Raw genomic sequence first — 129,069 nt, forward strand, 5'->3', positions numbered from 1 at the left:
TGCTAGCTTATAACACAATCATAGCTTTGGTAGAATTATATGCTAAAACTTACAAGTAACACATACACATTCAAGTAGAATCAGTTTATATCATGAATCATGATTACATATCAGGGAACTTTAATTTGAACAAAATCTTAAATTTTCGTAACCCATTTTTTTAAACTTTGAAAGATAAAACAATAGGAAATCTTTTAGATAAAATAAATATTACAGATGAACAGGTGTTTAAGACAATAAGGTGAATACAAATACATAACTACTGTGCATTATCAAATAACATCCTCTACCAAAGGATTAGTCACAATTTCCTTGGAATAACTAGAAGAACTAATGAAGTCCGTTGACATTGTTTGACTAGAGTAGATGCTTTGATCATTTTCCATTGTATCATGTGGATATAGAGAAGGCTTTGGAGGTATTTCCAGGCTTTCAATATCTCCTTCAAGCATTTCCACTACTTTGTTCATTGAGGGGCGATCGCTTGGTTTCAACTGTATACACCAAAGTGAAACAATGATCATCTTCTTTTCCTCCTCTGTGACACCTTCCATTTCTATATCTGTCTCTTTTCCAAGTTGATTATAAATCCAAGTAGGAAAGTAAAGTTGACTTGAATGATCATCTGCATGGGGATTTGGGTTCTTCCTCTTATTTGTCATATCTATCAAAAGCATCCCAAAGCTATAAACATCAGCCTTGTGGGATATTCCTCCAATATTTCCATAAAATAATTCTGGAGCCATATATCCAATTGTCCCTCTTGCCTCTGTCCTAGTCACAATGCTATTATCTATTGGATATAGTTTTGCCAATCCAAAGTCAGAGACCTTTGGGGTGAATGTTTCATCAAGAAGGATGTTATGGGGTTTGATATCAAAATGCAAAATTTTCATCTCACACCCATGATGGAGATAAGCAATCCCACGAGCTACTCCAATTGCTATATTATATATTTCGTCATATGTTAAATGTATATTTCCATCTTTGGGAAAAATAAATTTGTCAAGAGATCCATTGGGCATGAATTCATAAACAAGGGCACGTTTTGAGCCTTCAACACAATATCCAATTAGTTGTACTACATTTTGATGATGTATTCTTCCAATTGTTGCAATTTCACTAATAAAGTCTTGGCCGCTACCTTTTGCTTTATGTAGCATTTTAATTGCCACAGAAGGCCCACTATGCAACTTTCCCTTGAATACAATGCCATAGCCTCCTCCACCCAATTTCTCCTTGAAACCTCTAGCCATCTTCTTAATTTCTTTGTATGAGTATCCAATAGGCATCAGGTTATTTTGTTCCAGATAATTTTCAATATTTTCATATATTGACAAATGCCTTTTTCTCCATTTGTATATCAAAAGCACAATAAACAATGTCATCCCAAACAAAAACTTGCCTGCCAAGAATGGTAGAAAGTAGTGTCCAAAGGTAATAAATACAAATGAGTTATATCCATACTCATCATAATGACCAAGTCTAAATTTTGGGTCTCTTATAACTCCAAACAATCCTGCCAATTAATATCACCAATGTGATGATTATGTTATAACAATGGTAAAGGAAAAAAGATGACTATCATACAACCTATATGCACCATTTGTTAATCTTAGAAGATTCTTGATTTAATTACTTATCTAGTTCTTAAAGTTTCTAAACTTATCTCTTTTAATATTTATAGTTAATAAGTTGATTTTTTAGTTTTTCAAATTTATATTTTAATTATCAAAAGGTTCCTACCGTTAAAATTCTTAAACTAACGGAGTTAAATTTTTTTAATGAGAGAGACCTTTTTAAAATTAAAATGTAAACTTCGAGAATTAAAATATTTACTTATTAACTATAAACACTAAGTTTGAAAACTATAAAGACTACATGAATAATTAAACCAAGATTCTTAATTATTGGAAGAGTCAAAGACACAAAGTGGGGCATACCATCATATAATCAATAGTAATAATACTGTCAAAATAACAGATACTAACTCTAGTGAAATGTTTTGCATGGTTAATATTATGTGTAGCATATAAAAATAGAGGAACTCACCTATTTTGACAGCCAAAATAGTTTCTGCAAACAAAAAAAAAGGTTTACTTGAGTGAATAGTGTGATAAAGAATCGTTTGATTATAATGTTAATGTGAGATGCAATAAGTAAGGTATTTGTTAAAGTAGAATATCAATTTAGTTCTTAAAATTGATATTATCCATCAAATTTGACAAATATCAACCAATTTAGTTGTTGAGGATTTTGCATATCGGTCAGTTTCGTTACTAATGCATCAAGGACCAAATTGATTAGTGGTTATCAATTTCTTCTCTTATAGAAAGGAGAAAAACAAATAGTTACTGTCAAATCTAGCTAGGGATCAATTTGATGTTTAACTTATATTGTTGAATTATGTTATATTATACTAAGAAATCATATAAGTCATGGTTTCTAATCCAAGTCAATGGTTCTATTCGACTGTATGTATTAAATAACTTGCACGTACATATACATACATTTAAGAAGGATGATTCATCAGATGGATTAGTATTAAGGTTTAATAGTTATGCATGCAATGACAATGTAAATAAAATAATTCGCAAATGATGATTAAGCAACTAAAAGGAAGAAAAAAAAATTGAATGACATAAAATTATATTATTTATGAATTTTTTTACATTTGTATATAATTTTTTTTAATTTCTTAAAATACTTATTAACAACCCAAAATAATTTTATAGAATCAACCAATGAAAAAGTATTCTTGATATAACTTTTGAGATAATTATTATAAAAACTTCAATATATTTTGAGTCCTTATAAAACAAAAAATTAAGTTTATAAAATCCTTACCTTTTGCATATGATAGCAGCTCTTGGACCATGTCACTATTGACCAAAAAAAAAAAAATCAATTTCGGATTTCATCACAACGAGACAGAGAAGACAACTAGCATAAGTGTCAAAGTTTATACCCATTATCAGTTTAAAAACATTTAATCAAAACAAAAAAAATGTTTTATTTAATCCTTGGGTTCATATAAACACAGGTAAAAAAAAATAAAACTAATAAATTAATTTTTTTTGTTTAAAAAATGATTTTATTAATGGGATGAATAAGAAATATAATTTAAAATATAAATACAGACTTTTGAAACCTTGTTTTACCAAATGCAAAAATATATGGTTTAACAGATTAAAGATGGTTCTATTGATGATTTGTAAATATATAATTATTTACGATGTTAATTGAAGAAATATAATTGGGTATTGATAGAGTGCACAAAGATTATTTTTTCAAAGTGTACGAGAATTCACGTTTAATATATTGGTTGGATGTTCGAAATGAGTGAGTAAAACGGCAATGATCAAAGCAGGGAATAAAATAAACATTGTTATGTTTACGGTTTAAACAAATATTTCAAATTTTGCAAATGATGACGAGAAACTCATAATATATATTAAGAAAATTAAGGGGTGTTTGGTTTGAGTATTTTTTATTTTTATTTTTTTTGGAAATAGAAAATGATGATAAAAATATATTTGGTTAGATTTTTAAAAATATTTTTGGTGAAAATATTTTCTCAAATGAATTAAAAATTAAAAATAATAAAATCTCATTTTCAGTTGAAATCAGAAAACTCATTTTGGATAAAATGAAAACTAAAATGAAAACATAGTAACAAAAAATATAATTTTAAGCAAATCTAAAAATACATTTTAAGATGCATTTTTAGTATTTTTATTTCTTAAAAACAAAAAACAAGAAATCAAACAAAATATATTTTTAAAATTTTAATCTTTAAAAAATAAAAATAATTTTAAAAAAATGAAAACAAAAAAAGTAAAAATAAAAAATACAAACCAAACATATCCTAATTAATTAATAATTTTTACATCCTTTACCACATTCAGTAAGCTTTTGTACCATTCATATTTTGGGTGCATTGAAGCATGTGACTGGAAGCGTGAAATGCGCAGTTGGAATTTCCACACTGATCGTCACAGGCGAGATTGATCCATGAAAGCTCAAATCCATAGAGAAGCGCTCTGTGCATCTGAGTGTATGAAGAATTATTTGTATCCAAACCCCACCATGATGTGGGAGCAACCAGCTTTACCTCACAACCAACTTCAAAGTCCTTTGCTATTAAGTCACCAGCAATAGCGTATATGTACCCTTTGGAGAAGTGCCACTTGATGCAAGGATCAGTTTCCACATACTTCTCATTGTCAATCACTGCATGCCTACAATTTAAGAAAACTATATGCTGGAAAGCGCGCTCCCAAGAATCTCGATTTCTAAATAGATGGGATGAATTCACTTCAGTTGAACAACCAATTTCACTAAAATTGGCTGGAGACAAGAAGTGGCGAGGAAGGGAGGAGCAATTTGGCTGTTGAACACCCGGATCCACCACACGGATTGTGAAATTGTTGTAGTTGATAGCCTGCACATGATATTTTCCAGAGTACAAATATAACACCGTAACATTATTTTCACAAGCTAGCTCATACCATTTGTCACCGCAACCTTTTGGGTCGCCTGTTAATCGAAATGGATAAGTTATGTGGGTGATTTTGCCACAGGAAGAAGGGGGGCAAGCATGCTCTTGCTCACTGGTAGCACAAATTTGCTGGACTAGTAATAACACGAACACCAATAAAGCTCTCTGTCTCCACATGACGCTCAAACTGTTTCTCGCTCACCTTTAAGTGCATAGTGCATAGTGCATAAGATCAAAGTCGATATTTAAAGAAAAATTTTCTGTCCTAATATCTTTCTTTTTTACTTTTTCCACATCTTAAATTAATTCCACCATTATTGTATTGTGTAACATCCTGATTCAATCACAACAAAATAAAAGAGATGCGCAAAAATTATAGATATGATGATACTTTTATAATGTCTTAAAAGAATTAATTATTATTATCTATAACAACAAATTATATACATATTTTATTTTCCCTTAAAAATATTATATTTAAGCATGTTTGATAAAAAGTAATTATGATATGAGTGATTTTTTTTCAGTGAAGATTCTGATCAACAAAAACTGATGGAGACAATGCTTGGCACTTCATATGCATGCACCTTGTAGAATTAAATGAAATTGAACAAATAATGCAGCTAATTTTAGTTATTATATATAACACTGAAAGCTAATGAGATTTGAAAGATGGAAGATGTGAAAGGTAATGAGGCACGTAAGCATCAAGAATTCAAATCAATTTTTATTTTCATTTTTGTAAAGGAGCACCAAATCAATTATCCTGTGCAGCTAGTGGCACCGAATCAATGTTCTTTTTTTTTCTTCTGAATTGGACGAATAGCTCTTCTCTCTGAGTCAAAAATGACATTTATTTTGTTATAAATTATCTACATATATTTCATGCATAAACTTATAATTCATGCACACATTTCCTTGAACAAACTTTAGTTATTGTCACAGGTATCATTCATTTGTCTTTGGCTACACTTTTCTGTAGTATTATGTGTAGAAGGTAAAGGACAATGTAGATTTAGGAGAATTCCACACACTATATCCAAAAAGTCCAGCACACCATTTTGGACTCGTGGAATAGAAAAATTTATTAAAGTCAGTGCTTACATAGCTGGTATCACTCATTTGTCTTTGACTAGACTTTTCTGTAGTATTATGTGTAGAAGGTAAATGACAGTGTAGATTTAGAAGAATTCCACACACTATATCCAAAAAGTCCAGCACACCTTTTTGGACCCGTGGAATAGAAAAATTCATTAAAGTCAGTGCCGACAGCTTAATGCAGGTTTAAATTTTAAAGAATTTGATAAGGTCAAGTTTGTATCGGTATATGTCTGAGTTTACTTTCTCTGTCATAATTGTGTGGGGGAGACAATGCTTGGAACTTCATATGCGTGCGTGCACGTACGGCACCTTGACCTTGACAGACTTTCAAAAAACAAAATTAAATTTAAACTCTATGTAAATTTTAATCATAAGAAAAACAAAAATATATAAGACAAAATTTTCTTTTTTCAATCAAGGAGACTATGTCCAGTTTTTAATTGATTGCATTTTAAATAACAACTATAATGAAATAATAAAAATAATAAAAATAAGTGATAAATAAATATTGGTTAAAAAAAATTTAAATTATTGTTCAACACTTATATAAAGATACAAAATTTATTTTCTTAGGATCACACGCATAAGCAGTCTTTTAATATTAATGAGTTACTCAAGGATTGAAAAGAAAAAATAAAATAAGAAAAATTTGTTGAGACAATTGATAGAGAATAAAAAAGATAAAGAAAAACTTAAATTACTTGTTTCAAAAGACAAGTAAAATAATATTCTTCTAAACTTTAATAGTATAAATCTTTTAAATTGTTAAAGGGACCTCAACTCAATTGAAAACTTATGTGTATTGTAGCTTTGCCCTTAAAATCATGTGCTGCTGATATAAGAATATAAATATGGTTGTATTTGGTTTAGTGTTATAGTATAATTAAAGTACATGATAATAGTTAGAGGGAAAATTATAGTAGAGTAGTTATACACATGTAGGTTAAGTCGAATTGTAATTAGCTTGGGACATTTCTTTCATGTGTCTTACATTTGAATATTAAGTTATTAACATTCCTTTAATTGTGCACCCTTATTGATATTTGAAAGGTAATCTATGTAATTGAGAGGAGAAATACATATATTAATTGCATGTATAAATATGTGAATTAGCTTGTGAGCGTGTTTTTGCAGCTTTGTATGTGAATGATTATATTGGTATATGTATATTTGTGTGTTTATTTAAGTATAATTGAAATGTTGTATTGTTCATATGATAAATTGATAATTTTGAATTATATTATAGATATATTTATCTAAGATGACATGCAGTTATTATAGATACTTCCATCTGGGATATGGGAGAAAGATTCTAGATACCTTCATTTATGATGAGAAAGATAACAAGACACCGTTGCATATTGCATGAAACATGAATTCATGGACCCTTTGAGATTCACACTGGTTCTAGGAACCAAAGAATTGAGTCTAACGACTAGAAACTAAGTTGTGTCTATGTTATATTTATTTGAATGTGTTGATGTATTGTTGTTTATTTAAATATTTTATTTATTGTGAATGTCATAAATTATAATTGTTTTAATCTGATTTTTATTGGAGTATATAGATACATACATTTATATACATATATATGTGTATATATATATATGTGTGTGTGTGTGTGTATATATTCATATATATACATACATATATAATTTTATTTTAAATTTATTGCATATATCATAACTAATTTTTTGAATTATTATGTCTGCTAAGAACAATACTATTTACAAATATTCTAGAATTATTTTATTCATTATGATTATCATTTCAATAAAAGTGTTATTTTCATATCATGATGTTGTTGGAACTAAGGAGACTTTTGAAGACTTAGTTATCTTTAGATATTTTTTTAGTTATGTTGAATTGGCAACTTTATACTTTTAGCGTCGATTATTTTTAGATGTTCATATTTAAAAATAATGTTTTTATTTATATAAAAATTTAATTATTTGACTTTATTTGTTATACATAAAATATTTTTAGATTACCATAATTTTAAAATTTTATATTGTTTTAATATGAATTATTATTTTAATGATGGGTGTTACTCAAGAAACCTTAATTTTTTGAACTTGTAGCCTAGAAAAAGTCACTAAAGTTTGTACCGTGAAGCTTAATGCAGGTTAGTTTCGAAGAATTTGACAAGATTGTCTTGTATTATATATGTCTAAGTTCAAAGAGTTTGACAATGTTGTATTACATATGTGCAAAAGGTAAAGCATAACATTAACAGAAACAGTTACACACACTATACTGAATAGTCCAACACACCTTAATTTGGACTTGTGGCCTAGATGTCACTAAGGTTGGTGCGTGAAGCTTATAGCATGCTTAAGTTTCGAAGAATCTGACAAGGTTGTCTTTTGTTATATATATCTTTTGTTATTGTTGTGAGGAGACAATGCTTAGGACTTAAATACGCTTAGTTGACCTTGAGAGTTAAATGAAATTGAAGAAATCATATAGGTTATTTTAATTAGGTCTAATAAATATTCAGTCTTTTGTTAAATTTTAGATTTTGAGTCTTAGTCTCCTTTGAATTATTTATTCATTTTTAGACCTTTTATATATATTTTATCTAATAATTAATCACTGAGAGAGAGTGAAAATGACATAAAAAGACAGAAATTTAATTTTGAATAGATTAATTATGATTATTAAAAATAAATAAGAGTTTAAAATAAAAAATAAATGACTAAAACTCAAAATCTGAAATTCGATGTAGATTAACAATTTATTTAACCCTTTTATTATTATAAAACTAAAATTGATAATTATTCAGAGCTTATAGGTTGGAATTGTTGGATTACATGCAATAATATCTTATTTATAAATTTCTGAAACCTTATTTTGATTTTTACATACAGAATATGGGCTTAGCTGTTTTAGCTTAATCAGAGTCTATAGATTTCGTAAGAAATTCATAAGTCTCACCCATGATGATCTTATTATTTTTTTATCACGATTACCTTTGATAAAATATACATATAATCTATAAAAAAACATACTGAACAGGAAGATAAATGCATACTTATAATTATCAATATTTAAGATAGGGAGTAGGGACTTGAACTAAGGGACCTCATTTTTCCTTTTAAAAAATTGTGTGAAAAAACAGGGACTTTGACTGAGAAACCGAGTTTTTCTCCCTTTCTATCTGGTTTCCGCACCTGATTGAAAAATAAAAAAATATAAATTAAAACTGTAAGCATGAACTAAAAGAGACACCGAAGTGTAGTTTGTTAAAATCACAATTCTTTCCTCAACAAAAGAAAATAATGCTCCAAGGGAATTCCATATTGATCACACTGTTACTAATGCTACTTCTTATCAGAAATGGCAACGGTCAGAACAAGGGCAATAAGGAATTGTCTTGTGGACCTGGCGAACCCCTTATTAGATTTCCCTTCCAACTGGTGAAGGGGATCAAAGATGAATGTGCTAATCCCGGGTTTTGTTTATATTGTACTAAAAAAAATGAAACCATGGTTGTGCTCTCTACAATAGAATTCCGTGTCTATTCCATAGACTACGAATTTAACTTCTTTAGGTTGAAGGACCCGGAAAATTGCCTTCCGAACAAGTTTCTACAAATCAACAATTTTTTTCTTCAGCATAACCAACTTGAACTAGGATTTCCTGGACATGAAGGAACAAACAACTTGAGCTTCTTTAACTGTTCTTCAGTTGGGTATACATACCTCAGAAGATTTGTTTATGGTCCTTACTGTTTGGATTTTAGTCAACAAGATATGATCTCCTGTCCGATTTACGTTTCTAGTTCTTACGACAGCGTCCTCGATTTGGATCTAACATCCTGTACCAGGATGTTTGACCTCATTTCGCCAGCTGAGGCAGACGACCTGCAGTGGAATTCTTTGAATATGAGATGGTCCATACCAAATTGTACAAAGTGCGAAGCAAAAGGCAAGAGATGTAAATGGAAGAACAACAGCAACACAGAAGGAGACATTGAATGTTTTGGCTACAAACGGAAAAGAATCCATGTTCCCCAATCTTTTATTTTCGCTACTACAGGTTAGACCAGACTCTTTCACACTACTTCATTGAATGTTATAGGTTCTGAAACTATTTTAGACTTTTGAGTTTAGGCTTAACTCGATTTAAAAGTTAGTTAAAGGTTGTTCTTTATTTATATATTTTATTTTCACTGTATCACAAGTGGATGTAAAATATCTCACTCATTTAAATTAAGTATGCTACTGTTATTGTAGGCTCAATTTTTTTGGGGCTGGTGGTCATTGTTGTCTTTAAGATAGCACTCTATTTTAGACAGAAAGAAGACGACCAAGCAAGAGTGGCCAAGTTTTTAGAGGATTACAGGGCAGAAAAGCCTGCAAGATTTACCTATGCTGATTTGAAAAGAATCACCGGTGGCTTTAAAGAAAAGTTAGGGGAAGGAGCTCACGGGGCTGTATTCAGAGGAAAACTTTCAAATGAGATTCTAGTGGCTGTGAAGATCCTCAATAATACAGAGGGAGAAGGGAAGGAGTTCATTAATGAAGTGGGAATCATGGGAAAAATTCATCACATCAACGTGGTTCGTTTGCTTGGCTTCTGTGCAGAAGGATTTCATCGTGCTCTTGTCTACAATTTGTTTCCAAACGGATCCTTACAACGAATTATAGTTCCACCGGACGACAAGGACCATTTCCTTGGCTGGGAGAAGCTGCAACAGATTGCTCTTGGTATAGCTAAAGGGATTGAGTATCTTCATCAAGGTTGTAATCAACCCATTATTCATTTTGACATCAATCCTCACAATGTGCTACTTGATGACAACTTCACTCCAAAAATTTCTGATTTTGGCTTAGCCAAATTGTGTTCCAAGAATCCTAGTTTGGTGTCCATGACAGCTGCAAGAGGAACCGTGGGATACATTGCACCTGAAGTTTTCTCCAGAAACTTTGGGAATGTGTCTTATAAGTCTGATATTTACAGTTATGGAATGTTATTGTTAGAAATGGTTGGAGGAAGAAAGAATGTAGACATGTCTTCTGCCCAAGATTTCCATGTTTTGTATCCGGATTGGATCCATAACCTGATTGATGGAGATGTACATATCCATGTTGAGGATGAAGTTGATATTAAAATTGCAAAGAAATTAGCAATTGTTGGACTTTGGTGCATTCAGTGGCAGCCAGTGAATCGTCCATCTATAAAATCTGTCATACAAATGTTAGAAACTGGAGAGGAAAACCAGTTAAATGTGCCTCCTAATCCATTCAACTCAACCACTTCAACTATTACTAGTGGACACACTAGAGTTACAAGACGACCTTTGGAGTTAGAAGTTATTCAAGAATGATTTCTAGTGGGAGAAAATTAATAGTTTAATTTGTAGAAAAGTAGTAGATGTATGTATTTTATGTAATATGATTAAATCCAACCCCTCGTGTTTAAGCGTACTTTTTCTACTAAGAAGGAAAGTTTTGGTGTGTTTGAATTAACTACGTGAAAGGATGTTAATAATTTGGTTATGTCATCATTCAATATTCATTGGGAACTTAAAGGATGATAAATTCTCTACTGATATAAACATCTATAATCTTAACTTTCATTTAATTTGAGGTGGTTAGGTTATGTGTCGCCATGGCTGAGAAAAAATTCTTGTAATTATACGTTATGTTTGTGATTATTGAGAATATATAGAGCATAAAAGCAAAGGGGTCCAGAATGAGAAGAGAAAAGGATTCTCTAAAAAAGAATGAAAAGCAAAGTTTTCTTTCACATTGACAACACTAATATCCAGAATCAGTTTCCATAATCATATTTAATTTTGATAATCAAAACTTATAACATTCTTTAAAGAATGATTTATAGATTGAACTATATATAAGACCCTGAGTCAAATTTTTGAGGTTACCGCGGTTACTAGTTTTGAGTATGTATATTTGGAATTTTAGTTTAGTTAAAAATATTTTTTTAAAACATTCTATATGTTGCTATGCATAGCCATAAACGTTGACGCAAGTCTTGTACTGGGAGTTAGTCAATCACAAATATTTTTTTGGCAAATGTAATGACAATCTAGATTATTGCAAGTTGGTCCATACAAGTACCTAGAAGTTCACCACGCGTCTAGACATGGGCAAAGAAAAAACTTCCATTAACATCCATCTTGACCAAGCTTTATGTAGGAACAAATTCTGATGTGTTTCTTGGAACGAAGTTTAGTTATTGTCACAACAGGTAGTATTCATTAGCAAAATAAGTCATGTACGTATTTTTTGGATCAAACTTTAGATATTGTCACATGTACTATTCATTAAAATTTGATTAAACTTTTATGTAATATTATAAGTAAACGTGAAGGACAATGTGTAGATAGAAAGCATTCCACACATTATACCCAAAATTCCCTCACACCTTTAGACTCGTGACCTAGAAAAAAGTCACTAAAGTCTATCCCGTCAAGCTTGATGTAAGTTTAAATTTTAAAGAATTTGATAAAGTGAGTGTCGTTCTCACTATCATTATTGTTTGGGGGATACAGTGGTTGGAAGACTTCATATGCGTGCACCTTGACCTAGACAGTGTTAAATGAGATTCAACAAATCATATATATAACTAATTCTAATTATTATAAAATTGAAATTTCTAATTATTTTGAGCTTATATATATATGTTGAACTTGTTGGATTATAATTGGAGTAAAAACTTATTTAAAATTCTGAAATTTTATTTTGATTTTTACATGTATGCATATAGTGAAGCGAATAGATTCATAAGAAAATGTGTAAACCATCAGATTGTATCATTTTTATCACTGCTATAAAATGCTAAAAGACTTAAGTTTTTGGAAAGATCAAAATTAAAGTAAGCATGCTGCCTGATATATGTACCAGTTGCCACAAACTTCTTTAATTATATAAATTCTATACGTTTGAATTCATATAATTTAACATATTTAACAGAATAAAAAGAAGAGCATTTCTCCGACCAGTACCTATTTAAATAGGGATTGGGTAACCTTGTACAGTTGTACGTGGAACATTTAATTTTCTTAACTACTAGTCTTTTTCATCTTCATATGTGTCGGTGAAGTTGACTAAGTGTGGTCCTTCTAGAGCATGAAAGACTGGACCAAACGCTGAAATGCGCCAATATTTAGTTGTTGCATCACACTAAATAGAGTTAGAGCTACAGCACCTTAGATGAAATCCTTTGGTGATCTCCAATCACCATAAAAATTTAATCCATCAGATGATGTGCCAAACATAAAAAAATATATATTACTTGAAAGTCATAGTGATATTGGTAAGGAAGCCCATCCATTCCTTTGGATGAAAAACACAATGTTTATGACGGAGATGCAGATAAACCAACCACGGATGAAAAGGTCTTAATACAAATTTACATGCTTCAGATGCTGTTGATAATGCCAACACATTTTATTTCATTTGAAAGAATCTATTTGATTTAGTATCTATGGATGGAAGCACTCGTGAACCAAGTGCTTACATACAATAAACTGGTAAAGTCTCTGTAAATTAAATAATGATGATAAGGCATTAATTTTGAATTCTTAAATGTTAAAAAGAATGTGATAATTATTTTTTCACACCTTAATTTGTGAGCAAATTATCTTAGGTTTTCTTTAGAATTTTTGTACATAATTGTTGTTTTTACTAACAATTTGTATAAAATGATTTTAAAGATAGTTTTGGATGCTTTTGAGTAAATTTAGATATTACAAGAGCATATTTTGATCATCAAAGAATGAAGAGCGGCATACATGATCTCGCTACATTGAGATGTGTATTAGCCACAACAAAACAAGAAACTTGATAAGCTGAAACTAACATGGACTCGCCTTAGCGAAGGTGCAATTTGTCACAACAAATCTACAAAGCTAAAGACCTTGAAGTTAAGAGACACTCGCCACAACGGGTCATCCATTTCTACTAGTGCTCTTCCTTTCTACTTTATCACCAGCAAAATAAACATCACAATATCCTAAAAGATCAAACTCAGACCTTTTCTTAAACCATAGACAATGATTAGTAGTTCCAACAAGATATCTTAAGATCCTTTTAACTGCAGTAACATGAGAAATTTTTGGATAAGACTGAAATCTTGCACAAAGGCAAACGACAAACACAATATCTGGTCTACTAGAAGTTAAATATGATAAAGAATCAATCATACCACTATACTCCTTTTATGAAGTATGATTACCTTTCTCATCCTTGTCAATGATTGTGGAACGATGCATAGGGGTTGCCATAGGTTTGGCTTCATCCATTCTGAACCTTTTTAGATGGGACTTTGTATATTTCTCTTGATGGATAAAAATCCCATAAACTTTCTGAATGATTTGAAGTCCTAGGAGGAACTTTAGCTCACCTTTCATACTCGTTTCAAATCCATCCTTCATTAACTCAAAAAACTCCTTGCACATCCTTTTTGAGGTTGCACCAAAGATTATGTCATCAACATAGATATGAATAATAAGAAGGTTTCCTTTTTGAGCCTTTCTGAATAGTGCGGGGTCCGTTATTCCTCTGGTGAATCCATTTGAAACTAGAAATGAACTTAGCCTTTCATACCAAGCTCTTAGAGCTTGTTTCAAACCATAAACACATGACAAGGTCTTTCTTTATCTTCAAACCCAGTGGTTGCTTCGTATACACTGATAAGGGAGGAAAACAGGAAGCATTGACAGAGGTGCAACAAGCAGAACAAGTCGAGCAAGCAATGGTGGTGCAAAAAGAGGAAAAGCCCAAAAGAAGAGTATCAAAACCTTCATACCTCAATGACTATATCTGAGGGTGATTTTGGCACTGCGAATCCTCCTTGGTTGATGCTGTCGGGATGCAGGGGACAAGCCTAACCAATTTGATTCTGTAAATATTCCTTGTGCACAAAATGTTAAGAAATCTGTTAGCGAGGAATAGTATAAATAAACATCTAATATATAAGACTAACAGAATCATGAATGAATGAAATTCCCTTGCTTGAACTTTCTCCTTCTTCTTCTTCTTGGAGGTCTCTAGTCCTCGAAACCAGGCTTGCTTAGTAACACGTATCATACACCTCTTCATTTATGAATTCATTCAGAAAGGCATTCTTAACATCCATTTGGTATAGTTTGATGTCTTTGTGTGCTGCATAAGCTAATAGTATTCTAATGGCTTCAAGTATTGTTACTGCTGCAAAGGTTTATTCATAGTCAATTCCTTCTTGTTGATTGTATTCTTAAACAACCAGTCTAGCCTTGTTTTTAACCACTTCTCCTTCTTCATTGAGCTTGTTTTTGAGCACCCACTTATTTCCAATCACTGAATGATTCATAGGAGGAGGAACAAGATTCCAAACTGTGTTCTTGGTGAACTGACTTAGTTCTTCCTCCATGGCTATCACCCAAGAATCTTCACTTAGTGCTTCCTCAATGTTTTTAGGCTCAATGGTTGAGAGAAGAGTCATCATTCCTCTTTATCTGTTCAGGAAGGCTCTTATTTTTTACTCCATAATACGTTTCTCCAATGATTAGGTTTGGAGGATGCGAGGAGACAAATCTTCAATCTCTAGGCATATTAACTTCTATTTTTTGTTCTGAGCTTTGCCTTTTTGAACTCTGCCTTTTTGAGCTACCTCAGAAAAATCTTTTCATTGTTCTTTGGGCCTTTTGAGTAAGTACATTGTTAATTATGATAAATGGGACCCAACATGCAAATCAACATGCACAACCTTTTTTTTATCTTATAAGGAAAACTGTGCAAGGAAATATAAAATAAAGCTTGATAAAATGCGGCGACTCTTTTAATGATAATCACAATGGCTTTTAAAAGTGATCGGTCATTGTCAGTCACAAAAGTGATAGCATATCCTTCTCTTCTAGCTCTTGCAGTACGACCCACTCGATAAACATAGCTTCTTACATTAACTTTTTTAAAATCAGGAATCCATAGAGAGAAACAGAACATGTTTAAAGCAAGATCAACATGCTATCATGTATGATGAATTGTAACTTAACAACGAAGGAAAGTGATAAAAAACTGAAGGAAGTCAATAACACTAAACATTTCAAGCAGAGTTACTACCAATAGGGATCATAGACTATAAATGGTAACAACACGTGGATACGCAAAGTTGATAATTGTTTGAACACCAATAATTTCAGATCTATATCCAAATTCCAAAATGCCAAAAGAAATAGATTTAATAATTGTATGTTCCCGTTAAGCTGCCATAGTTTTACTGGATATATATCAAAAGGGAATGTTAGAGATAACAATACAATATTCAAATTCAAAGTGAGTAAAGAATAAATAAAAATCAAGGATTGAGTCTTACATGGGCTGCAAAAAAATCCACATGCTACTTCTTGATCGAAAAAATCTATTGTGTATGGTTTCTACATAAATTCTTATATCCCAATTTATTGTTTTTAATTGTTGTTGACAACTTGATAAATTGACCTTCCACATGAATTTCATAAGGTTATATATGCATTAAATATGCTAGAGTGGCATGGCTAATGACTAATTATAATAGGTGAATCAAAGAAAGCTGTGAACAGAAACAACTAAATATCTTTCACAAGGCATTACAAATCATTCCAGTATCATAAGCTATTTCTCAAACTTAAAATTAATGAGTGATGAAACTAAAAAAGCTAAAAGGAAAATTAATCACCAAGCATCTAAAAGGAAAGAAAGGAATAAAAGAAATATTCAATATACCATTAAACTGTCATTCACATGGTGAATATTTGGAAAACCTTGTCGGAGCACTCTTTGATTTTCATCCAGATTCATCATGTTCTGAAAAGAAGGGGCAAGTAATTTCATTGTTTAGAATTTAATAATTTTTGTTTGCATAATGGCCTATTACAAACATAGTGTCTGAATGTGAAAGGCAGTTTTAAGTCAAACATGATTAATAAAAAATTATTAGCAAACTCTATTTATTAAACAGAGTTGGATCATGTGCTATGTCAACAAAATAGAGAAAGAAATGAAACCTGTGAGAGTAGGTCCAGTCCTATCCACAAGCATCTCAATCTTTACATTTTATGCTTGGGATGCCACCTGGATTAAAGGAAATAAGAAATTAGAAAACTTGAAACCTCACCAACTTCCTAACAGTAAAACCTTGCATCTCAATGCACCAATTCATTCATGCACTCAAACACACACATACACACTCAAAATTATCAGGAATCCATAGAGAGAAAAAGATCATGTTTAAAGTAAGATCAACATGCTATCATGTATGATAAACTGTATCTTATGTAGCAATGAAGGAAAGTGATAAAAACTACAAAAAGTCAATAACACGCAACATTTCAAGTAGAGTTACTACCAATACAGATCATAGATTATAACTAGTAACAACAATAATTGTTTGAACACCAATAAATAATGTTAGATCTATATCCAAATGCCAAAAGAAATAGATTTAATAATGGTATGTTGCCGTTAAGCTACCACAATTTTATTGACTATATATCAAAAGAGAATGTTTGAGACAAATATACAATATTCAAATTCAAAGTGAGTAAAGAATAAATAAACATCAAGGATTGACTCTTGCACGGGCAACCACATTTGTTGCAGCCAAAAAATCCACATGCTGCTTCCTGAGCCAAAAAAACTATTATGTGTATAGTTTCTAGATGAATTATTATATCCCAATTTATTGTTTTTAACTATTGTTGACAACTTGATAAATTGGCCTTCCATGCGGATTTCATAAGGTTATTTATGGATTAAATATGCCTAGAGTAGCATGGCAAATTACTAATTATAATAGGAGAATCAAAGAAAGTTGTGAACAAAAACAACTACATATCTTTCACAAGGCATAATAGATGATTCCAATATCATAAGCTATTTCTCAAACTTAAAATTAGGGAGTATGAAACTAGAAAAGCAGACAGGAAAATTAATCACCAAGCATCTAAAAGGAAAGAAAGGAATAAAAGAAATATTCAATATACCATTGAACTGTCATTCACATGGTGAATATTTGGAAAACCTTGTCACAGAACTCTCTGATTTCCATCCAGATTAATCATGTCCTGAAAAGAAGGGGACAAGTAATTTGAAAATTTGAAACCTCACCAACTTCCTAAGAGTAAAACCTTCCATCTCTATGCACCAATTCATTCATCCACTCAAACACACACATACACAACACTAATAATAATTATTAATAAAAACAACCAGGAAAATTGCCTAAAGTTATTATTAAGGAAAATAAAACTACCTACCTACTACTTCCTCCTTGAACAATATTATAGAGTTTGGTCTCCTAAAGTAATTGTAGATAGTTCATTTTACCATTCTTCTGCAACACCAAACCAATGAAAAAATGAAACAAATACAAAGGGTTTAGGAATTTGAATGTGAAAAAATGGATTATTACTTGCAAAGTGAAAGAACAACCATGCTATAATTAAGCCAATAGTTGCATGAAGACTCCAAGTATCTACTTGCAATCTTAGGAGAATAAGCAACATAAGTTGAAACCAGACCAAACCACCCTGACCTAGGTAATGACTTGCAACTTCCTCTTTAACTGAAACCATAATAAGTCTAGATACATAATCAACAAAAATTGATATTTGATCAATTTCACAATGAAGGAGGACAATTTTAAGCTTACAACATTAGAAAAGCTTTTTGTGTGCTATATGATTGCTTTATAAGCATGGAATCAAGGCAACAAGCTATTGGATTGCTCCTTGCCATTAAAAATTTAGAGCAGAACTAACAGTGAAATGAAAATTAGATGAAGTGCTCAAACTAAAGCAAAGAAGAAATAATACATTTCATCAAACACATTGCAAGCAACCTAAGTTTTGCAGTGGAAAAAAAACACTTACATTATTTGAGCACTATCAAATATCAATTGAGAATTAGTACCACAATTGCATATCTGTTACAAGAATCGGTGTCTTTACTCCTCACCTTCCTTCCAAGCTGTCAAAAAAGAAATTTCATAGTTATAATTCATAGTAATTAAAGAGGCTTCAAGACAACTCAGAATACAAGCACAAAATGCAAAAACTTAAGCACAACGTACAGATACTATGTCTAAAATGAAGTAACCTGAGTTCTCTTACTTGTTCCCAATCTTGAAGCTTCATGACACTCAGTGGAAGAACAACCTTTCACAGAAGCAGAGTAATGAAAAAATATGAACTAAAATCCAATAAATGATGAAAAAACAGAGTGAGAAAATTGTAATACTTAGTTTATAAAATAACCGAAAGGGGTTAAAAATAAAAGGGGTTGTTAGAGTTTAAGTGGGTCTCATTGCTTTCACTTGTATAAATAGCAGTATCCTATTGTAATCAGATTAATTCATAAAAAATTAGTAACATTCAGTCCCTTGGGACTGTGCTTCCTCGTGTGAGTTCCACGAGTGAGTTTCCCTTCTTCCTCTGTATTCTAATTTTTTGTGAGGTCTTGGTTCTATATTCTGAGAGTAGAAAGGAATCATAGGTTGATAATCTACAACCTAACAAAAATATTGGAGAATCACAAAATAGGATTTAAAAATTACCTTGAATGGATACGATTTTGTATGCAAGAGTCTGAAAAGAATGCGAGACTATGAGAATGAGAGAATGCGAGGAGTGATCTCTAGAAGGCGAATGCGAGCACAAAGTGAAACTGGTCGTCATGGTGGAGAGATCGTAATCAATAGTGAAGAGTGAGAAAGGAATGCGGAGAGAGTTGTTGTGTCAAGGGACACGTTATCAAAATTAATAAAAAATAAACAAGTGTTAATAAATAAATTAAAACTGTGTATTATTTGTGGCGGTCAAAATTAGCCATCAGAAATTCATTTCTGTGGTTTCTTCTAATTTCCTGAGAAACCGTCAAAAAAGACATTTTTTTTCCATGCTTCCTAAACTCACCTACTTAATTCCTATCTCCTATCCCTCAAGCTTCATTCATCTTGTCCAAACCATTCAAAAACTTACTATTCACCCCTAAAATAAGTTTTTCACCTATGTAATTATAATCATATATATACTAACATCACAGACCATCACCTTATAATTAATTAATTACATATATTTAAATTAAATTTAATTATTCTTATAAACTAATTAAAATCACTTAACTAGACATTAAAAAAAACATAATGTTACTATAATAATTTATTTTAACTAATAATTATGGATAGATAGTAAAGATTAATATAGGACATAGGAGTCTTTTTTTTATTCATTAATTCAGTATTTATAATATGCTTTGTATCCAATAATAATTAAAAAATTAAAAGAAATTTATTTAATATAGTTAGCTAAATTAATTAATTAAAAAAAACTAAATTTATGAATAGTTACTTTTATTTAATAGCATTCATGATTTTTTTAATCATGTTGAGGTTTTAAATATCTTTATGAATTAATATTTCCATAAAATATTATATATATATATATATATATATATATATATATATATATATATATATTCAAAATTTTATTAGAAATATTCTTTAAAAATTATATATTGAATATCATTAATTCGTGTAATTAAATTCTTTTTTCAATATCATCAGGTATGATAAATTTGATTATGTCTAGTTAACAGCTTTGTATGAATATGATTTAGTAATATATATTATGAACTTAATTTTTAATTTTTGAAATTATAAAATTAATATATTAATACAAGCAATTTAACAATTCATTTTTTACTTCATTAAACACAATTAGCTTTATATATTATTAAATTAATTTAAAATTGATAAAACAATATCTTGTTAGATTTGTTTGAATTAATTCAAAATTAATTAAATAATATTTGATTAGACGTAAAGTTTATTATATGACATGGCAAAAAACAGCTACATGTCAATAAATAAATGCTTGAATTATCGAACCGTGTGGGTTATTTATAATCTACACCCAAGTAATGAATTCCCAAATATTAAATTTCTTAACACTATTATAGAACCCATTGATGTACATATGAGAACCCTACTTTTAGTTAATTAAACTAATTTTCTAATTATTCAAAAAAATCGGATGAAAATTTTCAAAATTCTAATTCCCAAGGCTACATTTGTAATACTGAGTACTATTTAGTTTCGATTTTTAATACTTTGTCTGAATCGGACATAAGAAATGATAAAATAACTTATTTGTTTCTAGAAAACCGAATAACAGGATGAGATAGTAAAAATAGCAAGAGTGGTTTAAAAATTCTTGTCAAGTCATATAAATGTGCTTAAAATAATAATTTTAAAATTTTTCTAACAATTAATTGAGACAATTTTTTCAAACAATGTTTGAATTAATTAATTTTTTTATAGGGTTTTAATTCTAATTAGTAATTACGAATTATAATTTTTTCATCAATAAATATTAGTTTGTAAGTTAATTTTGTTAGAAAGAACAGTTGAAATCTTTTACTCATAATCTTTCTCATCTTCCTTCTATCTTTATTGTAATTGTTGAATCAACCTTATATCTCTTAATTACTAATTATCATTAATTTCATAAATTTTTTTATTGTTTGCCCATTTTTACGATGTAAGCCTACATTGCTAGCTTATAACACAATCCTAGTTTTGATAGAATTATATGCTAAAACTTACAAGTAACATATACACATTCAAGTAGAATCAGTTTATATTACGATTAGATATAAGGGAACTTTGAATAAAATCTTAAATTTGGGTAACTACTGTGCATTATCAAATAGTATCCTCTACCAAAGGATTAGTCACGATTTCCTTGGAATAACTAGAAGAACTAATGAAGTCCGTTGACATTGTTTGACTAGAGTAGATGCTTTGATCATTTTCCATTGTCTCATGTGGATATAGAGAAGGCTTTGGAGGTATTTCCAGACTTTCAATGTCTCCTTCAAGCATTTCCACTACTTTGTTCATTGAGGGGCGATCGCTTGGTTTCAACTGTATACACCAAAGTGAAACAATGATCATCTTTTTTGCTATTTTATTTTCCTCCTCTATGACACCTTCCATTTCTATATCTGTCTCTTCTCCAATTAGTTGATTATAAATCCAAAAGGGAAAGTAAAGTTGACTTGAATGATCTGCATGGGGATTTAGTTTCTTCCTCTTACTTGCCATCTCCATCAAAAGCATTCCAAAGCTATAAACATCTGCCTTGTGGGATATTCCTCCAATATTTTTATAAAATAATTTCGGAGCCATATACCCAATTGTCCCTCTTGCCGTTGTCATAGTCACAATGCTATTATCTATTGGATATAGTTTTGCCAATCCAAAGTCAGAGACCTTTGGGGTGAATGTTTCATCAAGAAGGATGTTATGGGGTTTGATATCAAAATGCAAAATTTGCATCTCGCACCCATGATGGAGATAAGCAATCCCACGAGCTACTCCAATTGCTATATTATATATTTTGTCATATGTTAACTGTATATTTCCATCTTTGGTAAAAATAAATTTGTCAAGAGATCCATTGGGCATGAATTCATAAACAAGGGCACGTTTTGAGCCTTCAACACAATATCCAATTAATTGTACTACATTTTGATGATGTATTCTTCCAATGGTTGCAATTTCACTAATAAAGTCTTGGCCGCTACCTTTTGCTTTATGTAGCATTTTAATTGCCACAGAAGGCCCACTACGCAACTTTCCCTTGAATACAAAGCCATAGCCTCCTTCACCCAATTTGTCTTTGAAACCTCTAGCCATCTTCTTAATTTATTTGTATGAGTATCCAATAGGCATCAAGTTATTTTGTTCCAGATAATTTTCAATATTTTCATATATTGACAAATGCCTTTTTCTCCATTTGTATATCAAAAGCACAATAAACAATGTCATCCCAAACAAAAACTTGTCTGCCAAGAATGGTAGAATGTAGTGTCCAAAGATAATAAATATTGAGTCATAGGCACCGATTTCACGTTCAAGTTCTGGGTTTGGTCCTCTTATAGTTTTAGACAATCCTGTAAATTAATATCACAAATGTGACTATTATCTTACAACGGATGATAAATGAAAAAAAGATGACCTATATGCACAATATGTTAATATTAGAAGATTCTTAATTATTGGAAGAGTCAAAGTAACAAAGTGGTACATATATAGCATCATATAATCAATAGTAATAATAATGACGTCAAACTATTATAACACATACTAACTCTAGTGAAATGTTTTGCATGGTTAATATTATGTGTAGCATATAAAAATAGAGGAACTCACCTGATATGACATAAAAAATGGCTTCTGCAAAAAAAGAAAGAAATGATTTACTTGAGTCAATAGTGTGATAAAGAATTTTTTGATTACAATGTTAATGTTAGATGCAATAAGTAAGGTATTTGTTAAAGTAGGATATCAATTTAATTAGTTCTTAAAATTGATATTATCCATCAAATTTGCAAATATCAACCAATTTAGTTGTTGAGGATTTTGCATATATCGGTCAGTTTCGTTACTAATATTAAGTTGCATCAAGGACCAAATTGATTAGTGGTTATCAATTTCTTTTGTTATAGAAAGGAGAAAAATAAATAGTTACTGCCAAATCTAGCTAGGGATCAATTTGATGATTAACTTATATTGTTGAATTATGTTATATTATACTAAGAAATCATATAAGTCATTGTTTCAAATGCAAGCCAATGGTTCTATTAGTCTGTATGTATTAAATAACTTGCACGTACATATACATACATTTAAGAAGGATGATTCATTGGATGGAATAGTACTAAGGTTTAATGGCTATGCATGCAAAGACAATGTAAATAAAATAATTGGCAAATGATGATTAAGGAACTAAAAGGAAGAAACAAAATTTGAGTTACATAAAATTATATTATTTATGACTTTTTTTTTTACATTTATATCTAATTTCTACAATAAATGTTTTTTTAATTTCTTAAAATACTTAATTATTAACGAAACCTAAAACAATTTTATACAATCAACCAGTAAAAAATATTCTTAAGATGACTTTTGAAATAATTATTATAAAAATTTCAATATATTTTGATTTGAGATAAAACAAAAAATTAAGGTTATAAAATCCTTACCTACTGCAAAGGATAGCAGCCTGGACCTTATCCCTATTGACAAAAAAAAAAAAAAAAATCAATTTCGGATTTCATCACAACGAGCTAGACAGAGAAGACTATTTAGCATATAGATATAGGTACAAAAAATAAAACTAATAAATTGTTTTTTTTGTTTAAAAAATGATTTTATTAATAGGATGAATAAGAAATATAGATTAAAATATAAGTACAGACTTTTGAAACCTTGTTTTACCAAATGCAAAAATATATATGGTTTAACAGATTAAAGATGGTTCTATTGATGATTTGTAAATATATAATTATTTACAATGTTAATTGAATAAATATAATTGGGAATTGACAGAGTGCACAAAGATTATTTTTTTAAAGTGTAAGAGAATTCACATATAATATATTGGTTGGATGTTCGAAATGAGTGAATAAAATGGCAATGATTAAAGTAAGGAATAAAATAAACATTGTTATGTTTAAGGTTTAAACAAATATTTCAAATTTTGCAAATGATTACGAGAAATTAATTAATATATACCAACGAAATTAATTAATTAACAATTTTTACAACCTTTAGCACCTTCAATAAAGTACCGCCGTCCCCCCAGGAAATTGCGGCAGAAGTACATGGAGCATTGAAGCTTCTGACTGTAAGCGTCAAATGCGCAGTCGGGATTTCCACACTGATCGACACAGGCGAGATTGATCCATGAAAGCTCAAATCCATAGAGAAGCGCTCTGTGCATCTGAGTGTATGAAGAATTATTTGTATCCAAACCCCACCATGATGTGGGAGCAACCAGCTTTACCTCACAACCAACTTCAAAGTCCTTTGCTATTAAGTCACCAGCAATAGCGTATATGTACCCTTTGGAGTGCCACTTGATGCAAGGATCAGTTTCCACATACTTCTCATTGTCAATCACTGCATGCCTACAATTTAAGAAAATTATATGCTTCTGGAAAGCGCGCTTCCAAGGATAACATCGATTTTGAATTTGGTATCGATCCAAGTAAAAATTATCACTATCACTGAAATTGGTTGGAGACAAGAAGTAGCGAGGAAGGGAGGAGCAATTTGGCTGTTGAACACCCGGATCCACCACACGGATTGTGAAATTGTTGTAGTTGATAGCCTGCACATGATATTTTCCAGAGTACGAATATAACACCGTAACATTGTTTTCACAAGCTAGCTCATACCTGTTGTCACCGCAACCTTTTGGGTCGCCTCTTAATCGAAATGGATAAGTTATGTTGGTGATTTTGCCACAGGAAGAAGGGGGGCAAGCATGCTCTTGCTCATTGGTTGCACAAATTTGGTGGACTAGTAATAACAGGAACACCAATAAAGCGCTCTGTCTCCACATGACGCTCAAACTGTTTCTCGCACACCTTTAAGTGCATAGTGCATACAAAATCAAAGTCGATATTGAAAGAAAAATTGTAAGGTTATTTCTGTCCTAATATCTTTTTTTTTTTTTACTTTTTACGCATCTTAAATTAATCTCAGCATTATTGTATTATGTAAAATTCCGATTGAATGATATTAGAATGAGAAAGATTTAGAGACTATAAGTATAAGACGGTACGATTGATGATGTCTTAAAAGAATTAATTGGTATTATCTATACCAACAAAATACATGTACTTTTCGATCGTTCATTGCGTAAGAATTTTTGGTTAAATATGTTTGACTTGGAGTAATTATGAAACAAATGATCTTCTTCTATTAAAGAGTTTTGACTAACAAGAATTAATGGAGATAATATTTGGAACTTCATTTGCATATACATTTACTTTGTAGAATTAAATGAAATTGAACCAATAATGCAGCTAATTTTAGTTATTATATATAACACTCAAAGTGATAGTTTTCCGGAGCTTATAGGTTGAAATGGTTGGACTACAGTAAGAGCTTATTAAAATTCTGAAACTTTATTTTTGAATTCTACATACATGCGCGATAGGAAAATAAATGTATGCTTATAATTATTGATATTTAAGACATGGACTTAGGGGACCTCATTTTTCCAATATTAAAAGAATGTGTGATTACGTAGACTTTAACTTGTCCCTGAGGGGGTATTAAGTCTTGGAAAAATCAACACGATTTTGAAGAGTTCTTCTAAGGTTTCGGTCAATTTTCACGTGGTTGGGCTTGGAAGGTTTTGATTAATAGTAGAGGTAAACATTAACAGTGATAGCGAGACGTTAGGCTTTTTGAATTTTTGTGAAGAGGATGAGATTTGAAGGATGCAAGATGTGAAAGCTAATGAAACACGTAAGCGTCAAGAATTTGCATAAGCACCGAATCAGTTTTTATTTTTATTTTGGCAAAATTACACTTTGGTTTCCTAGTTTATCTCTAATTTTGGATTTGGTCTCTCTATAATTTAATTCATAAATTTGGTCCCCAGTTTTATAAATCCCTGCAAAATTGGTCTTGGAAACCGGATTTGGACGTTGACCGTTAATCTCAGACGTTGACTGCCATGTGTGACTACCACATATCAATGTCAAGTGTCAATGCCACGTGTCAAAGTCTGAGTGGTTCCCTATTAATGCTTCATTTTTTGTAGGTAAAATTGTAGTTTTGGTCCCCCAGTTTTACTCCAATTTCGATTTTGGTCCCCTTATAATTTAATTCGCATATTTGGTGCCTAAGTTTTATAAATCCCTTTATAAATTCAGCCAAATTTCATTACTGGAGAAGTTGTATTTCAAATTTCAAACAAAAATATCATTGTCATACATAGGCCACTTAAGCAGTCGTATACACATAATACCGCATGGGGGAACAAAAAAAGAGAAAAAAAAGTTATTACAAAACCTGTTAAAGTAAGAGATCTGAAAATTTCATACCGAGGTTGAGATTCATGCGCCACTTTCCCAAGTTGAACAATCCCGGAAGTGGGAGAGAGACAAAGAGTGATTTTGCTCTGGGTTCCAAGTGAGTGAAAAACTTACGATGAAAAAAAAGTGCGAGATTTATTAAGACCTACTACCATGTCTCTAGCACTAGTGGCTAAACCATTCAAAAGACCAATTTTATAGGAACAATTTATAAATGGATATATAAAACTGAGGGACTAAATGTGTGAATTAAACTATAAGGGGACCAAAATCGAAATTGGAGTAAAACTGGGGGACCAAAAGTGCAATTTTACCTACAAAAAATGAAGCCTTTACAGAGAACCACTCAGACGTTGACACGTGGCATTGACACGTGACAGTCAATGTCTGAGGTTAACGGTCAACGTCCAAATCGGGCTTCCAGGACCAATTTTGCAGAGATTTATAAAACTGACGGACCAAATTTGTGAATTAAATTATAGGAGGACCAAATCCGTAATTGGAGATAAAGTGGGAGACCAATTTTGCCTTTTATTTTTGTAAAGAAGCACCAAATCAATTATCCTGTATGCAGCTAGTGGCACCGAATCAAATTCGCTAGGTCTGTTTTGATTTTTCATGTCTTGGAGGTGTTTTCTAGCTCATATATATATATATGGACCAACAATGTTTTCTTTTTCTGAATTGGATTAATAGCTCTTCTCTCTGGGTCAAAAATGACATTTATTTTGTTATAAATTATCTACATATAGTTCATGCATAAACTTATAAGTCATTCACACATTTCCTTGAACAAACTTTAGTTATTGTCACATCCATCATTCATTTGTCTTTGGCTAGACTTTTCTGTAGTATTATGTGTAGAAGGTAAAGGACTGCTTAGATTTAGAGCAATTCCACATACGGGTGAGTAAATGGGCTCGGGCCCATAGACTGTCCCGCAGGGTCCGTGTTTGCGCGAGTAATAGACTAATTTTTTTAAATAGTCTGTGGTCATGCAAAAATTTTAGGTTCATCTCACTTAACCAACGGACTGTGCAGATTTGGTCCGCGAGGTCTGCGGGTTGCTCGTAAGTCTAGTTAATCCATGGTTTGAGAATCCCACCAACTACAGTACCTTGAGAATCCTGCTTAATCCAGATCTTTCATTGTTGGCTTGTGATATTTTATGCATCCAAATTACAATTGTGGCTTCCGAATCTACATTTAGTATTGGTTCACGGGTGCATAACAAATATCGAACTAGGCTTCTTGCTAACAACGTGCAAGCCTTGATATGTACTAAAAATTGGTTACTAGGATTTGATAAGCAAAGTAAATAATGTGTAATAATTGTTGTCTTAATTTTAATCACTTAACTTGAGTTGATTCTAATATTTATTATTGTTTTGAGTTTTAGGAAAAGAAGATGAAGATGTGGAGATGGAGATGGCTCAAGCTACTTCAAATATGAAATCATTTGTTGTTGGAGATGTTTAAGTTTCATATTTTAGATTTATTGTTTGAATTTTCTTTTGTTAAAACATTATTTATTTTATTGATGTAATTGACTAATTGTTGAGATTTTATTTACATTTGTGTTGAACTTAATTTGGTTGTGTTACATTTTTGTTGAAATTGGAATTCATTTAAAATTAGGCCCACAGACCGGCCCGTTTGATCCGCGGAGTTCACAGGGGCGGGGATGCATCAATTTATTAGGTCTATGTAAGAATGCGAGGTGGGCTGACCCGATCCGATGCCAATTCTGGCGGACCTTACGCAGGGTGGGCCGGTCCGCTTACCCATCCCTAATTCCACACACTATATCCAAAAGTCCAGCACACCTTTTTTGGACTTGTGGACTAGAAAAATCCATTAAAGTCAGTGTTGCGCAACTTAATGCAGGTTTAAATTTAATTTCAAAGAATTTGGTAAGGTCAAGTTTGTGGCAGTATATGTCTGAGTTTCACTTTCTCTATCATAATTCTGTGGGGGAGACAATATTAGAATTTTAGAGGATCCTTATAAAATATCAATATAATCATCAGGAACACATTATGTTAGATTATCAAGAAGAGTTTTAGGAATGTCTGGATCCATAATGTCTAATCAAACAAATGCAGCAGAATCTGAATCCGTGGTGATTTTTGATCTATGTACTCTTCTTAGGATATGTTACGGAACAGATAATCGGCTAACATCGTAACCAGTGACTTCATGGTTCTTACTCAACCATAAGCTATTTATTCCTTAATAGGACCTTCATAACTCTTCAGATGTGAAGAAGAGAAACTATATCCGACGACTCGGTATATTGAGGACCATAACCTAATAGGGTTCTCATTATTCCCTAATGCATCAACAATGACATATGCTCATTTAAGTCCATATCATTTGACTTAGTTGTCTAATAGGCTCACTTAATTTGATCACATAAAATAAAACCCATTAATAATAAATAGCTAATATAATTGTTTTATAATATTAGCCTACATTAATTATTGGAATAGAAAATTCCAACAATCTCCTACTTGGGCTACATATTGTAACAATTATATCAAAAATCCTTAAGCACACATTTGTATGCTATTTACCTTTAGACTTCCATCTTAACAACCTAGTTCATCTCATGTATCAATAATAGACTCATTGCGGCTTTCGTCACTACAAAAAATGTAACTAGATCCCAATGACCATCACATCAGTACACTCAATGACATAGGTCAATATGAATAAGCAACATGAAAATCACATGCAATGTGATCTTAGTCATGCCTATTTCCAATTAGCCCAAACTTTATTCTTTATATAGATCTATCCAAACACAACATAAATATTGCAAATAAAATAAGCTGATAATAAAATGATAAACTTTAACTTTATTTCTGCAGAAAATCTAAACAACAAAATGTTTGTAAACCATAAGATATAAAACATAAGTAAGAATCTCACTAAACTAAAATACTATTAGGAATTAGACCTATATGAACAGTGTGCTCATGAAAAACTTTAAGTGTCATACCTTTAGTTAGTGGATCAACTAGCATGCAATGGGTTCCTATATGTTCTATACAAATATGTATTTTCTAAATTCTTTATTTAACAACCAAATACTTTATGTCAACAAATTTTTACTTGGTTAAATCCTTAATTATACCATTAAGATATTGTCCCAATAAACACCTGATGGCTACCTAATGTTGACAACAGGAAAGTTAGTTACAATAATTTAACAATCATAAATTCTAGTATGATATCGAATAGAAAAATATTAACTCCACCAACACGGTAAAATGTGGATCCTTATGTGAAATGATTGCTATTAAGACATTCCGAAAAAATCAAAGTCAGAATATTCAATGATCTCTAAACTTCTAGACTTTCGATATGAAAACATGTAGTTTCTTGTTCTCTTTAATTAATACATAATGTGCTTTACTACTTTTTAGTGTTGCATACCAAAATTACTTATATATCACCTTAGGACTCCCACAAAAAATTATTTCAAGACAATACAAAAAAAATAAAGCATTCATGATAAATTGTAATATAATTGTTTTGCAACAATAAGTCATATGATGATACTAGGATGTCATCAACATATAATACCAAAATAATAAATTTACTCCAACTAAACTTTTAGCATACACAATCATCAACCAAATTTAACTCAACATCATAAGAGATAATCTTGATGAATTTTGTAATATCATAGACGAGAGACTTGTTTAAAGCAAAAATGGATTTCTTTAGTTTACATACCATAGACTTTACATTATATTAAACAAGGTTTTCTGGTTGCACCGCATAAATTGTTTCATCAATGTTTCCATTTAAAAACGTAATCTTTACATCCATCTATGCAAAACAATTGTCAAAATGATCTACAATGTCATTATAGTCCTAAGAAAGTCTTTCTAAAAAATTAGAGAGAAAGTCTCTTTGTGATCAAGTCTTTTTTCTTGTAAAACTTTTGACGACAAGATAAACTTTATATATTTTAATATTACCCATTGAATCCCTTTCGACTATAGATATTTATCTATAACTTATGGGTTTTACACTTTCAAGAAATTTGATGATATCTCAAATGTCATGTTCAAGCATTGATTTTATTACATCATTTATGACATCAATCCATTTGAGAGTTAGAGCACAACATGACTTGACTAAGGTTAATTAAACCTTCTCAGTTAACCTAATGTTATATTCATGTTCTTAAAGAAATATGACATAATCATATCAAATTACATGTTTTCTTTCTCTTGTGGATCTTCTTAATGACACTTCTTGAAGTTATTGAGTTCGAACTTTAGGTGATGCTTGAGAGAGAATCTTAGTGTTGTCTTGTTTTTTAATAATGTTAAGAGTAACATCAATATTTAATTACCATATCTTTTTTTGAACAATGGTAAGTACAAAGACTTATCTATTGTCAATAATAGATTATTCGTTAAAGACAACACTCATTATGTTTCTTTCTCCTCCAAATTCAATTTCCTCAAGGAGTCTTGCATTCTCGTATCAAACATGATCCTAAAGTGAGATTGTAAAACTTATACATACGAGAACTTTAAATAAAGATGAATCATTTGTGACAATCATAATAAGCCACCATAAATACATTTATGGTGGTTTCTTCTAATTCCAAAAAAAAACCGTTAACAAAGACATTTTTTTGCATGCTTCCTAAATCCACCCACTTAATTCCTATCTCTCAAACTTTATTCATCCGGGTCAAACCATTCAAAAACTTACTATTCACCCCTAAAACAAGATTTTCACCTATGTAATTATAATCTTATATATATACAAACATCACACCATCACGTTATAATTAATTAATTACATATATTTAAATTAAATTAAATTATTCTTGCAATCTAATTAAAATCACTTAATTAGACATTACAAAAAAACATAATGTTACTATAATAATTTATTTTAACTAATAAATATAGATAGATAGTAAAGATTAATATAGTACGTAGGAGTCTTTTTTTATTCATTAATTCGGTTTTTATAATATGCTTTGTATCCAATAATAATTAAAAAAATTAAAAGGAATTTATTTAATATATTTAGCTAAATTTATTATTTTTTAAAAAAACTAAATTTATTAAATTTATGAATAGTTACTTTTATTTAATAACATTCACGATTTTTTTTTAAATATCTTTATGAATTAATATTTCCATAAAATATTATATATATATATATATATATATATATATATTCAAAATTTTATTAGAATATTTTTTAAAAATTGTATATTGAATATCATTAATGCGTGTAATTAAATTCTTTTTTCAATATAATCAGGTATGTTAAATTTGATTATGTCTAATTAACAACTTTATATGAATTTGATTTCCTAATATATATTATAAACTTAATTTTAATTTTTGAAATCAAAAAATTAATATATTAATGTAACCAATTTAACAATTTATTTTTTACTTCATTAAACACAATTAGATTTATATATTATTAAATTAATTTAAAATTGATAAAACAATATCTTTGTTAGATTTGTTTGAATTAAATCAAAATCATTTAAATAATATTTGATTATACTTAAAGTTCATTATATGACATGGCAAAAGCAGCTACATGTCAATAAATAAATGCATGAATTATCGATAGGTGTGGGTTATTTATAATCTACACTGAAGTAATTCCCAAATATTAAATTTCTTAACACTATTATAGAACCCATTGATGTACATATGAGAGCCCTACTTTTAGTTAATTGAACTAATTTTCTAATTATTCAGGAAAATCGGATGAAATTTTTCAAAATACTAATTCTCAAGGATACATGTGTAATACTGAGTACTATTTAGTTTCGATTTTTAATACTTTGTCTGGACGAGGCCTAAGAAATGATAAAATAAATTATTTGTTCCTAGAAAACCACATAACAGGATGAGATAGTAAAAATAGCAAGAGAGGTTTAAAAATTCTTTTCAAGTCATACAAATGTGCTTAAAGTAATAATTTTAAAATCCTAATAATACTAATTAGAATTGAAACCCTATAAAAAATTAATAGCACGGGGCGGGGTGTACTTCCCCGCGTTATTATTATTTTATAGGCATGGCACCCGCACGAGGCGGGGTGTTCTTTCCCGCTCCCTGTCCCTGAACCTTACCCTACTCCCCGTCCCTGCTCCCCGTGTTGAGGGTATTTTTTGCCCCGTTCCCGTTCCCCAGCTCCCCGCGGGGACCCCGTTTTACATTAAAAATGTCAAAAATTATAAAAAAATATTTTTTTTTTGTTTTATCTCAATTTTTCAACAATAATAAATTTAAGGTTTAATTCTAAGTTTAAAACATGACGAAAAATACAAAAATAAATCAATAATAAAAGTAATAAAATCAAACAAGCATAAAAACATCCAAGAAATATCCAAGTACACATTAATGTTATAGTATTACACAATAAAAATTATAAAACTAGCATAACATTACAAGTCTTTATACAATAAATTAACATCATCATACTGAATCAAGTCTTCATACTTCCATCCAAGTGCAATGAAGCATCTTCAACATCATACCTACACAATGAAACATGTAAAGATGTGTTTAGAAAATATAAAAAAGTCATGAATTAATATAATAAAATTTTCATACTGTCGACATTGTTGTGTCTGCATTGTCTTTGTGATTTGTGAGATATATATATATATATGATAATATTGTCTTGTATTTTTTTACTAATTTTATTCCCCGTTGTGTCTACATCGTCTTTATATTTTCTATATCTCATAATTACTAATTATCATTAATTTCATAATTTTTTTATTGTTTTCCCTTTTTACGGTGTAAGCCTACATTGCTAGCTTATAACACAATCCTAGCTTTGATAGAATTATATGCTAAAACTTACAAGCAACACATACACATTCAAGTAGAATCAGTTTATATCAGGATTACATATCAGGGAACTTTGAACAAAATCTTAAATTTTGGTAACCCATTTTTTTTATACTTTGAAAGATAAAACAATAGGCAGTCTTTTAGATAAAATAAATATTACAGATGAACAGGTGTTCAAGACAATAAGGTGGATACAAATACATAACTACTGTGCATTATCAAATAGCATCCTCTACCAAAAAAACAAAGAAAATAAACTCGTACTTGTGGAGTTTTCAGATGAAAACTGCATTTGTAGTGTGCTCTTCCACCTTCTCTGCATGCAATAGAGGTTGACTAAAAAAAAATGTAAGCTTTTGTATTGTGAGAAACAAAGAAAACATAAACAGAGAAACAAAGAAAACAAATCTGTTTGAGATAAAAATCGAAGCTTTTTGGAGATAAAAATCGCAGCTTTAGTGTTCTTTCACCTTCTCTGCATACAATAACGAAGGTAATGAGAGAAGTCAGAAAAAAATAAAAAAATTTCAACCTTTGTATTGTTAGAAGTCACAAAAAAAACGAATATACACTCAGAGAGTTTTGAGATAAAAATGACAACTTTGGTGTGTTCTTCCACCAAGAACACGATATAGAAATGCAAACCTGGAGAGGAACGCAAATACGATATCGTTGTCATGAAATATGAGATAAAAATCATAATTTTGGTGTAAAAAATCACAGCTTTAGATGTAAAAAAACAGGGAGAATGAAAAAATGGAAAGAAGGAACAGAGAAGGGGGAGATAACAATTCGGGAGAGAGAAATGAGAGAAAGTAAAAATGGTAAAAGAAAATGGCACTTTCGATTTCTGAAGGAAGACAGAAGGAAAATACGTGCAACAATAAATGAAAATGGTAAAACGCGTACCACAATAAATGCTTGGCATTTCGGTTACCCAAGCACATCGGGAGAAGGAAACGTATTGGAAACGCTTAGAATTGAAAACACATCATTTTATAGGCCATTCACTATAGCAGGATGTGACATTTTTGGACGGGAAAGTGGATTAACCACAACACGACACGTGGACCATCCAGGACCTTATTTGTATAATGATAGATGATACGTTTTTCCAATGATTAGGTTTGGAGGATTTGAGGAGACAAATCTCCCATCTCTAGGCATATTAACTTCTATTTTCTGTTCTGTGCTTTGCCTTTTTGAACTCTACCTTTTTTAGCTACCTCAGAAAAATCTTTTCATTTTTCTTTGGGCCTTCTGAGTAAGTACATTGTTATGATAAATGGGACCCAACATCTAAATCAACATGCACAACCTTTTTTTATCTTATAAGGAAAACCGTGCAAGGAAATATAAAATAAAGCTTGAAAAAATGCGGCGACTCTTTAAATGATAATCACAATGGCTTTTAAAAGTGATCGGTCATTGTCAGTCACAAAAGTGATAGCATATCCTTCTCTTCTAGCTCTTGCAGTATGACCCACTCGATAAGCATAGCTTCTTACATTAATTTTTTTAAAATCAGGAATCCATAGAGAGAAACAGAACATGTTTAAAGCAAGATCAACATGCTATGATGTATGATAAATTGTAACTTATGTAACAATGAAGGAAAGTGATAAAAAACTGAAGGAAGTCAATAACACTAAACATTTCAAGCAGAGTTACTACCAATAGGGATCATAGACTATAAATGGTACCAACACGTGGATACGCAAAGTTGATAATTGTTTGAACACCAATAATTTCAGATCTATATCCAAATTCCAAAAATGCCAAAAGAAATAGATTTAATAATTGTATGTCCCCGTTAAGCTGCCATAGTTTTACTGGATATATATCAAAAGGGAATGTTTGAGATAATAAAAAAATATTCAAATTCAAAGTGAGTAAAGAATAAATAAAAATCAAGGATTGACTCTTACATGGGCAGCCAAAAAATCCACATGCTGCTTCTTGAACCAAAAAATCTATTGTGTATTGCCTTCCGCATGGATTTAATTGTTGTTGACAACTTGATAAATTGGCCTTCCCCATGAATTTCATAAGGTTATATATGCATTAAATATGCTAGAGTAGCATGGCTAATGACTAATTATAATAGGTGAATCAAAAAAAGTTGTGAACAGAAACAACTACGTATCTTTCACAAGGCATAATAGATGATTCCAATGTCATAAGCTATTTCTCAAACTTAAAATTGGGGAGTATGAAACTAGAAAAGCAGAAAGGAAAATTAATCACCAAGCATCTAAATGGAAAGAAAGGAATAAAAGAAATATTCAATATACCATTGAACTGTCATTCACATGGTGAATATTTGGAAAACCTTGTCAGAGCACTCTCTGATTTCCATCCAGATTCATCATGTCCTGAAATGAAGGGGACAAGTAATTTGAAACTTTGAAACCTCACCAACTTCCTAACAGTAAAACCTTCCATCTCTATGCACCAATTCATTGATCCACTCAAACACACACATACACAACACTAATAATGATTATTAATAAAAAACAACAAGGAAAATTGCTTAAAGTTATTATTAATGAAAAGAAAACTACCTACTTCCTCCTTGAAGAATATTATAGAGTTTGGTCTCCTAAAGTAATTGCGGATAGTTCATTTTACCATTCTCCTGCAACACCAAACCAATGAAAAAATGAAACAAATACAAAGGGTTTAGGAATCTGAATGTGCAAACATGGATTATTACTTGCAAAGTGAAAGAACAACCGTGCTATAATTAAGCCAATAGTTGCATGAAGAATCCAAGTATCTACTTGCAATCTTAGGAGAATAAGCAACATAAGTTGAAACCAGACCGATACCACCCTGACCTAGGTAATGACTTGCAACTTCCTCTTTAACTGAAACCATAATAAGTCTAGATACATAATCAACAAAAATTGATATTTGATCAATTTCACAATGAATGAGGACAATTTTAAGCTTACAACATTAGAAAAGCTTTTTGTGTGCTATGTGATTGTTTTATAAGCATGGAATCAAGGCAACAAGCTATTGGATTGCACTTTGCCATTCAAAATTTAGAGTCGAACTAACAGTGAAATGAAAATTAGATGAAGTGCTCAAACTAAAGCAAAGAAGAAATAAGACAATTTCATCAAACACATTGCAAGCAACCTAAGTTTTGCAGTGAAAAAAAACACTTACATTATTTGAGCACTATCAATTAAGAATTAGTACCACAATTGCAGATCTGTTATAGGAATCAGTGTCTTTACTCCTCACCTTCCTTCCAAGCTGTCAAAAAAGAAAATGCATAGTTATAATACATAGTAATTAAAGAGGCTTCAAGACAACTCAAAATACAAGCACAAAATGCAAAAACTTAAGCACAACGTACACATAATATGTCTAAAATGAAGTAACGTGAGTTCTCTTACTTGTTCCCAATCTTGAAGCTTCATGACACTCAGTGCAAGAACAACCTTTCACAGAAGCAGAGTAATGAAAAAATATGAACTAAAATCCAATAAATGATGAAAAAACAGAGTGAGAAAATATTGGAGAATCACAAAATAGGATTTAAAACTTACCTTGAATGGATGCGATTTTGTATGCAAGAGTCTGAAAAGAATGCGAGACTGAGAATGAGAGAATGCGAGGAGTGATCCCTAGAAGGCGAATGCGAGCACGAAGTGAAACTGGTCGTCGAGGTGGAGAGATCGTAATCAATAGTGAAGAGTGAGAAAGGAATGCGGAGAGATGCTGTGTCAAGGGACACATTATCAAAATAAAAAATAAACAAGTGTTAATAAAATAACATACTTAAAATTAAAACTGTGTATCATTTGTGGCGGTCAAAATAAGCGACCAAAATACATTTCTGATGGTTTCTTCTTATTTCCAAGAAAAACCATGAAAAAATGACATTTTTTTCCCTAAACTCAGCCACTTAATTCCTATCACTCAAGCTTCATTCATCTTGGTCAAACCATTCAAAGACTTACTATTCACCCCTAAAACAAGTTTTTTACCTGTGTAATTATAATCATATATATACAAACATCACAAACCATCACCTTATAATTAATTAATTACATATATTTAAATTAAATTTAATTATTCTTACAATCTAATTAAAATCACTTAACTAGACATTAAAAAAAAATATAATGTTACTATAATAATTTATTTTAACTAATAATTATGGATACATAGTAAAGATTAATATAGGACATAGGAGTCTTTTTTTTATTCATTAATTCGGTTTTTAAAATATGCTTTGTATCCAATAATAATTAAAAAAATTAAAAGTAATTTATTTAATATAGTTAACTAAATTTATTATTTAAAAAAAACTAAATTTATTAAATTTATGAATAGTTACTTTTATTTAATAACATTCATGATTTTTTAATCATGTTGAGGTTTTAAATATCTTTATGAATTAATATTTCCATAAAATATTGTATATATATTCAAAATTTTATTGGAAATATTTTTTTAAAATTGTATAGTGAATATCATTAATGTTTGTAATTAAATTCTTTTTTAATATAATCAGGTATGTTAAATTTGATTATGTCTAATTAACAACTTTGTATGAATCTGATTTACGTAATATATATTATAAACTTAATTTTTAATTTTTGAAATTATAAAATTAATATATTAATACAAGCAATTTAACAAGTCATTTTTTACTTCATTAAACACAATTAGCTTTATATATTATTAAATTAATTTAAAATTGATAAAAAAAATATCTTGTTAGATTTGTTTGAATTAATTCAAAAATAATTAAATAATATTTTATTAGACTTAAAGTTTATTATATGACATGGCAAAAGCTGCTACATGTCAATAAATAAATGCTTGAATTATCGAACCGTGTGGGTTATTTATAATTTACACCAAAGTAATTCCCAAATATTAAATTTTTTAACACTATTATAGAACCCATTGATGTACATATGAGAGCCCTACTTTTAGTTAATTGAACTAATTTTCTAATTATTCAGGAAAATCGGATGAAAAATTTTAAAATTCTAATTCCCAGGGCTACAATTGTAATACTGAGTACTACTTAGTTTCGATTTTTAATACTTTGTCTGGATCAGGCATAAGAAATGATAAAATAACTTATTTATTCCTAGAAAACCGCATAACAGGATGAGATAATAAAAATAGGAAGAGAGGTTTAAAAATTCTTTTCAAAAGTCATATAAATGTGCTGAAAATAATAATTTTAAATTTTTTCTGAGAATTAATTGAGACAATTTTTGCAAACAATGTTTGAATTAATTAATTTTTTATAGGGTTTTAATTCTAATTAGTAATTACTAATTATAATTTTTTTATCAATAAATATTAATTTGTAAGTTAATTGTGTTAGAAATAACAGTTGAAATCTTTTACTCATAATCTTTCTCATCTTCCTTCTATCTTTATAATTGTTGAATCAACCTTATATCTCTTAATTACTAATTATCATTAATTTCATAATTTTTTTTATTGTTTGCCCATTTTTACGGTGTAAGCCTACATTGCTAGCTTATAACACAATCCTAGCTTTGATAGAATTATATGCTAAAACTTACAAGTAACACATACACATTCAAGTAGAATCAGTTTATATCATGATTAGATATCAGGGAACTTTGAATGAAATCTTAAATTTTGGTAACCCATTTTTTTAAACTTTGAAAGATAAAACAATAGGAAATCTTTAGATAAAGTGTTCAAGACAATAAGGTGGATACAAATACATAACTATTGTACATTATCAAATAGCATCCTCTACCAAAGGATTAGTCACAATTTCCTTGGAATAACTAGAAGAACTAATGAAGTCCATTGACATTGTTTGACTAGAGTAGATGCTTTGATCATTTTCCATTGTCTCATGTGGATATAGAGAAGGCTTTGGAGGTATTTCCAGGCTTTCAATGTCTCCTTCAAGCATTTCCACTACTTTGTTCATTGAGGGACGATCGCTTGGTTTCAACTGTATACACCAAAGTGAAACAATGATCATCTTTTTTGCTATTTTATTTTCCTCCTCTGTGACACCTTCCATTTCTATATCTGTCTCTTTTCCAAGTTGATTATAAATCCAAAAGGGAAAGTAAAGTTGACTTGAATGATCTGCATGGGGATTTAGGTTCTTCCTCTTACTTGCCATCTCCATCAAAAGCATTCCAAAGCTATAAACATCAGCCTTGTGGGATATTCCTCCAATATTTTTATAAAATAATTCTGGAGCCATATACCCAATTGTCCCTCTTGCCGCTGTCATAGTCACAATGCTATTATCTATTGGATATAGTTTTGCCAATCCAAAGTCAGAGACCTTTGGGGTGAATGTTTCATCAAGAAGGATGTTATGGGGTTTGATATCAAAATGCAAAATTTGCATCTCGCACCCATGATGGAGATAAGCAATCCCACGAGCTACTCCAATTGCTATATTATATATTTTGTCATATGTTAAATGTATATTTCCATCTTTGGTAAAAATAAATTTGTCAAGAGATCCATTGGGCATGAATTCATAAACAAGGGCACGTTTTGAGCCTTCAACACAATATCCAATTAATTGTACTACATTTTGATGATGTATTCTTCCAATTGTTGCAATTTCACTAATAAAGTCTTGGCCGTTACCTTTTGATTTATGTAGCATTTTAATTGCCACAGAAGGCCCACTACGCAACTTTCCCTTGAATACAAAGCCATAGCCTCCTTCACCCAATTTGTCTTTGAAACCTCTAGCCATCTTCTTAATTTCTTTGTATGAGTATCCAATAGGCATCAAGTTATTTTGTTCTAGATAATTTTCAATATTTTCATATGTTGACAAATGCCTTTTTCTCCATTTGTATATCAAAAGCACAATAAAAAATGTCATCCCAAACAAAAACTTGCCTGCCAAGTATGGTAGAATGTAGTGTCCAAAGGCAATAAATATTGAGTCATAGGCACCGATTTCACGTTCAAGTTCTGGGTTTGGCCCATTTATAGTTTCAAACAATCCTGTGAATTAATATCACAAATGTGACGATTATGTTATAACAGATGATAAAGGAAACATGATGACTATCATACAACCTATATGCACAATTTGTTAATATTAGAAGATTGTTAATTATTGGAAGAGTCAAAGACACAAAGTGGTACATACTATCACATAATCAATAGTAATAACAATGTCAAAATATTATAACACATACTAACTCTAGTGAAATGTTTTGCATGGTTAAAATTATCTATAGCATATAAAAATTGAGGAACTCACCTTTTATGACAGCATTAAAAGCTTCTGCAAAAAAAAAAAGGGTTACTTGAGTGAATGGTGTGATAAAGAATCTTTTGATTACAATGTTAATGTGAGATGCAATAAATAAGGTACTTGTTAAAGTAGAATATCAATTTAATTCTTAAAATTGATATTATTATTAGTTGCTATTCATGAGTTAATTTGATATTGAATATTTGCAAGGAAATAGCGCTTTGCCTCCAATTTATGATTCTTTTTGTAGGAATTGTACATATTTATCTTTATTGTGTGATTATATAGAGCAGAAACTCCATTTTTGGGACTTAATGTTGAATCCAGCTCAGTTTCGGGCCAAATAAGAAAAGGTTCAAGCAGCTGATGACTCGTTTAGTGAGGCAGATCCGCTCAGCGTGTGACATCTGCTTAACGAGGCATCCAGTTCACTTAGCAGATGGGAAACCTTAGAAGAGGATAAGTAAGAGATGTGCTCGTCCAACGAGGTCATTGTCTCTTTTCGTGCTTAGTGCGCCCACTCTCGTTTTGCGAAAATTCACTAACTCTCGCTTAACGAGACATGCTTGCTAAGCGAGCCTTCAGAAGCTGAAAGGTCCAAGAGCCTTTAAAACACTGAAGTTGGCGAAAATAAACAACAAGAAGCAATAAAGAGACGAGTGAGGAGCAACAAAGGGTGCTTGGCTTAGGAAAATAGAGAGACTTAGGGTTTAGAGGTCAAAGGAGACATCCTCCATCATCTTCTTCCAATTTCTTTCACCAGAAACAATTTCTTTCTTAGTTTTAAAGTTTTGCTTGTAATGGAAGGCTAAGCCTCTTTGTTGAGGAGATCAACTGAACAATCTTGATGTAATATTCTCACTATCTATTTAATGTTATTTTTCTTTGTTTATTGCTTCTATCTATGTTTATTTTACATGCTTGTGACTTGATCACCCATTTGTATGTGTAGTTAAGCTTTTTAGTATTGGATAATGCTTTAAAACCTTAGAACTTGGTAGAACAAGCTAGAAATTTGTATGTCTAGGAATGAAGTGCAGTGATTTAGTTCATATTATGTTGTAGGATTAAGACAACTCCTTTAGAACAAGTTTGTTGAGGGATCAAGGACAAAGTCTAAAGAGAGCTAGGTTCATTCATGTGAGAAATCATGGTTTGAGTAGTTTCTCAGCATAAGAACACTAAGATAACATTAAATAGAGAAAAATATATTTTAAACATCAAGAGAAATTAAGTAGAACAACCCAACACTGTTAACTTGATAGTTTTCACCTTATATAGCTTTAGATATTGTGTTTATGTTCAAATAGATTTTCTAGTACAGAACTCAGCATTTATCCTGTTTTTAATCCCTATAAGTGTTTACATACTGAATGTACATGGTCTAAGTGAAATAAATTTTCTGAGGATATGATATTTAGTCGTACTGTTTTATATTACTTGTGTAAATCGGTACACTTGCCGATGTTAACAACAATTATCCATCAAATTTGACAAATATCAACCAATTTAGTTGTTGAGGATTTTGCATATCGGTCAATTTCGTTACTAATATTAAGTTGCATGAAGGACCAAATTGATTAGTGGCTATCAATTTCTTTTCTTATAGAAAAGAGAAAAATAAATAGTTATTGCCAAATCTAGCTAGGGATCAATTTGATGTTTAACTTATATTGTTGAATTTATGTTATATTATACTAAGAAATCATATAATAAGTCATTGTTTCAAATGCAAGCCAATGGTTCTATTCGTCTGTATATATGTATTTAATAACTTGCACGTACATATACATACATTTAAGAAGGATGATTCACGGATTAGTAGTAAGGTTTAATAGTAATGCATGCAATCACAATGCAAATAAAATAATTGACAAATGATGATTAAGCAACAAAAAAGAAGAAAAAAATTGAAAGGCATAAAATTATATTATTTATGAATTTTTTTACATTTATATATAATTTTTATAATAATTTTTTTTGTTTTAATTTCTTAAGATACTTATTAACAACCCAAAATAATTTTATACAATCAACCAAATCAACAAATAAAAAAGTATTCTTGATATAACTTTTCAGATGATTATTATAAAAACTTGAATGTATTTTGAGTCCTTATAAAACAAAAAATTAAGGTTATAAAATTCTTACCTTCTGCAGATGTTAGCAGCCTGGACCATGTCCCTATTGACAAAAAAATATATCAGTTTCGGATTTTATCACAACGAGACACAGAGGACTATTAACATATATGTCAAAGTTTATACCTATTATCAGTTTAAAAAGTTTTATCTAAAAAAAAAGTTTTATTTAATCCTTGGGTTCATATAGACACAGGTAAAAAAATAAAACTAATAAATTAATTTTTTGTTTAAAAAATGATTTTATTAATAGGATGAATAAGAAATATAAATTAAAATATAAATACAGACTTTTGAAACCTTGTTTTACCAAATGCAAAAATATATGGTTTAACAGATTAAAGATGGTTCTATTGATGATTTGTAAATATATAATTTTTACAACCTTTAGCACATTGAAGCTGGAACAGCTGTCCCCCCAGGAAATTGCGGCAGGGGCATTGAAGCTTCTGAATGGAAGCGTCAAATGCGCAGTCGGAATAAAAATATCCACACTGATCGCCACAGGCGAAATTGATCCATGAAAGCTCAAATCCATAGAGAAGCGCTCTGTGCATCTGAGTGTATGAAGAATTATTTGTATCCAAACCCCGCCATGATGTGGGAGCAACCAGCTTTACCTCACAACCAACTTCAAAGTCCTTTGCTATTAAGTCACCAGCAATAGCGTATATGTACCCTTTGGAGTGCCACTTGATGCAAGGATCAGTTTCCACATACTTCTCATTGTCAATCACTGCATGCCTACAATTTAAGAAAACTATATGCTGGAAAACGTGCTCCCAAGAATAATCTCGATTTTGTAAGGCTAGGTATGGATACCCTTCATCAATTGCACTGAAATTGGTTGGAGACAAGAAGTAGCGAGGAATGGAGGAGCAATATGGCTGTTGAACACCCGGATCCACCACACGGATTGTGAAATTGTTGTAGTTGATAGCCTGCACATGATATTTTCCAGAGTACAAATATAACACCGTAACATTGTTTTCACAAGCTAGCCAATACCTGTTGACCCCGCAAACTTCTGGGTCGCCTTTTAATCGAAATGGATAAGTTATGTTGGTGATTTTGCCACAGGAAGAAGGGGGGCAAGCATGCTCTTGCTCATTGGTTGCACAAATTTGGTGGACTAGTAATAACAGGAACACCAATAAAGCTCTCTGTCTCCACATGACGCTCAAACTGTTTCTCGCTCACCTTTAAGTGCATAGTGCATACAAAATCAAAGTCGATATTTAAAGAAAAATTGTAAGGTTATTTCTGTCCTAATATCTTTCTTTTTTACTTTTTACGCATCTTAAATTAATCTCAGCATTATTGCATTATGTAAAATTCTGATTGAATCATATTAGAATGAGAAAGATTTAGAGACTATAAGTATAAGACCGTACGATTGATGATATCTTAAAAGAATTAATTGGTATTATCTATACCAACAAAATACATATATTTTTTGATCGTTCATTGTTTAAGAATTTTTGGTTAAACATGTTTGACTTGGAGTAATTATGAAATAAATGATCTTCTTCTATTAAAGAGTCTTGATTAACAAGAATTAATAGAGATAATATTTGGGACTTCATTTGCAAGACACCTTTACTTTGTAGAATTAAATGAAATTGAACCAATAATGCAGCTAATTTTAGTTATTATATATAACACTCAAAGTGATAGTTTTCCGGAGCTTATAGGTTGAAATTGTTGGACTACAGTAAGAGTTTATTAAAATTCTGAAACTTTATTTTTGAATTTTACATACATACGCGATAGGAAAATAAATGTATGCTTATAATTATTGATATTTAAGACATGGACTTAGGGGACCTCATTTTTCCAATATTAAAAGAATGTGTGATTACGTAGACTTTAACTTGTCCCTGAGGGGGTATTAAGTCTTGGAAAAATCAACACGATTTTGAAGAGTTCTTCTAAGGTTTCGGTCAATTTTCACGTGGTTGGGCTTGGAAGGTTTTGATTAATAGTAGAGGTAAACATTAACAGTGATAGCGAGACGTTAGGCTTTTTGAATTTTTGTGAAGAGGATGAGATTTGAAGGATGCAAGATGTGAAAGCTAATGAAACACGGAAGCGTCAAGAATTTGCATAAGCACCGAATCAGTTTTTATTTTTATTTTGGCAAAATTACACTTTGGTTTCCTAGTTTATCTCTAATTTTGGATTTGGTCCCTCTATAATTTAATTTACAAATTTGGTCCCCAGTTTTATAAATCCCTGCAAAATTGGTCTTGGAAGCCAGATTTCGACGTTGACCGTTAACCTCAGACGTTGACTGCCATGTGTGACTGCCACATGTCAATGTCAAGTGTCAATGCCACGTGTCAAAGTCTGAGTGGTTCCCTGTTAATGCTTCATTTTTTGTAGGTAAAATTGTAGTTTTGGTCCCCAGTTTTACTCCAATTTCGATTTTGGTCCCCTTATAATTTAATTTGCATATTTGGTGCCTAAGTTTTATAAATCCCTTTATAAATTCAGCCAAATTTCATTACTGGAGAAGTTGTATTTCAAATTTCAAACAAAAATATCATTGTCATACATAGGCCACTTAAGCAGTCGTATACACATAATACCGCATGGGGGAACAAAAAAAGAGAAAAAAAAAAGTTATTACAGAACCTGTTAAAGTAAGAGATCTGAAAATTTCATACCGAGGTTGGGATTCATGCGCCACTTTCCCAAGTTGAACAATCCCGGAAGTGGGAGAGAGACAAAGAGTGATTTTGTTCTGGGTTCCAAGTGAGTGAAAAACTTACGATGAAAAAGAAGTGCGAGATTTATTAAGACCTACTACCATGTCTCTAGCACTAGTAGCTAAACCATTCAAAAGACCAATTTTATAGGAACAATTTATAAAGGGATATATAAAACTGAGGGACTAAATGTGTGAATTAAACTATAAGGGGACCAAAATCGAAATTGGAGTAAAACTGGGAGACCAAAAGTGCAATTTTACCTACAAAAAATGAAGCCTTTACAGGGAACCACTCAGACGTTGACACGTGGCATTGACACGTGACAGTCAATGTCTGAGGTTAACGGTCAACGTCCAAATCGGGCTTCCAAGACCAATTTTGCAGAGATTTATAAAACTGAGGGACCAAATTTGTGAATTAAATTATAGGAGGACCAAATCCGTAATTGGAGATAAAGTGGGAGACCAATTTTGCCTTTTATTTTTGTAAAGAAGCACCAAATCAATTATCCTGTATGCAGCTAGTGGCACCGAATCAAATTCGCTAGGTCTGTTTTGATTTTTCATGTCTTGGAGGTGTTTTCTAGCTCATATATATATATGGACCAACAATGTTTTTTTTTTCTGAATTGGATTAATAGCTCTTCTCTCTGGGTCAAAAATGACATTTATTTTGTTATAAATTATCTACATATAGTTCATGCATAAACTTATAAGTCATTCACACATTTCCTTGAACAAACTTTAGTTATTGTCACATCCATCATTCATTTGTCTTTGGCTAGACTTTTCTGTAGTATTATGTGTAGAAGGTAAAGGACTGCTTAGATTTAGAGCAATTCCACATACGGGTGAGTAAATGGGCTCGGGCCCATAGACTGGCCCGCAGGGTCCGTGTTTGCGCGAGTAATGGACTAATTTTTTTAAATAGTCCATGGTCATGCAAAAATTTTAGGTTCGTCTCACTTAACCAGCGGAATGTGCAGATTTGATCCGCGAGGTCTACGGGTTGCTCGTAAGTCTGCTTAATCCATGGTTTGAGAATCCCACCAACTACAGTACCTTGAGAATCCTGCTTAATCCAGATCTTTCATTGTTGGCTTATGATATTTTATGCATCCAAATTACAACTGTGGCTTCCGAATCGACATTTAGTATTGGTTCACGGGTGCTTAACAAATATCGAACTAGGCTTCTTGCTGACAACGTGCAAGTCTCGATATGTACTAAAAATTGGTTACTAGGATTTCATAAGCAAGGTAAATAATGTGTAATAATTGTTGTCTTAATTTTAATCACTTAACTTGAGTTGATTCTAATATTTATTAGTGTTTTGAGTTTTAAGAAAAGAAGATGAAGATGTGGAGATGGAGAAAGCTCAAGCTACTTCAAATATGAAATCATTTGTTGTTGGAGATGTTTAAGTTTCATATTTTAGATTTATTGCTTGGATTTTCTTTTGTTAAAACATTATTTATTTTATTGATGTAATTGACTAATTGTTGAGATTTTATTTACATTTGTGTTGAACTTAATTTTGTTGTGTTACATTTTTGTTGAAATTAGAATTCATTTAAAATTAGGCCCACAGACCGGCCCGTTTGATCTGCGGGGTTCACAGGGGCGGGGATGCATCAATTTATTAGGTCCATGTAAGAATGCGAGGTGGGCTGACCCGGTTCGATGCCAATTCTGGCGGACCTTACGCACGGTAGGCCGGTCCGCTTACCCATCCCTAATTCCACACACTATATCCAAAAGTCCAGCACACCTTTTTTGGACTTGTGGACTAGAAAAATCCATTAAAGTCAGTGTTGCGCAACTTAATGCAGGTTTAAATTTAATTTCAAAGAATTTGGTAAGGTCAAGTTTGTGGCAGTATATGTCTGAGTTTCACTTTCTCTATCATAATTCTTTGGGGGAGACAATATTAGAATTTTAGAGGATCCTTATAAAATATCAATATAATCATCAGGAACACATTATGTTAGATTATCAAGAAGAGTTTTAGGAATGTCTGGATCCATAATGTCTGATCAAACAAACGCAGCAGAATCTGAATCCGTAGGTGATTTCTGATCTATGTACTCTTCTTAGGATCTGTTACGGAACATATAATCGGCTAACATCGTAACCAGTGACTTCATGGTTCTTACTCAACCATAACCTCTTTATTCCTTAATAGGACCTTCATAACTCTTCAGATATGGAGAAGAGAAACTATATCCGACGACTCGGTATATTGAGGACCATAACCTAATAGGGTTCTCATTATCCCCTAATGGATCAACAATGACATATGCTCATTTAAGTCCAAATCATTTGACTTAGTTGTCTAATAGGCTCACTTAATTTGATCACATAAAATAAAACCCATTAATAATAAATAGCTAATATAATTGTTTTATAATATTAGCCTACATTAATTATTGGAATAGAAAATTCCAACAATCTCCTACTTGGGCTATATATTGTAACAATTATATCAAAAATCCTTAAGCACGCATTTGTATGCTATTTACCTTTAGACTTCCACCTTAACAACGTAGTTCATCTCATGTATTAATAATAGACTCATTGCGGCTTTCGTCACTACAAAAAATGTAACTAGATCCCAATGGCCATCACATCAGTACACTCAATGACATAGGTCAATATGAATAAGCAACATGAAAATCACATGCAATGTGATCTTAGTCATGCCTATTTCCAACTAGCCCAAACTTTATTCTTTATATAGATCTATCCAAACACAACAAAAATATTGCAAATAAAACAAGCTGATAATGAAATGATAAAATTTAACTTTATTTCTGCAGAAAATCTAAACAACAAAATGTTTGTAAACCATAAGATATAAAACATAAGTAAGAATCCACTAAACTAAAATACTATTAGGAATTAGACCTATATGAACAGTGTGCTCATGAAAAACTTTAAGTGTCATACCTTTAGTTAGTGGATCAGCTAGCATGCAATGGGTTCCTATATGTTCTATAAAAATATGTATTTTCTAAATTCTTTATTTAACAACCAAATACTTTATGTCAACAAATTTTTACTTGGTTAAATCCTTAATTATACCATTAAGATATTTCCCCAATAAACACCTGATGGCTACCTAATGTTGACAACAGGAAAGTTAGTTACAATAATTTAACAATCATAAATTCTAGTATGATGTCGAATAGAAAAATATTAACTCCACCAACACGGTAAAATGTGGATCCTTATGTGAAATGATTGCTATTAAGACATTCCGAAAAAATCAAAGTCAGAATATCCAATGATCTCTAAACTTCTAGACTTTCGATATGAAAACATGTAGTTTCTTGTTCTCTTTAATTAATACATAATGTGCTTTACTACTTTTTAGTGTTGCATATCAAAATTACTTATATATCACCTTAGGACTCCCATAAAAAATTATTTCAAGACAATACAAAAAAAAATAAAGCATTCATGATAAATTGTAATATAATTGTTTTGCAACAATAAGTCATATGATGGTACTGGGATGTCATCAACATATAATACCAAAATAATAAATTTACTCCAACTAAACTTTTAGCATGCACAATCATCAACCAAATTTAACTCAACATCATAAGAGATAATCTTGATGAATTTTGTAATATCATAGACGAGAGACTTGTTTAAAGCATAAATGGATTTCTTTAGTTTACATACCATAGACTTTACATTATCTTAAACAAGGTTTTCTGGTTACACCGCATAAATTGTTTCATCAATGTTTCCATTTAGAAACGTAATCTTTTCATCCATCTATGCAAAACAATTGTCAAAATGATCTACAATGTCATTATAGTCCTAAGAAAGTCTTTCTAAAAAATTAGAGAGAAAGTCTCTTTGTGATCAAGTCTTTTTTCTTGTAAAACTTTTGACGACAAGATAAACTTTATATATTTTAATATTACCCATTGAATCCCTTTCGACTATAGATATTTATCTATAACTTATGGGTTTTACACTTTCAAGAAATTTGATGATATCTCAAATGTCATGTTCAAGCATTGATTTTATTACATCATTTATGACATCAATCCATTTGAGAGTTAGAGCACAACATGACTTGACTAAGGTTAATTAAACCTTCTCAGTTAACCTAATGTTATATTCATGTTCTTAAAGAAATATGACATAATCATATCAAATTACTTGTTTTCTTTCTCTTGTGGATCTTCTTAATGACACTTCTTGAAGTTATTGAGTTCGAACTTTAGGTGATGCTTGAGAGAGAATCTTAGTGTTGTCTTGTTTTTTAATAATGTTAAGAGTAACATCAATATTTAATTACCATATCTTTTTTTGAACAATGGTAAGTACAAAGACTTATCTATTGTCAATAATAGATTATTCGTTAAAGACAACACTCATTATGTTTCTTTCCCCTCCAAATTCAATTTCCTCAAGGAGTCTTGCATTCTCGTATCAAACATGATCCTAAAGTGAGATTGTAAAACTTATACATACGAGAACTTTAAATAAAGATGAATCATTTGTGACAATCATAATAAGCCACCATAAATACATTTATGGTGGTTTCTTCTAATTCCAAGACAAAACCGTTAACAAAGACATTTTTTTGCATGCTTCCTAAATCCACCCACTTAATTCCTATCTCTCAAGCTTTATTCATCCGGGTCAAACCATTCAAAAACTTACTATTCACCCCTAAAACAAGATTTTCACCTATGTAATTATAATCTTATATATATACAAACATCATAGACCATCACGTTATAATTAATTAATTACATATATTTAAATTAAATTAAATTATTCTTGCAATCTAATTAAAATCACTTAACTAGACATTACAAAAAACATAATGTTACTATAATAATTTATTTTAACTAATAAATATAGATAGATAGTAAAGATTAATATAGTACGTAGGAGTCTTTTTTTATTCATTAATTCGGTTTTTATAATATGCTTTGTATCCAATAATAATTAAAAAAATTAAAAGGAATTTATTTAATATATTAAGCTAAATTTATTATTTTTTTTAAAAAAACTAAATTTATTAAATTTATGAATAGTTACTTTTATTTAATAACATTCATGATTTTTTTTAAATATCTTTATGAATTAATATTTCCATAAAATATTATATATATATATTCAAAATTTTATTAGAAATATTTTTTAAAAATTGTATATTGAATATCATTAATGCGTGTAATTAAATTCTTTTTTCAATATAATCAGGTATGTTAAATTTGATTATGTCTAATTAACAACTTTATATGAATCTGATTTCCTAATATACATTATAAACTTAATTTTAATTTTTGAAATTACAAAATTAATATATTAATGTAACCAATTTAACAATTCATTTTTTACTTCATTAAACACAATTAGCTTTATATATTATTAAATTAATTTAAAATTGATAAAACAATATCTTTGTTAGATTTGTTTGAATTAAATCAAAATCATTTAAATAATATTTGATTATACTTAAAGTTCATTATATGACATGGCAAAAGTAGCTACATGTCAATAAATAAATGCATGAATTATCAATAGGTGTGGGTTATTTATAATCTACACTGAAGTAATTCCCAAATATTAAATTTCTTAACACTATTATAGAACCCATTGATGTACATATGAGAGCCCTACTTTTAGTTAATTGAACTAATTTTCTAATTATTCAGGAAAATCGGATGAAAATTTTCAAAATACTAATTCTCAAGGATACATGTGTAATACTAAGTACTGTTTAGTTTCGATTTTTAATACTTTGTCTGGACGAGGCCTAAGAAATGATAAAATAAATTATTTGTTCCTAGAAAACCACATAACAGGATGAGATAGTAAAAATAGCAAGAGAGGTTTAAAAATTCTTTTCAAGTCATACAAATGTGCTTAAAGTAATAATTTTAAAATCCTAATAATACTAATTAGAATTAAAACCCTACAAAAAATTAATAGCACGGGGCGGGGTGTACTTCCCCGTGTTATTATTATTTTGAAGGCACGAGGTTTTATAGGCATGGCACCCGCACGAGGCGGGGTGTACTTTCCCGCTCCCCGTCCCTGAACCTTACCCTACTCTCCGTCTCTGCTCCCCGTGCTGAGGGTATTTTTTGCCCCGTTCCCGTTCCCCGGCTCCCCGCGGGGACCCCATTTTACATTAAAAATGTCAAAAATTATAATTTTTTTTTGTTTTATCTCAATTTTTCAACAATAATAAATTTAAGGTTTAATTCTAAGTTTAAAACATGACGAAAAATACCAAAATAAATCAATAATAATAGTAATAAAATCAAACAAGCATAAAAGCATCCAAGAAATATCCAAGTACACATTAATGTTATAGTATTACACAATAAAAATTATAAAACTAGCATAACATTACAAGTCTTTATACAATAAATTAATATCATCATACTGAATCAAGTCTTCATACTTCCATCCAAGTGCAATGAAGCATCTTCAACATCATACCTACACAATGAAACATGTAAAGATGTGTTTAGAAAATATAAAAAAGTCATGAATTAATATAATAAAATTTTCATACCGTCGACGTTGTGTCTGCATCGTCTTTGTGACTTGTGAGATATATATATATATATATATATATATATATATATATATATATATATATATATATATATATATATATATATATATATATATATATATATATATATAGATAGAGAGCGCGGCCAGCGCGATATACCCCTGTGTGTCCACAGCATATATCTCTGTGTGTGTCTCTATATTTATATATATATATGTATGTGTATGTGTGTGTGTGTGTGTGTGTGTGTGTGTGTGTGTGTGTGCGAGTATATGACACACACAGAGCCCATTCCCTAGCCTTTGGGTAGAAATTATTATGCTAAAAACTTACAAGCAACCACATTACACCATTCAAGTAGAAATCCAGGTTTATATCCAAGATTACATATCAGGGGAAACTTTTGAACAAAAATCTTTAAATTTTTGGTAACCCCATTTTTTTTATACTTTGAAAGATAAAACAATAGGCAATCTTTTAGATAAAATAAATATTACAGATGAACAGGTGTTCAAGACAATAAGGTGGATACAAATACATAACTACTATGCATTATCAAATAGCATCCTCTACCAAAGGATTAGTCACAATTTCCTTGGAATAACTAGAAGAACTAATGAAGTCTGTTGACATTGTTTGACTAGAGTAGATGCTTTGATCATTTTCCATTGTCTCATGTGGATATAGAGAAGGCTTTGGAGGTATTTCCAGGCTTTCAATGTCTCCTTCAAGCATTTCCACTACTTTGTTCATTGAGGGACGATCGCTTGGTTTCAACTGTACACACCAAAGTGAAACAATGATCATCTTTTTTGCTATTTTATTTTCCTCCTCTGTGACACCTTCCATTTCTATATCTGTCTCTTTTCCAAGTTGATTATAAATCCAAAAGGGAAAGTAAAGTCGACTTGAATGATCTGCATGGGGATTTAGGTTCTTCCTCTTACTTGCCATCTCTATCAAAAGCATCCCAAAGCTATAAACATCAGCCTTGTGGGATATTCCTCCAATATTTTTATAAAATAATTCTAGAGCCATATACCCAATTGTTCCTCTTGCCGTTGCCATAGTCACAATGCTATTATCTATTGGATATAGTTTTGCCAATCCAAAGTCAGAGACCTTTGGGGTGAATGTTTCATCAAGAAGGATGTTATGGGGTTTGATATCAAAATGCAAAATTTGCATCTCGCACCCATGATGGAGATAAGCAATCCCACGAGCTACTCCAATTGCTATATTATATATTTTGTCATATGTTAAATATATATTTCCATCTTTGGTAAAAATAAATTTTTCAAGTGATCCATTGGGCATGAATTCATAAACAAGGGCACGTTTTAAGCCTTCAACACAATTTCCAATTAATTGTACTACATTGTGAAGATGTATTCTTCCAATTGTTGCAATTTCACTAATAAAGTATTGGCCGCTACCTTTTGCTTTATGTAGCATTTTAATTGCCACAGAAGCCCACTACGCAACTTCCCCTTGAATACAAAGCCATAGCCTCCTTCACCCAATATGTCTTTGAAACCTCTAGCCATCTTCTTAATTTCTTTGTATGAGTATCCAATAGGCATCAAGTTATTTTGTTCTAGATAATTTTCAATATTTTCATATATATATGGACAAATGCCTTTTTCTCCATTTGTATATCAAAAGAACAATAGACAATGTCATCCCAAACAAAAACTTGCCTGCCAAGAATGGTAGAATGTAGTGTCCAAAGGTAATAAATATTGAGTCATACGCATCATATTTACGTTCAAGTTTTGGGTTTGGTCCTCTTATAGTTTCCGAAAATCCTGTGAATTAATATCACAAATGTGACTATTATGTTATAACGGATGATAAATGAAAAAAAAAATGACTATCATACAACATGTATGCATAATCTGTTAATATTAGAAGATTCTTAATTATTGGAAGAGTCAAAGTCACAAAGTGGTACATACCATCATATAATCAATAGTAATAATAATGTCAAACTATTATAACACATACTAACTCTAGTGAAATGTTTTGCATGGTTAATATTATGTGCAGCATATAAAAAATAGAGGAACTCACCTATTATGACAGCAAAAATGGCTTATGCAAAAAAAGAAAGAAAAGGTTTACTTGAGTGAATAGTGTGATAAAGAATCGTTTGATTACAATGTTAGTGTGAGGATTTTGCAAATAAAGAATCTTAAAATTTCTATTATCCATCAAATTTGACAAATATCAACCAATTTAGTTGTTGAGGATTTTGCATATCAGTCAGTTTTCGTTACTAATATTAAGTTGCATAAAGGACCAAATTGATTAGTGGTTATCAATTTCTTTAGTTATAGAAAGGAGAAAAACAAATAGTTACTGTCAAATCTAGCTAGGTATAAATTTGATGTTTAACTTATATTGTTGAATTATTTTATATTATACTAAGAAATCATATAAGTCATTGTTTCAAATGCAAGCCAATGGTTCTATTAGTCTGTATGTATTAAATAACTTGCACGTACTGTTGAGGTGTTTGGCAAGTGTACCAATTCGCTCTAAGTAGTAATTCTCGGAAGTCCGAGTATCGTTTCCACAGGAATTTTATTGCACTTTATTGAATACTCTTCAATTTGTAAGTGAGAAGTAAAGAGTAAAAAGCCAGAATAAATGCAAGGGTAAATTGCTACTACTAGATCAAACAATTTAAAAAGATAATTAATGAAGATGAAGATGCTAAGACCGGACAAACCTAATTGGCCTACGATGCATGAGATTATGATGTTCATTACCAATGCAATTGAACTAGTTCTACCCACATCTGTTAATTTTACTTGCCCCTGATGCCTCACGATGATAAGCCTATTTTAACTACCTATCTCCAAAATGCCTTTGTGAATACTCAATAATTAAAATGCATTAAGGTTGAATTATAGATGTTTCTAAATGCATGGGCATTGGGCCATCATTCTATGCCTAGCAATGCTAACCCAATGATTCTTTTCTTTATTTGTTCTATTAGGTGTTACCCTTTCCTAAGCGTGTAACCCCTAAAAACTGATGCATGCATTGCCTCTTAAACCCTTATTAGGAAATACCCTTTCCCGAGCGAATAAAACCCAAAAAAATTTAAGACATAAATGCAAGATAAAAAGAAAAGAATTAGAAAATAAAACCTGGAAGGAATTCTCTTTGCATTGATAACTCTTGAAGTACACCATACATCGTTGGCTTTTTAGGCCTGCCAGGCCCTAGCTAGGGGAGTAGCCGCTCATGGCCATTGAGGGGCTTTACAACTGAGGGGTGAAAGAAAGAATGGATAGGAAAAATAAAGAATATAGAGAGAAAGGAAGAGCTTAGGCTTGGAATGTTAAGAGAAGTACTCTGAGGCGAGGTGTGTGATTCCTCCTGGACTGACTCTCTATTTATAGCTGCTAAAATGGGCTTTGGGCTTTCGTAGGCGTGCTTAGCGCGACACCTCACGTTTAGCACGTTTAGATCGTGCGCTTAGCGCGTGCTGCAGGCTTAGCATGTGCTTTTATTGGATCGCGCACTTGGCGTGTGGTTCGTGCTTAGCGCGAGTAACGGATCCTGCGTCTTCGTGCTTAACACCTCACTTAGCGCCTGTGCTGCCGTGCCCGCTTAGCGCCCGTACTGGACTGGGTCTGCTTCCAACTTTCTTCTTTTCTTTAGCATTTCTCTTGCTTTTTGCTTATTACACCTTCAACCTTCAATCTGCAGCCAAAAATCTAAACTTTATCAATTCTTAGCTTTTTAATTAAAATAACTGCTAAATAATTAATTTTAAGCCAAAATTTGCATGATTTTCTATTATTAATTCATAATTATTTAGCAGTTATCAAAATTCCCTAAATTAAACTTTGCTTGTCCCCAAGCAAATAAATTCTCAAGCAATTTCTAATTGTTCCAACACTGTCAATGGCTGCAGTTCTTCAATTCCTTGACTGGTTCTTTCTGCATTTGGCATAATCTTAAAATGAAAGCACAAAAAACACAAGAGCTGAATCGGTTAATTATCTGGAATTCAATCAAGTTTGGCTTGCCTTACTTTCCTCTCAAGGCTGGTGTTTCCCTCTACTCATAAGTGTCTGGTTTAGTGTTTGCAATCTAACAACCTGCAAGTAAGATTCCAGAGATTTGCATTTCATCTCTGTTAAGGTTATCTTTAATTACCTTTGGCGGATCACTAAGGACTTTATTGGCTTGTATCGGGGCCTGGCTATCAAAAAAAAAAAATCATGGTTTTTCTTGGAAATTCAAACTTAGGATTATAAGAGAGCAAAATTTCAATTCTACCTAGGCCTTTTACTTAGCCCTTTTATTTCTCCACAACACTTTTCCTTTGACACCTCTCTTTATTTTATTTTATTTTGCCCTTTTAAAAGTTTTTTTTTAAAAAAACCTGGAAGGAATTGGGCTTATAATTTGCAAAAGGTGTCTTACTGTATGCTATTCTATTATCTTGGCCACTTATCCTTTCATCCCCAAATCCCCCAAATTAAGACCTTTATAACCCCTTTTTTTGCTCTCTTAAAATCCTAAAAAGGGTCAAGACTATCAATTTTTGGCTCAAGGGTCAATTCAAAATAATCTATTGGCTCAACATGGGTGCAAAGGGTAGAATTATGTTGGGTTGGCTTTTTGGCTAAGTAGCTAAACGAAACAAACATGGCCTTGATCATATCCATCTTAAGTAACTAATCTAACAGTCTAAGAATGACGCAAAACTAGGAACTTAAGAATAGGCGTTTTCTCTCACAATTAAGTTCACACTCTCACCAGGACTAAGTAAGTATTCGGCGTACCAGGTATGACCATGTTCCATCAAGCTAACCTTTTCCACTCTATGCGGTTCATGTTCCATTTCTTGACCTGACTTTTGCTTCCAGAACCAGTGTTTCTCCAATGATCAGTAGCATCTCAAGTGTTGGACCTTTCAAAACAAGCTAAAGAATTATGACTTCTCAAGTTATCATGCAATTATTACTCAGAAAACACATACTGAATTCTAATATTATTACTACTACTTTTTAAGTTCCAAACAGACTACATTAAAAATAAAGACATAAAAACATAAAACATCAAAACATAAACTAAGATCCTGTGCTGCCTCCGCCCGAAATCTGCCCATGGGCCCCAATCTGCTGCTGCCAAATCAACAATAATGTCGTCATCAACTACAGCATCTCCCGAGCCAGCTCCAGATGGCTCTTCCCCCCTATCAGTAAAGGGTTGGGCTCTTGGTCATGCGACCTACTGAATATAGGCCTTTGGAGTTGTGAGGGGCGGATCCATCTTCATATGTAAGGACAATCGATGCAGGTCTTGAATAATGATTTGCTGGCCCTGATACAGGGACCTGAGCATCTGTCCATGCATATGTAGGGGTGCTGAAGTGGATGCAAGTGGAGGGATCGATCCCTGAGAGGAAGGCTGAGAAGGAGGTTGAGGAGGAAGAGGAGCCTCTGATGCTGATGCTGGGGCTCTGGTGCATGCTGTAGAAGCAAGCTTCATGATGATGAATCAAGTTGATTCAAGTAGTTTTGATGATGACAAAGATGATGACAAAAAGCCCAAAGAATGATTTCAAGATTGAGTCAACAAGTTCAAGATCAATATTAATTTCAATTTTCATGAGAAGAAATCAAGAAGATTCAAGAATCAAGAGAAGTTTGATTTCAAGATTCAAGAGAAGATGAATTCAAGATTCAAGAGAAGAAATCAAGAAGATTTCACAAGGGAAGTATTGAAAAGATTTTTCAAAAAAAAAAACATAGCACAGTTTTGTTTTTCAAAAGAGTTTTTCTCAAAATTTTCTAAGTTACTAGAGTTTTTACCCCCTGGTAATCGATTACCAGTTTCCTGTAATCGATTACCAGTGGCAAAGTTTGATTTCAAAAGCTTTTAACTGGATTTGCAACGTTCCAATTGTTTTTTGAATGGTGTAATCGATTTCAATATATTGGTAATCAATTACCAGTGTATCTGAACGTTGAAATTCAAATTAAATTGTGAAGAGTCACATCTTTTCATAAAATGCTTTGTGTAATCGATTACATGGTTTTGGTAATCGATTACTAGTGACAAGTTTTGTATAAAAATCAAGAGATTTAACTCTTCCAATGGTTTTCTCAAGGTTATAACTCTTCCAATGGTTTTCTTGACTAGACATGAAGAGTCTATAAAAGTAAGACCTTGACTTGCATTTTAAGTACTTGATATAACTTTTCATATATACTTTTGAACGTCTTCTTGAACTTCCTTTGCCAAAAGCTTTCTAAGTTTTCTGGTTTCCAAAACTTGTTCTTTCACAGAAAACAAAAGTGTGTTATATCTTTTCATTCTCTTCTTCCTTTGCCAAAAAGAATTCGACAAGGACTAACTGCCTGAATTCTTTTTGTGTCTCTCTTCTCCCTTTTCCAAAAGAACAAAGGACTAACCGCCTAAATTATTTTGTGTCTCCCTTCTCCCTTTTCAAAGAATTCAAAACGACACAATCTGAGAATTCTTTTGATTCTTCTGTTTCCCTTAAACAAAAGATTTCAAAGGACTAACCGCCTGATATATCTTTTGTTTTCCCTTCACAAAGTTTCAAAGGACTAACTGCCTCAAAACTTTGTCTTAACACATTGGAGGGTACATCCTTTGTGGTACAAGTAGAGGGTACATCTACTTGGGTTGTTGTAACTGAGAACAAGAAAGGGTACATCTCTTGTGGATCATTTCAAGTGGAGGGTACACCCACTTGGTTGTTCAAAGAGAACAAGGGAGGGTACATCCCTTGTGGATCTTTGCTTGTAAAGGTTTTTACAAGGTTGAAAGAAATCTCAAGGACCGCAGGTCGATTGGGGACTGGATGTAGGCACGGGTTGTTACCGAACCAGTATAAAATTCTTGTGTTTGTCTTCTTCTTCCCTATACTCTTTAATTTCCGCTGTGCACTTTAATTATCGCTTTTACTTTTGGTTAAGTTTCTTTTTCTATTCTTTATTTTCTTAACTTTGTAGTAAAAGCCTAATTAAATCTAGTAACATTAAGAATGATAAATTTTTAATTAGTCAAGGCACATTAATAATTAATTCAACCCCTCTTCTTAATTATTCCAAGGCCATTTGATCCAACACATGCACGACGGACCCCTGAAAATGTGATAGAGGGGTCTGCGGGGTTCCAGCAATTCTTCCGAATATAAGCAAGGTTGATCACAGGACTGAGTGACTCAAAAATTAGGGTATCGGAGACAACCCTCTGAATGTCACACAGCGCTGAGATCAGTGCTGGAAACCCGAGCTTGGAAGTGCTGGACTAGACGATCTGGCTGATCTGCCGAGAAATGAGGTTGCCCAGGTCCAGGTCCATCTTTATCACCAAGCCATATATGGAGTCGGGCCCTGTCAACATTAATATTAGAAGTGTGAGAAGTAGGAGCAAGATTAAAATACGAAAGGACACTCCATGTTTGAGCGAGTGTCGTCAGGTCCTTCCGCAGCAACTTCCAAGGGGCACCATCCATATTCAGCACAAAACGCCCCCTTGGTGTACACAAGGTGGAAAGGATGGCGTCGTGATCGGGAGGAGTGTGGAGGTACTGGGAGTAAGCTGGGTACTCCTCCCCATCTACCAGGATGAACGGGGTGTCAAGGAAGTCATTAATCATCTTAGCATCAAACCTGACCATATAAGTTGGAGTAGAACTCCTTCACCAGAGCGATGTCAATCCTCTTCTCTGGAAGCCTGGTCAAGACTTGGTCCCATCGACGCCTCTGGAGCTCCTGAAGGAACTCGTCAAACATCCTGGGTGCGAGCTCTACATTCCTCTCCGAAAGAATGTTCCGGAGCTGAATGTTGTCCTAGTATCTATGCTGGATGCTTCCCCAGGTGTGGGCACAGCTCGACGTTTGCTGGAAGCCGTCTGAAAAGAAAAAGAAAAACAAAAAAAAGAAGAAACAGACTGCAGTTAGTAAACAGAGGGGGATGCAAAAAGAAATTCAGAAAGTGTGAATAGTAAGCAAGGGGTGCAAAAAGTAAAGCACGAGGTTGATGGGCCCTAAGGCCCAGCCTCGTGCTTAGTGCCTTCTTCCTGGTGGTGTTGGCACGCGCTTAGCGCAACTGGTACGCGCTTAGTGCATTCACTGAGATTCATGAGCACGCTTAGCGCGACGGTGCCGGTTAAGCGCGTGTTGCATTTTCATATCCTATCTGCTGCAAGCTTAACGCACTCTTCTTTCTTCTTTCCCATGTTGCCTGTTCCCGCTAAGCCTCTGTGTAGGGCTTAGCGTGATGGTACCTACAAATCATTGTGGCAACAGTCCAGATTCCAAATCTTACCTCTTTTCGTGAAAAACTGAGTGAAAGGCATAGGAACGTGAGTAGGCTTTTGGAAAATGAAGAGAAAAAAGAGTAAAGGGAGTGGAAGTGTAAAAGAGAAGAAAGGAAATGAGCTGAGGTGGCTAAAAATTTTAAAGGCACCAAAGGCAGATGAGGGGTTGGGCAGCTTCAAAAACTGTCCAGCAATTTATGGTTTGCGTGCTTAGCGCGTAGGTGGCCGCTAAGCGCACCAAGGGAAGCATCCCTTGGTTTTCCCTCAATATTTTAAAATTTTAAAATTGAAAATGTACCTGGGCGCTTAGCGCCTAGATGCACGCTAAGCGTGTGACTTCGTGTAGCCCACTCCTTTTCTGCTGTTTGCACCCCTACTGTTGTTGACTTCACCTGCTGGACTTTTACTGATTGCACCTCCTATTTGCTATTTGCACCTGTTGGGCTTTTTTTTTTTATTAAAAGAAGACTACATTTGTACAAAAATACATTGGGTTGCCTCCCAACCAGTGCTCAGTTTAATGTCTTCAACTAGACACTAGGCTTTCTTCAAGGATCATTCAAGTAGATAATGGTCGTCAATCTCTCTAATTGCCCTTCGTTATAAATCTTTAAGCGCTGTCCATTGACGATCCATTTCTTCTCAAAATTCTCTTCTCTAGGGTCCACCAATTATACTGGTCCATGAGGTCTGACTTTTTTTTATTATAAACGGCCCTGACCACTTAGACTTCAACTTACCTGGGAACAACCTTAGCCTTGAGTTAAAGAGTAATACATGCTGCCCTAGCTGGAATTCTTTCCTTTGTAGCTTCTTGTCATGATATGCCTTCATTTTTTGCTTGTAGATTATGGATGACTCGTAGGCATTTAGTCTCATTTCTTCCAATTCCAGCAACTGTAGTTTCTTCTTTTCTCCGCATGTGTTGTTATCAAAGTTGAGCAATTTGAGAGCCCAATATGCTTTATGCTCCAGCTCCATTGGTAAATGACATGCCTTCTCATACACTAGCTGAAATGGTGATAAGCTGATGGAAGTCTTGAATGCTGTCCTGTAGGCCCAGAGAGTATCGTCGAGCTTCAAGGCCCAATCCTTTCTTGATGATGCAACTGTCTTCTCCAGGATTTGCTTGAGCTCTTTGTTAGAAATTTTCGCCTGGCCGTTCGTTTGAGGGTGATAAGGTGTGGCCACCTTATGTCTTACATTATAGTGCTCCAGGACTTTCTTCAACTGATTGTTGCAGAAGTGCGTTCCCCCATCACTAATCAAGGCTCGTGGGACTTCAAAATGGGAAAAAAATGTTCTTCTTTAGAAATTTTATCATTACCCTGGCATCGTCTTTTGGAGTGGCTATGGCTTCCACCCATTTGGAGACGTAATCCACGGCTACCAGGATATAGACATTCCCGTATGAAGAAGGAAGAGGCCCCATGAAGTCTATGCCCCAACAGTCAAAGATCTCTACCTCCATGATGTTCTGCAAAGGCATCTCATTCCTTCGCGAAATCCCCCCTGTTCTCTGGCCTTTATCACAACAACGCACAAACTCGTAAGCATCTTTAAAAATAGAGGGCCAGAAAAAACCTGATTGTAACACTTTTGCTGCTGTTTTGTCCCCACCGTGGTGTCTGCCATAGGGTGAACTGTGGCAGTGCCAAAGAATGCTCCGTGCTTTCTCCTTTGTGACGCATCTCCTCAATAGATTATCAACCCCTGCCCTGAACAAATGAGGATCATCCCACACATAGAAGTATGCGTCATGCAAGAATTTCTTCCTCTGACTCCAACTAAATTCTTCTAGAATGATTCCCGTGGCTTTGTAGTTAGCCATATCTGCAAACCAAGGTCTGGTGGCAACCTACAAAAGAAACTCATCAGGAAATTCCCTTTTTACCTCTGGTTTTTCCTTGGTGACTTCTTCATTCTTTAACCGGGACAAATGATCGACTACCACATTCTCGGATCCTTTCTTGTCCTTGATGATGATGTCAAATTCTTGTATCAGTAGGACCCATCTAATCAACCTCGGCTTTGAGTCTGTCAAGGCGAGCAGGTGCTTGATGGCAGCATGATCTATGAAAATGGTGACCCTCGACCCTATCAAATAAGACCTGAATTTCTCCAAGGCAAAGGCAATGGCTAACATCTCTTTTTCTGTGGTCGCATAATTCAATTGTGCTTCGTTAAGGACCTTGCTAGCATAATAGATGGCGTGAAATACCTTGGCGTGCCTCTGTCCCAAAACTGCTCCTACTGCATAATCATTGGCATCACACATTAATTCAAAATCTTTACTCCAGTCTGGTGCAATCATTACTGGTGCAGTGGTGAGCTTATTCTTCAGTGTCTGAAATGCTGCTGAACATTCTTCATCAAACTTAAAAACCACGTCCTTATTCAGCAGATTGCTTAAGGGTCTGACAATCTTCGAGAAGTTCTTGATGAACCTCCTGTAGAAACCTACATTCCCTAAGAAACTTCTGACGCCTTTAACATTCAGTGGTGGCGGCAACTTCTCAATGACGTCTATCTTTGCCCGATCAACCTCAATCCCTCTAGCTGAGATCTTGTGGCCCAGGACTATGCCCTCTCGAACCATGAAATGACACTTTTCCCAGTTTAGTACCAAGTTAGTCTCCACGCACCTCTGTAGTACCATCTCTAGGTTCCTTAAGCAGTTGTCAAATGAGGGTCCAAAAACTGAGAAGTCATCCATAAATACTTCAATGCTCTTCTCCACCATGTTTGAAAAAATGGCTAGCATGCACCTCTGGAATGTGGCTGGTGCGTTACATAACCCGAATGACACCCTTCTGTAAGCAAAGATGCCAAAGGGGCATGTAAAGGCTGTCTTCTCTTGATCCCTGGGGTCCACCGCGATCTGGCTGTATCCTGAGTATCCGTCCTAGAAACACTAATATGCCTGCCCTGCAAGCCTCTCCAGCATCTGATCCATGAAAGGTAAGGGGAAATGGTCCTTCCGTGTGACTTCATTCAACTTGCGGTAGTCGATACACATTGATGCAAGCTCCATGGGAGCTTGTAGGCCTAGGATCTTCTTCATCAATGGATTCCTTTGCTTCTTGGAAGATAAATGGCAGCGGAATGGGGAAGGAAGAGAGAGAGGAGACGCCACTTCAAGGAGAAGATGAGTCTAGAAGAAGCTCACCACCATAGGAGGCCATGGATAAGAGCTTGGAGGAAGAAGGAGAAGAATGAAGGAAGAGGGAGAGAAGAGCACGAAATTTTGTGCTCTAAATGAGCTTTGAAATCTGAAGTTTAATATTCAAATGTTCAAAGTTGAAAAAAATGCACACACATGACCTCTATTTATAGCCTAAGTGTCACACAAAATTGGAGGGAAATTCAAATTTCACTTGAATTTGAAATTGAATTTGTGGAGCCAAAATTTCACTAATTATGATTAGTGAATTTTAGTTATGGTTCAGCCCACTAATCCAAGATCAATTCCAAGATTCTCCACTAAGTGTGCTTAGGTGTCATGAGGCATGAAAAGCATGAAGGACATGCACAAAGTGTGACTATATGATGTGGCAATGGGGTGTAGTAAGCAAATGGTCACCTCCCCCTCTAAAATTTAATTGGATTGGGCTTCTACCAATTCAATTAAATTTATTTCCAACCACACACATCAAATATCCACTTAGTGCATGCGAAATTACAAAACTACCCCTAATACAAAAACTAGTCTAGGTGCCCTAAAATACAAGGGCTGAAAAATCCTATATTTCTAAGGTACCCTACCTACATTATGGAGCCCTAAATACAAGGCTCACAAATAATGAAACCTTAATATAATATTTACAAAGATAAGTGGGCTCGTACTTAGCCCATGGGCCCGAAATCTACCCTAAGGCTCATAAGAACCCTAGGGCCTTCTCTTGCATCTCTGGCCCAATCTACTTGGAGTTTTTCTATCCAATGCCCTTGCGGGGTAGGATTGCATCACACATCCGCCAACAAGTGACAATTCGTGTAGGTATCAAGTTATTCCTCTCATTTCGTACGACTGTCATTCCGCCTTTCTTAGGAACCACCTGTACTGGGCTTACCCAAGCACTGTTAGAGATGAGGTATATGAGCCCAGCCTCCAAAAGCTTGAGCACCTCCTTTCTTACCTCTTCCTTCATCGTTGGATTCAACCGCCTCTAGGTTTGTCGGACTGGCTTGTAGTCTTCTTCCATCATTATCCTGTGCATGCAGTAAGCAGGGTTGATTCCTTTGAGATCCGATATGTGCCATCCAATTGCTTTCTTGTGTTTCTTCAGAATGTCTACCAACCTGTTTTCTTCTTCTGTTGTGAGTGCATTACTGATCACTATAGGCTTATCTTCCTCCAAGAACATATACTTCAGATGATTGGGCAATATCTTCAACTCTACCTTCTTCTTCTCGGACGAAACTTCCTTCTTTAGTGTCTCAAAATCGGCTTCTCCCTCAGGAATACTGTCTTGATGATCCAAGTCTTCCAAGAAAGCCTTCAGATCTTCTTCCTCTTCACTGGTTAGGCAGTCTAGCGCATTTACCATGGTTTTTTCCAGCAAAGTCTGTGGTGTCTTGAGAATACTGACGTCTTCCTTATCAATCTCCTCCACTCTGAAGAACTTCCAACCCTCCTGTGGGTACTTCATTGCCTTGAAAAGGTCGAAGGTTATCTTCTGATTGTCAATACTCAGCTCTAAGTTTCCATTCCCTATGTCCATCACAAAATTGGCAGTCATCATGAAGGGTTTGCCTAAGATAAGGGGAATCTTTGTGTCTTCTTAGATATCCATGATAACAAAGTCCACCGGAAAAGTGAAGTGGCGTACCTTGACCAGGACATCTTCTACCACCTCGTATGGTCTTGTGATTGAGTAGTCTGCCAGTTGAAGCGTCATCTTGGTGGGGTCTATCTTCAAATTCCCAATTCTTCTGCACATTGATAAGGGCATCAAATTGATACTTGCTCCTAGATCAATGAGGGCCTTGTTTACCGCTTCCTTCCCTATGGTGCATGGGATGGTAACACTTCCGGGGTCCTTAAACTTCTTGGGTAGCTTCCTCTGAATTATTGCACTGCAGCTGCCTCCTACCACAATATTCTCGTTGTCAATATACTTCCCATTCTTGGTGAGGATGTCTTTCATAAATTTGGAGTAGAGGGGCATCTGCTGTAAGGCTTCCCCGAATGGCATGGTGATTTCTAGCCCTTTGAATATTTCCAAGAAACGTTTGATGTAACGCTTCTTGTTCTTCCTGGTGGGTGCCATAGGATATGGGAGATCCTGTGGGAGGGCTAGTGGTTCTTCCTTCTTGGCTTCTCGTGCTCTCTGGCTCTTGGTCTTAGGTGCTGATGTCACCTTCTCTTCTTCTTTTGTCTCTTTTTCTTCTTTCTTCTTTGTCCTTCTTTCTTCTGGCAGGTCTTCTCCTTCAATATTACCCTCCTCCTGCGCTCTTCTCTGCCCTCGAGTCAGCACTGCTTTACATTCTTCCTTCGGGTTCTTCTCCGTGTTAGCCTTGAAAGTTCTAGTAGGTCGTTCGGCTTTATCATGCGCCAGTTGGCCCATTTGAACTTCCAGATTCCAAATGGTTGCGTCCGTGCTCTTCAGATGTGACCTTGTCTCCTGGATGAATTGCAGCAGCAGTTCCTCTATGTTGGTGGGCTTCTCTTGCTGATTTGGACCTTGGCTAGGGTGCTGGTATGGTGGCTGGTTCCTGTGTTCCTTGTATTGATTTCCTTGATTCCTCCAGCCTGAGCCTTGCGTAAAGTTTCTTCCTTGATTGAATCCCAGTGGCCCGTGATTAAATCCTGTTGCCCCTTGATTGAATCCAAACGGATTTCCTAGGTTGTAGCCTTGGAATCTGTGGCGATTCGGTATGCCCATATAATTTACTTCTCGAGAGGGATCTTGTTGGATTACACATTGTCTGGGCTCATGTGTCCCTCCGCATGTGGGGCATCCTTCAACCTGCAAAACAGAAAAGTGGGAAGAACTTACCGCTTGTAATTGTTAAGGTAACTTGCTGAGGGTTTCCGTAAGGGCTTCTATTTGCCTAGTCAACAGCTTGTTTTGTGCCAAAGTTGCGTCCTGTGTGCTGAGCTCCAAGAGGCTTCTTTTTGTAGGGACATAAGTGCGATCACGAAGGATAGTTTGATCGCTAGCAGCCATGTTCTCGATGAGCTCCATTGCTTCTTCGGGAGTCTTCATCTTGATCTTCCCTCCTACGGATGCATCTAGCAGCTATTTTGATTGAGGTCACAGGCCATCTATGAAGATGTTTAGTTGTGCTGGCTCGCTGTATCCATGTGTTGGTGTTTTTCTTAGCAACCCGTGGAAACGATCTAGTGCTTCGCTAAGGGATTCATTGGGAAATTGATGGAAAGAAGAGATCTCCATCTTCCCTTCAGCGGTCTTTGACTCTGGGAAGTACTTCTTTAAGAATTTTTCCACTACTTCTTCCCATGTTCTTAAGCTGTTGCCTTTAAAGGAGTGCAACCATCTTTTCACCTTTCCTGCTAGTGAAAAGGAGAAGAGGTTAAGGTGTATCACATCTTCTGGAACTCTGACGATTTTAACGGTGTTGCATATCTCTATGTATGAGGCTAGATGCGCATATGGGTCTTCATTTGGGAGACCATGGAAGAAGTTTCCCTTAATTAACTGAATAAGAGAGTGTGGGTAGGAGATGTTGGCTGCTTGGACCTCCGACCTTGCAATACTGGTGAAGAACTGAGGGGTGGCGGTATTAGAGAAGTCTTATAGTGTGACTCTTCATGCCGACTCCCTGTCCATCTGAGTGTGATTTGGAGAAGGAGGAGGTGAGGTGTAACTGCTTCCTGCTCCCTTCTTCTTCTTGCAGTGTTGTTACGTCGGCAAGTAGCTTCAATTTCTAAGTTAATAGGAACAACGTCTCTAGATGTAGTTCTACCTCGCATAAAAACAAAAGGCACTACCCGTGCAATTTATGGGAGAAGAAAGAAAGGATAGAAGAGAAAGTAAAGAATACTAGATGAATGAGTCAAGAAAGGAAGAATTGAGCTTACAAATTGACATAGTATGACAATTAAGTGCGAGAACAAAATCCCCGGCAACGGTGCCAAAAACTTGTTGAGGTGTTTGGCAAGTGTACCAAATCGCTCTAAGTAGTAATTCTCGGAAGTCCGAGTATCGTTTCCACAGGGATTTTATTGCACTTTATTGAATACTCTTCAATTTGTAAGTGAGAAGTAAATAGTAAAAAGCAAGAATAAATGCAAGAGTAAATTGCTACTACTAGATCAAACAATTTAAAAATATAATTAATTAAGATGAAGATGCTAAGACCGGACAAACCTAATTGGCCTACGATGCATGAAATTATGATGTTCATTACCAATGCAATTGAACTAGTTCTACCCACATCTGTTAATTTTACTTGCCCCTGATGCCTCACGATGACAAGCCTATTTTAACTACCTATCTTCCAAATGCCTTTGTGAAGACTCAATAATTAAAATGCATTAAGGTTGAATTCTAGATGTTGCTAAATGCATGGGAATTGGGCCATCATTCTATGCCTAGCAATGCTAACCCAATGATTCTTTTCTTTATTTGTTCTATTAGGTGTTACCCTTTCCTAAGCGTGTAACCCCTAAAAACTGATGCATGCATTGCCTCTTAAACCCTTATTAGGAAATACCCTCTTCCGAGCGAATAAAACCCAAAAGAAATTTAAGACATAATGCAAGATAAAAAGAAAAGAATTAGAACATAAATCCTGGAAGGAATTCTCTTTGCATTGATAACTCTTGAAGTACACCATACATCGTTGGCTTTTTAGGCCTGCTAGGCCTTAGCTAGGGGATTAGCCGCTCATGGCCATTGAGGGGCTTTACAACTGAGGGGTGAAAGAAAGAATGGATAGGCAAAATAAATAATATAGAGAGAAAGGGAGAGCTCAGGCTTGGAATGCTGAGAGAAGTGTTCTGAGGCGAGGTGTGTGATTCTTCCTGGACTGGCTCTCTATTTATAGCTACTGAAATGGGCTTTGGGCTTTCGTAGGCGCGCTTAGCACGACACCTCATGCTTAGCATGTTTAGATTGTGCGCTTAACGCGTGTTGCAGGCTTAGCGTGTGCTTATGTTGGATCGTGTGCTTGGCGCGCGTAACGGATCCTGCGTCTTCGTGCTTAACGCCTCGCTTATGCCCGCTTAGTGTGTACTGGACTGAGCCTGCTTCCAACTTTCTTCTTTTCTTCAGCTTTTCTCTTGCTTTTTGCATATTACACCTTCAACCTTCAATTCTACAGCCAAAAATCCAAACTTTATCAATTATTAGCTTTTTAATTAAAATAAATGCTAAATAATTAATTTTAAGTCAAAATTTACTTGATTTTCTATTATTAATTCACAATTATTTAGCATTTATCACGTATATATACATACATTTAAGAAGGATGATTCATTGGATGGAATAGTATTACGGTTTAATGGCTATACATGCAAAGACAATGTAAATAAAATAATTGACAAATGATGATTAAGGAACTAAAAGGAAGAAACAAAATTTGAGTTCCATAAAATTATATTATTTATGACTTTTTTTTTTACATTTATATATAATTTCGACAATAAATGTTTTTTTAATTTCTTAAAATACTTAATTATTAACAAAACCTAAAACAATTTTATACAATCAACCAATAAAAAATATTCTTAATATGACTTTTGAAATAATTATTACAAAAATTTCAATATATTTTGATTTGAGATAAAACAAAAAATTAAGGTTATAAAATCCTTACCTACTGCAAATGATAGCAGATTGAACCATATCCCTATTGACAAAAAAGAAAAAAAGAAGTCAATTTCGGATTTCATCACAACGAGCTAGAGAAGACTATTTAGCATATATGTCAAAGCTTATACCCATTATCAGTTTAAAAACTTTTATTCAAAACAAATTTTTTTTTTTATTTAATCCTTGGTTTCATATAGATACAGGTAAAAATATAAAACTAATAAGTTATTTTTTTTGTTTAAAAAATGATTTTATTAATAGGATGAATAAGAAATATAAATTAAAATATAAATACAGACTTTTGAAACCTTGTTTTACCAAATGCAAAAAGATATATGGTTTAACAGATTAAAGATGGTTCTATTGATGATTTGTAAATATATAATTATTTACAATGTTAACTGAAGAAATATAATTGGGTATTGATAGAGTGCACAAAGATTATTTTTTTAAAGTGTACAAGAATTCACATTTAATATATTGGTTGGATGTTCGAAATGAGTGAGTAAAATGGCAATGATCAAAGCAAGGAATAAAATAAAAATTCTAACTCTAGTGAAATGTTTTGCATGGTTAATATTATGTGTAGCATATAAAACCAGAGGAACTCACCTATTATGACAGCATTAAAAGCTTCTGCAAAAAAAAAAAATTACTCGAGTGAATAGCGTGATATAGAATCATTTGATTACAATGTTAATGTGAGATGCCATAAGTAAGGTATTTATTAAAGTAGAATATCAATTTAATTAGTTCTTAAAATTGATATTATCCATCAAATTTGAAAATATCAACCAATTTAGTTGTTGAGGATTTTGCATATCGGTCAGTTTCGTTACTAATATTAAGTTGCATCAAGGACCAAATTGAAGTGGTTATCAATTTCTTTTCTTATAGAAAGGAGAAAAATAAATAGTTACTGCCAAATCTAGCTAGGGATCAATTTGATGTTTAACTAATATTGTTGAATTATGTTATATTATACTAATAAATCATATAAGTCATTTTTTCAAATGCAAAGCCAATGGTTCTATTCGTCTGTATGTATTAAATAACTCACGTACATATACATACATTTAAGAAGGATGATTCATGGATTAGTAGAAAAGGTTTAATAGTAATGCATGCAATGACAATGCAAACAAAATAATTGACAAATGATGATTAACAACTAAAAGGAAGAAAAAAAAATTGAATGGCATAAAATTATATTATTTAATTTTTTTTACATTTATATATAATTTTTATAATAAATATTTTTTTTGTTTTAATTTCTTAAGATACTTATTAACAACCCAAAATAATTTTATACAATCAATCAAATCAATCAATAAAAAAGTATTCTTGATATAACTTTTGACATAATTATTATAAAAAATTCAATATATTTTGAGTCCTTATAAAACAAAAAATTAAGGTTATAAAATCCTTACCTTCTGCATATGATAGCAGCTTGGACCATATCCCTATTGACAAAAAAAAAATCAATTTCGGATTTCATCACAACGAGACAGAGAAGACTATTAGCATATATGTCAAGTTTATACCCTTTATCAGTTTAAAAACTTTTATTCAAAACAACAAAAAAGTTTTATTTAATCCTTGGGTTCATATAGACACAGGTAAAAAAAAATAAAACTAATAAATCAATTTTTTGTTTAAAAACTGATCTCATTAATAGGATGAATAAGAAATATAAATTAAAATTTAAATACAGACTTTTGAAACCTTGTTTTACCAAATGCAAAAATATATATGATTTAAGAGATTAAGGATGGTTCTATTGATGATTTGTAAATATATAATTATTTACAATGTTAATTGAAGAAATATAATTGGATATTGATAGAGTGCACAAAGATTTTTTCTTAAAGTGTACGAGAATTCACATTTAATATATTGGTTGCATGTTCCAAATGAGTGAGTAAAATGGCAATTGTCAAAGCAAGGAATAAAATAAACAATGTTATGCTTAAGGTTTAAACAAATATTTCAAATTTTTCAAATGATCACAAGAAACTCATAATATATACTAATCAAACTAAATTGTAACAAACTAAATTAATAACTAATTTGTAACTAATTAAACTAATCTTTAATTAACTTGAAACTAATTAAACTCATTTTTATCTCTAATAGTCTAAGAAGCACTGATGCAGCACTCATCGACATGTGCCGCGTCGGACTTGCATCGAACATGCAAGCGGGTACAACTCCGGTGCGACGCGGTGTCCGTTGCTTTCGCTGTCACTGGGCACGGTTGGACAATAGGACACACACGATTGGACGCGGCCCACCAAGTGGACACGCGCGATTGGACTCGGCCCAACAAGCCTCAGCTATTTTTATTATTTATTTAAAAAATGCTTACCAAATACGAAAACGGTTCTTCTTTGTCTACTCTTGCCGTTTCCCGCAAGCGAACCAAACGCCTCCATTGCTGCACGTCGTTGCCTCCGTTTCGTCGCGCAGGTAGGCCCTTGTTTCTTTTCTCATTTGCTCCTTGTTTCTTTTTTCAATTTTTCTCGTTGTCGTTTCTAATTTCTTCATAATGAACAAGCATTATTCTCGCTGTCGTGTTATTATTTTTTGGTTTTTCTCGTTGTCGTGTTATTGCCGTTACTATGAATACAACAGTATAGGTATGATAAGCCTTATTTATCGAAAGCAGGTATGGCCGTATAGCAAGCCTTATTTTTTGGTTTTTCTCGCTGCCGTGTTATTGCCTTTTTGAAAGGTCACTATTGTTTTACACTTTTACTACTCTTTTAAGTATTTAATTTTTAAATGGTTTTTTTATTCTTTTTTTTTCTGAAAGCTTTTTATTTGTATTAGTAAAAAAACAAGGTGATTTCTCTTCTAATACCAAACATTCCTTAATTTGGTGGCATTTGGTTGATAAGTTCGTAGCTCTTGCATAATTTTTTGGTTTAGAATTTAAATTTACTGTCTACCTCTAATCATATACTGTTTTGAATAAAATTAAGTTACAACATGGCCAATAAGACATGAACAACATTGATTAGAAATTGCTTTTGTTGTTTGTTTTTTACTTAGAAATTTTTTACATTTTTAATTTTGTAATTTTATTTTATTTAATTATATATATAGTCGTGTTCGTGTCCTATATTTTGGACACTAAATATCCACGTGTTCAGTGTTCATGTCCATGTCCGTGCTTTATAGTTAATAGTTCTTCTGACATTTCGGTTAATTTTGAAGAGTTCTTCTGAGGGAGTATTAAGTCTTGGAAGGATTTGATTAATATTAGAGGTGAACATTAACCGTGATAGCGAGACGTTAGACTTTTTGAATTTTTGTGAAGAGGATGAGATTTGAAGGTTGGAAGATGTGAAAGCTAACGAAACACGTAAGCATCAAGAATTCAAATCAATTTTTATTTTTATTTTTGTAAAGAAGCACCAAATCAATTATCCTATATGCAGCTAGTGGCACCGAATCAAATGCGCTAGGCATGTTTTGATTTTTCAAGTCTTGAAGGTGTGTTCTAGCTCATATATATATATATATATATATATATATATATATATATATATATATATATGGACCAACAATGTTCTTTCTTCTTCTTTTTTTCTGAATTGGACGAATAGCTCTTCTCTCTGGGTAAAAAAGACATTTATTTGGTTATAAATTATCTACATATATTTCATGCATAAACTTATAAGTCATGCACACATTTCCTTGAACAAACTTTAGTTATTGTCACATGTATCATTCATTTGTCTTTGGCTACACTTTTCTGTAGTATTATGTGTAGAAGGTAAAGGACAACGTAGATTTAGGAGAATTCCACACACTATATCCAAAAAGTCCAGCACACCTTTTTGGACCCGTGGAATAGAAAAATTCATTAAAGTCAGTGCCGACAGCTTAATGCAGGTTTAAATTTTAAAGAATTTGATAAGGTCAAGTTTGTATCGGTATATGTCTGAGTTTCACTTTCTCTGTCATAATTGTGTGGGGGAGACAATGCTTGGAACTTCATATGCGTGCGTGCACGGCACCTTGACCTTGACAGACTTTCATAAGGTCGAGTTTGTATAGGTATATTTCTCCCTCTCTGTCATTAATTTTGTTTTACAAGTGATTATAAATAAATGAATATAATTATATAAAATTATTAATATACGATTAATGGTGTCACGAAATTATGGAACACCAAATGTAGTTAATATATGTGCAAATGTAGATTCATCCATGACACCTCAAATTCATAGACTAAGGCCATGTGCATAAGAGAATAGGAAGATTTATTTGTATCCAAACCCCACTATGATGTGGGAGCAACCAGCCTTACATGACAACCAACTTCAAAGTCCTCTGCTATTAAGTCACCAGCAATAGTGTATATGTACCCTTTGGAGTGCCAGTTGATGCAAGGATCAGTTTCCACATACTTTTCATTGTCAATCACTACATGGTTACAATTTAAGAAATTCTTAAATTTAATAAAGAGCGTTGAATTGGGATTTTTAATTATTTTTTAAAAATAATATTATTGTTTGATGATAGTTTTAGTAAAAATTAATACATATTTTTACAAATAAATTTAAACAATAGATACAAATTTTGTAAAAACACAATTTAAAAATAAATAAATTAAAACTCTATCAATTTAAAGCATAAGAAAAACAAAAATATATAAGACACAGATTTTTTTTTCAATCACGGAGACTACTTCCAGTTCTTAATTGGTTGCATTTTAAATAATAACGATAATGAAACAGTAAAAATAATAAAAATAAGAGATAAATAAATATTGGTTAAACAACACTATACTACTCATTTACTTTGGATCACACGCATAAACACTCTCTTAATATCCTTGAGTTACTGAAGGATGGAAAAGAAGGAATAAAGTGGAAAAAATTTATTAAGACAATTGATAGAGAATAAGAATTAAAGATAACGAAAAATTTAAATTACAAAGAGTAAAATAATATTCTTCTAAACTTCTATAGTATAATTATTTTAAATTGTTAAAGGGACCTCAATTGAAAACTTATGTGTATTGTAACTTTTTCCTTAAAATCATGTGCTGCTCATATAAGAATATAAATCTGTTTGCATTTGGTTTAATGTTATAGTATAATTATAAGTTAAAGTACATGATAATAGTTAGAGGAAAAATTAGAGTACGAGTAGTTATACACATGAACATTAAGTCAAATTGTAGTTAGCTTGGGACATTTCTTTCATGTGACTTACATTTGAATATTAAGTTATTAACATTCCTTTAATTGTGCATCTTTAGGAAATTGATATTTGAAAGGTAATCTAGGTAATTGAGAGAAGAAATATATATATTAATTGTATGTCCAAATATGTGAATTAGCTTGTGAGCGTGTTTTTGTAGCTTTGTATGTGAATAATTATATTAGTATATGTATATTTGTGTGTTTATTTAAGTATAATTGAAATGTTGCATTGTTTATTCGATAAATTGGTAATTTTGAATTATATGATAGATACCTCTATCTAAGATGACATGCAATTATTATAGATACTTTCATTTGAAATAGGAGAGAAAGATTCTAGATATCTTCATCTATGATGAAAAAGATAGCAAAAAAACACCGTTGCATATTGCATGAAATATGAATTCACAAACCCTTTGAGATTCACATTGGTTCTAGGAATCAAAGAATTGAGTCTAATGATTCTAGAAATTACTAAGTTGTGTCTCTGTTATATTTATTTGAATGTGTTGACGTGTTATTGTTTATTTAAATATTTTATTTATTGTGAATGTCATAAATTATGATTGTTTTAATCTAATTTTTATTGGAATATATAGATACATATATTTATATACATATATATGTATGTATATGTATATATACATACATATATAATTTTATTTTAAATTTATTGCATATATCATAACTAATTTTTTGGATTATCATGTCTGCTAAGAACAATATTATTTACAAATACTTTAGGATTATTTTATTCATTAGAATTATCATTTCAATAAAAGTATTATTTTTATATCATGAAATTGTTGGAACTGAAGAGACTTTAGAGGACTTAGTTATCTTTAAATATTTTTTTAGTTATGTTAATGTCACTGATTACATTATATTTTTAACATTGATTATTTTTAGATGTTCATATTTAAAATAATGTTTTTATTTATATAAAAACATAATTATTTGACTTTATTTGTTATATATAAAATATTTTGATTATCATAATTTTAAAATTTTATATTCTTTTAATATGAATTATTATTTTAATGATGGGTGTTACACAAGAAACCTTAATTTGGACTTGTAGCCTAGAAAAAGTCACTAAAGTTTGTATCGTGAAACTTAATGCAAGTTTTAAGTTTCGAAGAATTTGACAAGATTGTCTTGTATTATATATGTCTAAGTCGAATGGTTTGATAAGGTTGTCTTGTATTATATAAAGCTTAATGTTAATAGAAGCACTATACTGAATAGTCCAACACACCTTAATTTGGAATTGTGGTCTAAATGTCACTAAGGTTGGTGCCGTGAAGCATAATGCAGGTTTAAGTTTCGAAGAATCTGACAAGGCTGCCTTTTGTTATCTATGTCTTTTGTACCATTAATTGTTTTTATTGTTTTGAGGAGAGGACTTAAACGCGTTTAGTTGACCCTGATAGAGTTAAATGAAATTGAAGAAACTATAGGTTATTTTAATTCGGTCAAATACATTTTTAGTCTTTTGTTAAATTTTAGATTTTGAGTCTCAGTCTCCTTTGAATTATTTATTCATTTTTAGACCTTTTTATATTTTTTTTCTAATAATTAGTCACTAAGAGAGTGAAAATGACATAAAAGACAGAAATTTAATTTTGAATAGACTAATTATGATTTTTAAAAATAAATAAGAGTTTAAAATGAAAAATAAATTACTAAAATTCAAAATCTGAAATTCGATGTAGATTAACAACTTATTTTGCACTTTTATTATTAAAACTAAAATTGATAATTATTCAGAGCTTATTAGGTTGGAATTGTTGGATTACAATAATAACTTATTTATAAATTTCTGAAACTTTATTTTTATTTTTACACACAGAATATAGATAAAGTTGTTTTAGCTTAATCAGACTCTATAAGTTTCGTAAAAAATTCATAAGTTTCGTCTATAATAATTTTATCATTTTTTTATCATGATTACTTCCAATAAAAAAAATATAATCTATATAGTAGCAGTGAAGCTAAAATTTGTGCTGTGAAGCTTAATGCAAGATTTTAAGTTTCGAAGAATTTGACAAGGTTGTCTTGTATTATATATGTCTAAGTCGAAGAGTTTGACAAGGTTGTATTATATATGTGCAAAAGGTAAAGGGCATAACGTTAACAGAAGTAGTTCCACACACTATACTGAATAGTCCAACACACCTTAATTTGGACTCGTGGCCTAGATGTCACTAAGGTTGGTGCCGTGATTGCAGGTTTAAGTTTCGAAGAATCTGACAAGATTGTTTTTTGTTATATATATCCTTTGTTATTGGTGTGAGGAGACAATGCTTAGGACTTAAATGCGCTTAATTGACCTTGAGAGTTAAATGAAATTGAAGAAACCATATAGGTTATTTTAATTAAGTCAAATAAGTTTTTAATCTTTTGTTAAATTTTAGATTTTGAGTCTTAGTCTCCTTTGAATTATTTATTCATTTTTAGACCTTTTTATATATTTTTTTCCAAATAATTAGTCGCTAAGAGAGAGTGAAAATGACATAAAAAAGACAGAAATTTAATTTTGAATAGATTAATTAAGATTATTAATAAAAATAAATAAGAGTTTAAAATAAAAAATAAATGACTAAAACGCAAAATCTGAAATTCGATGTTAATTAACAACTTATTTAACCCTTTTATTATTATAAAACTAAAATTGATAATTATTCAGAGCTTATAGGTTGGAATTGTTGGATTACAATAATATCTTATTTATAAATTTCTGAAACTTTATTTTGACTTTTACATACAGAATATGGGCTTAGCTGTTTTAGCTTAATGAGAGTCTATATATTTCGTAAAATATTCATAAGTCTCACCCATAATGATCTTATTATTTTTTATTATGATTACCTTTTGATAAAATATACATATAATCTATAAAAAAAGGCATACTGAACAGGTAGATAAATGAATACTTATAATAATTAATATTTAAGATAGGGAGTGGGGACTTGAACTAAGGGACCTCATTTTTCCTTTTAAAAAATTGTGAAAAAACATGGACTTTGACTGAGAAATCGAGTTTTTCTCCCGTTCTATCTGGTTTCCGCACCTGATTGCAAAATCAAAAAATATAAATTAAAACTTTAAGCATAAACTAAAAGATACACCGAAGTGTAGTTTGTTAAAATCACATTTCTTTCCCCAACAAAAGAAAATAATGCTCCAAGAGAATTCCATATTGATCACACTGTTACTAATGCTACAATTTATGGCATTTCTTTCCTCATTTATTGGAAATGCCATAAATTGTAATTGTTTTAATTTAATTTTTATTGGAGTATATATATATATATATGCACATGCATATATAATTTATTTTAAATTCATTATGGATATCATGACTAATTTTTTAGATTATCATGTCTGCTAAGAATAATACTATTTACAAATATTCTAGGATTATTATTTCAATAAAAGTATTATTATTAAAGCACAACGGTTGTTGGAGTTGAGAGGACATAGTTATCTTTAGATACTTTTTTAGCTTTGTTAGAACGCACAACAAATATTAAATGTGACGGATTATACTTTTAGGACCCATTATTCATAGATGTTCATATTTAGAAATAATGTTTTTATTTATATAAAAAATTAATTATTTGACTTTATTTGTTACACAAAATATTTTCAGATTATCATAATTTTAATTTTTTTTTATTCTTTTAATATGAATTGTTATTTTAATAATGGGGTTACACAAGAAACTTTAATTTGGACTTGTAGCCTAGAAAAAGTCACTAAAGTTTGTACCGTGAAGCTTAATGCAGGTTTTAAGTTTCGAAGAATTTGACAAGGTTGTCTTGTATTATATATGTCTAAGTTGAATAGTTTGATAAGGTTGTTTTGTATTATATATGTCTAAGTCGAATAGTTTGATAAGGTTGTCTTGTATTATATAAAGCATAAATGATAATAGAAGCACTATATTGAATAGTCCAACACACCTTAATTTGAACTTGTGGCCTAGATGTCACTAAGGTTGGTGCCGTGAAGCTTAATACCGGTTTAAGTTTCCAAGAATCTGATAAGGTTGTCTTTTGTTATATGTCTTTTGTACCACTGTCATTATTGTTTTGAGGAGAGGATATAAATGCGTTTAGTTGAACCTGATAGAGTGTAAATGAAATTGAAGAAACTATAGGTTATTTTAATTAGGTCAAAGAAGTTTTTAGTCTTTTGTTAAATTTTAGATTTAATTTTGAGTCTCATCTCCTTTGAATTATTTATTCATTTTTAGACCTTTTTATATTTATTTCTAATAATTAGTGGCTAAGAGAGTGAAAATGACATAAAAAAGACCGAAATTTAACTTTGAATAGATTAATTATGATTATTAAAAATAAATAAGAGTTTAAAATAAAAAATAAATGACTAAAATTCAAAATCTGAAATTCTATGTAGATTAACAACTTATTTAGCACTTTTATTATTATAAAAATAAAATTGATAATTATTTAGAGCTTATAGGTTGGAATTGTTGGATTACAATAATATCTTATTTATAATTTTCTGAAACTTTATTTTGATTTGTGCATACAGAATATGGGCTTAGCTGTTTTAGCTCAATCGGAGTCTATAGATTTCGTAAAAAAAATCATAAGTCTCACCCATAATGATCTTATTATTTTTTTTCATGATTACCTTTTGATAAAATATACATATAATCTATAAAAAAGCATAGTGAACAGGTAGATGAATGAATACTTATAATAATTAATATTTAAGATAGGGAGTGGAAACTTGAACTAAGGGACCTCATTTTTCCTTTTAAAAAATTGTGTGAAAAAACATAGACTTTGACTGAGAAACCCAGTTTTTCTCCCTTTCTATCTGGTTTCCGCACCTGATTGCAAAATCAAAAAATATAAATTAAAACTGTAAGCATAAACTAAAAGATAAACCGAAGTGTAGTTTGTTAAAATCACAATTCTTTCCCCAACAAAAGAAAATAATGCTCCAAGGGAATTCCATATTGATCACACTGTTACTAATGCTACTTCTTATCAGAAATGGCAACTGTCAGAACAAGTGCAATAAGGAATTGTCTTGTGGGCCTGACGAACCCCTTATTAGATTCCCCTTCCAACTGGTGAAGGGGATGAAAGATGAATGTGCTAATCCCGGGTTTTGTTTATATTGTACTCAAAAAAATGAAACCATGGTTGTGCTCTCTACAATAGAATTCCATGTCCTTTTCATAAACTACAAACGTAACTACTTTAGGTTGAGGGACCCAGAAAATTGTCTTCCGAACAAGTTTCTACAAATCAACAATTTTTTTCTTCAGCACAACCAACTTGAACTAGGATTTCCTGGACATGAAGGAACAAACAACTTGAGCTTCTTTAACTGTTCTTCAGTTGGGCATAGATACCTCACAAGATGGGTTTGTTATAGTGAATACGTTGTTGGTCAACAAGATATGATCTCCTGTCCGATTCACGTGTCTAGATATTACGACAGTGTCCTCGAATGGGATCTAACATCCTGTACCAAGATGTTCGACACCATTTCGCCAGTTGAGGCATACGACCTGCAGTCGAATTCTTTGAATATGAGATGGTCCATACCAAATTGTACTAAGTGCGAAGCAAAAGGCAAGAGATGTAAATGGAAGAACAACAACACAGAAGGAGACATTGAATGTTTTGACTGCAAACCGAAAAGAATCCATGTTCCCCAATCTTTTATTTTCGCTACTACAGGTTAGACCAGACTCTTTCACACTACTTCATTGAATGTTATAGGTTCTGAAACTATTTTAGACTTTTGAGTTTAGGCTTAACTCGATTTAAAAGTTAGTTAAAGGTTGTTCTTTATTTATATATTTTATTTTCACTGTATCACAAGTGGATGTAAAATATCTCACTCATTTAAATTAAGTATGCTACTGTTATTGTAGGCTCAATTTTTTTGGGGCTGGTGGTCATTGTTGTCTTTAAGATAGCCCTCTATTTTAGACAGAAAGAAGACGACCAAGCAAGAGTGGCCAAGTTTTTAGAGGATTACAGGGCAGAAAAGCCTGCAAGATTTACCTATGCTGATTTGAAAAGAATCACTGGTGGCTTTAAAGAAAAGTTAGGGGAAGGAGCTCATGGAGCTGTATTCAGAGGAAAACTTTCAAATGAGATTCTAGTGGCTGTGAAGATCCTCAATAATAAAGAGGGAGAAGGGAAGGAGTTCATTAATGAAGTGGGAATCATGGGAAAAATTCATCACATCAACGTGGTTCGTTTGCTTGGCTTCTGTGCAGAAGGATTTCATCGTGCTCTTGTCTACAATTTGTTTCCAAACGGATCCTTACAACGATTTATAGTTCCACCGGACAACAAGGACCATTTCCTTGGCTGGGAGAAGCTGCAAAAGATTGCTCTTGGTATAGCTAAAGGGATTGAGTATCTTCATCAAGGTTGTAATCAACCCATTATTCATTTTGACATCAATCCTCACAATGTGCTACTTGATGACAACTTCACTCCAAAAATTTCTGATTTTGGCTTAGCCAAATTGTGTTCCAAGAATCCTAGTTTGGTGTCCATGACAGCTGCAAGAGGAACCGTGGGATACATTGCACCTGAAGTTTTCTCCAGAAACTTTGGGAATGTGTCTTATAAGTCTGATATTTACAGTTATGGAATGTTATTGTTAGAAATGGTTGGAGGAAGAAAGAATGTAGACATGTCTTCTGCCCAAGATTTCCATGTTTTGTATCCGGATTGGATCCATAACCTGATTGATGGAGATGTACATATCCATGTTGAGGATGAAGTTGATATTAAAATTGCAAAGAAATTAGCAATTGTTGGACTTTGGTGCATTCAGTGGCAGCCAGTCAATCGTCCATCTATAAAATCTGTCATACAAATGTTAGAAACTGGAGAGGAAAACCAGTTAAATGTGCCTCCTAATCCATTCAACTCAACCACTTCAACTATTACTAGTGGACACACTAGAGTTACAAGACGACCTTTGGAGTTAGAAGTTATTCAAGAATGATTTATAGTGGGAGAAAATAAATAGTTTAATTTGTAGAAAAGTAGTAGATGTATGTATTTTATGTAATATGATTAAATCCAACCCATTGTGTTTAAGCGTACTTTTTCTACTAAGAAGGAAAGTTTTGGTGTGTTTGAATTAACTATATGAAAATAAATTAAACTATTAAACAATTATTATTTTAATTGATGGTACAATTTTTTTTTATATTTGGATACGTTTGGTGAAATGTGATTTTCAAATAATCTTTTTCATTTGAGATATTTAAAATGGTCGATTATGCTAAAAAAATTGATAAATATTTTACTATATTATATATATATATATATATATATATATATATATATATATATATATATGAAGCAAATTTTAATCGAAAAAAAATTAGTAGTAATATATTATTAAATCTAAAACTTGAAAAAATAAATAATAAAAGGAAATTTTAAATAATTAACAATTTCACACTTTTTCAAATATATAAAATAGGTATTAAATAATGACAAAATTCTTTGTCATGGAGACAAACTAAAAAAAAAGAACAATAAGAAAAGCTCTTTTAAGAAATGACTTTTAAATCTACAACATATTAAATTAAATTAAATTTAAAATGATTATTAATTAGATCATTTTTCAAAAGTATTATATAATGTTGAAATTATTTTTGTTGGACAAGTGACCTCAAAAATTTAAGAGGGGGTGAATTAAGTCTTAAAAAAATTTCCATTAACAAATTTTAACCTCCTTTTAAATGATATATGATGGACTGAGAATGCAGAAGAAGAATAAACAATCAATTTAACAATATTTTTTTAAATGTGCAAGACAAAGTAAACTACAGTGAAATAATTGAGAGAAGGAAAGAGAGAAATGCAAACTCAATTTAGACTGGTTCGACCACTTTCCGTGCCTATGTCCAATCCTCAAGCAACTCACTTGAGATTTTCCACTATCTCTGTAAACCCTTTACAGACTTTGAACACATCTTGAGATCTCTTACCCTTGTGTACATGATTCTCCAAGAGACAACCCGTCTCTTGATTATATTTCTCACAATCCAAGAGACAATCATTCTCTTGATTACAACTCAGTTTATGATATGAATATAAAGATTTCTCTCTTTTATAGTAAATGATAAAAAATGAAGATCCTAGAGGAATGTCTCTCTTTAGAGATAATAATATAAATTGAAGTTCTTAGATGAATTATCAATAGATTTGTAAGTGTTTGTCCAATAATTATTGAGAGAGCATTTGACAATTAAGTTCTCTTAGAATATCTGCTTTTCGAAGTCAGACACACGTATATATTGGCCCATTGTGACTTTTCAAAATGATTTGAAGAGATGTGTCTTTTCAAAAAGCTTTTCTAAAATTTTCTCATTGGAAATCAATTACAGATTTCTGATAATCGATTACAAAATTCAAATTTCAAAACTCTTTTTAAAAGCTGATTTGCAAACTTGTCTTCTAGTAATCGATTATACTACGTGGTAATTGACTACCAAAGCCTTTGATCTCTTGGAAAAAATTTGTTTTAAGGCAAATACCAATCAACCAATAAGATTGTTTGAGGCCTTATCTTCTTCTTGATCTTGTTTGCTTAACCTTGAGTTAATCTTGAAGTAATGATTAACCTTTGAATATTTGTTGAAGCAAACTTGTTTGATTCTACTTTGACATCATCAAAACTCTCTATTCATACATTCAAATTCTTCCCCTTTTTTATGAGGACAATCATTATCAAGTGAATTCTTTTTGGCATCATCAAAACTTGAATGATTCACATTCTCCTCTTTTATGATAATGACAGTCATTATCAATTGAATTCTTTTCGGCATCATCAAAACCTGAAACCTGCATGATTCACATTTTCTCTCCTTTTTTATGATGACAATTATATGTAGGTTAGAAGTAAAAAAATATCTATGTGAATCATTTACTCCCGCTTGATTTTACAATGATTGCATATATAAAAAAATTGTCTCAAAAGAATTATATATATATATATATATATTATATTCAAAATTTTATTAGAAATATTTTTTAAAAATTGTATATTGAATCATCAATGCGTGTAATTAAATTCTTTTTTCAATATAATTAGTTATGTTAAATTTGATTATGCCTAATCAACAACTTTGTGTGAATCTGATTTCATAATATATATTATAAACTTAAATTTTAATTTTTGAAATTATAAAATTAATATATTAATGCAAGCAATTTAACATTCATTTTTTACTTCATTAAACATAATTAGCTTTATATATTATTAAATTAATTTAAAATTGATTAAATAATATCTTGTTAAATTTGTTTGAATTAATTCAAAATTAATTAAATAATATTTGATTAGACTTAAAGTTCATTATATTATATGACATGACAAAAACAGTTACATGTCAATAAATAGATGCATGAATCAATCTTATATCTCCTAATTACTAATTATGATTAATTTCATAAATTTCTTGATTGTTAGTACATTTTTACGGTGTAAGCCTAAATTGCTAGCTTATAACACAATCCTAGCTTTGGTAGAATTATATGCTAACACTTACAAGTAACACGTACACATTCAAGTAGAATCATTTTATATCATGATTACATATCAGGGAACTTTGAACAAAATCTTAAATTTTGGTGACCATTTTTTTAAACTATAAAAGATAAAACAATAGGAAATCTTTTAGATAAAATAAATATTATAGATGAATAGGTGTTCAAGACAATAAGGTGGATACAAATACATATTGTGCATTATCAAATAGCATCCTCTACAAAAGGATTAGTCACAATTTCCTTGGAATAACTAGAAGAACTAATGAAGTCTGTTGACATTGTTTGACTAGAGTAGATGCTTTGATCATTTTCCATTGTCTCATGTGGATATAGAGAAGGCTTTGGTGGTATTTCCAGGCTTTCAATGTTTCCTTCAAGCATTTCCACTACTTTGTTCATTGAGGGGCAATCGCTTGATTTCAACGGTATACACCAAAGTAAAACAATGATAATCTTTTTTGCTATTTTATTTTCTTACTCTCTTACACATTCCATTTCTATATCTGTCTCTTTTCCAAGTTGATTATAAATCCAAAAGGGAAAGCAAAGTTGACTTGAAAATAAATTATACTATTAAACAATTATAATTTTAATTGATGGTACAATTTTTTTTATATTTGGATACGTTTGGTGAATGTGATTTTCAAATAATCTTTTTCTTTTGAGTTATTTAAAATGATCGATTATGCTAAAAAATTGATATATATATATATATATATATATATATATATATATATATATATATATATATGAAGCAAATTTTAATCGAAAAAAAATTAGTAGTAATATATTATTAAATCTAAAACTTGAAAAAATAAATAATAAAAGGAAATTTTAAAATAATTAACAATTTCACACTTTTTCAAATATATAAAATAGGTATTAAATAATGAGAAAATTATTTGTCATGGAGACAAGCTAAAAAAAAGAACAATAAGAAAAGCTCTTTTAAGAAATGACTTTTAAATCTATAATATAGAAGTTGATCAAAATAAATTCATTTGACAAATATAAATGTGGTTTTAAAATAATCATTTTCATTTGAGTTATTTTAAAAAAAATCGGTTTTATATTTGGACATGTTTGGTGAAAATATATTTTTAAAGTAATCTATATCATTTGAATTATTTAAAAGAATTTCTTTTTTAAAAAATCTTTGATAAAAAAAACATATCTATATTGTAACTATATAAACAATTTAAAAGTACGAAATTAAAGATAAATGTTGAAAAGCATATTAAATAAAATTAAAATTTAAAATAATTATTAGTTAGATAATTTTTCAAAAGTATTATATAACAATGATTTTTTTAAATGCGCAAGACAAAGTAAACTATAGTAAAATAATTGAGAGAAGGGAAGAGAGAAATGCAAACTCAATTTATACTGGTTCGGTCACTTCCCGTGCCTACCTCTAGTCCTCAAACAACTCACTTGAGATTTTCCACTATCTCTGTAAATTCTACAGACTTTGAACACACATTGAGATCTCTCATCCCTGTGTTCAAGATTCTCCAAGAGATAATCCATTTCTTGATTAGATTTCTCACAATCCAAGAGACAATCAGTCTCTTGATTACAACTGAGTTTCTGAGATGAATATAAAAATTTCTTTCCTTTATAGTAGATGACAAAAATTGAAGATCCTAGAGGAATTTTTCTCTTTTAGAGATAATAATACAAATTGAAGTTCTTAGATGAATTCTCAATAGATTTGCAAGTGCTTACCTAATAATTGTTGAGAGAGTATTTGACAATTAAGTTTTATTAGAACATCTCTCTTGCTTTTCGAAGTCAGACACACATATATATAGGCTCATTGTACCTTTTCAAAATGATTTGAAGAGATGTGTATTTTCAAAAAACTTTTCTAAAATTTTCTTACTGGTAATCGATTACAGATTTCTGTTAATCGATTATACAGTTATATTTTGAAGGGTCATGACTTTTCAATTTGAATTACAAGAGTTCTGTTACTGGTAATCGATTACAAATATTTGATAATCGATTACAAAATTCAAATTTCAAATTTCAAAACTCTTTTTAAAAGTTGATTTGTAAACTTGTCCTCTGGTAATCGATTATACTGCCTGGTAATCGATTATCAGAGCCTTTGATCTCTTGAAAAAATTTGTTTTAACGCAAAAATCAATTAACCAGTGAGATTGTTTAAGGCCTTATCTTTTTCTTGATCTTGTTTGCTTGACCTTGAATTAATCTTGAAGTAATGGTTAACCTTTGAATATTTGTTGAAACAACCTTGTTTGATTCTACTTTGACATCATCAAAACTTTGTATTCATACATTCACATTCTCTGCCTTTTTTATGATGATAATCATTATCAAGTGAATTCTTTTTGGCATCATCAAAACCTGTATGATTCACATTCTTCCCCTTTATGATAATGACAATCATTATCAAGTGAATTCTTTTGGGCATCATCAAAACCTGAAACCAGCATGATTCACATTCTTCCCCTTTTTTGATGATGACAACCATCTGTAGGTTAGGAGTAGAAAAATATCTACATGAGTCGTTTACTCTCCATTAATTTTGCAATGATTGCATATATAAAAAAATTTGTCTCAAAAGAATTAGATAATTCACTATCTTATCTTTTATCTATTTCTCCCCCTTTCAAATAAAAAAAAAGATTCATGAATTTTTTAACCATGTTGAAGTTTTAAATATCTTTATGAATTAATATTTGCATAAAATATTATATATATATATATATATATATATATATATATATATATATATTCAAAATTTTATTAGAAATGTTTTTTAAAAATTGTATATTGAATCATCATCAATGTGTGTGATTAAATTCATTTTTCAATATAATTAGTTATGTTAAATTTGATTATGTCTAATCAACTACTTTGTGTGAATATGATTTCGTAGTATATATTATAAACTTAATTTTTAATTTTTGAAATTATAAAATTAATATATTAATGCAAGCAATTTAACATTCATTTTTGATTTCATTAAACATAATTAGCTTTATATATTATTAAATTAATTTAAAATTGATTAAATAATATCTTGTTAAATTTGTTTGAATTAATTCAAAATTAATTAAATAATATTTGATTAGACTTAAAGTTCATTATATTATATGACATGACAAAAGCAATTACATGTCAATAAATAAATGCATGAATTAATCTTATATCTCCTAATTACTAATTATGATTAATTTCATAAATTTCTTGATTGTTAGTACATTTTTACAGTGTAAGCCTACATTGCTAGCTTATAACACAATCCTAGCTTTGGTAGAATTATCTGCTTAAACTTACAAGTAACACATACACATTCAAGTAAAATGAGTTTATTTCATGATTACATGTCAGGGAACTTTGAACAAGATCTTAAATTTTGGTAATCCATTTTTTTAAACTATTAAAGATAAAACAATAGGAAATCTTTTAGATAAAATAAATATTATAGATGAATAGGTGTTCAAGACAATAAGGTGGATACAAATACATAACTACTGTGCATTATCAAATAGTATCCTCTACAAAAGGATTAGTCACAATTTCAATTCCTTGGAATAACTAGAATAACTAATGAAGTCCGTTGACATTGTTTGACTAGAGTAGATGCTTTGATCATTTTCCATTGTATCATGTGGATATAGAGAATGCTTTGAAGGTATTTCCAGGCTTTCAATGTCTCCTTCAAGCATTTCCACTACTTTATTCATTGAGGGGCAATCGCTTGGTTTCAACTATATACACCAAAGTGAAATAATGATCATCTTTTTTGCTATTTTATTTTCCCCCTCTGTGACACCTTCCATTTCTATATCTATCTCTTTTCCAAGTTGATTATAAATCCAAAAGGGAAAGTAAAGTTGACTTGAATGATCTGCATGGGAATTTAGGTTTTTCCTCTTACTTGCCATCTCCATCAAAAGCATCCCAAAGCTATAAACATCAGCCTTGTGGGATATTCCTCCAATATTTTTATAAAATAATTCTGGAGCCATATACCCAATTGTCCCTCTTGTCGCTGTCATAGTCACAATGCTATTATCTATTGGATATAGTTTAGCCAATCCAAAGTCAGAGACCTTTGGGGTGAATGTTTCCTCAAGAAGGATGTTATGGGGTTTGATATCAAAATGCAAAATTTGCATCTGGCACCCATGATGGAGATAAGCAATCCCACGAGCTACTCCAATTGCTATATTAAATATTTCGTCATATGTTAAATGTATGCTTCCATCTTTGGTAAAAATAAATTTGTCAAGAGATCCATTGGGCATGAATTCATAAACAAGGTAATGTTTTAAGCCTTCACCACAATATCCAATTAGTTGTACTACATTTTGATGATGTATTCTTCCAATTGTTGCAATTTCACTAATAAAGTCTTGGCCGCTACCTTTTGCTTTATGTAGCATTTTAATTGCCACAGAAGGCCCACTACGCAACTTTCCCTTGAATACAAAGCCATAGCCTCCTTCACCCAATTTTTCTTTGAAACCTCTAGCCATCTTCTTAATTTCTTTGTATGAGTATCCAATAGGCATCAAGTTATTTTGTTCCAGATAATTTTCAATATTTTCATATATTGACAAATGCATTTTTCTCCATTTGTATATCAAAAGCACAATAAACAATGTCATCCCAAACAAAAACTTGCCTGCCAAGAATGGTAGAATGTAGTGTCCAAAGGTAATAAATATTGAGTCATACGCATTGAATTCATGTTCAAGTTGTGGGTTTGGTCCTCTTATAGTTTCATACAATCCTGTGAATTAATATCACAAATGTGACTATTATGTTATAACGGATGATAAAGGAAAAAAGATAACTATCATACAACCTATATGCACCATCTGTTAATATTAGAAGATTCTTAATTATTGGAAGAGTCAAAGTCACAAAGTGGTACGTACCATCATATAATCAATAGTAATAATAATGTCAAACTATTATAACACATACTAATTCCAGTGAAATGTTTTGTATGGTTAATTTTATGTGTAGCATATAAAAATAGAGGAACTCACCTATTATGACAGCAAAAATGGCATCTGCAAAAAAAGAAAGAAAAGGTTTGCTTGATTGAATAGTGTAATAAAGAATCGTTTGATTACAGTGTTAATGTGAGATGCAATAAGTAAGGTATTTGTTAAAGTAGAATATCCATTTAGTTCTTAAATTTTTTAATATCCTTCAAATTTGACAAATATCAACCAATTTAGTTGTTGAGGATTTTGCATATCGGTCTGTTTTCGTTACTAATATTAAGTTTCATCAAGGACCAAATTGATTAGTAGTTATTAATTTCTTTTGCTATAGAAAGGAGAAAAATAAATAGTTATTGTCAAATCTAGCTAGGTATCAATTTGATGTTTAACTTATATTGTTGAATTATGTTATATTATACTAAGAAATCATATAAGTCATTGTTTCAAATGCAAGCCAATGGTTCTATTAGTCTGTATGTATTAAATAACTTGCACGTACATATACATAAATTTAAGAAGGATGATTCATTGGATGGAATAGTATTAAGGTTTAATGGCTATACAGGCAAAGACAATGTAAATAAAATAATTGGCAAATGATAATTAAGGAACTAAAAGGAAAAGGAAGAAACAAAATTTGAGTTCCATAAAATTATATTATGTATGACTTTTTTTACATTTATATATAATTTCTACAATAAATATTTTTTTTTAATTTCTTAAAATACTTAATTATAAACAAAACCTAAAACAATTTTATACAATCAACCAATAAAAAATATTACTTTTGAAATAATTATTATAAAAATTTCAATATATTTTGATTTGAGATAAAACAAAAATTAAGGTTATAAAATCCTTACCTGGTGCAGATGATAGCAGATTGGACCATATCCCTATTGACAAAAAAAAAATATCAATTTCGGATTTCATCATAATCGAGCTAGCTAGAAAGAGAAGACTATATAGCATATATATGTCAAAGTTTATACCTATTATCAGTTTAAAAACTTTTATTCAAAACAAAAAAATGTTTTATTTAATCCTTGGTTTCAGATAGATACAGGTAAAAAAAAGTAAAACTAATAAATTATTTTTTTGTTTAAAAAATGATTTTATTAATAGGATGAATAAGAAATATAAATTAAAATATAAATACAGACTTTTGAAACCTTGTTTCACCAAATGCAAAAATATATGGTTTAACATATTAAAGATGGTTCTATTGATGATTTGTAAATATATAATTTTTGCAACCTTTAGCACATTCAGTAAGCTGGAACTGCTGTCCCCCCAGGAAATTGCGGCAGGGGCATTGAAGCTTCTTAATGGAAGCGTCAAATGCGCACTCGGAATTCCACTTGGGAATGCCACTTGATGCAAGGATCAGTATCCACATACTTCTCATTGTTAATCACTGCATGGCTACAATTTAAGAAAACTATATGCTGGAAAACGTGCTCCCAGGAATAAGCTCGCTTTAGAAAGGCTAGGTATGGATCCCCTTCAATTGCACTGAAATTTGATTGAGACAAGAAGTAGCGAGGAATGGAGGAGCAATATGGCTGTTGAACACCCGGATCCACCACACGGATTGTGAAATTGTTGTAGTTGATAGCCTGCACATGATATTTTCCAGAGTACAAATATAACACCGTAACATTATTTTCACAAGCTAGCTCATACCTGTTGTCACCGCAACCTTTTGGGTCGCCTTTCAATCGAAATGGATAAGTTATGTTGGTGATCACAGGAAGAAGGGGGGCAAGCATGCTCTTGCTCACTGGTAGCACAAATTTGCTGGACTAGTAATAACAGGAACACCAATAAAGCACTCTGTCTCCCCATGACGCTCAAACTGTTTCTTGCTCACCTTTAAGTGCACAGTGCATACAAAATCAAAGTCGATATTTAAAGAAAAAATTGTAAGGTTATTTCTGTTCTAATATCTTTCTTTTCTACTTTTTACACATTTTAAATTAATCTTACCATTATTGTATTATGTAAAATTTTGACTGAATCACATCAAAATGAGAGAGATTTAGAGACTATAAATATGAGACCGTATAGTTGATGATGTCTTACAAGAATTAATTGATATTACCTATACCAATAAAATACATATATTTTTTGATCGTTTATTGTTTAAGAATTTTATGATTAAACATGTTTGACTTTGACTTGGAGTAGTTATGAGATAATTTTAGTTATTATATATAACACTGAAAGTGATAGTTTTCCCGAGCTTATAGGTTGAAATTGTTGGACTACAGTAAGAGCTTATTAAAATTCTGGAACTTTATTTTTGAATTTTACATACACACGCCATAGGAAAATAAATGTATGCTTATAATTATTGATATTTAAGACATGGACTTAGGGGACCTCATTTTTCCAATATTAAAAGAATGTGTGATTACGTAGACTTTAACTTGTCTTGTGGGCTTACGTCCCTGAGGGGTATTAAGTCTTGGAAAAATCAACACGATTTTGAAGAGTTCTTCTAAGGTTTCGGTCAATTTTCACGTGGTTGGGCTTGGAAGGTTTTGATTAATATTAGAGGTAAAATTTAACAGTGACAGCGAGACGTTAGGCTTTTTGAATTTTTGTGAAGAGGATGAGATTTGAAGGATTGGAAGGTCCTACTTAACCAACGGACTGTGCGGATTTGGTCCACGGGTTGTCCGTAAATCTGCTTAATTCATGGTTTAAGAATCCCACCAACTATAGCACCTTGAGAATCCTGCTTAATCCAGATTTTTCATTGTCGGTTTGTGATATTGTATGCATCCAAATTGCAACTGTGGCTTTCGAATCGGCATTTAGTATTGGTTCACGGGTGCTTAACAAATATCGAACTAGGCTTCTTGCTGACAACGTGCAAGCCTTGATATGTACTAAAAATTGGTTACCAGGATTTGATAAGCAAGGTAAATAATATGTAATAATTGTTGTCTTTTAATCACTTAACTTGAGTTGATTCTAATATTTATTATTATTTTGAGTTTTAGGAAAAGAAGATAAAGATGTGGAGATGGAGAAAACTCAAGCTACTTCAAATATGGAATCATTTGTTGTTAGAGATGTTTAAGTTTCATATTTTAGATTTATTGCTTGGATTTTCTATCGTTAAGACATTATTTATTTTATTGATGTAATTGACTAATTGTTGAGATTTTATTTATATTTGTGTTGAACTTAATTTGATTGTGTTGCATTTTTGTTGAAATTGAAATTCATTTAAAATTAGGCCTACAGACTGACCCGTTTGACCTGCAGGGTCCACGGGGCGGGGATGAATCAATTTATTAGGTTCATGTAAGAATGCGAGGTGGACTGACCCGGTTCGCTGCCAATGCAGGCGGGCCTTACGCAAAGTGGGCTGACCCACTTACCCACCCCTAATTCCACACACTATTTCCAAAAGTCCAGCACACCTTTTTGGACTTGTGGACTAGAAAAATCCATTAAAGTCAGTGTTGTGCAGCTTAATGCAAGTTTAAATTTAATTTCAAAGAATTTGGTAAGGTCAAGTATGTGGTGGTATATGTCTGAGTTTCACTTTCTCCATCATAATTCTGTGGGGGAGACAATATTAGAATTTTAGAGGATCCTTATAATATATCAATATAACCATCAAGAACATATTACGTTAGATTATCAAGAAGAATTTTAAGAATATCTGGATCCATAATGACTGATCAAACAAACGTAGCAGAATCTGAATCCGTAAGTGATTTCTGATCTATGTACTCTCAGGATATGTTACGGAACAGATAATCGGCTAACAGCGTAACCAGTGACTTCATGATTCTTACTTAACCAGAGCTTCTTTATTCCTTAATAGGACCTTCGTAACTCTTCAGATGTGGAGAAGAGAAACTATATCAGACGGCTCGGTATATTGAGGATCATAACCCAATAGGGTTTAAGTCCATATCATCGACTTAGTTGTCTAGTGGGCTCACTTAATTTGATCACATAAAATAAAACTCATTAATGATAAATAGCTAATATAATTGTTTTATAATATTAGCCCACATTAATTATTGGAATAGAAAATTCCAACAATCTCCTACTTGGGCTACATATTGTAACAATTATATAAAAAATCCTTAAGCGTGCATTTGTATGCTATTTACCTTTAGACTTCCACCTTAACAACCTAGTTCATCTCATGTATCAATAATAGAATTATTGCAGCTTTCGTCACTACAACAAATATAACTAGATCCGAATGACCATCACATTAGTACACTCAATGACATAGGTCAATATGGATAAGCAACATGAAAATTACATGCAATGTGATCTTAGTCATGCCTATTTCCAACTAGCCCAAACTTTATTTTTTATATAGATCTATCCAAACACAACATAAATATTGTAAATAAAACAAGCTGATAATGAAATGATAAACTTTAACTTTATTTCTGCAGAAAATCCAAACAACAAAATGTTTGTAAACCATAAGATATCAAACATAAGTAAGATTCCCACTAAACTAAGTACTATAAGGAATTAGACCCATATGAACAGTGTGCTCATGAAAAACTTTAAGTATCATATCTTTAGTAAGTGGATCAGCTAGCTTGCAATGGGTTCCTATATGTTCTATACAAATCTGTATTTTCTAAATTCTTTATTTAACAACCAAATACTTTATGTCAACAAACTTTTACTTGGTTGAATCCTTAATAATACCACTAAGATATTGCCCCAATAAACAACTGATGACTACCTAATGTTAGCAACGACAACAGGAAATTTAGTTACAATAATTTAACAATCATAAATTCTAGTATGATGTCGAATAACAAAATATTAACCCCACCAACACGGTTAAATATGGATCCTTATGTGGAATGATTGCTATTAAGACATTCTGAAAAAATCGATGTCAGAATATCCTATGATCACTAAACTTCTAGACTTTCGATATGAAAACATTTAATTTTTTGTTCTCTTTAATTAATGCATAATGTGCTTTACTATTTTCTAGTGTTGGTATATATCACCTTAGGACTCCCACAAAAAATTATTTTAGGACAATACAAAAAAACTTAAGCATTCATGATAAATTGTAATATAATTGTTTTGCAACAATAAGTCATATGATGATACTAGGATGTCATCAACATATAATACCAAAATAATAAATTTACTCCAACTAAACTTTTAGCATACACAATCATCAACCAAATTTACCTCAACATCATAAGAGATAATCTTGATGAATTTTGTAATATCATAGACGAGAGAATTGTTTAAAGCATAAATGGATTTCTATAGTTTACATACCATAGACTTTAGATTATCTTAAACAAGGTTTTCTGGTTGCACCATATAAATTATTTCATCAATATTTCCATTTAGAAACATAATCTTTACATCCATCTATGCAAAACAATTATCAAAATGATCTGCAGTGTCATTATAGTCCTATGAAAGTCTTTCTAAAAAATTAGAGAGAAAGTCTCTTTGTGATCATTGACTTCCTTCTTGTAAAACTTTTGATGACAAGACAAACTTTATATATTTCAATATTACCCATTGAATCTCTTTCGATTATATAATATCTACAACTTATGGGTTTTACACTTTTAGGCAATTTGATGATATCCCAAATGTCATGTTCAACCATTGGTTTTATTACATCATTTATGACATCAATTCACTTGAGAGTTAGAGCACAACATGACTTGACTAAGGTCAATTAAACCTTCTCAGTTAACCTAATATCATTCATATTCATGTTCTTAAAAAAATATGACATAATCATATCAAATTACATTTTTCCTTTCTTTGGTGAATCTTCTTAATGACACTTCTTGAGTTTATTGAGTTTGAACTTTAGGTGATGCTTGAGAGAGAATCTTAGTGTTGTCTTGTCTTTTAATAATGTTAGGAGTAACATCATTATTTAATTACCATATCTGTTTTTTGAACAATGGTAAGTACAAAGATTTATCTATTGTCAATAACAAATTATTCTTTAAAGACAACACTCATTATGTTTCCTTCCCCTCCAAACTCAATTTTCTCAAGGAGTCTTGCATTCTCGTCTCAAACATGATCTTAAAGTGAGATTGTAAAACTTATACATGCAGAGAGCTAGCTTTAAATAAAGATGAATCATTTGTGGCGGTCATAATAAGCCACCAAAAATACATTTATGGTGGTTTCTTCTAATTCCCAGAAAAAACCGTCAACAAAGACATTTTTTTACGTGCTTCCTAAATCCACCCACTTAATTCCTATCTCTCAAGCTTCATTCATCCAGGTCAAACCATTCAAAAACTTACTATTCACCCCTAAAACAAGATTTTCACCTATGTAATTATAATCATATATATATATATATATATATATATATATATATATATATATATATATATATATATAAACATCACAAACCATCACCTTATAATTAATTAATTACATATATTTAAATTAAATTATTCTTGCAATCTAATTAAAACCACTTAACTAGACATTACAAAAAACATAATGTTACTTTAATAATTTATTTTAACTAATAAATATGGATAGATATAAAAAGATTAATATAGTACATAGGAGTCTTTTTTATTCATTAATTCGGTTTTTATAATATGCTTTGTATCCAATAATAATTAAAAAAATTAAAAGGAATTTATTTAATATAGTTAGCTAAATTTATTATTTTTTTAAAAAAACTAAATTTATTAAATTTATGAATAGTTACTTTTATTTAATAACATTCATGATTTTTTTAATCATGTTGAGGTTTTAAATATCTTTATGAATTAAATATTTCCATAAAATATTATATATATATATATATATATATATATATATATATATATATATTCAAAATTTTATTAGAAATATTTCTTAAAAATTGTATATTGAATATCATTAATGCGTGTAATTAAATTCTTTTTTCAATATAATCAGGTATGTTAAATTTGATTATGTCTAATTAACAACTTTGTATGAATATGATTTCGTAATATATATTATAAACTTAATTTTAATTTTTGAAATTACAAAATTAATATATTAATGCAAGCAATTTAACAATTCAGTTTTTACTTCATTAAACACAATTAGCTTTATATATTATTAAATTAATTTAAAATTGATAAAACAATATCTTGTTAGATTTGTTTGAACTAATTCAAAATTCATTAAATAATATTTGATTAGACTTAAAGTTCATTATATAACATGGCAAAAGCAGCTACATGTCAATAAATAAATGCATGAATTATCGATCGGTGTGGGTTATTTATAATCTACACCGAAGTAATTCCCAAATATTAAATTTCTTAACACTATTATAGAACCCATTGATGCACATACGAGAGCCCTACTTTTAGTTAATTGAACTAATTTTCTAATTATTCAGGAAAATCAGATGAAAATTTTCAAAATTCTAATTCCCAAGGCTACATTTATAATACTAAGTACTATTTAGTTTTGATTTTTAATACTTTGTCTGGACGGGGCCTAAGAAATGATAAAATAAATTATTTGTTCCTAGAAGACCGCATAACAGGATGAGATAGTACAAATAGCAAGAGAGGTTTAAAAATTCTTTTCAAGTCATATAAATGTGCTTAAAATAATAATTTTAAAATTTTTCTAAGAATTAATTGAGACAGTTTTTGCAAACAATGTGTGAATTAATTAATTTTTTATAGGGTTTTAATTCTAATTAGTAATTACTAATTGTAATTTTTTATCAATAAATATTAGTTTGTAAGTTAATTTTGTTAGAAATAAGAGTTCAAATTTTTTACTCATAATCTTTTTCATCTTCCTTCTATTTTCATTGTAATTGTCGAATCAACCTTATATCTCATAATTACTAATTATCATTAATTTCATAAATTTTTTTATTGTTTGCCCATTTTTACGGTGTAAGCCTACATTGTTAGCTTATAACACAATCCTAGCTTTGGTACAATTATATGCTAAAACTTACTAGTAACACATACACATTCAAGTAGAATCAGTTTATATCAGGATTATATAGCAGGGAGCTTTGAACAAAATCTTAAATTTTGGTAACCCATTTTTTAAAACTTTGAAAGATAAAACAATAGGAAATCTTTTAGATAAAATAAATATTACAGATGAACAAGTGTTCAAGACAATAAGGTGGATACAAATACATAACTACTGTGCATTATCAAATAGCATCCTCTACCAAAGGATTAGTCAAAATTTCCTTGGAATAATTAGAAGAACTAATGAAGTCTGTTGACATTGTTTGACTAGAGTAGATGCTTTGATCATTTTCCATTGTCTCATGTGGATACAAAGAAGGCTTTGGAGGTATTTCCAGGCTTTCAATGTCTCCTTCAAGCATTTCCACTACTTTATTCATTGAGAGGCGATCGGTTGGTTTCAACTGTATACACCAAAGTGAAACAATTATCATCTTTTTTGCTATTTTATTTTCCTCCTCTGTGACACCTTCCATTCCTATATTTGTCTCTTTTCCAAGTTGATTATAAATCCAAAAGGGAAAGTAAAGTTGACTTGAATGATCCGCATGGGGATTTAGGTTCTTCCTCTTACTTGCCATCTCCATCAAAAGCATTCCAAAGCTATAAACATCAGCCTTGTGGGATATTCCTCCAATATTTTTATAAAATAATTTTGGAGCCATATACCCAATTATCCCTCTTGCCGCTGTCATAGTCACAATGCTATTATCTATTGGATATAGTTTTGCCAATCCAAAGTCAGAGACCTTTGGGGTGAATGTTTCATCAAGAAGGATGTTATGGGGTTTGATATCAAAATGCAAAATTTGCATCTCGCACCCATGATGGAGATAAGCAATCCCACGAGCTACTCCAATTGCTATATTAAATATTTCGTCATATGTTAAATGTATACTTCCATCTTTGGTAAAAATAAATTTGTCAAGAGATCCATTGGGCATGAATTCATAAACAAGGGCACGATTTGAGCCTTCAGCACAATATCCAATTAGTTGTACTACATTTTGATGATGTATTCTTCCAATTGTTGCAATTTCACTAATAAAGTCTTGGCCATTACCTTTTGCTTTATGTAGCATTTTAATTGCCACAAAAGGCCCGCTACGCAACTTTCCCTTGAATACAAAGCCATAGTCTCCTTCACCCAATTTCTCTTTGAAACCTCTAGCCATCTTCTTAATTTCTTTGTATGAGTATCCAATAGGCATCAAGTTATTTTGTTCCAGATAATTTTCAATATTTTCATATATTGACAAATGCCTTTTTCTCCATTTGTATATCAAAAGCACAATAAACAATGTCATCCCAAACAAAAACTTGCCTACCAAGTATGGTAGAATGTAGTGTCCAAAGGTAATAAATATTATTGAGTGATATGCATACGCAGAATAATGACGACTTTCAAATTCTGGGTGTCTTATAGCTTTAAACAATCCTGTGAATTAATATCACCAATGTGTAATTATGTTATAACAATGATAAAGGAAAAAAGATGACTAACATACAACCTATATGCACAATTTGTTAATCTTACAAGATTCTTGGTTTAATTACTCATCTAGTTCTTATAATTTTTAAACTTATCTCTTTTAGTCCTTATAGTTAATAAGTAGATTTTTTAGTTTCGAAGTTTATATTTTAATTATCAAAAGGTTTCTATCAAAAGATTGGAATTAAAAAAATTTAACGACAAAAACCTTTTTGAAATTAAAATGTAAACTCTGGTGACTAAAATATCTAAATGAATAATTAAACTAACATTCTTAATTATTAGAAGAGTGAAAGACACAAAGTGGTGCATACCATCATATAATCAATAGTAATAACAATGTCAAACTATTATAACACATACTAATTAACTCACCTATTTTGACAGCAAAAACAGCTCCTGCAAACAAACAAAAAGGTTTACTTGAGTGAATTGTGTGATAATTAAAGAATCGTTTGATTACAATGTTAATGTGAGATGCAATAAGTAAGGTATTTGTTAAAATAGAATATCAATTTAGTTCTTAAAATTGATATTATCCATCAAATTTGACAAATATCAACCAATTTAGTTGTTGAGGATTTGGCATAGCGGTCAGTTTCGTTACTAATGCATCAAGGACCAAATTGATTAGTGGTTATCAATTTCTTTTCTTATAGAAAGGAGAAAAACAAATAGTTACGGTCAAATCTAGCTAGGGATCAATTTGATGTTTAACTTATATTGTTAAATTATGTTATATTATACTAAGAAATCATATAAGTCATTGTTTCAAATGCAAGCCAATGGTTCTATTCGACTGTATGTATTAAATAACTTGCACGTACATATAAATACATTTAAGAAGGATGATTCATCAGATGGATTAGTATTAAGGTTTAATAGTTATGCATGCAATGACAATGTAAATAAAATAATTGGCAAATGATGATTAAGCAACTAAAAGGAAGAAAAAAAATTTGAATGACATAAAATTATATTATTTATGAATTTTTTTACATTTATATATAATTTTTATAATAAATATTTTTTGTTTTAATGTCTTAAAATACTTATTAACAACCCAATATAATTTTATAGAATCAATCAATACAAAAGTATTCTTGATATAACTTTTGAGATAATTATTATAAAAACTTCAATTTAAGGTTATAAAATCCTTACCTTCTGCATATGATAGCAGCTTGGACAATTTCCCTATTGACAAAAAAAAAATATCAATTTCGGATTTCATCACAACGAGACAGAGAAGACTATTAGCATACATGTCAAAATTTATACCCATTATCAGTTTAAAAACTTTTAATCAAAACAATAAAATGTTTTATTAAATTCTTGGGTTCATATAGACACAGGTAAAAAAATAAAACTAATAAATTAATTTTTTGTTTAAAAAATGATTTTATTAATGGGATGAATAAGAAATATAAATTAAAATATTAATACAGACTTTTGAAACCTTGTTTTACCAAATGCAAAAATATATATGGTTTAACATATTAAAGATGGTTCTATTGATGATTTGTAAATATATAATTATTGACCTGTAAAATTATTTACAATGTGAATTGAAGAAATATAGTGCACAAAGATTTTTTTTTTAAAGTGTACGAGAATTCACATTTAATATATTGGTTGGATGTTTCAAACGAGTGAGTAAAATGGCAATGATCAAAGCAAGAAATAAAATAAACAGTGTTATGTTTAAGGTTTAAACAAATATTTCAAATTTTGCAAATCATCACGAGAAACTCATAATATAAACTAACGAAATTAATTAATAATTTTTACAACATTTACCTCGTTCAGTGGGGTACTCAGGAGGGTACTTAGGAGGGTACTCCCTTCCCAGGAAATTGCCACGGGAGCATTGAAGCATCTGACTGGAAGTGTCAAGTGCGCAGGTGGAATATCCACAATGATGGTCACAGGCGAGATTCATCCATGAAAGCTCAAATCCATAGAGAAGCGCTCTGTGCATCTGAGTGTATGAAGAATTATTTGTATCCAAACCCCACCATGATGTGGGAGCAACCAGCTTTACCTCACAACCAACTTCAAAGTCCTTTGCTATTAAGTCACCAGCAATAGCGTATATGTACCCTTTGGAGTGCCACTTGATGCAAGGATCAGTTTCCACATACTTCTCATTGTCAATCACTGCGTGCCTACAATTTAAGAAAACTATATGCTGGAAAACGTGCTCCCAAGAATAATCTCGATTTTGAAAGGCTAGGTATGGATCCACCTCATTATCGAAGAAACTATAAACATCACTGAAATTGGTTGGAGACAAGAAGTAGCGAGGAAGGGAGGAGCAATTTGGCTGTTGAACACCCGGATCCACCACTCGGATTGTGAAATTGTTGTAGTTGATAGCCTGCACATGATATTTTCCAGAGTACAAATATAACACCGTAACATTGTTTTCACAAGCTAGCTCATACCTGTTGCCGCAACCTTTTGGGTCGCTTTTTAATCGAAATGGATAAGTTATGTGGGTGATTTTGCCACAGGAAGAAGGGGGGCAAGCATGCTCTTGCTCACTGGTAGCACAAATTTGGTGGACTAGTAATAACAGGAACACCAATAAAGCTCTCTGTCTCCACATGACGCTCAAACTGTTTCTCGCTCACCAAGTGCATAGTGCATACAAAATCAAAGTCGATATTTAAAGAAAAATTGTAAGGTTACTTCTGTCCTAATATCTTTCTTTTTTTACTTTTTACACATCTTAAATTAATTTCACCATTATTGTATTATGTAACATCCAATTGAATCACACTTACAGACTATATTTTTTGATAGTAAATCGTTTAAAATTTTTATAATTAAACATGTTTGATTTTGAGTAATTATGGAATGAATAACTTCCATGGAAGATTTTGACCAATAAGAATTGATGGAAACAATGCTTGGGACTTCATATACATCACCTTTACTTTGTAAAATTAAATGAAATTGAACAAATAATGCAGCTAATTTTAGTTATTATATATAACACTGAAAGTGATAGTTTTCCCGAGCTTATAGGTTGGAATTGTTGGACTACAGTAAGAGCTTATTAAAATTCTGGAACCGATAGGAAAATAAATGTATGCTTATAAATATTGATATTTAAGACATGGACTTACGGGGCCTCATTTTTCCAATATTAAAAGAATGTGTGATAACGTAGACTTTGACTTGATCACGCTATTGTTAATGCTTCTTCTTATCAAAAGTGGCAGCGCTCATAATGAGTGCAAGGAATTGTACGTCTTGTGGGCTTACGTCCCTGAGGGAGTATTAAGTCATGGAAAAATCAACACGATTTTGAAGAGCTCTTCTGAGATTTCGGTCAATTTTCACGTAGTTGGGCTTGGAAGGTTTGGATTAATATTAGAGGTGAACATTAACAGTGATAGCGAGACGTTAGGCTTTTGAATATTTGTGACGAGGATGAGATTTGAAGGACGAAAGATGTGAAAGCTAATGAAACACGTAAGCGTCAAGAATTCAAATCAATTTTTATTTTTATTTTTGTAAAGAAGCACCAAATCAATTATCCTGTATGCTGCTAGTGGCACCGAATCAAATGCGCTAGGCATGTTTTGATTTTTCAAGTCTTGGAGGTGTTTTCTAGCTCATATATATATATATATATATATATATATGGACCAACAATGTTCTTTCTTCTTTTTCTTTTTTTTTTTTCTTGAATTGGACGAATAGCTCTTCTCACTGGGTCAACAATGACATTTATTTTGTTACAAATTATCTACATATATTTCATGCACAAACTTATAAGTCACGCACACATTTCCTTGAACAAACTAGTTATTGTCACAGGTATCATTCATTAGTCTTTGGCTAGACTTTTCTGTAGTATTATGTGTAGAAGGTAAAGGACAACGTAGATTTAGGAGCAATTACACACACTATATCCAAAAGTCAGCACACCTTTTTGGACTCGGGGACTAGAAAAATTTATTAAAGCCAGTGCTGACAGCTTAATGCAGGTTTAAATTTTAAAGAATTTGATAAGGTCAAGTTTGTATCGGTATATGTCTGAGTTTCACTTTCTCTGTCATAATTGTGTGGGGGAGACAATGCTTGGAACTTCATATGCGTGCACGGCACCTTGACTGTTATGTGACAGAGGGTGGGGTAGTGCCTTTCTTCCAAGCAAGGCTCCTCCTAAGAAAGTTTATACTAATTCTAAGCTTTTCTGCATGCCTTTTATTCATTCATGCAACTCTTATATACTATAATTATTTACATGCATAACTAACTCAACAAACTAATGGTATTAACAACTTGTTGGTAACTAACCCAACAGAATAATTAAAAAAATTAAAATAAATTTATTTAATATAGTTAGCTGAATTTATTTTTTTTATAAAAAACTAAATTTATTAAACTTATGAATAATTTCTTTTATTTAATAACATTCATGATTTTTTTTAATCATGTTGAGGTTTTAAATATCTTTATAAATTAATATTTCCACTAAATATTTTATATATATATATATATATATATATATATATATTCAAAATTTTATTAGAAATATTTTTTAAATATTGTATATTGAATATCAATAATGCGTGTAATTAAATTCTTTTTTCAATATAATTAAGGTATGTTAAATTTGATTATGTCTAATCAACAACTTTGTATGAATTTGATTTGTAATATATATTATAGACTTAATTTTTAATCTTTGAAATTATAAAATTAATATATTAATGCAAGCAATTTAACAATTCATTTTTTACTTCATTAAACATAACTAGCTTTATATATTATTAATTTAATTTAAAATTGATAAAATAATATCTTGTTAGATTTATTTGAATTAATTCAAAATTAATTAAATAATATTTGATTAAACTTAAAGTTCATTATACGACGTGGCAAGAGCAGCAACATGTCAATAAACAAATGCATGAATTATCAACCTGTGTGGGTTATTTATAATTTACACCGAACTAATTCCACCAACACAGTTAAATGTGGATCTTTATGTGGAATGATTGTTATTAAGACATTCCAAAAAAATCAAAGTCAAAATATTCAATAATCTCTAAATTTTTAGACTTTCAATATGAAAACATATAGTTTCTTATTCTCTTTAATTAATGCGTAATGCGCTTTACTACTTTCTAGTATTGCATACCAAAATTACTTATATATCACCTTAGGACTCCCACAAAAAATATTCCAGGACAATACAAAAAAACTTAAGCATTCATGATAAATTGTAATATAATTGTTTTCCAACAACAAGTCATATGATGATACTAGGATGTCATCAACATATAATACCAAAATAATAAATTTACTCAAACTAAACTTTTACCATACACAATCATCAACCAAATTTTCCTCAACATCATAAGAGATAATCTTGATGAATTTTGTAATATATCATAGATGAGATACTTGTTTAAAGCATAAATGGATTTCTTTAGTTTACATATCATAGACTTTAGATTATCTTAAACAAGGCAATTTGATGATATCCCAAATGTCATGTTCAACCATTGGTTTTATTACATCATTTATGACATCAATTCACTTGAGAGTTAGAGCACAACATGACTTGACTAAGGTCAATTAAACCTTCTCAGTTAACCTAATATCATATTCATGTTCTTAAAAAAATATGACATAATCATATCAAATTACATTTTTCCTTTCTTTGGTGGATCTTCTTAATGACACTTCTTGAGTTTATTGAGTTTGAACTTTAGGTGATGCTTGAGAATCTTAGTGTTGTCTTGTCTTTTAATAATGTTAGGAGTAACATCATTATTTAATTATCATATCTATTTTTTGAACAATGGTAAGTACAAAGACTTATCTATTATCAATAACGTGTTATTCTTTACAGACAACACTCATTGTGTTTCCTTTTCCTCCAAATTCAATTTCCTCAAGGAGTCTTACATTCTCGTCTCAAACATGATATATCCTAAAATAAGATGTAAAACTTAAGCATGCAAAAACTTCAAATAAAGAGGAACCATTTGTGACAGTCATAATAAGTCACCAGAAATGAAATACATTTCTGGTGAATTCTTCCAATTCCCAGAACAAACCGTAAACAAAGACATTTTTTTTTCCGTGCTTCCTAAACCCACCCACTTAATTCCTATCACTCAAGCTTCATTCATCTGGGTCAAACCATTCAAAAACTTATTATTCACCCCTAAAACAAGATTTTCACCTATGTAATTATAATATATATATATATATATATATATATATATATATATATATATATATATATATATATATAAATAAAAAGCATCACAAACCATCACCTTATAATTAATTAGTTTCATATATTTAAATTAAATTAAATTATTCTTGTAGTCTAATTAAAATCACTTAACTAGACATTACGAAAAATATAATGTTACTATAATAATTTATTTTAACTAATAATTATGGCTAGATAGTAAAGATTAATATAGTACACAGGAGCCTTTTTTTATATTCATTAATTCCGTTTTTATAATATGCTTTGTATCCAATAATAATTAAAAAATTAAAAGGAATTTATTTAATTTAGTTAGCTAAATTTATTAATTTTATTTTAAAAAACTAAATTTATTAAATTTATGAATAGTTACTTTTATTTAATAACATTCATGATTTTTTTAATCATGTTGAGTTTTTAAATATCTTTATGAATTAATATTTCCATAAAATATTATATATATATATATATATATATATATATATATATATATATATATATATATATATTCAAAATTTTATTAGAAATATTTTTTAAAATTGTATATTAAATATTATTAAATTTATGAATAGTTACTTTTATTTAATGACATTCACGATTTTTTTAATCATGTTGAGTTTTTAAATATCTTTATGAATTAATATTTCCACAAAATATTATATATATATATATATATATTCAAATTTTTATTAGAAATATTTTTTAAAATTGTATATTGAATATCATTAATGCATGTAATTAAATTATTTTTTTAATATAATCAGGTATTTTAAATTTGATTATGTCTAATTAACAACTTTGTATGAATCTAATTTCGTAATACATATTATAAACTTAATTTTAATTTTTGAAATTATAAAATTAATATATTAATGCAAGCAATTTAACAATTCATTTTTACTTCATTAAATACAATTAGCTTTATATATTATTAAATTAATTTAAATTTGATATAACAATATCTTGTTAGATTTGTTTGAATTAATTCAAAATTAATTAAATAATATTTGATTAGACTTAAAGTTCATTATATGACATAGCAAAAGTAGCTACATGTCATTAAATAAATGCATAAATTGAATTATCAATCAGTGTGGGTTATTTATAATCTACACCGAAGTAATTCCCAAATATTAAATTTCTTAACACTATTATAGAACCTATTGATGTCCATATGAGAGCCCTACTTTTAGTTAATTGAACTAATTTTTTAATTATTCAGGAAAATCAGATGAAAATTTTCAAAATTCTAGTTTCGAGTTTTAATACTTTGTTTGGAACGGGGCCTAAGAAATGATAAAATAAATTATTTGTTCCTAGAAAATCGCATAACAGGATGAGATAGTAAAAATAGTAAGAGAGGTTTAAATTTTTTTTTCAAGTCATATAAATGTGCTTAAAATAATAATTTTAAATTTTTTCTAAGAACTAATTGAGACACTTTTTGCAAAAAATGTTTGAATTAATTAATTTTTTTATAGGGTTTTAATTCTAATTAGTAATTACTAATTATAATTTTTTATTGATAAATATTAGTTTGTAAGTTAATTTTATTAGAAATAAGAGTTGAAATTTTTTACTCATAATCTTTTTCATCTTCCTTCTATATGGTTGAATCAACCTTATATCTCATAATTACTAGTTATCATTAATTTCATAAATTTTTTTATTGTCTACCCATTTTTACGGTGTAAGCCTACATTGCTAGCTTATAACACAATCATAGCTTTGGTAGAATTATATGCTAAAACTTACAAGTAACACATACACATTCAAGTAGAATCAATTTATATCATGAATCATGATTACATATCAGGGAACTTTAATTTGAACAAAATCTTAAATTTTGGTAACCCATTTTTTAAAACTTTGAAAGATAAAACAATAGGAAATCTTTTAGATAAAATAAATATTTTAGATGAACAGGTGTTCAAGACAATAAGGTGAATACAAATACATAACTATTGTGCATTATCAAATAACATCCTCTACCAAAGGATTAGTCACAATTTCCTTGGAATAACTAGAAGAACTAATGAAGTCCGTTGACATTGTTTGACTAGAGTAGATGCTTTGATCATTTTCCATTGTATCATGTGGATATAGAGAAGGCTTTGGAGGTATTTCTAGGCTTTCAATATCTCCTTCAAGCATTTCCACTACTTTGTTCATTGAGGGGCGATCGCTTGGTTTCAACTGTATACACCAAAGTGAAACAATGATCATCTTCTTTTCCTCCTCTGTGACACCTTCCATTTCTATATCTGTCTCTTTTTCAAGTTGATTATAAATCCAAGTAGGAAAGTAAAGTTGACTTGAATGATCATCTGCATGGGGATTTGGGTTCTTCCTCTTATTTGTCATATCTATCAAAAGCATCCCAAAGCTATAAACATCAGCCTTGTGGGATATTCCTCCAATATTTCCATAAAATAATTCTGGAGCCATATATCCAATTGTCCCTCTTGCCTCTGTCCTAGTCACAATGCTATTATCTATTGGATATAGTTTTGCCAATCCAAAGTCAGAGACCTTTGGGGTGAATGTTTCATCAAGAAGGATGTTATGGGGTTTGATATCAAAATGCAATATTTTCATCTCGCACCCATGATGGAGATAAGCAATCCCACGAGCTACTCCAATTGCTATATTATATATTTCGTCATATGTTAAATGTATATTTCCATCTTTGGGAAAAATAAATTTGTCAAGAGATCCATTGGGCATGAATTCATAAACAAGGGCACGTTTTGAGCCTTCAACACAATATCCAATTAGTTGTACTACATTTTGATGATGTATTCTTCCAATTGTTGCAATTTCACTAATAAAGTCTTGGCCATTACCTTTTGCTTTATGTAGCATTTTAATTGCCACAGAAGGCCCACTACGCAACTTTCCCTTGAATACAAAGCCATAGCCTCCTCCACCCAATTTCTCCTTGAAACCTCTAGCCATCTTCTTAATTTCTTTGTATGAGTATCCAATAGGCATCAGGTTATTTTGTTCCAGATAATTTTCAATATTTTCATATATTGACAAATGCCTTTTTCTCCATTTGTATATCAAAAGCACAATAAACAATGTCATCCCAAACAAAAACTTGCTTGCCAAGAATGGTAGAATGTAGTGTCCAAAGATAACAAATAGTGAGACATACGCATCTAATTTATGTTCAAGTTCTGGGTTTGGTCCTCTTATAATTTCAAACAATCCTGTGAATTAATATAAAAAATGTGACTATTATATTATAACGGATGATAAAGGAAAAAAGATGACTATCATAAAACCTATATGCACAATATGTTAATATTAGAATATTCTTAATTATTGGAAGAGTCAAAGACACAAAGTGGTTCATACCATCATATAATCAATAGTAATAATAATGTCAAACTATTGTAACACATACTAACTCTAGTGAAATGTTTTGCATGGTTAATATTATGTGTAGCATATAAAAATAGAGGAACTCACCTCTTAAGACATTAGTACCGGCTTCTGCAAAAAAAGAAAGAAAAGGTTTACTTGAGTGAATAGTGTGATAAAGAATCGTTTGATTACAATGTTAATGTGAGATGCAATAAGTAAGGTATTTGTTAAAGTAGAATATCCATTTTGTTCTTAAAATTTCTATTATCCATCAAATTTGACAAATATCAACCAATTTAGTTGTTGAGGATTTTGCATATGGGTCAGTTTCATTACTAATATTATGTTGCATCAAGGACCAAATTGATTAGTAGTTATCAATTTCTTTTCTTATAGAAAGGAGAAAAATAAATAGTTACTTCCAAATCTAGCTAGGGACAATTTGATGTTTAACCTTTATTGTTGAATTATGTTATATTATGCTAAGAAATCATAAGTCATTGTTTCAAATGCAAGCCAATGGCTCTATTCGTCTGTATGTATTAAATAACTAGCTTGCACGTACATATACATACATTTAAGAAGGATGATTAATGGATTAGTAGTAAGGTTTAATAGTAATGCATGCAATGACAATGCAAATAAAATAATTGACAAATGATGATTAAGCAAGTAAAAGGAAGAAAAAAATTTGAATGGCATAAAATTATATGATTTATGAATGTTTTTTACATTTATATACAATTTTTATAATAAATATTTTTTGTTTTAATTTCTTAAGATACTTATTAACAACCCAAAATAATTTTATAAAATCAACCAATAAAAAATTATTCTTGATATAACTTTTGAAATAATTATTATAAAAACTTCAATATATTTTGAGTCCTTATAAAACAAAAAATTAAGGTTACAAAATCCTTACCTACTGCATATGATTGCAGCTTGGACCATATCCCTATTGAAAAAAAAAATCAATTTCATCACAACGAGACAGAGAAGACTATTAACATATATGTCAAAGTTTATACCCATTATCAGTTTAAAATCTTTTATTCAAAACAAAATAAAATTGTTTAATCCTTGGGTTCATATAGACACAGGTAAAAAAATAAAACTAATAAATCATTTTTTTGTTTAAAAACTGATTTTATTTAACAGATTAAAGATTGTTCTATTGATGATTTGTAAATATATATTATTTACAATGTTAATTGAAGAAATATAATTGGATATTGATAGAGTGCACAAAGATTTTTTTTTAAAGTGTACGAGAATTCACATTTAATATATTGGTTGGATGTTCAAAATGAGTGAGTAAAATGGCAATGATCAAAGCAAGGAATAAAATAAACATTGTTATGTTTAAGGTTTAAACAAATATTTCAAATTTTGCAAATGATCACGAGAAACTCATAGTATATACTAACGAAAATGATTAATTAATAATTTTTACATCCTTTACCACATTGAGTAAGGTACTGCCATCCCACCACGAAATTGCGGCAGACGCGGAGGGAGGAGCATTCAAGCATCTGACTGGAAGAGTTAAATGTGCAGGAGGGATTTCCACAATAATCCTCACAGGCGAGATTCATCCATGAAAGCTCAAATCCATAGATAAGCGCTCTGTGCATCTGAGTGTATGTATCCAAACCCCACAATGATGTGGGAGCAACCAGCTTTACCTCACAACCAACTTCAAAGTCCTTTGCTATTAAGTCACCAGCAATAGCGTATATGTACCCTTTGGAGTGCCACTTGATGCAAGGATCAGTTTCCACATACTTCTCATTGTCAATCACTGCATGCCTACAATTTAAGAAAACTATATGCTGGAAAACGTACTCCCAAGAATAATCTCGATTTTGAAAGGCTAGGTATGGATCCCCTTCATCAATTGCACTGAAATTTGATTGAGACAAGAAGTAGCGAGGAATGGAGGAGCAATATGGCTGTTGAACACCCGGATCCACCACACGGATTGTGAAATTGTTGTAGTTGATAGCCTGCACATGATATTTTCCAGAGTACAAATATAACACCGTAACATTATTTTCACAAGCTAGCTCATACCATTTGTCACCGCAACCTTTTGGGTCGCCTGTTAATCGAAATGGATAAGTTATGTGGGTGATTTTGCCACAGGAAGAAGGGGGGCAAGCATGCTCTTGCTCACTGGTAGCACAAATTTGCTGGACTAGTAATAACACGAACACCAATAAAGCGCTCTGTCTCCACATGACGCTCAAACTGTTTCTCGCTCACCTTTAAGTGCATAGTGCATACAAAGTCGATATTTAAAGAAAAAATTTCTGTCCTAATATCTTTCTTTTTTACTTTCTACTCATCTTAAATTAATTTCACCATTATTGCATTATCTAAAATTCCAATTGAATCACATTGGAATGAGAAAGATTTAGAGACTACAAGTATTAGATTGTACGATTGATGATGTTTTAAAAGAATTAATTGGTATTACCTATATCAACAAAATGTATATACTTTTCTATCGTTCATTCTTTAAGAATTTTATGGTTAAACATATTTGACTTGAAGTAATTATTAGATAAGTGATCTTCTTTTATTAAAGGGTTCGACTAACAAGAATTGATAGAGATAATGTTTGGGACTTCATTTGCATACACCTTTACTTTGTGGAATTAAGAGTGTATTTGAATGCAGAAATTTAAAATTATGAGAAATTTTAAATTCTAAGAATTTCAAATACTTCAATTGAAATTCTTTTATTTTCAAAATTTTATGTTTGGATAAAAAAAATTAAAATTATGAGGATGAAAAAAATGAATGAAAAAAAAAAAGAAAATATAATTGGTGTGCTAGTTATACGTGTTCTCCTATGTTCACACCCGATCGATATCTTAGGAGCTCAGACGATGTTTCTTGTTTCTTGAAGAAGAATATAAGAAGAAAATTTCAATTTCTTACCTTTTAGAAGGAAATTGAAATCCCAAATTTTTAGTTATTTAAAATTCTATTTTAAAATTCCAAAATTTTAAATTTTTCATAAAAAAACATCCAAACAATAAATTCTAAATTACAAAAATTCAAATTTTATGATAAATTACTTTTCTCAACTAAAATTTTCTGATAAATTACTTTTCTCAACTAAAATTTTCTATGCAACCGTACTCTAAATGAAATTGAACCAATAATGCAGCTAATTTTAGTTATTATATATAACGCGGAAAGTGATAGTTTTCCCGAGCTTATAGGTTGAAATTATTGGAGTACAGTAAGAGCTTATTAAAATTCTGGAACTTTATATTTGAATTTTACATACATACGCGATAGTAATTATTGACATTTAAGACATGGACTTACGGGACCTCATTTTTCCAATATTAAAAGAATGTGTGATTACGTAGACTTTAACTTGTCTTGTGGGCTTACGTCCCTGAGGGGGTATTAAGTCTTGGAAAAATCAACACGGGTTTGAAGAGTTCTTCTAAGGTTTCGGTCAATTTTCACGTGGTTGGGCTTGGAAGGTTTTAATTAATATTGGAGGTAAACATTAACAGTGATAGTGAGACGTTAGGCTTTTTGAATTTTTGTGAAGAGGATGAGATTTGAAGGATGGAAGATGTGAAAGCTAATGAAACACGTAAGCGTCAAGAATTTGCATAAGCACCGAATCAGTTTTTATTTTTATTTTTGTAAAGAAGCACCAAATCAATTATCCTGTATGCAGCTAGTGGCACCGAATCAAATGCGCTAGGCCTGTTTTGATTTTTCATGTCTTGGAGGTGTTTTCTAGCTCATATATATATATATATATATATATATATATATATATATGGACCAACAATGTTCTTTCTTTTTTTTTTTTTCTGAATTGGACGAATAGCTCTTCTCTCTGGGTCAAAAATGACATTTATTTTGTTATAAATTATCTACAAATAGTTCATGCATAAACTTATAAGTCATTCACACATTTCCTTGAACAAACTTTAGTTATTGTCACATGTATCATTCATTTGTCTTTGGCTAGACTTTTCTGTGGTATTATGTGTAGAAGGTATAGGACAACGTAGATTTAGAGCAATTCCACATACGGGTGGGTAAACGGGTTTGTGCCCATGGACTAACTCGTGGGGTTCGTGTCTACGCGAGTAATGGACTAATTTTTTTAAATAGTTCATGATTATGCAAAATTTTTTGGGTCCGTCCCACTTAACTAGTGGACTGTGCAAGGTCTGCGGGTTGTCCGTAAGTTTGTTTAATCCATGGTTTAAGAATCCCACCAACTACACAGCACCTTGAGAATCCCGCTTAATTCAGATCTTTCATTGTTGGCTTGTGATATTTTATGCATCCAAATTACAATTGTGGCTTCCAAATCGACATTTAGTATTGGTTCACGGGTGCTTAACAAATATCGAACTAGGCTTCTTGCTGACAACGTGCAAGCCTTGATATGTACTAAAAATTGGTTACTAGGATTTGATAAGCAAGGTAAATAATGTGTAATAATTGTTGTCTTAATTTTAATCACTTAACTTGAGTTGATTCTAATATTCATTATTGTTTTGAGTTTTAGAAAAAAAAAGATGAAGATGTGGAGATGGAGAAGGCTCTACTTCAAATATGGAATCATTTGTTGTTGGAGATGTTTAAGTTTCATATTTTAGATTTATTGCTTGGATTTTCTTTTGTTAAGATATTATTTATTTTATTGATGTAATTGACTAATTGTTGAGATTTTATTTACATTTGTGTTGAACTTAATTTGGTTGTGTTACATTTTTGTTGAAATTGGAATTCATTTAAAATTAGGCCCACAGACCGGCCCGTTTGACCCGTGGGGTCCACAGGAGCGAAAATGGATCCATTTATTAGGTCCATGTAAGAATGCGAGGTAGGCTGACCCAATTTGATGCCAGTGCGGGCGGGCCTTATGCAGTGTGGGCTGACCCGCTTACCCACCCCTAATTCCACACACTATATCCAAAAGTCCAGCACACCTTTTTGGACTTGTGGACTAGAAAAATCCATTAAAGTCAGTGTTGTGCAACTTAATGCAGGTTTAAATTTAATTTCAAAGAATTTGGTAAGGTCAAGTTTGTGGTGGTATATGTTTGAGTTTCACTTTCTCTATCATAATTCTATGGGGGAGACAATATTAGAATTTTAGAGGATCCTTATAAAATATCAATATAACCATCAGGAACACATTACGTTAAATTATCAAGAAGAGTTTTAGGAAAGTCTGGATCCATAATGTCTGATCAAACAAACGTAGCAGAATTTGAATCCGTAGGTGATTTCTGATCTATGTACTCTTCTTAGGATCTATTACAGGACATATAATCGGCTAATAGCGTAACTAGTGACTTCATGGTTCTTACTCAACTAGAACTTCTTTATTCCTTAATAGGACCTTCGTAACTCTTCAGATGTGGAGAAGAGAAACTATATTTGACGGTTCGGTATATTGAGGATCATAACCTAATAGGGTTCTCATTATCCCCTAATAGATCAACAATGACATATGCTCATTTAAGTCCATATCATCTGACTTAGTTGTCTAATAAGCTCACTTAATTTGATCACATAAAATAAAAATCATTAATAATAAATAACTAATATAATTGTTTTATAATATTAGTCTATATTAATTATTGGAATAAAAAATTCCAACAATCTTCTACTTGGACTACATATTGTAACAATTATATAAAAAATCCTTAAGCGCACATTTGTTTGCTATTTACCTTTAAACTTCCACCTTAACAACCTAGTTCATCTCATGTATCAATAATAGACTCATTGCGGCTTTCGTCACTATAGAAAATATAACTAGATCTCAATGATCATCACATCAGTACACTCAATGACATAGGTCAATATGGATAAGCAACATCAAAATTACATGCAATATGATCTTAGTCATGCCTATTTCCAACTAGTCCAAACTTTATTCTTTATATAGATCTATCCAAACACAACATAAATATTGCAAATAAAACAAGGTGATAATGAAATGATAAACTTTAACTTTATTTCTGCGGAAAATCCAAACAACAAAATGTTTGTAAACCATAAGAATAAAACATAAGTAAGAATCCCACTAAACTAAAGTATTATCAGGAATTAGACCCATATGAACAGTGTGCTCATGAAAAACTTTAAGTGTCATACCTTTAGTAAGTGGATCAGCTAGCATGCAATGGGTTCCTATATGTTCTATACAAATATATATTTTCTAAATTCTTTATTTAACAACCAAATACTTTATGTCAACTATAACATCCCATTTTTTTTCATAAATAAATTTAAAAAGTTTTTTAGTAAAAATAATAAAAATAAATAAAAATAAATAAATAGAGTAAATGATAGGTCGTAAATGCCCCTAGCTATAAATAGCAACATGCTAGGTTTTTCAGACTGACTCCTCAGCCTCCTCTGCCTCTCATTTTCGTTTTTCCCCCTCTTCTCTCAAAACCCTTTCTTTTTCCCGCAGCTCACTAAACCTGTCCCAGAAAAACGATGATCTCGGACTCATTCACCGTTGGATCGTTGTGAAATTTAAATACCAGGTTTACAACCCAATTCTGAGTATTGTCACCGTTGGGAATTTGAAAATCATGTCTGAGCTTAAATTAAAACCCTTCGCTTGTAGTCTTTTAATTTCCCGCAGAAACCTAAAACTGCCTCGGTAAAACTATGATCCCGGTTTCGTTAACCGTTGGATTTTCATGAAATTTGGATATGTTGTTAGAAATTTAATTGCGCAAACTTTCACCATTGGGATTTGCAAGATAATATTCATGGAGGGAGAAAAAGGAATCGCATGAAGACAGTACAATAGTACAAGTGGAGGTTTTAATCTATTCTCCGTCAATTTGACGTTTGAGAATTCTATCAGAGCAGTCGGAGGAATAACTGAAGGAATCTCAGGAAAACGCTAGAGATGCTATTATCGCTGGCTGAAGACACGTGAGTCCGCTCAGGGGTAAGAGATGAGTTATTCACAATTGGGGATTAGTGAGAACATAGGTAGGGATCCTTAGAGATATCAATTGGAATGAATTTTGGGGTGTTTTTGCAATTTTCATTTTATCCTTATAATTATTACAGTGAATTATATATGTTTGGCATACCAATTGTTGTGAAATTGATATGCGATTGTGTTGAGCGTGAACCCTATAAATCGAGCATTTTTCTAATTAATATGAATTGATTAAATAAAGTAAGGAAAAATTTAGAGAGAGATATTGATTTTGTATTTTCTCTTTTTCTTGTTTTCTTTAGGTTTTTATATATAATTTAAAAAATTAATGTCATAATTGAAATTGACTAAAGTGTTCATATAATTATTTAGAATTTGTGCATTGAAAGCTTGCTTTGATATTTGTGATTCAATATGATGTATGCTAGCTTATATATAGAAAGCTAGTTATTTATATTAATAATTTACGTAAATAATATTGTAGAGTGTTATAGTATGATTCCAAAAATTATTAAGTGTTGGAGTTTGTGAATATTATGGTTAAATTTGATGAACATGTGTGTGTTGTACCTTATGAATATCATCAGGAATGTTATGAGATGGTTGATGTGATGTTATGAGATGTTATAGTGTGGACATGATATTCGATTGTGAATAAGTGGATGTGTTTAACACTTGATGTTACATTAATTATATTGTGAGCTATGAATTATACAATAACCCGACCAGTGTTTATGTGCAGTGTTAAAGAGAAGGTGTAGGTTCCTAATTAGGAACCAGTGTTAAATTGTAGCGCAATTGTGTTAAACATGTTTGAAACATGAGTGTGAGGTCGTGGTATTGTAGAATTCATGAGCAGTGTTTATAAATGAAATATATGATGAATTATGGAATAATATGTTGCCTTGAGATTATAATATTGTTATTGAGATTGAGTAAAAGTGTAAAGTTGAACATGTGTTGAATTGTGAGATACGTGAAAACATGTGATGGTGGATTGTGACATTTATGAGATGTGAAATTGTGAATGAGTTTTGGTTGTAAATAAGTGTGTGATTAACTCTTGATGTGAAATTACTTGTGTTGTAAGCTATGAGTTGTACAATAACCCGACCAGTGTTATCTTGAGAAAAGTGTAAATGCGCAGTGTTAAAGAGAAAGTGTAGGTTTCCTATTTAGGGACCAGTGTTAAATTGTAGTGCAATATGTTGTACGTGTTTAACACACGAGTGTGAGGTCATGGGTATTCTATAATTCACGAGCAGTGTCTGTGTGCTAAAATAATTTTAGGGGTTGGACCTGAATTAGGAGGGAGAGGCCCTGTCGGACTCTTCGGAGTGTAGGCCTTGGGGGTCACCGAGTTTGAGTGCTCCTTTAAGCCTATGTTGATCCCATATGGTTGGAGCATTCTCGCAAAACATCGTGACCCTGACTGGTCTCCCTATGATCTTACTTAGTGAGAATGACCTGACAAACCCATTGTGTGGTGTGTCTTGTTATGTACTCCTAAGTGCCCCAGGGTGGTTTTTCACTGACATGGTACCACATTGCATATAGTCTTGAGTCTTAGCATAATTGTCTCATGCGCTTGCTAATTGTTTATTATGAAATTGATGTGTTATTATGTCTTGATCAAAGCGTGTGATTCTTGTGTAATGTGATTGATGATTGAAAAGTGTGATTGATGGATGAAAAGTGAACTGTGAACGACAAAGTGGTAGAATTACGTGTAACTAAGTTTTATTTGGTTTATATGATATGTATATCTAGTTGTCTTGTTTCTCTATTAGTTAGGAATGTGATAACTTACTCCCCGTGTGTTGTTTGTGTTTGGATCCTGTGATGATCTTGAACTTTGTGTTCGGGAGAGCAGATGACTAGGTGAATTGCTTTAAGGAACCATGTGCTGAAGGACGTCGGGACACAACACTCTGATAGGATGTGGCATTGGGGTATAGAGTTTTATAGACGGCCTTGTATAAGCCGAAGTGAATTTATTATTTATTTAGAAAAGTTTTATGATGATGTTTGAAAGGTGAATGTGAGCATGCTACCCTCTTGAAAGGCTTAAATATGTTTTAAAAACTTGAATTAAGTTTAATTATTTTTTAATTATTTATTTTATTATTAGTACATATATGTGTGGGGTAGAGGGTGTCACATCAACAAATTTTTACTTGGTTGAATCCTTAATAATACCACTAAGATATTGCCCCAATAAACACCTGATGACTACCTAATGTTAGCGACGACAATAGGAAAGTCAGTTACAATAATTTAACAATCATAAGTTCTAGTATGATGTCTCATAGCAAAATATTAACTCCACAAACATGGTAAAATGTAGATCCTTATGTGAAATGATTGCTATTAAGACATTTCGAAAAAATCTAAGTCAAAATATCCAATGATCTCTAAACTTCTAAACTTTCGATATGAAAACATGTAGTTTCTTATTCTCTTTAATTAATGCATAATGCCCTTTACTACTTTTTAGTGTTGCATACCAAAACTACTTATATATTACCTTAGGACTCCCACAAAAAATTATTTCAGGACAATACAAAAAAAAGTAAGCATTCATGATAAATTGTAATATAATTGTTTTGCAACGATAAGCCATATGATGATACTAGGATGTCATCAACATATAATACCAAAATAATAAATTTACTCCAACTAAACTTTTAGCATACACAATCATCAACCAAATTTACCTCAACATCATAAGAGATAATCTTGATGAATTTTGTAATATCATTGACGAGAGACTTGTTTAAAGCATAAATGGATTTCTTTAGTTTACATACCATAGACTTTAGATTATCTTAAACAAAGTTTTCTAGTTGCACTGCATAAATTGTTTCATCAATGTTTCCATTTAGAAATGTAATCTTTGCATTCATCTATGCAAAACAATTATCAAAATGATTTGCAATGTCATTATAGTCCTAATAAAGTCTTTCTAAAAAATTAGAGAGAAAGTCTCTTTGTGATCAATGTCTTCTTTCTTGTAAAACTTTTGATGACAAGACAAACTTTATATATTTCAATATTACCTATTGAATCCCTTACAACTATAGATATTTATCTACAACTTATGGGTTCTACACTTTCAGACAATTTGATGATATCCCAAATGTCATGAGCAACCATCGATTTTATTATATCATTTATGGCATCAATTCACTTGAGTTAGAGCACAACATGACTTGACTAAGGTTAATTAAACCTTCTCAATTAACCTAATGTTATATTCATGTTCTTAAAGAAATATGACATAATCATATCAAATTACATTTTTCCTTTCTCTTGTGGATCTTCTTAATGACATTTCTTGAGGTTATTGAGTTTGAACTTTAGGTGGTGTTTGAGAGGGAATCTTAGAGTTGTCTTGTCTTTTAATAATGTTAGGAGTAACATCATTATTTAATCACTACTAAAATAAATGTTTTTTACGACGTACTTTCAAAGTCGGTCGCAACACGACGGTCTTTGTATTAGGAGCGGTGACATTTTGGTAAATATTTTACATATTTAAGGACGTTTTCGTTTGGCAACGTCTTTGAAAGGGAGACAGGGACATTTTTGTAATTATAAAAAAATTTACTAAGACGGTGTATCTAAACAACGTTGTTGAAATCCCTACCTACACGGTGTATCTAAACAACGTCGTGAATCATATATTATAAAAGTTGCCCCGCACGTTCTTCTTCGTGAGTACGTCTGAACGAAACCCCTCCCGCGCTAGCTTCTAGTGGATGAGTTTCTAAGTGAAACTTTCGCAACACCTTGACTCCTTCACATCAAACCTTCCCGCGCTACGTTGCTCGTGAATGAGTGTTTTAGCTTTTGAGAACCCAAAGGTCATTGCGGTGACAAGGAGATCTATCACTTTCCAGGTTCGTGTTCTTTGATGCCTAACGTTTTTTGTTTAACAAGATATAGGGTTTGTTGCTTGAATTCCTGTTCATATTTTGATTTCGTTGATTTGTCTTCTTTTTATTTTCATTTATGTTTGGAAGTACATATTACCTTTTGAGTGGTGATTTTTAACTCTAATGAATTTGAAATTCCATGGTTCACAAAGGTGAGATTGACGGGACTTGAAATTCCATGGTTCACAACCTAAAATAAACCCTATTTCTCATTTGCTTCTAGTATTCTGCCAACAAGCTCTGGCTTAGAGTTTAGAGTAGGGAATAACTTAAATTTCAAAACATTTAATTGCTTTATGGAAGGGGGAATGTGAATAATAATTAAGAAAGAAAACATGTAGGCTAATTGGAAGAACAATGGTTATAGGTGAATATTTATGGGTTGGGGGTTCAACTAGTTGTATAATATTCATTGCCTTCTACATAAGTGATTTTATTCTTTATTTTATTGTGTGGCGGAATTGGAATTTTTTGCTGGGGAAAGTGGAAGCTAAGCACGTAGAACAGAACAGAACAGAGGAATGGAATAAAAGAAGAGAGGTTAAGGCTAAAAGAGTAGTGTATTTATTAGGGAAGAAAAGAAAATTCTAAATTTCTAATAGCATGGTGTGGCACATTCCCGTAATTATTGGAAACTAGAGTGTCCTGTTTAGTCTCATAATTCGAAATGTATGATCATGATTTGATTGCTACACTTTCAAAAATCAAAATCTATTCTTATCTTTTGGTTACTCACCTGATACACTGCAAGCTCTTCTGTGAAAAAAATATACTATGAACTATGAATTTTGATTTTGATTTCACTTTATCTTTTTATTTTTTTCCGTTGGAGTTGGTTTTATATGGTTGAGAATTGTGTCACTGCAAAATTCAGGTTGCTTATTGAGGAATTTGTCTGAATAAGTTTGCTATTCTTGGTGTTATTGGGCTGAAATCAATTCAGGGTCGTACTTTTCTAATTTAGCATTGGACTTTTGATTAAGCAATTGAGATTGAGGTAAGAGTAGATAAAATGAAATACATGATTGGCCAATGCCATGTGGTTTGATTGAATTAGATTAGTTATTTTATTTATTTCTATCATATAATAGTGCTTGTTTTTGTAGGATGCCTCACACTTTTGTACTATTGTATATTCTTCTTTGTGCAAATTACTTGTTTGATAGAGATAAAATTGGAAAGCTTTCCAGAATCAAATTGTCAGATGTTTTGATTTTCATGTTAATTTCTAGTTTTAGATAACAGGAATTTACCAAAAGGATGATTAATAAATCTACTGACTGCACAGTTTTCTTTTCCTATAGGAGATCATATGTAACTTACATACAAAGCAAAGAAGTTTGAGTTATATAAAACCATGACAAGTAACAAAATTTTCTCAAGTACTTGAAGTAACTCTATGCTTACAACTTATAATTATTAACTAAACTAAAATAATCTTGATCCACACATTTATCATTACTGTGTATGCAGTCTAAAGCAATCAAATATACAATAATAACTTCGTGTCTATTGATGCATATGCTGAATATCACTTCATAGACAGTTTAAAAGCAACACAGTAGTAGTGCATGGTATATATGGGATATTTCCCTAATTAGCCGAAGACTAGTTTTTTTTTTTTTTTTTTGCGGTTCAGTTGAGTAAATTAGAGTACCAAATGGGCCGAAAAGTAATTAAGTGTTGTTTTCTGGTGTTGAAATTTTGGGCTTATAATTAAATGCAGAGTATACAGTTATCCGCTGCATACATTTGATAAAAAATTCTCTTATCATGACACAGATAGGGACACTACTAACTTAAATTGTTTTGTTTTGTTTTGTTAAAACTTCGCAATCTGCTTAAGCATTTGAAAAGAGAATGATTCTAATATATAATCAGTCTTCAAAGCTGAAATTGCTATATTTATTTGTTTATTTTGTCAATACGTATATGCTACAATCTACTAGGCACAATGCATGCATTCCTATCTGACAATCAACATCTCAGATCAAACATGGTTCAATATAAAATATCCTGTTTCTTCTATGTATCATTTTTAGAAATCTCCTTCAATCAGATATCTTATATAAATTTATAAGATATCTGTTTCAGACCAATTTATAAGATATTTGATCCCACTACACAGATCCACTAAAATTTTGCTTCTACTATTCCTTCAATCAGGTCTTTTTCACTTTTTGCCTAGTCTCATTCCATGACATAAACATGAATCTCCTTTTTACTACTATTCCTTCAATCATGTCTTTTTTAACTTTAGCCTAGTCTCAGTCCATGATATAAAGATGAATCTAATACAGGGAAATTGGTGGAATATGATGAGCCTTCAAGACTAATGGACACCAACTCTTCATTCTCTAAGCTGGTAGCCAAATATTCTACTATAGAGAAAAGTAAATCATTTATATATTATTAGGAATGATAAATATCGCAGTCACTAGCTTAACAATGAAGTGATGGTAAATCATTTACAAGCAAAGTATTGAAACTAAGAAAATAGGAAAACTATTAAGATCATAAGATATTAGGAAATATTGAAACTAAGAAAATAGGAAATATTAATAACTATTAAGATCATAAGATTCCATCATTCACTAGCTTAATTATTTATACTAATAACTATTAAGATCATAAGATATTAGGAAATATTGAAACTAAGAAAATAGGAAAACTAGTTCTACGAGATAATCTCTAACATTCCCTAAAATATTCTATGACAAAATCTAAACATTATTGGATACTGTAAATAATTTTAAGATACTACTATAATATAAAAATGTATAAAATGCAAAGCGATGTCCACATAGGCAGATTCACATATTTGCATTAACTTCCAAGAAATCCGAGTGTATATGTGTTGTTGTTTTATCTAACATCATGTGGCAGCAGGTTGGTAGTCTATGCCCTGTTCCTTTTTTCCTCATGGCTAAATGTCCCCATCATTGATGCTACCAATCCGGTGCTAAATTGACCAACACTGTGTGTGTTACACTTTGATGGATCAGAAGAGAAGGGTTACTTGACTGTGAAGTACTGCTTTTTGCTTGAATAGCATTTTCGCTTTATATTTTGGGCAGATGCTCTATTTCTGTTGGTAAATTACTTTTTGAATTTTGTTTTACAATATATCAGGGCTAAACATTTGGTTCTTTTCTAGTCATTTCATTTGAGTGTGACAAAAACAAATTTCTCTAATATATTACTATTAGTTCCCTATAATTCTAATGTATATGTGTTATGTGATTTGCTTGAGAATATTTATCATATATTACTGATTGTTTTGTGTCCTACAAACAATCAGGTGGTATGGTTTTGTTCAATGCGGAAAAGGCCTGATGTTCATATCCAAACTGCCATTAACAAGTTAAGTAATATATTTAAATTCGTTCAACATTTATTTTACATCGAAACATACATTGTGATGTTATATATATGCAAATGATATTAATCTTCCAATTCAGTGCATTTAAGGCATTACAGACGATTGATGACAGCAAAGTTCCTCAAACTACACCCTAGTGGATTGAAGTTAAGGTTAGTCCCAATTCAAACCATGTTTGCAAATGAAAATGTTCTTAAACTTGTTCATACAAACATTCAATTATTTTTCTCATTTCATGTAGAGTCACGTTCAACGAGGAGGCTATGAGTGTGGGTATTATGTGATGCATTGGATGTGGAACATAATTATTGGGGAGTTGAAGACTGATTGGAGTCAGGTAAATTGTCTATTCCCAAAACATTGACGACAAATGCTCATATTTTCTTCTTTTTATGTGGAAATGATTATTTGTTTGTTTCTCACAATGTGTAGTGGTTCGGTGATGGCACGCCACTAAACACGGAGACAATCACAAGATTACGTCAAAAATGGGCTGAATATTTTTTTAAACTTAGAACCATCAATTGTAAAAATCAGTAATTAGATGACATGCGGACATGCAGTTTGTGTTTTTGATGTATTTGTTTTAAGTTTTATAAACAGTTTTTGTGCTGTAATGATTAGTATTTGGCAATGAAAATATAAATAGTCTTCAAAGTCCTGCGAATCTTAATGTTATATAGGTCTGTCACCATGTTTTTCATTTTTGTTTTTCCCATGCACAGTGTAAAAGAAATAGAAGTTACAAACAGGTTTGTTGTCCTTGGCATTTCTCATCATGGTTTAGTTTTTTCACCTCAGCAGTCTTCTTTCCAAGATACACTTGATCTACTCTTTCTTTGTAGTAGGTACCTATTGATGATTTTGAAGGAATTATTGATGAAGGAGTTGCCAAAGTTGTTACTGGTTTGGCTCTTTTGGTCTGATAGAAAATCATCCATTGAAAAGGTGAATAATTTATTTGGTAATTTGTAGACTTAGTACAGGAATAAGCCTCTCATAATGTTGTTCTGTTGGGCCACCAAGATAGTTGATGAGCCTCCTAAGACTGATCTTCAGTTCTGGAAGAATTTGTTCCCTGTAAGTGACTCACTTTTGTTTGTTTTCGCAGGATAAATTTGATAGGAGAAAATGAAAGCATGCTAGTGCTGATATATTCCTTGATTGTCACATTTCCGCTGACTTCAATTTAAAGCCTGTGTCCACTGATCAACCGGTGGGGATTATAAATGCCTTTGATATATTCATCTTTTTATTTGTTTGAGTCATGCATTGTTGACTAATTTCATTGCTTATATGATTGGCAGGTAATTACAATCAATGGCATGTTCCCCGGACCCCTTATAAATGCAACAACAAATGATAATATTCATGTCAATGTTTTCAATGATTTAGATGATCCCTTGCTGTTTACATGGTATTTATTATTTAATACGTGCTCCTCTCTTTCTTTCCCACTTATAATAATATTAATGGCCTTGGACAAATACTCAATAGTTTTACTATTTGGTGAGGCATTAGAAAGCCACACCTAATGGTTTCTATACAAAAGGAGGAACAAGTCTGTTATTTTCTATTCCACTTGATGTAACAACCCTTTGCTATGCCTGAATTTATAGCAGCTGCCAAGGGTGCTTTTTGGTATACATTATCTCACATCTCATTTGATATGAGATAGGTATTTTTTGATGTATATTGCAAATGTATTTCTTGTACTTATCTGCTTTCTCTATACTTATAATATACTTCCTTTGCCTTTGAAAAAAAAAATATTTTCATTATTTTGTATTGATTCAGTTTTAGGAGTAGCACTAAACTTACACTCTATAGACATGGTGTCAATTAATTTAATTCCTTTATGGTAATGTCTCACAGGCAAGACATATTTGCTTAGGATATCAAACGTAGGGACAGCATGGAGCTTCAATTTCAGGATTCAAAATCATCAATTGGTTTTGGTTGAAACTAAAGGTTCTTATGTCAATCAAATAGAGTTGGAGTCTCTTGATGTTCATGTAGGCCAATCCTACTCAGTTCTTGTCACAGCAAACCAAAATGCTGCTGATTACTACATAGTAGCCTCTCCTAAACTGAGTAATGCCACAAATAATAACACTCTTGTTGGTGTTGCTGTGCTTCATTATGACAACTCTACCACACCGGCTAATGGGTCTCTTCCAAGTGGTCCAGATCCATTTGATCTGCAATTCTCCATCAACCAAGCAAAATCCATTAGGTAATTGCATTTCACAAAATGGTGCTCTGTATGCCAAAGAAGAGTTTTTCCAATTTTCTTTCTTTGCTTGCTTAATGTCAACATACTATAAAGTGAGCAATATTAATAATGCCTCTAAACAGTTTTGAGCAGCTATGAAAATTAAATCTGACTTTGAGTTCACATTTAGAACATACGCAAAGCATTCACATTGTGGGTTTATTTGAATTGAAGGTGGAACCTCACCACTGGAGCTGCAAGGCCTAATCCCCAGGGAATGTTCCATGTAACAAATGTGACAATAATTGAAACTTTCATTCTAAATGCATCAACAACAACTATTGATGGGTTATCTCGCTACTCTGTCAACAATGTGTCTTTCTTGATCCTAGATACACCACTGAAACTAGCTGATTTCTTTTCCAATAGAACTGGTGTATATGAACTTGATGCTTTTTCTAAGAACACTTCAAATGCTAACGCCGTGCGTGGAGTTTTCGTAGCTAGTGCATTACATAAAGGTTGGACTGAGATAGTGCTAGAAAACAATTTAGACATCATTGATACTTGGCATTTGGATGTATATAGCTTCTTTGTTGTTGGGTATAATGTGAGGTTAACCTTTAGACATACTCTTTAAGTTTCTACTCCACATTTTTTCATTGCTTGTGTTGTACTAAGCCTCTGTTTTGTGCTATTTGGTTGAAGTTTCCGGGATAGAAGATATGAATATAAAGGTCTCAATAAGGTTTGGAAGGGAAAACTGTCATAGGCCAAGGCTAGTGGAAATTCTATAAAGATCCAGGAAGCACAGGTATGGATGATATTTGTTATGGTTCTTCCACAATTTATTGTGACAGGATTTCATTTTAATTATTATTTCATGATTAGGATATGGTTGTGCTTTATGATTCATTGCAACTTGCTCACAAGTGTATACTTAATTCCTTTTATGGATATGTCATGCGCAAGTGAGTATATTGATCTCTATAGTTTCTTGATGTTTCCTCATTGGACTTTATTTAGTTACATATGCTATTTTTCTTGAGTCATCCCGTGCATTCATTTTTAACTTACAGGGGTGCAAGATGGTACTCCATGGAAATGGCTGGAGTAGTGACATATACTGGTGCAAAAATCATTCAGAATGCTCGCTTGCTAGTAGAGAAAATAGGAAAACCACTTGAACTAGACACTGATGGTATCTGGTGTGCACTACCTGGATCTTTTCCAGAAAATTTCACTTTTAAAACAAGGTATGCTCTGTTCATATATGATGACACTACATGTATTGAAATTTTAATTGATTGTTTTTATTTTAGTGACAACAGCTTGAACTCTGGGTATTCTAATATGATCATTTTTTAATTTGTTCATATTATGAAGAAATTATGGAAATTGATGACTTTCAAATGGGACATTAATGTGGTTGCCTAATTGTTTATTAGGATAATTGGATTGGATATTCTTGCATCATTCCTCCTACATTTAGTGTAACTTCAGTTGTTGACTGTAGGCAATATATTGGGTTGGATCCTACCTACTTTTTACCCTGTTTCTTCAAAATTGTTATTGCTAGAAATTATAAATGATTATCATATTTAATGGATTTCAGAGACCCAAAGAAGCAGTTTACAATCTCATACCCATGTGTTATTCTTAATGTTGATGTGGCAATAAATAACTCAAATGATCAATACCAGGTCAGCTTTTAATTTTATCTGTAAAAGATTTATTTAATTCACAATAGATGCAGATTCTTCTGCTTTGGTGTTTTGCAGTTGGTGCTTTGCTGTTACTTTTGATTACTACATTCTTTCTATTTTAATTTTCTGACAGACACTCACAGATCCAATCAGGAAAATGTATACAACTCGCAGTGAATGCTTTATCGAATTTTAGGTGAAGAGCTCTATGTGAGGGTTTATGATGTTGATCCCAACCCTGCCAAGGAGAAGCCTCCTCCACAGAATCTCCTTCTATGTGGTTAGTCATGTTAAAACCTCCAAGTTTCTTCTACTTGGCTGTCCCCTTTTTCTCCTTTACAAACTTTCACTATTGACTTAACTTCTTGTCTGGTAAATTCATACCTTCGTATAGACGTTTTAGCCACTCTGATTATATGGTTGTGGAAATGAGCAAAGGGTATTTGGAAATTACCTTGGCATAAAGTTTATTATAATCATTGGATGTCTTAATCATTTACTAAGTTGCTTTTGAACATGTATATTACTATACTTGTATGTATCTTTAATTGCTGAAGAATCAATGTTAGCTAGACTTTATCAAAGTAATTGAAGCAAGTAACAAAGATCCAAAGTCTACCTTGATCACTATACATATAGTACATTCTTAATTTGATCCTTTTACAGATAGTACATTCTTAATTTAGTTCCTATCTATTTAGCGTATTCTTAATATGAATTGTTGTTATCTTGTCTCATAAGTTTCAAATTTTTTTGTGATTTTAAATTTCAGTTTAAAATCTATAAATACAAATTTGAGAATTTTTAAATATGTTTCTTGTTGTGTTTTTTTGTTTTTTCAGCTTTTCTTTCAGTATGATGTAAGAGATAAAATCATCCATCCTGTCAAAGCCGAGGTACATCGTTCTCTTAATTTTTCTGAAAAATAATTATTTAATTTAAGATTTTCTATTACGAATTATAATAACTTTATATCCTAAAATTATAATAACTTGTTTTTTGTATGAAATTGTCTTAACAATTTTTTTTTGTTATAGTCTTGTAATTAATATATATATATATATATATATATATATATATATATATTGATTTATAAAATTAATATTTAAATGATAGATTAAATATAAATAATTTGTGAACCTCTTATTAATCTATCCTTTAAATATTAATTTTATAAATAAATTTTATTATTAATATTAATTACAATGCTAACATATATTATTTTTAATTATTTTTATTTTTTCTGATGACTTATCATTCAGGAAAAATAAAAATAATTAAAAATAAAATGCAAACAAAGACGGTGTTTACGTAAGCAACGTCTTTAAAAGTTCACAAACAAAGACGGTGCTTACGCCAGCAACGTCTTTGAAAGTTCGCAAACAAAGACGTTGCTTACGTAAGCACCGTCTTTGAAAGTGGATCCCTTTCGACAACGTAGAATTTTGACCCGTCGTTGAAGGATTTTATTTTCCACGACGTTGGATACAACGACGGTCGTCCACTGTCATTGTATCCTGCTTTCCACCGTCTTAGAATCGCGTTTTTGCAGTAGTGAATTATCATATCTGTTTTTTGAACAATTGTAAGTACAAAGACTTATCTATTGTCAATAATAAATTATTCGTTAAAGACAACACTCATTATGTTTCCTTTTCCTCCAAATTCAATTTCCTCAAGGAGTCTTGCATTCTTGTATCAAACATGATCCTAAAGTGAGATTGTAAAACTTATACATACCAGAGCTTTAAATAAAGATGAATAATTTGTGGCAGTCATAATAAGCCATCATAAATACATTTATGGTGGTTTCTTCTAATTCCTAGAAAAAACCGTCAACAAATACATTTTTTTACGTGCTTCCTAAATCCACCCACTTAATTCCTATCTCTCAAGCTTCATTCATCCAGGTCAAACCATTCAAAAACTTACTATTCACTCCTAAAACAAGGTTTTCACCTATGTAATTATAATCATATATATACAAACATCACAGACCATCACGTTATAATTAATTAATTACATATATTTAAATTAAATTAAATTATTCTTGTAATCTAATTAAAACCACTTAACTAGACATTACAAAAAACCTAAAGTTACTATAATAATTTATTTTAACTAATAAATATAGATAGATAGTAAAGATTAATATAGTACATAGGAGTCTTTTTTTTATTCATTAATTCGGTTTTTATAATATGCTTTGTATCCAATGTTAATTAAAAAAATTAAAAGGAATTTATTTAATATAGTTAGCTAAATTTATTAATTTTTTTAAAAAAATAAATTTATTAAATTTATGAATAGTTACTTTTATTTAATAACATTCATGATTTTTTTAATCATGTTGAGGTTTTAAATATCTTTATGAATTAATATTTCCATAGAATATTATATATATATATATATTCAAAATTTTATTAGAAATATTTTTAAAAAATTGTATATTCAATATCATTAATGCGTGTAATTAAATTCTTTTTTCAATATAATCAAGTATGTTAAATTTGATTATGTCTAATTAACAACTTTGTATGAATCTGATTTCGTAATATATATTATAAACTTAATTTTAATTTTTGAAATTACAAAATTAATATATTAATGTAACCAATTTAACAATTCATTTTTTACTTCATTAAACACAATTAGCTTTATATATTATTAAATTAATTTAAAATTGATAAACAATATCTTGTTAGATTTGTTTGAATTAAATCAAAATTAGTTAAATAATATTTGATTCGACTTAAAGTTCATTATATGACATGGCAAAAGTAGTTAGATGTCAATAAATAAATACATGAA

At 31.2% G+C, this 129,069-nt stretch overlaps 10 protein-coding genes, 1 long non-coding RNA gene and 3 pseudogenes across 35 annotated transcripts; 4 read left to right on the plus strand and 10 right to left on the minus strand.

The window, feature by feature from the left end:
* Positions 1 to 175: 175 nt before the first annotated feature.
* LOC100817899 (LEAF RUST 10 DISEASE-RESISTANCE LOCUS RECEPTOR-LIKE PROTEIN KINASE-like 2.3) lies at positions 176 to 5,108 on the minus strand. Its single transcript, XM_006593753.4, has 3 exons — positions 3,922 to 5,108; positions 2,053 to 2,076; positions 176 to 1,519 (listed from the first exon to the last, which is right to left on the minus strand). The coding sequence occupies exons 1-3, from the start codon at positions 4,676 to 4,678 to the stop codon at positions 273 to 275; spliced, it is 2,028 nt and encodes a 675-aa protein (XP_006593816.1). The 5' UTR covers positions 4,679 to 5,108; the 3' UTR covers positions 176 to 272.
* Positions 5,109 to 8,789: 3,681 nt separating this feature from the next.
* On the plus strand, positions 8,790 to 11,141 carry LOC100813645 (rust resistance kinase Lr10). Its single transcript, XM_003542087.5, has 2 exons — positions 8,790 to 9,643; positions 9,841 to 11,141. The coding sequence occupies exons 1-2, from the start codon at positions 8,884 to 8,886 to the stop codon at positions 10,932 to 10,934; spliced, it is 1,854 nt and encodes a 617-aa protein (XP_003542135.2). The 5' UTR covers positions 8,790 to 8,883; the 3' UTR covers positions 10,935 to 11,141.
* A 2,159-nt stretch (positions 11,142 to 13,300) lies between these two features.
* LOC102663273 (uncharacterized) lies at positions 13,301 to 19,341 on the minus strand. Of its 10 annotated transcripts, none has more exons than XR_417489.4 (9): positions 19,145 to 19,341; positions 18,688 to 18,746; positions 18,462 to 18,558; positions 18,022 to 18,154; positions 17,847 to 17,923; positions 17,574 to 17,654; positions 16,596 to 16,662; positions 14,381 to 16,395; positions 13,301 to 14,261 (listed from the first exon to the last, which is right to left on the minus strand). It is a non-coding gene; the product is annotated as an uncharacterized lncRNA (long non-coding RNA). The 10 variants fall into 10 exon arrangements; XR_001384433.3 differs by having other exon boundaries at positions 18,502 to 18,558; positions 18,702 to 18,746; positions 19,145 to 19,328; XR_417483.4 differs by having other exon boundaries at positions 18,702 to 18,746; positions 19,145 to 19,328.
* A 1,939-nt stretch (positions 19,342 to 21,280) lies between these two features.
* Positions 21,281 to 25,094, minus strand: LOC100793603 (rust resistance kinase Lr10-like; annotated as a pseudogene).
* Positions 25,095 to 32,846: 7,752 nt separating this feature from the next.
* LOC102664137 (uncharacterized) lies at positions 32,847 to 37,183 on the minus strand. Of its 15 annotated transcripts, XR_001384418.2 has the most exons (8): positions 36,917 to 37,183; positions 36,764 to 36,808; positions 36,531 to 36,620; positions 36,070 to 36,223; positions 35,922 to 35,991; positions 35,648 to 35,728; positions 33,618 to 33,828; positions 32,874 to 33,031 (listed from the first exon to the last, which is right to left on the minus strand). XR_001384418.2 is itself a non-coding variant. In XM_014766429.2 (7 exons), exons 1-5 carry the CDS (start codon positions 37,104 to 37,106, stop codon positions 35,956 to 35,958), a joined length of 417 nt encoding a protein of 138 aa, XP_014621915.1. In that variant the 5' UTR covers positions 37,107 to 37,183; the 3' UTR covers positions 32,874 to 33,031; positions 33,618 to 35,728; positions 35,922 to 35,955. The 15 variants fall into 15 exon arrangements, 4 of the variants coding, with proteins under 4 accessions (XP_014621915.1, XP_014621913.1, XP_014621914.1 ...); XR_005887724.1 differs by having other exon boundaries at positions 32,847 to 33,031; positions 33,618 to 35,728; positions 36,090 to 36,223; positions 36,724 to 36,808; positions 36,917 to 37,170; XM_014766429.2 differs by having other exon boundaries at positions 33,618 to 35,728; positions 36,090 to 36,223; positions 36,609 to 36,620.
* Positions 37,184 to 39,108: 1,925 nt separating this feature from the next.
* On the minus strand, positions 39,109 to 43,930 carry LOC100305367 (stress-induced receptor-like kinase). The gene is made up of 4 exons (NM_001251183.1): positions 43,141 to 43,930; positions 42,766 to 42,798; positions 40,621 to 40,644; positions 39,109 to 40,358 (listed from the first exon to the last, which is right to left on the minus strand). The coding sequence occupies exons 1-4, from the start codon at positions 43,928 to 43,930 to the stop codon at positions 39,109 to 39,111; spliced, it is 2,097 nt and encodes a 698-aa protein (NP_001238112.1).
* Positions 43,931 to 52,508: 8,578 nt separating this feature from the next.
* On the minus strand, positions 52,509 to 56,897 carry LOC100793077 (rust resistance kinase Lr10-like; annotated as a pseudogene).
* Positions 56,898 to 65,137: 8,240 nt separating this feature from the next.
* LOC121173261 (uncharacterized) lies at positions 65,138 to 65,626 on the minus strand. Its single transcript, XM_041007907.1, has one exon. The coding sequence runs from the start codon at positions 65,624 to 65,626 to the stop codon at positions 65,138 to 65,140; it is 489 nt and encodes a 162-aa protein (XP_040863841.1).
* Positions 65,627 to 79,265: 13,639 nt separating this feature from the next.
* LOC102662104 (rust resistance kinase Lr10) lies at positions 79,266 to 81,478 on the plus strand. The gene is made up of 2 exons (XM_006593752.4): positions 79,266 to 80,087; positions 80,285 to 81,478. Exons 1-2 carry the CDS (start codon positions 79,334 to 79,336, stop codon positions 81,376 to 81,378), a joined length of 1,848 nt encoding a protein of 615 aa, XP_006593815.2. The 5' UTR covers positions 79,266 to 79,333; the 3' UTR covers positions 81,379 to 81,478.
* Positions 81,479 to 87,462: 5,984 nt separating this feature from the next.
* On the minus strand, positions 87,463 to 90,818 carry LOC100796583 (rust resistance kinase Lr10-like; annotated as a pseudogene).
* A 6,109-nt stretch (positions 90,819 to 96,927) lies between these two features.
* On the minus strand, positions 96,928 to 101,227 carry LOC106794110 (LEAF RUST 10 DISEASE-RESISTANCE LOCUS RECEPTOR-LIKE PROTEIN KINASE-like 2.5). Its single transcript, XM_006593747.4, has 4 exons — positions 100,223 to 101,227; positions 99,587 to 99,619; positions 98,798 to 98,821; positions 96,928 to 98,368 (listed from the first exon to the last, which is right to left on the minus strand). The coding sequence occupies exons 1-4, from the start codon at positions 101,031 to 101,033 to the stop codon at positions 97,113 to 97,115; spliced, it is 2,124 nt and encodes a 707-aa protein (XP_006593810.1). The 5' UTR covers positions 101,034 to 101,227; the 3' UTR covers positions 96,928 to 97,112.
* Positions 101,228 to 106,549: 5,322 nt separating this feature from the next.
* On the minus strand, positions 106,550 to 110,482 carry LOC100792548 (LEAF RUST 10 DISEASE-RESISTANCE LOCUS RECEPTOR-LIKE PROTEIN KINASE-like 2.2). Of its 2 annotated transcripts, XM_006593750.4 has the most exons (4): positions 109,510 to 110,482; positions 108,970 to 109,002; positions 108,150 to 108,173; positions 106,550 to 107,887 (listed from the first exon to the last, which is right to left on the minus strand). In XM_006593750.4, the coding sequence occupies exons 1-4, from the start codon at positions 110,285 to 110,287 to the stop codon at positions 106,647 to 106,649; spliced, it is 2,076 nt and encodes a 691-aa protein (XP_006593813.1). In that variant the 5' UTR covers positions 110,288 to 110,482; the 3' UTR covers positions 106,550 to 106,646. The 2 variants fall into 2 exon arrangements, with proteins under 2 accessions (XP_006593813.1, XP_014621916.1); XM_014766430.3 differs by lacking the exon at positions 108,970 to 109,002.
* A 13,770-nt stretch (positions 110,483 to 124,252) lies between these two features.
* LOC121172710 (monocopper oxidase-like protein SKU5) lies at positions 124,253 to 125,192 on the plus strand. The gene is made up of 3 exons (XM_041007908.1): positions 124,253 to 124,289; positions 124,357 to 124,573; positions 124,787 to 125,192. Exons 1-3 carry the CDS (start codon positions 124,253 to 124,255, stop codon positions 125,190 to 125,192), a joined length of 660 nt encoding a protein of 219 aa, XP_040863842.1.
* LOC100792022 (DNA polymerase epsilon catalytic subunit B) lies at positions 125,055 to 127,262 on the plus strand. Its single transcript, XM_041007868.1, has 7 exons — positions 125,055 to 125,162; positions 125,261 to 125,366; positions 125,444 to 125,523; positions 125,632 to 125,808; positions 126,168 to 126,255; positions 126,392 to 126,538; positions 127,101 to 127,262. The coding sequence occupies exons 3-6, from the start codon at positions 125,447 to 125,449 to the stop codon at positions 126,452 to 126,454; spliced, it is 405 nt and encodes a 134-aa protein (XP_040863802.1). The 5' UTR covers positions 125,055 to 125,162; positions 125,261 to 125,366; positions 125,444 to 125,446; the 3' UTR covers positions 126,455 to 126,538; positions 127,101 to 127,262.
* The last annotated feature ends 1,807 nt before the right edge of the window (positions 127,263 to 129,069 follow it).

The sequence above is a fragment of the Glycine max genome, chromosome 13, assembly GCF_000004515.6.
Source record: "Glycine max cultivar Williams 82 chromosome 13, Glycine_max_v4.0, whole genome shotgun sequence".
NCBI classification, from domain to species: Eukaryota; Viridiplantae; Streptophyta; class Magnoliopsida; order Fabales; family Fabaceae; genus Glycine; species Glycine max.

What these genes read in the sequence shown, in the direction of transcription:
- LOC100817899 (XM_006593753.4), bottom strand. Translation starts at nt 4,678, where the DNA reads ATGTGGAGACAGAGAGCTTTATTGGTGTTCGTGTTATTACTAGTCCAG. An exon ending in ATGCACCCAAAATATGAATG is followed by an intron (nt 2,077 to 3,921) that starts GTACAAAAGCTT and finishes TTTTGTTTGCAG; the next exon opens with AAACTATTTTGGCTGTCAAA. An exon ending in TATTTTGGCTGTCAAAATAG is followed by an intron (nt 1,520 to 2,052) that starts GTGAGTTCCTCT and finishes ATTAATTGGCAG; the next exon opens with GATTGTTTGGAGTTATAAGA.
- LOC100813645 (XM_003542087.5), top strand. Translation starts at nt 8,884, where the DNA reads ATGCTCCAAGGGAATTCCATATTGATCACACTGTTACTAATGCTACTT. An exon ending in TTTTATTTTCGCTACTACAG is followed by an intron (nt 9,644 to 9,840) that starts GTTAGACCAGAC and finishes CTGTTATTGTAG; the next exon opens with GCTCAATTTTTTTGGGGCTG.
- LOC102664137 (XM_014766429.2), bottom strand. Translation starts at nt 37,106, where the DNA reads ATGTGTCCCTTGACACAGCATCTCTCCGCATTCCTTTCTCACTCTTCA. An exon ending in CAAAATCGCATCCATTCAAG is followed by an intron (nt 36,809 to 36,916) that starts GTAAGTTTTAAA and finishes CTTCTGTGAAAG; the next exon opens with GTTGTTCTTGCACTGAGTGT. An exon ending in ATTGGCTTAATTATAGCACG is followed by an intron (nt 35,992 to 36,089) that starts GTTGTTCTTTCA and finishes TTGGTGTTGCAG; the next exon opens with GAGAATGGTAAAATGAACTA.
- LOC100305367 (NM_001251183.1), bottom strand. Translation starts at nt 43,930, where the DNA reads ATGTGGAGACAGAGAGCTTTATTGGTGTTCCTGTTATTACTAGTCCAC. An exon ending in CCAGCTTCAATGTGCTAAAG is followed by an intron (nt 42,799 to 43,140) that starts GTTGTAAAAATT and finishes TTTTGTCAATAG; the next exon opens with GGACATGGTCCAGGCTGCTA. An exon ending in TTTTAATGCTGTCATAAAAG is followed by an intron (nt 40,359 to 40,620) that starts GTGAGTTCCTCA and finishes ATTAATTCACAG; the next exon opens with GATTGTTTGAAACTATAAAT.
- LOC121173261 (XM_041007907.1), bottom strand. Translation starts at nt 65,626, where the DNA reads ATGGCACCCACCAGGAAGAACAAGAAGCGTTACATCAAACGTTTCTTG.
- LOC102662104 (XM_006593752.4), top strand. Translation starts at nt 79,334, where the DNA reads ATGCTCCAAGGGAATTCCATATTGATCACACTGTTACTAATGCTACTT. An exon ending in TTTTATTTTCGCTACTACAG is followed by an intron (nt 80,088 to 80,284) that starts GTTAGACCAGAC and finishes CTGTTATTGTAG; the next exon opens with GCTCAATTTTTTTGGGGCTG.
- LOC106794110 (XM_006593747.4), bottom strand. Translation starts at nt 101,033, where the DNA reads ATGTGGAGACAGAGAGCTTTATTGGTGTTCCTGTTATTACTAGTCCAC. An exon ending in TGAGTACCCCACTGAACGAG is followed by an intron (nt 99,620 to 100,222) that starts GTAAATGTTGTA and finishes TTTTGTCAATAG; the next exon opens with GGAAATTGTCCAAGCTGCTA. An exon ending in TGTTTTTGCTGTCAAAATAG is followed by an intron (nt 98,369 to 98,797) that starts GTGAGTTAATTA and finishes ATTAATTCACAG; the next exon opens with GATTGTTTAAAGCTATAAGA.
- LOC100792548 (XM_006593750.4), bottom strand. Translation starts at nt 110,287, where the DNA reads ATGTGGAGACAGAGCGCTTTATTGGTGTTCGTGTTATTACTAGTCCAG. An exon ending in GCTGCAATCATATGCAGTAG is followed by an intron (nt 108,174 to 108,969) that starts GTAAGGATTTTG and finishes CTTTTTTTGCAG; the next exon opens with AAGCCGGTACTAATGTCTTA. An exon ending in CGGTACTAATGTCTTAAGAG is followed by an intron (nt 107,888 to 108,149) that starts GTGAGTTCCTCT and finishes ATTAATTCACAG; the next exon opens with GATTGTTTGAAATTATAAGA.
- LOC121172710 (XM_041007908.1), top strand. Translation starts at nt 124,253, where the DNA reads ATGGAGCTTCAATTTCAGGATTCAAAATCATCAATTG. An exon ending in GGATTCAAAATCATCAATTG is followed by an intron (nt 124,290 to 124,356) that starts GTTTTGGTTGAA and finishes ATGTTCATGTAG; the next exon opens with GCCAATCCTACTCAGTTCTT. An exon ending in AACCAAGCAAAATCCATTAG is followed by an intron (nt 124,574 to 124,786) that starts GTAATTGCATTT and finishes TTTGAATTGAAG; the next exon opens with GTGGAACCTCACCACTGGAG.
- LOC100792022 (XM_041007868.1), top strand. Translation starts at nt 125,447, where the DNA reads ATGGTTGTGCTTTATGATTCATTGCAACTTGCTCACAAGTGTATACTT. An exon ending in AATTTCACTTTTAAAACAAG is followed by an intron (nt 125,809 to 126,167) that starts GTATGCTCTGTT and finishes AATGGATTTCAG; the next exon opens with AGACCCAAAGAAGCAGTTTA. An exon ending in ACTCAAATGATCAATACCAG is followed by an intron (nt 126,256 to 126,391) that starts GTCAGCTTTTAA and finishes ATTTTCTGACAG; the next exon opens with ACACTCACAGATCCAATCAG.